At 45.0% G+C, this 135,208-nt stretch overlaps 3 protein-coding genes across 4 annotated transcripts; 2 read left to right on the plus strand and 1 right to left on the minus strand.

The window, feature by feature from the left end:
• The first annotated feature begins 7,950 nt into the window (after positions 1-7,950).
• Positions 7,951-10,461, plus strand: LOC115174090 (amine sulfotransferase-like). The gene is made up of 6 exons (XM_029732763.1): positions 7,951-8,239; positions 8,409-8,611; positions 8,898-9,024; positions 9,120-9,214; positions 9,782-9,959; positions 10,100-10,461. The coding sequence occupies exons 1-6, from the start codon at positions 8,080-8,082 to the stop codon at positions 10,210-10,212; spliced, it is 876 nt and encodes a 291-aa protein (XP_029588623.1). The 5' UTR covers positions 7,951-8,079; the 3' UTR covers positions 10,213-10,461.
• A 110-nt stretch (positions 10,462-10,571) lies between these two features.
• Positions 10,572-13,758, plus strand: LOC115174092 (small integral membrane protein 13). The gene is made up of 2 exons (XM_029732766.1): positions 10,572-11,133; positions 12,733-13,758. The coding sequence occupies exons 1-2, from the start codon at positions 11,058-11,060 to the stop codon at positions 12,921-12,923; spliced, it is 267 nt and encodes an 88-aa protein (XP_029588626.1). The 5' UTR covers positions 10,572-11,057; the 3' UTR covers positions 12,924-13,758.
• A 9,024-nt stretch (positions 13,759-22,782) lies between these two features.
• Positions 22,783-88,199, minus strand: LOC115174093 (enhancer of filamentation 1-like). 2 transcript variants are annotated; one of them, XM_029732768.1, is made up of 7 exons: positions 88,133-88,199; positions 54,579-54,977; positions 35,051-35,149; positions 34,628-34,783; positions 31,019-32,227; positions 26,551-26,640; positions 22,783-23,529 (listed from the first exon to the last, which is right to left on the minus strand). In XM_029732768.1, the coding sequence occupies exons 2-7, from the start codon at positions 54,969-54,971 to the stop codon at positions 22,966-22,968; spliced, it is 2,511 nt and encodes an 836-aa protein (XP_029588628.1). In that variant the 5' UTR covers positions 54,972-54,977; positions 88,133-88,199; the 3' UTR covers positions 22,783-22,965. The 2 variants fall into 2 exon arrangements, with proteins under 2 accessions (XP_029588628.1, XP_029588627.1); XM_029732767.1 differs by lacking the exon at positions 88,133-88,199 and adding an exon at positions 83,002-83,313.
• Positions 88,200-135,208: the final 47,009 nt, after the last annotated feature.

Below are 135,208 nucleotides of genomic sequence, written 5' to 3' on the forward strand. Positions count from 1 at the left end.
TGGAAAGCTCGCCGCCATTGGACTCTGGAGCAGTGGAAATGCGTTCTCTGGAGTGATGAATCACTCTTCACCGTCTGGCAGTCCGACGGACGAATCTGGGTTTGGTGGACGCCAGGACACCTGCTCCAATGCATAGTGCCAACTGTAAAGTTTGGAGGAGGAGGAATAATGGTCTGGGGCTGTTTTTCATTGTTAGGGCTAGGCCCCTTAGTTCCAGTGAAGAGACATCTTAACGCTACAGCATACAATGACATTATAGACGATTCTGTGCTTCCAACTTTGTGGTACCAGTTTGGGAAGGCCCTTTCCTGTTTCAGTATGACAATGCCCCCGTGTACAAAGCGAGGTCCATACTGAAATAGTTTGTCGAGATCGGCGTGGAAGAACTTAACAGGCCTGCACAGAGCCCTGAAATCATCCCCATAGAACACACTTGGGATGAATTGGAAGACTGACTGTGAGCCAGGCCTAATCGGCCAACATCAGTGCCCCACCTCACTAATGCTCTTGTGGCTGAATGGAAACAAGTCCCCGCAGCAATGTTCCAATGTCTAGTTGAAAGCCTTCCCAGAAAAGTGGTGGCTGTTATAGCAGCAAAGGGGGGACCAACTTCATATTAATGGCCATGTTTTTGAATGAGCTGTTTGATGAGCAAGTGTCCACATACTTTTGGTCATGTTGTGTATATACAGTATATATTTAGGAACTTAGTCAGGGTCTCAACTTACTGTTGAGAGTTAAAATAGTTGAACACACAAGGTGTAATTTTAAACTTGGTTGTGTATCAGCAATCTTCCTTTTCTTATATGTCACTCACTGATAGTCACTCAATTAGCCCATGACAGGAAAAATTCAATGAAGAAGGGCATGTCCCCAGGGGCCCTGTTCTCCAGGGGGCCCACATTGATTTTATTAGGCACTCTCACTCAGATGATTTCTGATTTTAATTCAGATCCCCATTAGCTGTTGTAGAAGCAGCAGCTATTCTTCCTGGGGTCCACACAAAACATGACAAAATACGGAACACTAATGGACAAGAACAGCAACACAAATATCATATTATGTTTGTATTCAATTCATATTAAATTAGCAAAATATATCATATTAACATGGCATAAGACATGGAAAAATGTCTAGAAATGCAGGAAATTTGTTTTTAAATCAGCAAAAAAAATCTCCCCACCTCATGACAAAATGTGTAGAATTGTAGAAAATTTGCTGTAAAACTGCAACAACAGAAAAGTTATATAAAACAAATGTATTGGTTACTATTTCTTAATAAAATACTTTTTCTGCTAACAGATCCCTATGTCCATATTAAATGATTGTTTTTAAACCCGGTGGTGATTTAATGTGTAGCTGCTAATATTATATAGCTAATAGTTAACGTGTTTGTAGATGGACTGAAGGACTGAGAAGGACTGAAGGACTGAAAGACTGTTAAATAGCCATCACTAGCCGGCTTCCAGACGGTTACGCAACACTGCACCTTAAAGTCTGCTGCCCTATGTACATAGACATGGAATCACTGGTCACTTTAATAATGGAACACCAGTCACTTTAATAATGTTTAAATAATATTTACATACTGCTTTTCTCATCTCATTTGAATATACTTAGATTTGCGTGTATTGTTGTGAATCGTTTTTATATACTACTGCACAGTTGGAGCTAGGAACACAAGCATTTCACTATGCCTGCAATAACATCTGCTAAATATGTGTATGTGACCAATAACATCTGCTAAATATGTGTATGTGACCAACAACATGTGATTTGATGTAAACTGTTGTGATTGCATATTGACAGTTATGCTATGGTTAGGGTTACAGGGAAATGGGGATACCTTGTTCAAGATAGCTGATCTAAGGTCTTATTTTAACAAAGCTACCAGCTTTAATGAACCACAGAGAGGTGTGACATGCCATCATCCAGCACATTGTGGTGCCATAAGTAAGTATCCATTAGTAATAACAAAGGTGTTAAAGCACAGTGTAGTAGCCTGGAAAAAGCTTGGAAAAAGTATAGGGCCTCAAACAATCTCAGATGTGGATATACCAACCCCTGCTGGAAAGATGAGCAATGAACTGACAGAAGTCCTCAAGTGAGATCTCGTTGGACAGAAAGACTGGCTGGCCTTCTGCTCTGGCTTTGGCGCTCCTGAGGGACTGACTGTGTGTGTGGAACATGTTGCTGTATTCTTTCATCTCCACAGTTTTACAAACTTTCTTCAGAGCAAATATGCAACCTTGATGCATACTTGATGCTTTTGATACCATCGATCACCACATTCTTTTAGAGAGATTGGAAACCCAAATTCGTCAACACAGACAAGTTCTGGCCTGGTTTAGATCTTATCTGTCGGAAGGATATCAGTTTGTCTCTGTGGATGGTTTATCCTCTGACAAATCAACTGTAAATGTCGGTGTTCCTCAAGGTTCCGTTTTAGGACCTCTATTGTTTTCACTATATATTTTACCTCTTGGTGATGTCATTCGGAAACCTAATGTTAGCTTTCACTGCTATGTGGACTATACACAGTTGTGCATTTCAATTAAACATGGGGAAGCCCCAAAATTGCCCTCCTTGGAAGCTTGTGTTTCAGACATGAGGAACTGTCATTCTTATTGTAAACACAGCACCGACAGAGATGGTCACCTCGCTTTGCGTTCTTAGGAAACTAAGCAGTATTTAGTTTTTTTAATGAATTATTTCTTACATTGTTACCCCAGGAAATCTTAAGTCTTATTACAAACAGCAGGGAAGAACTGTTGAATATAAGAGCAACGTCAACTTACCAACATTACGACCAGGAATACGACTTTCCCTAAGCAGATCCTCTCTTTGTACCACCACCCAGGACAATGGATGTAATCCCAGTAGCTGACCGAAAACAACAGCGACGCAGAAGGGGCAGACGGAGCGGTCTTCTGGTCAGGCTTCGTAAACGGGCACATCGCTCACCGCTCCTGAGTATACTACTCGCCAATGTCCTGTCTCTTGACAACAAGGTATACGAAATTCGAGCAAGGGTTTCCTTCCAGAGAGACAGAGATTATAACATTCTCTGTTTCACAGAAACATGGCTCTCTCGGGATATGTTGTCGGAATCGGTCCAGCCACCGGGCTTCTCCATGCATCGTGCTGACACAGATAAACACCTCTCTGGGAAGAGGAAGGGCGGGGGTGTATGCTTTATGATTAAGAACTCATGGTGTGATCATAACAACACACAGGAACTCAAGTCCTTCTGCTCACCCGACCTAGAATTCCTTACAATAAAATGCCGGCTATTCTACCTACCAAGAGAATTCTCAAATCAAAGTTTATTTGTCACGTGCGCCGAATACAACAGGTGTAGACCTTAAAGTGAAATGCTTACTTACAGGCTCTAACCAATAATGCGAAAAAAGGTGTGTGTGTGTAGGTAAGTAAAGAAATAAAACAACAGTAAAAATACATTTGAAAGTAAGAGTAGCAAGGCTATATAGAGACACAGGTTAGTCAGGCTTATTGAGGTAGTATGTACATGTAGGTATGGTTAAAGTGACTATGCATATATGATGAACAGAGAGTAGCAGTAGCGTAAAAAGAGGGGTTGGCGGGTGGTGGGACACAATGCAGATAGCCCGGTTAGCCAATGTGTGGGAGTGCTGCTTGGTCGGGCCAATTGAGGTAGTATGTACATGAATGTAAAGTTAAAGTGACTATGCATATAAGATAAACAGAGAGTAGCAGCAGCTATAGTTTCAGCTGTGTACATCCTCCCCTCAAGCGAACATCTAGACGGCCCTCAAGGAACTTCACTTGACTCTACGTAAACTGGAAACTATATACCCGGAGGCTGCATTTATTGTAGCTGGGGATTTTAACAAAGCAAATTTGAGATCAATGTTACCTACATTTTATCAGCATTTTGATTGCACGACACGAAGGGCTAATACTCTCGACCACTTCTACTCTAACTTCAGCGATTTATACAAAGCCCTCCCCCGCACTCCCTTTGGCAAATCCGACCACGATGCCATCTTGCTAGTCCCGCCTTGTAGGCAGAAACTCAAACAGGATGTACCAGTGACGAGAACCATTCAACGCTGGTCTGATCAGTCGGAAGCCACGCTCCAAGATTGTTTTGATCCCGCGGACTGGAAGATGTTCCAGTCAGCCTCAGAGAACGACAGTGATCTGTACGCTGACTCGGTGAGTGTGTTTATAAACAAGCGCATTGGAGATGTCGTACCCACTGTTACTGTTAAAACCTACCCTAACCAGAAACAGTGGATGGATGGTGGCATTCGCGAAAAACTGAAAGCGCCATCCAGGACATTTAACTATGGAAAGAGGTCTGGTGATATGGCTGAATATAAACAGTGTAGTTATTCCCTCCGCAAGGTAATCAAACAACCGAAATGTTGGCACAGGGACAAGGTGGAGTCGCAATTCAATGGCTCAGACGCGAGACGTATGTGGCAGGGTCTACAGGAAATCATGGACTACAAAAACAAAAACAGCCACGTCATGGATACAGATGTCACGCTTCCAGACAAACTACATACTATCTTTGCCAGCTTTGAGGACAATACAGTGCCTCCGTCGCGGCTCGCTAACAAAGACTGCAGCCCCCCTCCTTCTCAGTGGCTGATGTGAGTAAAACATTTAAACACATTAACCCTCGCAAGCCTGCTGGCCCAGCCTTCATCCCTAGCCACGTCCTCAGAGCATGCACAGACCAGCTAGCTGGTGAGTTTTTGGGACATATTTCATCACTCCCTATCCCAGTCTGTTGTCCCCATACGCTTCAAGATGGATACCATTGTTCCTGTTCCCAAGAAGGCAAAGATATCTGAACAAAATGACTACCGCCCGAAGCACTCAGTTCTGTCATCATGATGTGCTTTGAGAGGCTTGTCAAGGATCATATGACCGCCACCTTACCGACCACCCTAGACCCACTTCAGTTTGCATACCGCCCCAACAGGTCCACAGATGACGCAATCGCCATCGCCCTGCACACTGCCCTATCCCATTTGGACAAAAATAATACCTATGTAAGAATGCTGTACATTGACTAAAGCTCAGCATTCAACACCATAGCACCCTCCAAGCTCACCATCAAGCTGGAGGCCCTGGGTCATGGACTTTCTGATGGGCCGCCTCCAGGTGGGGTAGGAAATAACAGCACCACTTCACTGACCCTGAACAGTGGTGCCCCACAAGGGTGTGTGCTCAGCCCTCTCCTGTACTCCCTGTTCACCCATGACTGCGTGGCCATGCACGCCTCCAACTCAATCATTAAGTTTGCAGACAACACAACAGTAGTGGGCTTGACCACCAACAATGACGAGACAGCCTACAGGGAGGAGGTTAGGGCACTCGGAATGTGGTGTCAGGAAAACAACCGTGGACTTCATGAAACAGCAGAGGGAGCACCCTCCTACCCACATCAAAGGGTCAGCAGTGGAGAAGGTGGAAAGTTTTGAGTTCCTGGGCATACAGATCACACACAAACTGAAATGGTCAGAACACACAGGCAGTGTGGTGAAGAAGGCGCAACAGCACCTCTTCAACCTCAGGAGTCTGAAGAAATTTGACTTGTCACCCAAAACCCTGACAAACCTTTACAGATGCACAGTCGAGAGCATCCTGTCGCGCTGTATCACAGCCTGGAACGGCAACTGCACCGCCCTCAACCGCAAGGCTCTCCAGAGGGTGGTGCGATCTGCACAACGCATCACCGGTGGCAAACTACCTGCCCTCCATGACACCTACAGCACCCGATGTCACAGGATGGCCAGAAAGATCATCAATCACCCAAGCCACTGCCTGTTCACACCGCCATCATCCAGAAGGCGAGGTCAGTACAGGTGCATCAAAGCTGGGACCGAGAGATTGAGAAACAGCTTCTATCTCAAGGCCATCAGACTGCTAAACAGCCATCATTACGTCAGAGAGGCTGCTGCCCACAATGAGACCCAATCACTGGACACTTTAATAAATGGATCACTAGTCACTTTAATTAAACAACGCCACTTAAAATAATGGCACTTTAATAATGGTTTACATGTCTTACATTACTCATATCACGTATATATACTGTATTTTATACCGTCTAATGCACCTTGCCTATGCCGCTCGGCCATCGCTCATCCATATAGTTAAATGTACATATTCTCATTCACCCCTTTAGATTCGTGTGTATTAGGTAGTTGTTGGGGATTGTTAGATGTGTGTATTAGGTAGTTGTTGGGAATTGTTCGATTATTTGTTACATATTACTGCACCGTTGGAACTAGAAGCACAAGCATTTCGCTACACTCGCATTAACATCTGATAACCATGTGTATGTGACCAATAAAATTTGAATTGATTTAATTTGGATGGCAACATTTTTTTTACTTTTAAACTCAGACAAAACAGAGATGCTAGTTCTAGGTCCCAAGAAACAGAGATCTTCTGTTGGATGTGACAATTAATCTTAATGGTTGTACTGTCGTCAAAAATGAAACTGTAAAGGACCTCAGCGTAACTCTGGACCCTGATCTCCCTTCTGACAAACATGTCAAGACTGTTTCAAGAACAGCTTTTCCCATCTACGTAACATTGCAAAAATCAGAAACCTTCTGTCCAAAAATGATGTAGAAAAAAGTATCCATGCTTTTGTCACTTCTAGATTAGACTACTGCAATGCTCTACTTTCCTGCTTCCCGGATAAAGCACTAAATAAACTTCAGTTAGTGCTAAATACGGCTGCTAGAATCTTGACTAGAAACAAAAAATGTGATCATATTACTCCAGTGCTAGCCTCCCTACACTGGCTTCCTGTTAAGGCAAGGGCTGATTTCAAGGTTTTACTGCTAACCTACAAAGCATTACATGGGCTTGCTCCTATCTCTCTTTCCGAATTTGTTCCACCGTACATACCTACACGTACGCTACGGTCACAAGACGCAGGCCTCCTTATTGTCCCTAGAATTTCTAAGCAAACAGCTGGAGAAATCTCCTATTGAGCTCCATTTTTATGGAATGGTCTGCCTATCCGTGTGAGAGACGCAGATCATTCTCAACCTTTAAGTCTTTATTGAAGACTTCTCTTCAGTAGGTCCTACGATTGAGTGTAGTCTGGCCCAGAGGTGTGAAGGTGAACGGAAAGGCACTGGAGTGACAAAACACCCTTGCTGTCTTTGCCTGGCCAGGTCCCCGCTCTCCACTGGGATTCTCTGCCTCTAACCCTATTACGGGGGCTGAGTCACTGGCTTACTGGTGCTCTTCCATTTTGTCCCTAGGAGGGGTGCATCACTTGAGTGGGTTGAGTCACTGATGTGATCTTCCTGTCCGGGTTGGCACCCCCTCAGGTTCGTGCCATGTGTAATAAGATGTCCTGGGCCTGCTGTTTTCGACTCTCTCTCTATCGCACATGCTGTCTCTAACTCTGAATGATCGGCCATAAAATGCCAACTGACATTTACTCCTGAGGTGCTGATCTGTTGCACCCTCTACAACCACTGTGATTATTATTATTATTTGACCCTGCTAGTCATCTATGAACGTTTAAACATCTTGGCCATGTACTGTTATAATCTCCATCTGGCACAGCCAGAAGAGGACTGGCCAACCCTCAGAACCTGGCTCCTCTCTAGGTTTCGTCCTAGGTTCCTGCCTTTCTGGGGAGTTTTTCCTAGCCATCGTGCTTGTTCATTTGCATTGCTTGTTGTTTGGGGTTTTAGGCTGGGTTTCTGTATAGCACTTTGTGACTTCGGCCGATGTAAGAAGGGCTTTATAAATACATTTGATTGATACATATGAATCAGAAATGTATCAAACATGACTGATGATTCAATTTCTTCAGGGAAGCGGTAAGTATCTCAGAATGATATGGAGATCAAGGGGTTAAAAAAATAAGTTAAGAACAAATTCCTTTTTTCAATGACGGCCTAGGAACAGTGTGTTAACTGCCTTGCTCAGTATTAACATCACATGGAACACTTTGTCCTAGGCTGTAATAGCTGTTATAAATAAAGGCTGTAATAGGTGTTTTAACCGAAGGCTGTTCTAGACTGTAATAGCTGTTTTAACTGAAGAATGGGAGAGGAACAGAAGATTCAGAAGACTGCCCTTGGGCTTTTCCCATACAAGGGGATCCACCTGGTCAGAGGGGTGCATCACGTCCAACACCTTGATTCTCTGGAGACATTTGAAATACGGGATGACGACATCGTTGCTGTTACTTACCCACGGTCAGGTAAGACAATGCATCTGACATAGGTTATAGGCCTATACAATACTTACTGTAGTGTGACATATAGGCTCCACTACACAATCTATTGAATTCTGCATGAATTTAGGTATTGTGTTGTGAATGTGCAACATGATCGCACAAATGCTGTGATTGTATTTCTTTAAAAACACAGGAACTACATGGACACAGTATATTTTGTCCCTACTGTATCATGGAGATCAAATGACAGAGGGAAGTACCAAACCAATCCAGGAACTGGTGCCCTTTCTTGAGGAGAACATAATACAAATAGACTACAACAAGCCATCAACAAGAACATTCGCATCTCACTTACATTTGTCCTCGATCCCTCAAGGACTGAGAGAGAAGGGAAAGGCAAGAGAGAGAAAGAGATAACATGCAATGAATGCAAAACAATAACTGCCAGTGAAAGCCATGTTTTGATAATTGTTTAAATAAAACTGTACGCAGACAGAATATATATATATTTTTTAGGTCTTCAGAGACTGACTGTACATTTTTAAAAACCTGGATGCCAACAATGAGATTTGACAGATTATTTAATTTACATCAATTGAATCTACAACGTACTGTATTCGTTTTGTGGTGTTAAAGTTATATTGATGAGGCTGCATTCTAATTGAGTCAGTTGTTTATTAAGGTGATCTACATAGCCAGGAACCCAAAGGATGTTGCCGTGTCCTTATTTCATCTCCAAAATTTCACAAAAGTCCTTAAGAGCGAACCAGACTTTAATACATTTCTGATTCAATTTCTTAAGGGGGAGGGTAAGTATATCTCAGAATTTTAAACACATTATTCACCCATTCGAAACATGTCCAAAGTGTCAATGTGAAATACCCTAATAATGTTTGTTTCTTAGTTCTCGGGGGCTCTTGGTTTGATCATGTTGCTGATTGGTATGCTCACAAAGATGAATTTGACATCCTTTCCCTGACATATGAAGATATGATCAAGGTAAGTTAATTTCCATAATAGATAAGATGACATAACAGTGGATAATATACACTGAGCGGAGAAAACACTAGAAACACCTGCTCTTTCCATGACGTAGACTGACCAGGTAAATCCAGGTGAAAGCTATGGTCCCTTATTGATGTCACTTGTTAAATCTACTTCAATCAGTGTAGATAAAGGGGAGGATACAGGTTAAATTATATTTTTTAAGCCTTGAGACAACTGAGAGATGTATTGTGTATGTGTGACATTTAGAGGGTGAATGGGGAAAGACAAAATATTGAAGTGCCTTTGAACAGGTTATGCCAGGCACACCTCTTTGAACATGTCAAGAACTGTAACGCTGCTGGGTTTTTTATGCTTAACAGTTTCCTGTGTGTAAACAGAATGGTCCACCACCTAAAGGACATCCAGCCAACTTAACACCACCGTAGAATGTTTGACACCTTGTAGTCCATGCCCCGACGAATTGAGTCTGTTCTGAGGGAAAAAGAGATGTGTTCCTAATGTTTTGTACACTCAGTGTATTGCTGAGACTAGTAATCAAATAATAACAATTGTTTTCAGGACACACGAGGTGCAGTTGTCAGGATATCAAACTTCTTGGGTAAAAAGCTAGATGACCAAACCATTGACACAATCGTGGACAAATCCTCCTTCAAGAACATGAAGGAAGACCCACAGGGTAGACGTGATAAACAGTATCCAGCATTTTTTGAAAAAAGTGGATCCTTTATTAGAAAAGGTATGGCATCTATGTTATCCACATTAATAAAGTTTGCGTTAGTCATGAAGTCCATTTCAACTGTTGGTTACAAAATTCAACAAGGAAAATATCACTAAAAATAATGCCCTCAAAATGCTGTCTGTTTTGTCTCTAACCAGGGAAGGTTGGGGACTGGAAGACTATGTTCACTGTGGCCCAGAGTGAGAGGTTTGACCAGATCTACATGGAGAAGATGAAAGACGTGCCTCTTGAATTTGACTGGGAGCTGTGAAAATAAACATGTCCTGGTTACATGATGAAGACCTTCATCAACTTGGCTGAAGATGTCAGCAAATTGATCCAGATCAACAACAAACAGTTTTGTTGTTGATCTGTTGTTGTCAAATTGTGCTTCAGTTGTGCGAATCACTCCAAATATGTCACTTAAACATGTTTTGAATCTAGGCTGACGAGATTGGAGGAAATAGCTGCCCTGCTGCAATGATTGTGAAAATAAACACATGCAATAATTACAAAATATTAAGATGCGCACATAATTCATATCTTCATAAACTGTTACTAAAAAATAATTGATCTCTTATTATGAATCGCCCCATGTTTTGTGGAACTACAGAATGATGATATGGACTACAGTACCCAAAAGGCAATGCTGGTCTTCAGCCTAATTTCGAGACCAATGATTTTGTGGGCTCTTGTCTGTACTGTATTTATTTTGCAAATGTAATCATTCCGGTTGCAATAATGTAGATATGAACGATACTGCATCCTCTTGTGATACCTAGCTATCCGTCCATGATTTAGGCAAAGCAAAGCGACGTTGACATTTTGACAGAGACTGTCCGTCCAGCTAACCGTATCGGCAATGAGGGGTTTGTTTTCCTTAATAACAACAACTAGTTAGCTACAGTAGCTATCCTCCATCGGTGTTGTAGCGAGGAATTATGTTATAACGTTATTTATGTGGCAAACAACACCTGTAAACTGTATGTCAGTCTGTCGAATGAGTTAACAAACTCAACCCTAAACTAAAGCGATTTAACGAGTTAGCTGTAAACATCTGTTTACTTACTTGGTAACTAGAGCTAGCTAGCAAACACTGACAACAAGAAGACAAAAATGTGGCAAAGCGTTGGTCTCACTGTGCTGGTAATTGTGGCCACCCTTGTGTGCGCGTTGCTCTTCATGGTTTTTGGTAAGTAACAAATGTGTTGCAATCGTTATTTTTCAGTTTTCTTGAATGTTGTTTTATTAACGTTACAGAGATTTGACGAGGACTTCTGTCACCGCTTCGAAGTGTATCAGTTAACCGTTAGCTACAGTAGCTAGCTTGCATTGCCATTATAGCGAGCTACTGTACGTATACAACATCATCAAGATCTCATGTTAGCAGCTATCTTTACTTAGGAGCAGTGACTGTGCAAGACCTCAATACACATGTTATTATAGGTTCGTAGTTAGCACCTGTTTGTAGCTAAGCCCCTCATAGCTGTTATGAATTGGTGGAGGTCCTGGGCTGGCGTGGTTACACATGGTCTGAGGTTGTGAGGCCGGTTGGACATACTGCCAAATTCTCTAAAATGACGTTGGAGGCGGTTTATGGTAGGAAATTAACATTAAGTCCTCTGGCAACAGCTCTGGTGGACATTCCTGCAGTCATCATGCCAATTGCACGCTCCCTCAAAACTTGAGAAGTTTCTAACGTTGTGTGGCCTTTTTATTGTCCCCAGCACAAGGTGCACCTGTGTAATGATCATGCTGTTTAATCAGCTTCTTGATATACCACAGCTGTCAGGTGGATGGATTATCTTGGCAAAGGAGAAATGCTCACTAACAGGGATGTAAACAAATTTCAGATTAGTAAGCTTTTTGTACATATAATATTATTTATTTCAGCTCATGAAACATAGGACCAGCACTTTACATGTGTGTTTATTTTTGTTCAGTATTATTTGTTTTGCTGACACTCCATACTGGCTACTTTCACTCCTATTTTAGAGAAGTTTCTGCTTAGAATTTCTGACATTTGGTAGGACATTTTTTATAATTTCTGACATTTGGTAGGACATAATTTCTGACATTTGGTAGGCCATTTGTTTGTCAACTATAGTTGGATAAATTTAGCTTCTCTTCTGTCATAACTTGTTGCCCCAGAAGACTAAATGAAGTAGTTATCACCAGAATAATGTCTTACATCGATAGAATGAATGCATTAGTAATCTAGTTAACACTGGTAAAGTTGTCTGTTTCATTTAGGGACCGGGGAGAAAACACAATAACTCCAAAACAGTGGAAAGATTGGTCCTGTACAGAATGTCCAAATGTCATCAGTTTGACCGGTTTAAGGGAAATGAAAAGCTGACTTCAGTTCATCTTGAGTACATATTTTATGTGGATGAAATACTGTCTACTTGCATAACAGTGTCAAAGATAACACATTATACACATATTCACATTTTCTCAAGAGATGCTGAAAGAAACAAATCAAAATTAACATTTGTTGTATCATTTTACTGCAAGAAATGAATAATTCTGCAGGAGTAAATATTATATTACACTTTTAACCCATATGAACTTAAATGAGGATTCATGGATACTAGTGAGTGGGATATCAAAGGTGCGTGTAAACATCTTATCCTGAATAAGTCCCAAAGCGGGATATGAGCTACTATCCGGAATACTGTGTGCATGTAAACGTGGTCACTGACTCAAATACAACAAGTTCATTATTTGATTCTTACGCACAGTGTGTTCACTTTCTCCTGGATGACCTTTGCTCTGTTTGACCTCTCAGGTTGGTATGTTGTCTGGCAGCTCTTCCTGTCCAAGTTCAAGTTCCTGCGTGAGATGTTGGGCGACACCGGCTCTCCACAGGCCGAGACCCAGCCGTCCGAATCCAGGAGCGAACGTGCCTCTCCTCCACCCCCACGCCAGAGGCCCAAGACTGCCCGCCAGAGGGCTGTTCCTCCTAATAGTACTACATAGATTACCTCACCCATCCGCTGTCTGCCACACCCTGTCCTGTTGTTCACCAAACCAGCCGTCCCACTAGGAAACAGTGGTGGACAAAAACCCCTTTAATAAATTGCATGATTTGGAATGGCATACTACTGCCTCTCCTGATGAAATCCACCCCTCCACTCTGCACTACTAAAGACATCCTCGTTGATGACACTTGACACTCTACATTTCTCTCCTGGACACGTTCTTCTTACTAGACTAGGCACAGCTGCTGATATTATAAAGGGAGAAGCCATCAAATCATGGAACATTCTGTATGCCACTTGTTCATGTTTCAAATATGTATTTTAGCTGTTCACAGTGTAGGTACTGAGCAGCATGTCTGGTCTCTTCACCTGGCCTTCACTGACACTGCAACATGGTCACCTCTAATTGGCTGACGCTGTGACATGGTCAGCTCTGACCGGCTGACACTGCAACATGGTCACCTCTAATTGGCTGACGCTGTGACATGGTCACCTCTAATTGGCTGACGCTGTGACATGGTCAGCTCTGACTGGCTGACACTGTAACACGGTCAGCTCTGACTGGCTGACACTGTAACACGGTCACCTCTGACTGGCTGACGCTGTAACATGGTCAGCTCTGACTGGCTGACGCTGTAACATGGTCAACTCTGACTGGCTGACGCTGTAACATGTTCAGCTCTGATTGGCTGACACTGGAACATGGTCAGCTCTGTGGACTCCCAAGTGGCGCAGCGGTCTAAGGCACTGCATCTCAGTGTTAGCGGCGTCACTACATACCCTGGTTCGATTCCAGGCTGTATCACAACCAGCCGTAATTGAGAGTCCCATAGGGCGGTGCGCAATTGGCCCAGCGTCGTCCGGGTTAGGGTTTGGCCGGGGTAGGCAGTCATTGTAAATAAGAATTTGTTCTTAACTGACTTGCCTAGTTAAATAAAAGATTGGCTGACACTGGAACATGGTCAGCTCTGACTGGCTGACACTGGAACATGGTCAGCTGTGATTGGCTGACACTGGAACATGGTCAGCTCTGACTGGCTGACACTGGAACATGGTCAGCTCTGACTGGCTGACACTGGAACATGGTCAGCTCTGACTGGCTGACACTGGAACATGGTCAGCTGTGATTGGCTGTCATGCTGCTGACACCTGCATTTGGAATCTGTTTCTTTGACAGCTGTGTGTGTGTGTGTGTGTGTGTGTGTGTGTGTGTGTGTGTGTGTGTGTGTGTGTGTGTGTGCGCGTGTGCGTTTTATGAGAGTGTGTTTATTTGAACATATGTGTGTTTGTAGTAAAGCCTATATTCAGACACATAGACAAAGCGTTGTATAAACAGGCTCATTTATCATTTACTTTCACAGACTTTCAAACAATTTGCATAACTGAAAACCGAAGTTCCTCCATGCCAGTAAATTTCACTTTATTTGTAACAAAAGTGCAATGAAAGGAATGTTATTTTTTTAGTTTTGTTATTTTGTTGTTCAGACTACGTACGGAACGGAACGGTTGACTACCCTTAAGACCAAGAGGGTTGTAATAAACACCGTGAAGACAATGTCCAGGGGCTGTGTCTCTCCGAGTAGGACTGCTGATGTAGGATCAGTTTTGCCCTTTAAATCACGTTGAATACAGGTATATGGACAGGGGGAACTGATCCTAGATCAGCACCACTGCTCTGATCCGCTTTATACACAAAGCTCCCTAGGAAGGCAACAAATAGTCTATAGCTCATTGCTCTGGCCAGCTAGCCTCCCCGAGGTGTTAACTGGGGTGTATTCAATAGGAACCAAACGGAAGCAAACAGCTGAAACGGGGTGGACCTAACCTGAACTTGTCCAATAACAAACATTTGTTTTTCGTTGCAAAACACTTTGCTATGGTGTGCACTAATGAATACACCCCAAGGGCTCCAAGCTACAGCTAGCATATTTCCCTTCCCAGTGATGTGTGATCCTAAAACGTCAGCACTCCTACTCTGATATGCTTGACACACATGGCCCCAGAGCTCCCCAGGAAGGCAGTAGAATAGACTAACCGTAGCTCTGGCTCACTGGTTCCCTGTAGAAGTGCTGCCTGGGCTCCAAGCTACAGCTATAGTCGAAGGCCTCCCCAGTAGTCCCATGAGCCTCTGTACCAGTGCCTGTCTAGATGGCATCTAGTTGGTCACATGGCCTGTGATCCAGTTATAAGCCTATAGCTGCACAACATTGTACAAAAACTCAATTCAATTCTATGTGTAATGGTTTTTACATGTGATGCTGGTCAAATTTTAAAGTTTGTTTTTGGCTATTGCTGTAATTTAGCCTCATAATAAATATATTTCTTAAACTCTGTGTAGAAATACATTTCTTTTAAATGTCATTTTTGCAAAGCTGATAACTGGTCATTTTAAGAATCTAACATTGACATAGACAGTTCTTTAGGGAAATTGTAATCATAACATTTTACTGTAGGTTAAATTTGGTTAATGTCACGTCAATGGCTGATAACTTTCTCAGTGTGTTTATTGTGTCTTACACATCTACAGCCTGAATTCTGACACTATGTCCCTCATTCTTTTGAAAGTCAGCCTTCGTTTAACCCCATAGATTTACACATTGTGGTTTTCATGTCATATCTGCTTACAGGGACTGAACAACAGGAGGCAGTATTGTCCAGCATTGTAGAACAATGGAGTAAATCAGTCTTCAAAGAGTTTGAAACCAGCCAGTTTTAATTTTGGATGTCGCTGTATTTCAAGTGTATCAAGCTAAACTTTTGCTGTGTGATGTTGAAAAAAAGCTTTCTGTCATTGTGAATGATTTGTATGAGCAGCCTTGACAGTTAAATGGGCTGAAATGACTCAGATACTCAACTACAATAAAGTACAACATTGAAATCCCAGACATCCAGCCGTTTCATCCCTCCACATCCAACTGATGCTTCTAATTCCAAAACAACACTGAAGTAAATATACTCTCACACTTTAACAGAAATGCTAATGAAGGCTGTTTATATCCTCTCACAGTGTGTTTTGGGAGCTACTGTGCTGTCTGCAGCTGGGCCGTTTTTTTAAAGCGCAGCGAGAGCCCATGCTGAGCAACAGCAAAAAAGCTGTAATTTCAGAGCCTGCAAATACTTCGCAGGAAATGATTGTGGTAAGCCAAGGAAATTACATAGACTCTCGACTCTCTCTACATATAAATCTCTCTGTCACTCCCCCATGTGCTTGACTTTAGCATTGCACATAATTTCCACGTAACCCTATCAGTCCTGAGACCCCAGTAAAAATCGGCTTTTCATTTAAACAGTTGCATTAATGAGTTTTATTAACAAATGTAAAAAAAATAAATAGAAAGTCAAATCAGATAAAAATACATTTATATGAATGCCGTGAGTACAGAAATTGTTTACATGTGCAAGTACAAAAACATGTTACATGTTCGTGTGAGTCTCAGCTTTTCATAAATCGCTTTTAATAGTTTGTAGCTCAGACCATTCTGCCTCTACAGATGTTTTTGGAAGAAGACCCCGGCCACGGGCCCCTTCCGGGACCTGCCCTCGTCTCACAAACACTGCTCTAGCTCAGCCCCTGTTAATCACGCAGACTAATGGTTGGTGTCAGCGGATGCAGAATAAATAGACGAATCCAAACACACAATGTTTAAAAGGGATTAAAATTCCTAAATCACACCGGCGCGACGGTGGGTTTTATTGGGTTTACTGACTTTGTCGTGATTCTACACTCAACAGCCAGGTGAACATAGTAGCTGACTTGGTTGGCTGTTGACCAGCTACCCTGTACATCCAGCCAAACACCTGTTTGGAGTTTCCTGTCAGGACTAGACAGTGTCTCATTGAGGAGCACAGACAACTGCCCAGGGGACAGCAGAGCACAGCTTAATCTATCTGCCTTTCAGAGCACCTAGCCTGCCTGCGTGACCTGCTGTTGTTCCTACACTGTGTGTTAGCGGTGAGCCAGAGGTGAGTTGTTTGGCAAGCTGCCTTCTCCCCCCTCACATCCCACAGACAGACAGGAGCTGCTGTTTCTTTCATTCACCCCCTTAGGTGAGTTCAGTGTGTCCCTAATGGCACCCTATTCCCTGTATAGTGCAGTACTTTGGGCTCTATTCAAAAGTAGTGCACTATATAGGAAATAGGGTGCCATTTGGTTCAAAAGTAGTGCACTATATAGGGAATAGGGTGCCATTTGGTTCAAAAGTAGTGCCCTATATAGGGAATAGGGTGCCAATTGGTTCAAAAGTAGTGCACTATATAGGGAATAGGGTGCCATTTGGGATGTCTCCCAGGACGTAGAGCCACAGCACCGAACTCCAGTCCTGAAATAGCTCATTGATTCATCAAGCTCTTTCCAGTCTCCAGGTCTGCAGGTTAACTCAGCCAAGGATCGTTTCTTTCTCTTGTTTCTGAGCCGGCGACGCGATTTTCCTGGATGCCATTTTTATCTGAGGATAAATCAGAGCAGAATCTTGTCAGCCAGGACCTGAGACTTACTTGGGGGAATGACACATCCTCCTGATTTACCGTGTTAGTCGACAGCCTGGGTTAAATGAAAACCTTCTAAAAGCCATTCCAGAGCAGATTCCTTTTCTCTTCTCGTCCCCTGGGATAACAGTGAATGATGGAATGGAGTGGGTGATTAAACCACTGATGGCTTGTTAGGAGCAAGGCTATGTGTTCAGAGCCCTTGAATGAGGTTTTCTGATGGGGTTGGTAGTAGGCTCAGAGAGTATCTAGTCAGGGGTATGGGCATCTCCTTCACAGCCCTTTACCAGTCCCTTATCGCTACAGACCCACCTCGCCACAGGGACAACCTATATATAAGGTATATTTCAGTCAGGCTGGAATGAAAAGGAGGGACAGAAGGAGGGTAGAGGGAAACAAAATACTGGTTGTTTTGAGTTGTATTTTAGAGGGGTAATCAGTAGTTGCTATGTGCATTGTAGGACTTACAACTGAATGAAATGTACCCATTGATTATTGAAGAATATAACTTATAAATGCTCATGAGCTTAGTTCAATTGTCGTACCCCATCACAACCCAAAATATAATATTGTTTTACTCCAATGTTGGTAAACAAAGTAAAGGTGAAAAAACACTATATGTTAAACACTATATCAAAACATGGTTAACTATAATGCTGACCCCATCCACTGTTATGCGTAAACAACTACGTTCTGACCCCATCCGCTGTTATGACAGACGAAAGGAGAGAATGCTATTGCAAGGATGTTCCACAGGCTCACTATAGATAGTTCCCAGATCAGTAGGACGTGTTAAGTCCCCCTGTAACCCCTAACCCACGCCATAAAGGATGTTCCACAGGCTCACTAAAGATAGTTCCCAGATCAGTAGGACGTGTTAAGTCCCCCTGTAACCCCTAACCCACGCCATAAAGGATGTTCCTCAGGCTAACTAAAGATAGTTCCCAGATCAGTAGGACGTGTTAAGTCCCCCTGTAACCCCTAACCCACGCCATAAAGGATGTTCCACAGGCTCACTAAAGATAGTTCCCAGATCAGTAGGACGTGTTAAGTCCCCCTATAACCCCTAACCCACGCCATAAAGGATGTTCCTCAGGCTCACTAAAGATAGTTCCCAGATCAGTAGGATGTGTTAAGTCCCCCTGTAACCCCTAACCCACGCCATAAAGGATGTTCCACAGGCTCACTAAAGATAGTTCCCAGATCAGTAGGACGTGTTAAGTCCCCCTGTAACCCCTAACCCACGCCATAAAGGATGTTCCACAGGCTCACTAAAGATAGTTCCCAGATCAGTAGGACGTGTTAAGTCCCCCTGTAACCCCTAACCCACGCCATAAAGGATGTTCCACAGGCTCACTAAAGATAGTTCCCAGATCAGTAGGACGTGTTAAGTCCCCCTGTAACCCCTAACCCACGCCATAAAGGATGTTCCTCAGGCTACTACCCACCACTGCGACCTGTATGCTCTCGTTGGCTGGCCTTCGCTTCATAATCGTCGCCAAACACATTGGCTCCAGGTCATCTACAAGACCCTGCTAGGTAAAGTCCCCCCTTATCTCCGCTCACTGGTCACTATAGCAGCACCCACCTGTAGCACGCGCTCCAGCAGGTATATCTCTCTGGTCACCCCTAAAGCCAACTCCTCCTTTGGTCGTCTCTCCTTCCAGTTCTCTGCTGCCAATGACTGGAACGAACTACAAAAATCTCTGAAACTGGAAACACTTATCTCCCTCACTAGCTTTAAGCACCAGCTGTCAGAGCAGCTCACAGATCACTGCACCTGTACATAGCCCATCTATAATTTAGCCCAAACTACTACCTCTTCCCCTACTGTATTTATTTATTTTGCTCCTTTGCACCATATTATTTATATTTGAACTTTGAACTTTCTTCAAACTACAAATCTACCATTCCAGTGTTTTTTTCTTGCTATACTTTATTTACTTTGCCACCATGGCATTTTTTGCCTTTACCTCCCTTATCTCACATCATTTGCTCACATTGTATATAGTCTTATTTTTTTTTTTTCTACTGCATCATTGATTGTATGTTGTTTTACTCCATGTGTAACTCTGTGTTTTTGTATGTTGTCGAACTGCTTTGCTTTATCTTGGCCAGGTCGCAATTGTAAATGAGAACTTGTTCTCAACTTGCCTACCTGGTTAAATAAAGGTGAAATAAAATAAATAAATAAAAATCAGTAGGACGTGTTAAGTCCCCCTGTAACCCCTAACCCACGCCATAAAGGATGTTCCACAGGCTAACTAAAGATAGTTCCCAGATCAGTAGGACGTGTTAAGTCCCCCTGTAACCCCTAACCCACGCCATAAAGGATGTTCCACAGGCTCACTAAAGATAGTTCCCAGATCAGTAGGACGTGTTAAGTCCCCCTGTAACCCCTAACCCACGCCATAAAGGATGTTCCACAGGCTAACTAAAGATAGTTCCCAGATCAGTAGGACGTGTTAAGTCCCCCTGTAACCCCTAACCCACGCCATAAAGGATGTTCCACAGGCTCACTAAGGCTGAACATTTGGCATGGATGGGCACCTTTCCACTGGCCCTGCCCCACTTACCGTGAAATCCTTTTATACCCGTCTTTCACCGTCCCCTCTGAGGCTTAGATGGTATCCTCATTGAATATGACATGGAATGGAAAATATCATGTGAGTGTAAAGGACGTCACGCTGCTTAGTGAGTACCGCTTCCTCCTGATTCGACCCAGGACCTCTGCCTTGCTAGCACACGTGACCACCCTCCTGAAACATCTTACCAGTCGACGCCACGTGAAAAGCTAATTATTCACTGGCTCGATGCCATGCTACCTGAGGATCCGAGAGGATAAAAGAGAAGAGACGACTTATCTTGATGTTAACATATGATCTGCCATATCAGTTATGATGTTAACATATGATCTGCCATATCAGGTATGATGTTAACATATGATCTGCTACATCATAACATGAGCTGTTCACCATCCGGTCATGTAATATCCATTTAATTTATTTCAAATAACTACACCCAGGTCTGGGTGAATGTGAACAATGAATACCAGGCTTTGGCTGTGAGTTTCAGTGTTGTTGCCAATATTGTGTACAAGGCCAGCCATTCAGGTCTCTAGTTACTGTTATCCAGGCAAACATGTCCGACAGTTGTGTGTGTGTGTGTGTGCAATAACATAAGTGAGATTTAACAAGGCGTGGTTATGTCATGTCATGTGCAGTGTCTGAAAACAAAGTGGCGCTCACTAGTCTTCTAGCAGTTAACACACTTCATAAAAAAAGGCACAGTCATATGGGTAAGAACAGTCCTTTACTTTGTCTGTTGAGAGCCCTACCCCCTTTCAATAAAAGAGTGCGACATCAAACGATTTGCACAAAGCACTGACGGCATTTCCAGCAGTAGGGTGCGTCAACAAACTACAGGTAAAAAAAAAAAGAAAAAAAAAAGAACGTCATCATCATTAGGTGCTTTATAATATATGAAACGGGAATGTTACGAAAATATGTCCAAATCACCCTAAAAAGACACAGACAGCATATCTATATATTCATATCATAATTAAATACAGTACCAGTCAAGTTTGGACACACCTACACATTCAAGGGTTTTTCTTTATTTTTACTATTTTCTACATTGTAGAAGACATCAAAACTATGACATAACACATATGGAATCATGTAGTAACCAAAAAAGTATTAAACAAATCTAAATATATTTTATATTTTGTATTTATATTTTGATGACAGCTTTGCACACTCTTGGCATTCTCTCAACCAGCTTCACCTGGAATGCTTTTCCAACAGTCTTGAAGGAGTTCCCACATATGCTGATCATTTATTGACTGCTTTTCCTTTACTCTGTGGTCCAAATCATCCCAAACCATCTCAATTGGGTTGAGGTCAGGTGATTGTGGAGGCCAGGTCATCAGATGCAGCACTCCATCACTCTCCTTCTTGGTCAAATAGCCCTTACATAGCCTGGATGTCACGTTGGCATGAATGACTTGGGAGACAGACGCAGGAATGGGTAATATATTTTTTTATTAAGCACCAAATTACGGCGTGCCGTGTAAAGACATGGGAACGAAGACCAAACAATAAATAACACACGCACAATAATTAACACACGGGATGAGACCCGTAATCATCTACGCAATCCACAATGGCACGAAAGCCCAAAACACACAGCACAGGTCCTCACACGCACCAACGGACATTGTAACAATAATCGACACGACCATGGAAACCAAAGGGCACATATATACAAATACTAATCTGTGGGAATAGGGGACAGGTGTGCATGATGAAAGTTCCGGAGGGTTCAGTGACTGTTGAAAAACAAATGAAAGTCCCACTAAGCGCAAACCAAATTGGATGGTGTATCGCTGCAGAATGCTGTGGTGGCCATGCTGGTTAAGTGTGCCTTGAATTTTAAATAAATCATGACAGTGTCACCAGCAAAGCACCCCCACACCATCAAACCACCTCCTCCATGCTTCACGGTGGGAACCACACATGCAAAGATCAATCGTTCACTTACTCTGTGTTTTACAAAGACATTGCGGTTGGAACTAAAAATCTCAAATTTTGACTCATCAGACCAAAGGATAGATTTGCACTGGTCTAATGTCCATTGCTCGTGTTTCTTGGCCCAAGCAAGTCTCTTCTTGGTGTCCTTTAGTAGTGGTTTCTTTGCAGCAATTCGACCATGAAGGCCTGATTCACGCAGTCTCCTCTGAACAGTTGATTTTGAGATGTGTCTGTTACTTGAACTCTGTGAAGCATTTATTTGGGCTGCAATTTCTGAGGCTGGTAACTCTAATGAACTTATCCTCTGCAGCAGAGGTAACTCTGGGTCTTCCTTTCCTGTGGCGGTCCTCATGAGAGACAGTTTAATCTTAGCGCTTGATGGTTTTTGCGATTGCACTTGAAGAAACTTTCAAAGTTCTTGAAATTTTCCGGATTGACTGACCTTCATGTCTTAAAGTAATGATGGACTGTCGTTTCTCTTTGCTTATTTGAGCTGTTCTTGCCATAATATGGACTTGTTTTTTTACCAAATAGGGCTATCTTTTGTATACCACCCCTACCTTGGCTCAAATGCATTAAGGAAAGAAATTCCACAAATTAACTTTTAACAAGGCACACCTGTTAATTGAAATGCACTCCAGGTGACTACCTCATGAAGCTGGTTGAGAGAATACCAAGAGTGTGCAAAGCTGTCATCAAGGCACCGGGTGGTTACTTTTTTTGGTTACTACATGATTCCATGTGTGTTATTTCATAGTTTTGATGTCTTCACTATTATTCTACAATGTAGAAAATAGTAAATATAAAGACAAACCCTGGAATGGGCAGGTGTATCCAAACTTTTGACTGGTACTGTATATAAAAACATTCTACACAAAAATAGAGCCAAATATTTACAGAACAGCCCCCCCAAAAAACTCTTAAGATTAACAACGAGCAATATACATATATAGATATATACGGTATATACACATAGGATGCTATGGTGCAATAGGCGGGACCAGGTACTGAGAACACAAACTATCACAAAGCAGCCATCTGCAGCAGCTGTTCTTTGAACTGTTGAGCGTGGTGTGAGAGATCCGTGACTCTGTCCACCATGTCCTGAACAGCGGCTGTGTTGGGGTAGTGCAACGCGGCCGTCTTAGTGGCTCCCACCACAGTCTTCAGCAGGTCGCAAAGCACATTGCTAGAGTTCATCACCCGGTTGGCCACCTCGGGCGTGGCTACCTGCCTGGACAGAGTGTCCCCAATAAATACCAGTTTGTGAGTGCTGAGGATGACGAACTTGCTGTGTGCCACAAAGATGCGGGGCGGCTGGCCAGCGCCCACGCAGCCGAAGAAAGCGTCCACGGCCTTGAGCAACGTGACAAAGTGCTGCTGGCACTGCTCCGCGTAGAAGCCCAGCAGCTGACGGTCCCGCCCACACAGCTGGGCCCTGCCTCCTGTCAGGGAGGGGGAGGGAGAGGAGGAGGTGTCTGACGGGGAGGAGGAGGGGCCTGTCGGGTGCTGGTGGGAGATCCACAGTGTGATGTCGTTCTCCACTGGTTTGATCACCTCTTGCTCCAATTGCTTGAACTGGTTCATCTGTGAAGGTTGAAAGAGAGTTGATATTTCTTTCTTCATATTTACACAAACTAGTTAAGGATTGTGGAGAGACGGGAGACGGAAATATCTCGTACACAATAAACATGATGAAAATATACTGCTCAAAAAAATAAAGGGAACACTTAAACAACACAATGTAACTCCAAGTCAATCACACTTCTGTGAAATCAAACTGTCCACTTAGGAAGCAACACTGATTGACAATACATTTCACATGCTGTTGTGCAAATGGAATAGACAACAGGTGGAAATTATAGGCAATTAGCAAGACACCCCCAATAAAGGAGTGGTTGTGCAGGTGGTGACCACAGACCACTTCTCAGTTCCTATGCTTCCTGGCTGATGTTTTGGTCACTTTTGAATGCTGGCGGTGATTTCACTCTAGTGGTAGCATGAGACGGAGTCTACAACCCACACAAGTGGCTCAGGTAGTGCAGCTCATCCAGGATGGCACATCAATGCGAGCTGTGGCAAGAAGGTTTACTGTGTCTGTCAGCGTAGTGTCCAGAGCATGGAGGCGCTACCAGGAGACAGGCCAGTACATCAGGAGACGTGGAGGAGGCCGTAGGAGGGCAACAACCCAGCAGCAGGACCGCTACCTCCGCCTTTGTGCAAGGAGGAGCAGGAGGAGCACTGCCAGAGCCCTGCAAAATGACCTCCAGCAGGCCACAAATGTGCATGTGTCTGAGCACGTGACAGACGTGACAGAGTCTGGAGACGCCGTGGAGAACGTTCTGCTGCCTGCAACATCCTCCAGCATGACCGGTTTGGCGGTGGGTCAGTCATGGTGTGTGGTTTTCCACTCAGTAGTGTGGTTTTCCACTTTCATTTTGAGTGTGACTCCAAATCCAGACCTCCATGGGTTGATAAATTGGATTTCCATTGATTATTTTTGTGTGATTTTGTTGTCAGCACATTCAACTATGTAAACAAAAAAGTATTTAATAAGATTATTTCATTCATTCAGATCTAGGGTGTGTTATTTTAGTGTTCCCTTTATTTTTTTGAGCAGTGTACATCCTACCTGTCAATTCCATCATATTATTATAAAACAGAAGGAATTATCATAATTTTTCCATAGAGAGCGTAACATAATTCATGGAGGATTACAGGAGTGAAAAGGTTAATCTCCTGTTCTATGTATGTGTGCCCTGAGGCCACCTGCCTGGTGGGCTGTTCTGTCAGAGTGGGACAGACGTTCATGTAGTACCTGTTGGTGCTGCTTTGTTCTAGGTACCTTCTATGAACCCATGCTAGAAAGGTAATCCACTGCGTGTTTCATTGAATAATGTTTGTTCCATAAATTATGTGAATAGTATGAAACAGAGAAGAACAGAACAGAGAAGAACAGAACAGAATAGAGAAGAACAGAACAGAGGAGAACAGAACAGAGAAGAACAGAACAGACAAGAACAGAACAGAGACAAACAGAACAGAACAGAGGAGAACAGAACAGAGAAGAACAGAACAGAACAGAACAGAGACAAACAGAACAGAACAGAGGAGAACAGAACAGAGAAGAACAGAACAGAACAGAACAGAGACAAACAGAACAGAACAGAGGAGAACAGAACAGAGAAGAACAGAACAGAACAGAGACAAACAAAACAGAACAGAGGAGAACAGAACAGAATAGAGAAGAACAGAACAGAACAGAGGAGAACAGAACAGAGAAGAACAAAACAGAACAGAGGAGAACAGAACAGAGGAGAACAGAACAGAATAGAGAAGAACAGAATAGAGAAGAACAGAACAGAGGAGAACAGAACAGAACAGAGGAGAACAGAACAGAATAGAGAAGAACAGAACAGGACAGAGAAGAACAGAACAGAATAGAGAAGAACAGAACAGAATAGAGAAGAACAGAACAGAATAGAGAAGAACAGAACAGAATAGAGAAGAACAGAATAGAGAAGAACAGAACAGAGGAGAACAGAACAGAACAGAGGAGAACAGAACAGAATAGAGAAGAACAGAACAGAACAGAGAAGAACAGAACAGAATAGAGAAGAACAGAACAGAGAAGAACAGAACAGAATAGAGAAGAACAGAACAGAATAGAGAAGAACAGAACAGAGGAGAACAGAACAGAGGAGAACAGAACAGAGAAGGACAGAACAGAACAGAGACAAACAGAACAGAACAAAGGAGAACAGAACAGAATAGAGAAGAACAGAACAGAATAGAGAAGAACAGAACAGAACAGAGGAGAACAGAACAGAATAGAGAAGAACAGAACAGAACAGAGAAGAACAGAACAGAATAGAGAAGAACAGAACAGAGAAGAACAGAACAGAATAGAGAAGAACAGAACAGAATAGAGAAGAACAGAACAGAGGAGAACAGAACAGAGGAGAACAGAACAGAGAAGGACAGAACAGAACAGAGACAAACAGAACAGAACAAAGGAGAACAGAACAGAACAGAGAAGAACAGAACAGAATAGAGAAGAACAGAACAGAACAGAGGAGAACAGAACAGAATAGAGAAGAACAGAACAGAACAGAGAAGAACAGAACAGAATAGAGAAGAACAGAACAGAATAGAGACAAACAGAACAGAACAAAGGAGAACAGAACAGAACAGAGAAGAACAGAACAGAGGAGAACAGAACAGAGGAGAACAGAACAGAGAAGGACAGAACAGAACAGAGACAAACAGAACAGAACAAAGGAGAACAGAACAGAACAGAGAAGAACAGAACAGAATAGAGAAGAACAGAACAGAATAGAGAAGAACAGAACAGAGGAGAACAGAACAGAGGAGAACAGAACAGAGAAGGACAGAACAGAACAGAGAAGAACAGAACAGAGAAGAACAGAACAGAGAAGAACAGAACAGAGAAGAACAGAACAGAATAGAGAAGAACAGAACAGAATAGAGAAGAACAGAACAGAGGAGAACGTGGAAAAAACTTGGATTCAACCAGTGTCTGACCAGTGGGACAAGGAGAACAGAGCAGAACAGAACAGAGAAGAGGAGAGAGAAAAAAACCTTTACCTGTTCCTGTCCCAGCTGCACCTTGCTCTGTTTAATGATGTTCTCTTTCTCCAGAAGCTCTTTCTGCTGCCGCTCAAAGTCCTCTTTTCCCTGACAAGAAACAAGAGTGTGAGAACTCAATTAAGACAGCAGACATAAACAGCATAGGGTGGCTACATACATAGGGTATGACGTAGGGTACATACAGTGCATTTGGAAAGTATTCAGACCCCTTCCCTTTTTCCACATTTTGTTACGTTACAGCGTTATTCTAAAATGTATAGAATATTTTTTTCCCCTCATCAATCTACACACAATACCCCATAATGACAAAGCGAAAACGGGTTTTTAGAAATGTTTGCTAATTTACAAAAAAAATTAAGTATTCAGTATTCAGACCGTTTGCTATGAGACTCAAAATTGAGCTCAGGTGCATTCTGTTTCTATGATCATCCTTGATATGTTTCTACAATTTGATTCAGCTGTGGTCAATTCAATTGATTGGACATGATTTGGAAAGGCACACACGTGTCCATATAAGGTCCCACAGTTGACAGTGCATGTCAGAGCAAAAACCAAGCCATGAGGTAGAAGGAATTGTCCGTAGAGCTCAGAGACAGGATTGTGTCAAGGCACACATCTGGGGAAAGGTACCAAAATAGTTCTGCAGCATTGAAGGTCTTCAAGAACACAGTGGCCTCCATCATTCTTAAATGGCAGAAGTTTGGAACCACCAAGACTCTTCCTAGAGCTGGCCGCCTGGCAATCAGGGGAGAGGGCCTTGGTCAGGGAGGTGTCCTTTATGGTAGAGTGGACAGACAGCCTTAATGGTAGAGTGGCCAGACGGAAGCCACTCCTCAGTAAAAGGCACATGACAGCCCACTTGGAGTTTGAAATAACATTCTATGGTCTGATGAAACCAAAATTTAACTATTTGGCCTGAATGCCAAGCGTCACGTCTGGAGGAAACCTGGCACTACTCCTAAGCTGAAGCATGGCGGGGCCAGCATCATGCTGTGGGGATGTTTTTCAGCGGCAGGGACCGGGAGACTAGTTAGGATCGAGGGAAAGATGATCTGAGCAAAGTACAGAGAGACATGCTCCAGAGTCCTCATACCCAAGAAGACTCGAAGCTGTAATCGCTGCCAAAGGTGCTTTAACAAAGTACTGAGTAAAGGGTCTGAATTCTTATGTAAATGTGATAGAATGTTTTAATTTTTTATAAATTAGTAAAACATTCTAGAAATCAGTTTTTGCTTTGTCATTATGGGGTATTGTGTGTAGATTGATGAGGGAAAAAACAATTGAATCAATTTCAGAATAAGGCTGTAACGTAACAAAATGTGGAAAAAGTAAAGGGGTCTGAATACTTTCCGAATGCACTGTGCATACAGAGGGTAGCTACATACAGATGGTAGGTACATACAGAGGGTAGCTACATACAGATGGTAGGTACATACAGAGGGTAGCTACATACAGAGGGTAGCTACATACAGAGGGTTGGTACATACAAATGGTAGGTACATACAGAGGGTAGCTACATACAGAGGGTAGCTACATACAGATGGTAGGTTCATACAGAGGGTAGCTACATACAGAGGGTAGGTACATACAGAGGTTAGCTACATACAGATGGTAGGTACATACAGAGGGTAGCTACATACAGATGGTAGGTACATACAGAGGGTAGCTACATACAGAGGTTAGCTACATACAGATGGTAGGTACATACAGAGGGTAGCTACATACAGAGGGTAGGTACATACAGAGGTTAGCTACATACAGATGGTAGGTACATACAGAGGGTAGCTACATACAGATGGTAGGTACATACAGAGGGTAGCTACATACAGATGGTAGGTACATACAGAGGGTAGGTACATACAGAGGGTAGCTACATACAGAGGGTTGGTACATACAGATGGTAGGTACATACAGAGGGTAGCTACATACAGAGGGTAGGTACATACAGAGGGTTGGTACATACAGAGGGTAGGTACATACAGAGGGTAGCTACATACAGAGGGTAGGTACATACAGAGGGTAGCTACATACAGAGGGTAGCTACATACAGAGGGTAGGTACATACAGATGGTAGCTACATACAGAGGGTAGCTACATACAGAGGGTAGGTACATACAGAGGGTAGGTACATACAGAGGGTAGGTACATACAGAGGGTAGGTACATACAGAGGGTAGCTACATACAGAGGGTAGGTACATACAGATGGTAGCTACATACAGAGGGTAGCTACATACAGAGGGTAGGTACATACAGAGGGTAGGTACATACAGAGGGTAGGTACATACAGAGGGTAGCTACATACAGAGGGTAGGTACATACAGAGGGTAGGTACATACAGAGGGTAGGTACATACAGAGGGTAGGTACATACAGAGGGTAGGTACATGTATACTCATTCAACCATTCAGCCTCATTCAACCTTTACTTGCATTCCCCTCGATTAAGATCTGCCTCTTCCCTTGATGAACATATGGCACAACCCAATAGGCCGATACAGCCTGACTACCTCTACACTGTAAGCAGCTAGCACACACAACCTAAATACCACCACATCCTCCAAGGGTCAATAAGGGTCAACCTTCCAAGGGTCAAAAAGGCAGCAACACACCTTAGAAGCTGTAAAGGAATTTCACATTCAAGCTCTCACACATACATAAGGGATTATGTCTTGACATGAGTGGCTAACATCTTACCTACAATGCCTTGCAAAAGTATTCACCCCCTTAGCATTTTTCCTATTTTGTTGCATTATAACCTGTAATTTAAATGGATTTTTATTTGGATTTCATGTAATGGACATACACAAAATAGTCCAAATTGGTGAAGTGAAATGCAAAAAATTACTTGTTTAAAAAAATTCAAAACAAATGTAAACGGAAAAGTGGTGGGTGCATATGTATTCAACCCTTTGCTATGAAGACCCCAAATAACATCTGGTGCAACCAATTACCTTCAGAAGTCACATAATTAGTTAAATAAAGTCCACCTGTGTGCAATCTAAGTGTCACATGATCTGTCACATGATCTCAGTATATATACACCTGTTCTGAAAGGCCCCAGAGTCTGCAACACCACTAAGCAAGGGGCACCACCAAGCAAGCGGCACCATGAAGATCAAGGAGCTCTCCAAACAGGTCAGGGACAAAGTTGTGGAGAAGTACAGATCAGTGTTGGGATATAAAAAAAGATCTGAAACTTTGAACATCCCATGGACCACCATTAAATCCATTATTAAAAAATGGAAAGAATATGGCACCACAACAAACCAGCCAAGAGAGGGCCGCCCACCAAAACTCAAGAACCAGGCAAGGAGGGCATTAATCAGAGAGGCAACAAAGAGACCAAAGATAACCCTGAAGGAGCTGCAAAGCTCCACAGCAGAGATCTGAGTATCTGTCCATAGGACCACTTTAAGCCGTACACTCCACAGAGCTGGGCTTTATGGAAGAGTAGCCAGAAAAAAGCCATTGCTTAGAGAAAAAAATAAGCAAACACGTTTGATGTTCGGCATGTGGGAGACTCCTCAAACATGTAAAGAAGGTACTCTGGTTAGATGAGACTAAAATTGAGCTTTTTGACCATCAAGGTAAAATGCTATGTCTGGCACAAACCCAACACCTCTCATCACCCCGAGAACATCATCCCCCCAGTGAAGCATGGTGGTGGCAGCATCATGCTGTGGGTATGTTTTTCATCGGCAGGGACTGGGAAACTGGTGAGAATTGAAGGAATGACGGATGGCGCTAAATACAGGGAAATTCTTGAGGGAAACCTGTTTCATTCTTCAAGAGATTTGAGACTGGGACAGAGGTTCACCTTCCAGCAGGACAATGACCCTAAGCATACTGCTAAAGCAACACTCGAGTGGTTTAAGGGGAAACATTTAAATGTCTTGGAATGGCCTAGTCAAAGCCCAGACCTCAATCCAATTGAGAATCTGTGGTATTAGATTACTGTACACCAGCGGAACCCATCCAGCTTGAAGGAGCTGGAGCAGTTTTTCCTTGAAGAATGGGCAAAAATCCCGGTGGCTAGATGTGCCAAGCTTATAGCGACATATCCCAATAGACTTGCAGCTGTAATTGCTGCAAAAGGTGGCTCCACAAAGTATTGACTTTGGGGGGTGAATAGTTTTGCACGCTCAAGTTCTGTTTTTTTTTGTCTTATTTCTTGTTTGTTTCACCCCCCAAAAATATTTTGCATCTTCAAAATGGTAGGCATGTTGTGTAAATAATTTTTTTTTTAATTCCAGGTTGTTAAGCAACAAAATCGGAAAAATGCCAAGGGGATGAATACTATTGCAAGCCACTGTAGCTACCTTTTTTGTCATCACTAGCTACCCTAAGTTGAATGCTCGACTGTATGTTGCTCTGGGTAAGAGCATCTGTTAAATTACCAAAATGTAATGTAATGTAAATGTAAACATCCATGTGGTGAGTTGGGCTAGAGTCAGAGTCAGTCATACCTGCAGATGGACGTAGTCATAGTCCTCCATCCAGCTCTTAACACACTTCTCACTATTGTTCATGTTGCCTTTGTCTTGGCTGGAGGGCACAGGAAAGGGCTTGGTGTGGCCCCTGTAGTTATCACTATCTGAGGGTGGAGAGGTTAGAGGGTGGATGACGGCCTCCTCGGGCGTACCACCCCTGGGGTAGGAGGACCCGTTCATGGTGGGTGCTCGTCTAAAAAGCAGCTCAGCGTTACCCCCTACGGAGGAGGCCAGCTGCTTGGCGTCATCGGGCACCGTCCTGGACACCATAACGAAGCGGTCCAGGTCGTCACTCTTGGTCTGGTGCTTGGTGCTGCTGGAGATGGTCAGGGTGTTGAGGGCCCAGCCGCAGTTCTCCAGGCTCTGGTAGGTCTGCAGGATGATCTGCTGGGAGTCCTCCAGCCTCCCCAGCTGCCTCCTCAGCTTACTGTGCAGGCTGGGGTCTGACAGGGCAGTGGCATTGGCCGCAGCACCCCTCCCAAACACCACAAAGTCTGCCAGGGCTGCCCGCACCCGGTCCAGCACGGTGCGCACCTCGTTGGTATGGCGCTCCATGAAAGGGTAAGTCCTCCAGTGGGGGGAAGAGGCCAGGCTCTGCAGGGCTCCGACTGAGGCCTCTACAGCCTGCTGCTGGCGGCACAGCCTCTGGACGGCCTGGTCCACATCCAGGGCCAGCCGGCCCTCAGCGCTGGAGACCGTGGAGGTGGAGGAGGTGGACATGGAACTGTGTGTGGAGCCCGTACTGGAGAAGGACAGGCGATTCACCCCATCCGTCACGTCCCCCAGAGCAGGGGGGATGTCATATATGCCTTGGCCCTTCCCCCTGTCCCTCTCCTGGAGGGTGGAGCGGTGCTGGGAGGGGGGCTGCTGCATCCCCCTAGGGATGTCATACAGGTCCCCCCGAGGCACCGCCCCAGAGAGCTGGTGGGAGGGTGGCGGCACGTCGTAGATTCCCTCGTTGTCATTGGCGACGGGGCGTTGGAGGTGGTGGGGGCCAATTGGCTGGGAACTGGGGGGGAAGTCATAGTTGGACTGGGGGGACAGGGAGGCTGAGGGCTTGGTGAAGATGGGAGGGGGTACGTCGTAGATGCCCTCCTGTTGTTTGTGTTGTTTGAGAGGCTGGGGGAAATCGTAGTTCCCCTCCTGGAGGGCAGGGGTGTTCCAGCAGGGAGGCACAGAGTACACCTGTAGGGACAAGACAAACATTTGTTGAGTGCCTCAGACTACAGTAAGGAGGGGAGTAGACAGCGATTCAACCAACAATGCCTCATAGCTAGAGACACACAGCTTACCCATATCAACAACATAGTTACAGACATACAGATTACCCATATCAATATCATAGTTACAGACACACAGCATACCCATATCAATATCATAGTTACAGACACACAGCATACCCATATCAATATCATAGTTACAGACACACAGCATACCCATATCAATATCATAGTTACAGACACACAGCTTACCCATATCGACAACATAGTTACAGACACACAGATTACCCATATCAATATCATAGTTACAGACATACAGATTACCCATATCAATGACAAGCACACTTTGCATCACAATATTTTTGTCAGATATTGAGGAACTGAAAGTACTGTTTAGTTTCTGTTGATTCTATATGTGTTAATCTAAATACAGTGTCTGTCTATTCCTCCATTTCTTCCCCCATAATAACTCCGTATCAACTTGAATATGGCAAGCACTATAAGCAATGAACAGCTAGACCTTTAAAACCAGTATAGTCCTGACAGAGTGGAATAAGGATTGTGAGGTACAGTACATATCATGCAGCATTAAAGTGGAGTTGTATAAATAAAATGAGTGAGCTGTAAGTGATTTCACTTAGCCTTGAAATCCACTCCTGAACCCAAACTGTAATTAGGAGCAACGCAAATAACGGATTCCCACATATTTCATGTTATTACTGTCACGTCCTGAACCTTGTAAGATGTAATTTTCTATAGTAGAGTAGGTCAGGGCGTGACAGGGGGTGTTTTGTGTTTTTCTATGTTTTCTATTTCTATGTTTGTGTTCTAGGTTTTCTATTTCTATGTTGTTGTTTTTTTGGGTTGATCTCCAATTGGAGGCAGCTGGTCCTCGTTGCCTCTGATTGGAGATCATATTTAAGTTGGGCTTTTTCTTCCTGGGTTTTTGTGGGTAGTTGTTTTCCGTTTTGTATGTGTGACCTGATGGAACTGTTGGTGGTCGTTTTATTGTTTTTGTTAAGTGTTTCATTAATAAAGTAAATATGAGCACTCTACATGCTGCGCCTTGGTCCCCTAGACGACCCGCGTTACAATTACATAGCAACTGATGTCCCTAAACCTTGGCTGGGCCTGGACACGTCTGGAACAATAGTTATTACTGTACAAAGCAACTGATGTCACTAAACCTTGGCTGGGCCTGGACAGGCCTGGAACACTGGTTATTACAAAGCAACTGATGTCATTTAGCCTTGGCTGGGCCTGTACAGGCCTGGAACACTGGTTATTACTGTACAAAGCAACTGATGTCACTAAACCTTGGCTGGGCCTGTACAGGCCTGGAACACTGGTTATTACAAAGCAACTGATGTCCCTTGGCTGGGCCTGGACAGGCCTGGGACACTGGTTATTACAAAGCAACTGATGTCCCTTTGGTGGGCCTGGACAGGCCTGGAACAATAGTTATTACTGTACAAAGCAACTGATGTCACTAAACCTTGGCTGGGCCTGTACAGGCCTGGAACACTGGCTATTATGATGTCACTAAGCCTGCTGGTCCTGGATAGGCCTGGAACACTGGCTATTATGATGTCACTAAGCCTGCTGGTCCTGGATAGGCCTGGAACACTGGCTATTATGATGTCACTAAGCCTGCTGGTCCTGGATAGGCCTGGAACACTGGCTATTATGATGTCACTAAGCCTGGGCTGGTCCTGGATAGGCCTGGAACACTGGTTATTATGATGTCCCTAAGCCTGCTGGTCCTGGATAGGCCTGGAACACTGGCTATTATGATGTCACTAAGCCTGCTGGTCCTGGATAGGCCTGGAACACTGGCTATTATGATGTCACTAAGCCTGGGCTGGTCCTGGACAGGCCTGGAACACTGGCTATTATGATGTCACTAAGCCTGCTGGTCCTGGACAGGCCCGGAAGTTAATATAAGACGACCCAGACCACGTCTCAAATGGCACCCTATTCACTACATAGTGCACTACTTTTGACCACTCCTTTCTACCACATCCCTATTGGCCCTGGTCAAAAGTATGCACAATATAGGGAATAGGGTGCCATTTGGTACATAGCCCAAGAGAAGTAATAATTTATTCCTTGACTTTCCCTGCGAGAGAGAACGCTATTTTGGCAGGCAACGCTTTCATTTAGGGAACCGCAAAGAAGTCATAAATATGATCATTTGACATATTATTCATTTATTACGAGGCAATTAAGAGGAAAACTAGGACCTGTATCAATAAACGCATAGTAACATTTTCCGGACTTAAACGGCTAGCGCTTCCTACAGGCCTTCTGTATGCTGTCTCTCCATGTGGGCAGTGTTTCTGTGTGTGAGTGGTCCCAGACATACCCCTTGCGTGGAGGGAGGGATATCGTAAACCCCTTGTGTCCGAGGGTCCATTTGAGTGGATGGAGGAATATCATAGATTCCTCCTTGGGGACGAGCATTCCCATGTTGTCCGGGAGAGTGTGAGCCCATCAGTTTCCCAGGAGGAATGTCATACACCTGGAAAACACAGAGATATTCCCAAATCAGGATACCATGGATGACATTACATTTACAAGGCAGAATTAGCTATGTGAAACACAGAGGTTGTGTCTGAAATTGCTCCCTGTTCCCTTTATAGTGCACTACGTTTGGCCATGTCCCTGCACAGCTGCGTTTCATATACAGTAGCTAACTGCATACGGTGAAAGGTTCCATTTTGGACTAGTCCTGATGGAATGAAATAGGGATTGCTATAGACCGTGTGCAGTTAAGTGAGACACCTACCCCCTGTGGTCTCATGGGAGGAACATCATAGAGGTCCTGTTGGTTATGCTGACCAGCGCCGTAGGCATAGGACTGTCCCACTCCTGTCGGGGTCACCACCTGTCCACAGCAGGGGCGCGGCGGAAGAAACAACACATGGCAACAGGTTCATGACAGTTCCAACAGTGTTAGCCCTACAAATGCTTAGCCTGGGTACCAGTCAGTTTGTTTCATGTTGTCATGCCAACGAGTGGCATGATGGCACAAACAGACTGGTAACCAGGCTACCAAGTAGTGGCATGATGTCACAAACAGACTGGTACCCAGGCTACCAAGTAGTGGCATGATGTCACAAACAGACTGGTAACCAGGCTACCAAGTAGTGGCATGATGTCACAAACAGACTGGTAACCAGGCTACCAAGTAGTGGCATGATGTCACAAACAGACTGGTACCCAGGCTACCAAGTAGTGGCATGATGTCACAAACAGACTGGTACCCAGGCTACCAAGTAGTGGCATGATGTCACAAACAGACTGGTACCCAGGCTACCAAGTAGTGGCATGATGTCACAAACAGACTGGTACCCAGGCTACCAAGTAGTGGCATGATGTCACAAACAGACTGGTACCCAGGCTACCAAGTAGTGGCATGATGTCACAAACAGACTGGTAACCAGGCTACCAAGTAGTGGCATGATGTCACAAACAGACTGGTACCCAGGCTACCAAGTTGTGGCATGATGTCACAAACAGACTGGTAACCAGGCTACCAAGTAGTGGCATGATGTCACAAACAGACTGGTACCAGGCTACCAAGTTGTGGCATGATGTCACAAACAGACTGGTACCCAGGCTACCAAGTAGTGGCATGATGTCACAAACAGACTGGTACCCAGGCTACCAAGTAGTGGCATGATGTCACAAACAGACTGGTAACCAGGCTACCAATTGCTAGCCCCACATCCTGTATATTCACCCTATATGTCCTATGAGTTGATAATGTAGTCCCTGAGTCACTGTGACTCTAAACCTGCATATCTCTCCTGATATCATAGCTGGGTCACATTCATTAGAGCACACGGTAGTAAAACATTTTGCAGTGGAAAACAAAAACAGATGTTTCCTATTGGACATGTTCAAGTATTCCCCCCTCCCCTCCATGCCTTTTTCAGTCTGTTTTCTTCCGTTTGGGGACTAGTGTATATGAATGACCCTGTTCTCTGTTAGTGTCCCAAATTGCACCCTATACTACTTTTGACCAGGGCCAAAAGTAGTGCACTATATAAGTAATAGGGTTCGATTTGGGATGCAGCCCCAGTCAGTCCTCTCCTTATGTGACCCTGCAGCAGTAATAACGACTCAGACCAAATCAGTCCTGACTGTGCATGTCTCAGCTGTGCATGTCTCAGCCTACTCGCGGAGCGCCCTCCAAACCCAACCATGTGATAAACAGAAGCCTGGCAAGCAAAGGGCCAATGATGTGGGAGAAGGCTAGATCCAACCACTTAGGTAGCGGAGCTACGGTCAGAAATGTCACAGAAAAGCCATGGTCTACGTCCCAGGGCTGGAAAACTGGAACCATACATACGCCTTCCATTTCTAACGCCAGAGAGACTGCCTCTCAAATCGCACCCTATGCCCTAAGTAGTGCATAGGCTTATAGGGCTAGGGTCAAACGTAGTGCACTATATAGGGAATAGGGTGCCATTTGGGATGCACACAGAGGTCTCTTATTTAGTCCCTGTGTAGCCGTTCTAATACCTCCTCTCATTGACAAATAAACATCCGAATGATCAAAGGTATAACCCCAGCATTAGACCCCATCCATCCACCAGACTAAGATGAATGCCTCAGTGGACAGAGACAGAGGGAGGGAGAGAGAGACAGAGAGAGAGACATAGAGAGAGAGGGAGAGACATATCGAGAGGGAGAGACACACAGAGAGAGAGGGAGAGACACAGAGACAGAGAGAGAGACAGTGAGGGAGAGAGAGAGAGAGACAGAGAGCGAGACAGAGGGAGAGAGTGAGACAGAGAGACAGAGAGAGAGAGAGAGAGAGAGAGAGAGAGACAGAGACAGAGAGACACAGATGTAGACTCTGGGGGAAGACCCTGAGTGTAGACCCTGAGTGAAGACCCTGAGTGTAGACCCTGAGTGTAGACCCTGAGTGTAGACCCTGAGTGTAGACCCTGAGTGTAGACCCTGAGTGAAGACCCTGAGTGTAGACCCTGAGGGAAGACCCTGAGTGTAGACCCTGAGTGAAGACCCTGAGTGAAGACCCTGAGTGAAGACCCTGAGTGTATACCCTGAGTGTAGACCCTGAGGGAAGACCCTGAGTGTAGACCCTGAGTGTAGACTGCTATAGAAGAACTCCATATGGTTCTCAGCTAGCCAGATCTGCGCATCCTCTCCCTGTGTGATTTAAGGTGCTCATTGTTGGCATTCCTAACCATACACCATCCCATAGGACCTATATGGCCACAGACTAAACGTTTACTCACTATACGTTGGTGTGAGTCAGCCCAGCTCTGACTGACTGAAATAATGCATCAAATCAAATTGTATTTGTTACATGCGCAGAATACAACAGCTGTAGACCTGTTAAGAAAAATATTTACTAAATAAACGAAAGTAAAAAATAAAAGAGCAACAATAAAATAACAATAACGAGGCTTTATACCGGGGGTACCGGAACAGAGTCAATGTGGAGGCTATATACAGGGGGTACCAGAACAGAGTCAATGTGGAGGCTTTATACAGGGGTTACCGGTACAGAGTCAATGTGGAGGCTTTATACAGGGGGTACGGGTACAGAGTCAATGTGGAGGCTATATACAGGGGGTACTGGTTCAGAGTCAATGTGGAGGCTATATACAGGGGTTACCGGTACAGAGTCAATGTGGAGGCTATATACAGGGGTTACCGGTACAGAGTCAATGTGGAGGCTATATACAGGGGTTACCGGTACAGAGTCAATGTGGAGGCTTTATACAGGGGGTACCGGTACAGAGTCAATGTGGAGGCTTTATACCGGGGGTACCAGAACAGAGTCAATGTGGAGGCTATATACAGGGGGTACCAGTACAGAGTCAATGTGGAGGCTATATACAGGGGGTACCAGAACAGAGTCAATGTGGAGGCTTTATACAGGGGGTACTGGTACAGAGTCAAGGTGGAGGCTATATACAGGGGTACCAGAACAGAGTCAATGTGGAGGCTTTATACAGGGGGTACTGGTACAGAGTCAAGGTGGAGGCTATATACAGGGGGTACCGGTACAGAGTCAATGTGGAGGCTTTATACAGGGGGTACTGGTACAGAGTCAATGTGGAGGCTTTATACAGGGGGTACCGGTACAGAGTCAATGTGGAGGCTATATACAGGGGGGTACCAGAACAGAGTCAATGTGGAGGCTTTATACAGGGGGTACTGGTACAGAGTCAAGGTGGAGGCTATATACAGGGGGTACCGGTACAGAGTCAATGTGGAGGCTTTATACAGGGGGTACTGGTACAGAGTCAATGTGGAGGCTTTATACAGGGGGTACTGGTACAGAGTCAATGTGGAGGCTATATACAGGGGGTACCAGAACAGAGTCAATGTGGAGGCTATATACAGGGGGTACTGGTACAGAGTCAATGTGGAGGCTTTATACAGGGGGTACTGGTACAGAGTCAATGTGGAGGCTATATACAGGGGGTACCGGTACAGAGTCAATGTGGAGGCTTTATACAGGGGGTACCAGTACAGAGTCAATGTGGAGGCTATATACAGGGGGTACTGGTACAGAGTCAATGTGGAGGCTATATACAGGGGGTACCAGTACAGAGTCAATGTGGAGGCTATATACAGGGGGTACTGGTACAGAGTCAATGTGGAGGCTATATACAGGGGGTACCGGTACAGAGTCAATGTGGAGGATTTATACAGGGGGTACTGGTACAGAGTCAATGTGGAGGCTTTATACAGGGGGTACTGGTACAGAGTCAATGTGGAGGCTATATACAGGGGGTACCAGTACAGAGTCAATGTGGAGGCTATATACAGGGGGTACTGGTACAGAGTCAATGTGGAGGCTATATACAGGGGGTACCAGTACAGAGTCAATGTGGAGGCTATATACAGGGGGTACTGGTACAGAGTCAATGTGGAGGCTATATACAGGGGGTACCAGAACAGAGTCAATGTGGAGGCTATATACAGGGGGTACTGGTACAGAGTATATGTGGAGGCTTTATACAGGGGGTACTGGTACAGAGTCAATGTGGAGGCTATATACAGGGGTACTGGTACAGAGTCAATGTGGAGGCTATATACAGGGGGGTACCAGAACAGAGTCAATGTGGAGGCTTTATACAGGGGGTACTGGTACAGAGTCAAGGTGGAGGCTATATACAGGGGGTACCGGTACAGAGTCAATGTGGAGGCTTTATACAGGGGGTACTGGTACAGAGTCAATGTGGAGGCTTTATACAGGGGGTACTGGTACAGAGTCAATGTGGAGGCTATATACAGGGGGTACCAGAACAGAGTCAATGTGGAGGCTATATACAGGGGGTACTGGTACAGAGTCAATGTGGAGGCTTTATACAGGGGGTACTGGTACAGAGTCAATGTGGAGGCTATATACAGGGGGTACCGGTACAGAGTCAATGTGGAGGCTTTATACAGGGGGTACCAGTACAGAGTCAATGTGGAGGCTATATACAGGGGGTACTGGTACAGAGTCAATGTGGAGGCTATATACAGGGGGTACCAGTACAGAGTCAATGTGGAGGCTATATACAGGGGGTACTGGTACAGAGTCAATGTGGAGGCTATATACAGGGGGTACCGGTACAGAGTCAATGTGGAGGCTTTATACAGGGGGTACTGGTACAGAGTCAATGTGGAGGCTTTATACAGGGGGTACTGGTACAGAGTCAATGTGGTGGCTATATACAGGGGGTACCAGTACAGAGTCAATGTGGAGGCTATATACAGGGGGTACTGGTACAGAGTCAATGTGGAGGCTATATACAGGGGGTACCAGTACAGAGTCAATGTGGAGGCTATATACAGGGGGTACTGGTACAGAGTCAATGTGGAGGCTATATACAGGGGGTACCAGAACAGAGTCAATGTGGAGGCTATATACAGGGGGTACTGGTACAGAGTATATGTGGAGGCTTTATACAGGGGGTACTGGTACAGAGTCAATGTGGAGGCTATATACAGGGGTACTGGTACAGAGTCAATGTGGAGGCTATATACAGGGGGTACTGGTACAGAGTCAATGTGGAGGCTATATACAGGGGGTACCGGTACAGAGTATATGTGGAGGCTATATACAGGGGTACTGGTACAGAGTCAATGTGGAGGCTATATACAGGGGGTACTGGTACAGAGTCAATGTGGAGGCTATATACAGGGGGTACTGGTACAGAGTCAATGTGGAGGCTTTATACAGAGGGTACTGGTACAGAGTCAATGTGGAGGCTTTATACAGGGGGTACCGGTACAGAGTCAATGTGGAAGATATATACAGGGGGTACCGGTACAGAGTCAATGTGGAGGCTATATACAGGGGGTACCGGTACAGAGTCAATGTGGAGGCTATATACAGGGGTACTGGTACAGAGTCAATGTGGAGGCTATATACAGGGGGTACTGGTACAGAGTCAATGTGGAGGCTATATACAGGGGGTACCAGTACAGAGTCAATGTGAAGGCTATATACAGGGGGTACTGGTACAGAGTCAATGTGGAGGCTTTATACAGAGGGTACTGGTACAGAGTCAATGTGGAGGCTTTATACAGGGGGTACTGGTACAGAGTCAATGTGGAGGCTTTATACAGGGGGTACTGGTACAGAGTCAATGTGGAGGCTTTATACAGGGGGTACCGGTACAGAGTCAATGTGGAGGCTATATACAGGGGGTACCGGTACAGAGTCAATGTGGAGGCTATATACAGGGGGTACTGGTACAGAGTCAATGTGGAGGCTTTATACAGGGGGTACTGGTACAGAGTCAATGTGGAGGCTATATACAGGGGGTACCGGTACAGAGTCAATGTGGAGGCTTTATACAGGGGGTACTGGTACAGAGTCAATGTGGAGGCTATATACAGGGGGTACCGGTACAGAGTATATGTGGAGGCTATATACAGGGGTACTGGTACAGAGTCAATGTGGAGGCTATATACAGGGGGTACTGGTACAGAGTCAATGTGGAGGCTATATACAGGGGGTACTGGTACAGAGTCAATGTGGAGGCTTTATACAGAGGGTACTGGTACAGAGTCAATGTGGAGGCTTTATACAGGGGGTACCGGTACAGAGTCAATGTGGAAGATATATACAGGGGGTACCGGTACAGAGTCAATGTGGAGGCTATATACAGGGGGTACCGGTACAGAGTCAATGTGGAGGCTATATACAGGGGTACTGGTACAGAGTCAATGTGGAGGCTATATACAGGGGGTACTGGTACAGAGTCAATGTGGAGGCTATATACAGGGGGTACCAGTACAGAGTCAATGTGAAGGCTATATACAGGGGGTACTGGTACAGAGTCAATGTGGAGGCTTTATACAGAGGGTACTGGTACAGAGTCAATGTGGAGGCTTTATACAGGGGGTACTGGTACAGAGTCAATGTGGAGGCTTTATACAGGGGGTACTGGTACAGAGTCAATGTGGAGGCTTTATACAGGGGGTACTGGTACAGAGTCAATGTGGAGGCTTTATACAGGGGGTACCGGTACAGAGTCAATGTGGAGGCTATATACAGGGGGTACCGGTACAGAGTCAATGTGGAGGCTATATACAGGGGGTACCAGAACAGAGTCAATGTGGAGGCTTTATACAGGGGGTACCGGTACAGAGTCAATGTGGAGGCTATAGACAGGGGGTACCGGTACAGAGTCAATGTGGAGGCTTTATACAGGGGGTACTGGTACAGAGTCAATGTGGAGGCTATATACAGGGGGTACCGGTACAGAGTCAATGTGGAGGCTTTATACAGGGGGTACTGGTACAGAGTCAATGTGGAGGCTTTATACAGGGGGTACCGGTACAGAGTCAATGTGGAGGCTATATACAGGGGGTACCGGTACCGAGTCAGTGTGGAGGCTATATACAGGGGGTACCGGTACCGAGTCAGTGTGGAGGCTATATACAGGGGGTACCGGTACAGAGTCAATGTGGAGGCTATATACAGGGGGTACCGGTACCGAGTCAGTGTGCGGGGGCACAGGTTATATGGGCATGTCTGTTATTGAAACATGGGAACAAACAATCCTTCTCCATTCTATTTTTCTCACGCAGACACACACGTGTACCTTTGATTGGGTACATGTGCTACCAGATACAGCAGCCAGTTACCCTTTAGAAAACGTCAAAAGAAAAGTCCTGGACTAGAAGTTCCTTGTTGCGCTCTCCGTATTCCCTACTACTCCCTATGGTGTGACTTTGTGTGGGAAAGTTGCAGCGAATGGACATTGAACACAAGGAGATCTCTGTTTGGAGTTCCTCTCTCTCCAACTCAGTCCATAGAGATGGCTAATACAGTACCTGTTGAAGGCAGAAAGCCACCGGGACCAGTCTGGACACTCAACAGGTACATGTCAGGGTCTGTGTCCTAACTGGCACCCTATACCCTATATAGTGCACTACTTTTACCAGATCACTATAGGCTCTTTGTTAAAAGTAGTGCACTATAAAGGGAATAGGGTGCCATTTGGGACGTAAACGGCCACTTTGTGCTCCCTTCTTTCTGTCACTGAGACCTCTCAGGCGATGCCAGACGCACACTGCTCATGTATTTCCCATATACACCCTCTGTTTACCCAGCAAGCTTTGCTGTTGCGGCGGGCCCGGCCAGGGTACTTGGAGCTCCTAATGGCGGTTGGGTAAATATTGACCAGACTTGTTCTTTAAGGAGGAGGTGTTTGTGTAACTTTGTGTGGAGGCAGGTAGGTGTGACTGTGTAACTGTGCGTGTGCGTGTGTGTGTGTGTGCGTGCGTGTGTGTGTGCGTGCGCGTGTGTGTGCGTGTGTGTGCGTGTGTGTGCTTGTAGGTGTGAGTGTGTAACTGTGCGTGTGTGTGTGTGTGTGTGTGAGTGTGTGTGCGTGTGTGTGTGAGTGTGTGTAAAAAGACCCACTATGAGGTTATCGTCCTTTGTCCATCACACGCTGATGACCTGATGACATGTGTCAACGGTCCCATCAGGGTCACACTAATGGTGATAATGACTCTTCCAACAACGGTCCCATCAGGGTCACACTAATGGTGATAATGACTCTTCCAACAACGGTCCCATCAGGGTCACACTAATGGTGATAATGCTTCCAACAACGGTCCCATCAGGGTCACACTAATGGTGATAATGACTCTTCCAACAACGGTCCCATCAGGGTCACACTAATGGTGATAATGACTCTTCCAACAACGGTCCCATCAGGATCACACTAATGGTGATAATGCTTCCAACAACGGTCCCATCAGGGTCACACTAATGGTGATAATGCTTCCAACAACGGTCCCATCAGGGTCACACTAATGGTGATAATGACGCTTCCAACAACGGTCCCATCAGGGTCACACTAATGGTGATAATGACGCTTCCAACAACGGTCCCATCAGGGTCACACTAATGGTGATAATGCTTCCAACAACGGTCCCATCAGGGTCACACTAATGGTGATAATGCTTCCAACAACGGTCCCATCAGGGTCACACTAATGGTGATAATGCTTCCAACAACGGTCCCATCAGGGTCACACTAATGGTGATAATGACGCTTCCAACAACGGTCCCATCAGGGTCACACTAATGGTGATAATGACGCTTCCAACAACGGTCCCATCAGGGTCACACTAATGGTGATAATGCTTCCAACAACGGTCCCATCAGGGTCACACTAATGGTGATAATGACGCTTCCAACAACGGTCCCATCAGGGTCACACTAATGGTGATAATGCTTCCAACAACGGTCCCATCAGGGTCACACTAATGGTGATAATGACTCTTCCAACAACGGTCCCATCAGGGTCACACTAATAGTGATAATAACTCTTCCAACAACGGTCCCATCAGGGTCACACTAATGGTGATAATGATGCTTCCAACAACGGTCCCATCAGGGTCACACTAATGGTGATAATGCTTCCAACAACGGTCCCATCAGGGTCACACTAATGGTGATAATGCTTCCAACAACGGTCCCATCAGGGTCACACTAATGGTGATAATGCTTCCAACATTTGACCCCGTTTGTTCCAACCGAATGGGATGATTCTATTCTATCGCTTCCATTCATCTATTCGTCCCCCATCTCTCCCTCCTTGTCCTTCCATCTCTTTAAGGCGTCCGCATGCTTCCCAGCCGAAACAGTTTCAGAAGAGTTTGTGCATATATTATGATGACATTTTTCATCTGTTTTGGACACACAACATTTTTTGCTGATGGCCAGCTAAAGTTCGGAAGTCAAAGTCTACGCCCCTTCGTCCATGATTGGTCAACCGTAGGGATTCTTCAATAAAGTCTTTGTTATCATTTAATGAGAGACGACTCGTTTTCATGCAGATTTTTTCATTGAGAAATACTGCACCAAACGTCTTAGGTAGATGTAAAATAGCCTTCCCTGTGGCTCAGTAGGTAGAGCATGGTGTTTGCAACGCCAGCATGGTGTTTGCAACGCCAGGGTTGTGGGTTTGATTCCCATGGGGGGCCAGTACAAAAATTAAAAGAATGGATGAAATGAAATGTATGCATTCACTACTGTAAGTCGCTCTGGATAAGAGCGTCTGCTAAATGACTTAAATGTAAAATTGCGAGACTAAGATTTCCTTTGCAAAAACGTCAAAATGAACGACACATTTCTTATTTGAGATTCATTCGGACTATTTTGAGATGGCTACAGCATCTACAGTACCAGTGCGCTTTTTAAATTGTTTTTCAAGCGAAAGTCTTTTAAAAGAGTATGTGAGCACACTCGTTTGGTTCAGCTAGCTGAGTTCTGCTTGGCGCCTTTACCCAGCAGAACTGAAGCATGCTGACGCCTTTACCCAGCAGAACTGAAGCATGCTGACGTCTTTACCCAGCAGAACTGAAGCATGCTGGCGTCTTTACCCAGCAGAACTGAAGCATGCTGGCGTCTTTACCCAGCAGAACTGAAGCATGCTGACGCCTTTACCCAGCAGAACTGAAGCATGCTGACGCCTTTACCCAGCAGAACTGAAGCATGCTGACGCCTTTACCCAGCAGAACTGAAGCATGCTGACGCCTTTACCCAGCAGAACTGAAGCATGCTGACGCCTTTACCCAGCAGAACTGAAGCATGCTGACGCCTTTACCCAGCAGAACTGAAGCATGCTGGCGTCTTTACCCAGCAGAACTGAAGCATGCTGGCGTCTTTACCCAGCAGAACTGAAGCATGCTGACGCCTTTACCCAGCAGAACTGAAGCATGCTGACGCCTTTACCCAGCAGAACTGAAGCATGCTGACGTCTTTACCCAGCAGAACTGAAGCATGCTGACGCCTTTACCCAGCAGAACTGAAGCATGCTGACGCCTTTACCCAGCAGAACTGAAGCATGCTGACGCCTTTACCCAGCAGAACTGAAGCATGCTGGCGTCTTTACCCAGCAGAACTGAAGCATGCTGACGCCTTTACCCAGCAGAACTGAAGCATGCTGGCGCCTTTACCCAGCAGAACTGAAGCATGCCGACACCTTCTCTCATATTACCTACCATTCCACCATCCCCACTCACCCCCCACCTTCCATCCCCCATCTACTGTTAGCCTCTGTCAGCTTTGTCACTGAGGGAGGGCAGGAGTCATGCAGGCAGACTCCAGGATATATGTGGGTACCAGTGAAATTCAATCTGCTGCCACCCAATAGGTGATTCAGAGCGTAGAGGAGAGTGGTTATTCCTCCTGTCACTCCAAAGGGAAGGGCTGTGGCAGAGTTCCTTTAATAGCATTGCCTCTTGGTTTCAAGGGGGGTTTCAAGGGGGCACCTGCGGTTGCTGAATCACAGTCGGATAGCTTTACAGTGTTATTATAGGTTACTTTTCCAGCTTTTCGCCGAATGTTCCCGTCCACAGCTCGGAGCAACGGTGGCCTATTAAAGTGACAAACTAATTAATGCAGGCAATTACGTGGACAAACCCAAGAGGCCTCAATCAGCCGTCTCCATGACGACGGTGTGACCATGTGGCCAAATCGAAATCCAAACAGAGATGGTGCATAAAGAGTGGCAAAAGGGAGCACACACACACACACACACACACACACACACACACACACACACACACACACACACACACACACACACACACACACACACACACACACACACACACACACACACACACACACACACACACACACACACACACACACACAGATTACATCGCTAATAAGGATAATATTTTATTCCCTCTGATCAAAGGGCTTCTCAAGACAGGACCCAAGTTTAATGTGATTATACTGATAGGGGGTTGTTTTAATGATGGCACGGTCATTTCCTGTTTACTTTCCAGAAATTAATTCATTATTAACATGTCCTTCTTGACTTCGTTATTCATTCATTACTTAGATGTCCCTCTTGACTTCATTAATCATTCATTATTCATTATTTAGATGTCCTTCTTGACTTCTGAGAAAGTAAAAAAAGCAGGAAGAGCGGATGAAAAATATCTGGGCTGACCCCTGACCCCTGCCAGCATAGATGTTAAACATGGGAAAATGTAAGTTACCTTTCAGCCAAGCATTTCCTGTCCTCCTTCCTTCTTTACTTTCACTCCTCTTTCTTACTCCTTTGCACTGCAGACCTTTTCCGGAAATGATCTCTCGCTCTCTCTCTCTGTATGCGGTGGCAGGACGGGGCCAATGCCTTGAGATTTATGACCTTGCCCTGGGTCAAATCACACAGGCCAGTGATTCGTCACCACGGCGACAACAGAGAGCAGACAAGTGTCTAAAGGAGTGGAGCGCCACAGGAAGGAATCATTCATTTATCTGCTGCTGGGGCCCTTCCACACATGATTAGAGGGAGAAAATATGTCTGTCAAGCCTCACAAACAAGTCCATACAGTACATTAGTGCTTAAACTGGTTACCTCGAAAATAAAATCATCGTATCAAGCTAATGGACGGCTCAGTTACCCAAGCAGTGCACTTCCTCAAGCCTCTGTGACTTGTGGGAGTTTATTAACTCACTCCCTCTGTGTTCCTGTCTGTCCTGATGGTATGTCCATAGTCCACATCAGTGAATAATAGAATCTCTATATGGGTATTTAACATAGTGACAGGAAGGGTCCATAGAAGGAGCCTTGTAAGGCAGGATGTGAAGCAGAGAAGGCGTTCCAGCCTGGTAGGAGTAGATAAGAGGCTTGGCGGGGCCTTTGAACTCCAACCCGACTCCGTCTTTGAGCGCTGTGACCTCACTGCCTGACTCACACGGGGAATTACAGAGAAACAACCGGGACGTCAAAGAGAGAGAGAAAAAAAGAAAGAGAGCGAGAGAGAGAGAGAGAGAGAGAGAGAGAGAAGGAAACAGACACACCTTTCAGAATCATAGCTGTAAAAAAATACAAATGAGAAGCAGTGCCAGTGGCTGATGATAAACTTCCCTCTAACACCAGGGTGACAAAGTGGTACAAGGCAGCTCCTGGCTTCCATGTGAGGGGCTCTTTGTGTGGCCGAGAGCCCCAGGGATGGCCTCCAGCTTCGGGCCAACACTGGGGCCTTGAATGGGGCAGCTGTGGGACGCTTTAGCTCACTCTCCCTGGAGGGTCAGTCAAGGACAGACAGGGAGAGCCATAGCATCAAACTGAGCAGCCTGAGAAAGCTAGCTAGAGCCAGTGCCAAACCTCAGTGTGCCTTTATATACCACATGAACAGAAAATAACCAGTCGCCAATCTGGATTTGCACAGCGGGGTTGACACACACAACACACACACACACACACACACACACACACACACAATGCTGGGTTCTTTCACTGTGGGGGATGGCATGTCGACACATGGTGGCTTTGGTGGAATATGAGAGGGGATCATCAGTGCAGGAGGTTGCCTCAGTGCCCATTACTATTTGATTCCTTGGAGGAGGAAGTGTGTGTGTGTGTGTGTGTGTGTATGTGTGTGTGTGTGTGTGTGTGTGTGTGTGTGTGTGTATGTGTATGTGTGTGTGTGTGTGTGTGTGTGTGTGTGTGTGTGTGTGTGTGTGTGTGTGTGTGTGTGTGTGTGTGTGTGTGTGTGTGTGTGTGTGTTTGGCAACCAGGAAATCCCCTTCTAACCAGCTCAATCAAACAGAACACCTAAACAGCATATAACCTGTCTACAGCTCTCAGCCAATCAACAACAGGGCTGAGCATTCCTCTTACTTCAGCAACCTAGACCAGGAAATAGCACCCTATTGCCCTGGTCTAAAGTATTGCATTATATATAAATATATGGAATATCAAATCAAATCAAACTTTATTTGTTATATTCGCCCTGAATACAACAGGTGTAGACCTTACAGTGAAATGCCTACTTACAAGCCCTTAGCCAACAATGCAGTTCAAGAAAGTAAAAGATTATAAAAAGTAACACAATACAATAACAATAACGAAGCTACAGTTGAAGTCAGAAGTTTACATACACTTAGGTTGGAATCATTAAAACAAATTTTTCAATCACTCCATACATTTCTTGTTAACAAACTATAGTTTTGGCAAGTCTGTTAGGACATCTACTTTGTGCATGACACAAGTAATTTTTCCAACAATTGTTAACAGACAGATTATTTCACTTACAATTCACTGTATCACAATTCCAGTGGGTCATAAGTTTACATACACTAAGTTGACTGTGCCTTTAAACAGCTTGGAAAATTCCAGAATATTATGTCATGGCTTTAGAAGCTTCTGATAGGCTAAATGACATCATTTGAGTCAATTGGAGGTGTACCTGTGGATGTATTTCAAGGCCTACCTTCAAACTCAGTGCCTCTTTGCTTGACATCATGGGAAAATCAAAAGAAATCAGCCAAGACCTCAGAATTTTTTTTGTCTGGTTCATCCTTGGGAGCAATTTCCAAACGCCTGAAGGTACCACATTCATCTGCACAAACAACAGTACGCAAGTATAAACACCATGGGACCACGCAGCCGTCATACCGCTCAGGAAGGAGACGCGTTGTGTCTCCTAGAGATGAACGTACTTTGGTGCGAAAAGTGCAAGTCAATCCCAGAACAACACAAGGAATTTGTGAAGATGCTGGAGGAAACAGGTACAAAAGTATCTATATCCACAGTAAAACAAGTACTATATCGACATAACCTGAAAGGCCGCTCAGCAAGGAAGAAGCCACTGCTCCAAAACCGCCATAAAAAAGCCAGACTACGGTTTGCAACTGCACATGGGGACAAAGATTGTACTTTTTGAAGAAATGTCCTCTGTTCTGATGAAACAAAAATAGAACTGTTTGGCCATAATGACCATCCTTATGTTTGGAGGAAAAAGGGGGGGGCTTGAAAGCTGAAGAACACCATCCCAACCGTGAAGCACGATGGTGGCAGCATCATGTTGTGGGGGTGCTTTGCTGCAGGAGGACTGGTGCACTTCACAAAATAGATGGCATCATGAGGATGGAAAATGATGTGGATATATTGAAGCAACATCTCAAGACATCAGTCAGGAAGTTAAACCTTTGTTGCAAATAGGTCTTCCAAAAGGACAATGACCCCAATCATACTTCCAAAGTTGTGGCAAAATGGCTTAAGGACAACAAAGTCAAGGTATTGGAGTGGCCATCACAAAGCCCTGACCTCAATCCCATAGAAAATGTGTGGGCAGAACTGAAAAAGCCTGGGCGAGCGTGGAGGCCTACAAACCTGACTCAGTTACACCAGCTCTGTCAGGAGGAATGGGCCAAAATTCACCCAACTTATTGTGGGAAGCTTGTGGAAGGATAACCCGAAACGTTTGACCCAAGTTAAACAATTTAAAGGTAATGCTACCAAATACTAATTGAGTGTATGTAAACTTCTGACCCACTGGGAATGTGATGAAAGAAGTAAAAGCTGAAATAAATAATTCTCTCTACTATTATTCTGACATTTCACATTCTTAAAATAAAGTGGTGATCCTAACTGACCTAAAACAGGGCATTTTTACTAGGATTAAATGTCAGGAATTGTGAAAAACTGAGTTTAAATGTATTTGGCTAAGGCGTATGTAAACTTCCGACTTCAACTGTATGTAGCGGGGGCACCGGTACCGAGTCAATGTGCGGAGGTAGAGGTTAATCGAGTAATTACAACATGTAGGTATGCATAGATAATAAACAGCGAGTAGCAGCAGTGTAAAAATAAATGGGGGGGCTGAATGTAAATAGTCCATTTGATTAATTATTCAGCAGTCATATGGCTTGGGGGTAGAAGCTGTTAAGGAGCCTTTTGGTCCTAGACTTGGCACTCCGATACCACTTGGGCTTTCCTCTGACACTGCCTAGTAAATAGGTCCTGGATGGCTGGAAGCTTGGCCCCAGTGATGTACTGGGCCATTCGCACTACCCTCTGTAGCGTCTTACGGTCAGATGCCGAGCAGTTGCCATACCAGGCGGTGATGCAACCGGTCAGGATGCTCTCGATGGTGCAGCTGTAGAACTTTTTGAGGATCTGCGGATCCATGACAAATCTTTTCAGTCTCCTGAGGGGGAAAAGGTGTTGTTGTGCCCTCTTTACGACTGTCTTGGTGTGTTTGGACCATGATAGTTTGTTGGGGATGTGGACACCAAGGCATTTCAAACTCTCAACCTGCTCCACTACAGCCCCATCCATGTTAATGGGAGCTTGTTCGGCCCTTCTTTTCTTGCAGTCCACGATCATCTCCTTTGTCTTGCTCACATTGAGGGAGAGGTTGTTGTCCATTTGGGCCTAGCTCTCTGAGTAACTCGGAGCTGGGTGGAAAACAACACAGCCCTGTCTGTCTGTCTGGACTCCACAGAGTACACAGAGCCAGCATTTCCGCTCTCTTTAATGGCCAGCAACACAGCTGAAATCTGACTGCACCACTTTGCCAAACACAGATTGGACGTTTAGACGTTGACGCAGACTCAATTTAATCTAAAACAAGGCAATTATACACTAGTATAGACACATTCATAAATTCCCATTTAATTGACCTTATTACCAAAGACTTCATTCCGTTCCCTTAGTAAAGCTCCCTATCAGTGAGAGGGGGAGTGTGATCGTGATGGTAGGACTGGTCTGTGAGTGTGATTAGGGATGTGTCTGAAATGGCACCCTATACCCTATATAGTGCACTATTTTTAACCAGAGCTCTATGGGCCCAGGTCAAAAGTAGGGCACTAGTGAATAGGGTGCCCTTTCAGACAGAGACTAGGGTGCCCTTTCAATAGGGTGCCCTTTCAGACACAGTACAGGTGGGAGTGATTAACATGCCTTGCTGTTTTCCCTGTGGGCCCTGGTCATAAGTAGCGTGCTATGAAGGGAATAGGGTGCCATTTGGGAGACAGACACAGTCTCCTAAGCACCAGCTCCCTATTTACCCCACAAACACACCTTAGTTGGTTAACGTCTCTGTAACGTCTCTGCCAACTCAAGCCATGTTGAAAATACCCACAGACAGAATACGTTTCTCCAGGTTATAATTATTTTCCCTCTCCTAAGGAGATGGAGTAGAGTACCTATCCAGTTCAGGTTAAGAACTGGTTATAATTATTTTCCCTCTCCTAAGGACATGGAGTAGAGTACCTATCCAGTTCAGGTTAAGAACTGGTTATAATTATTTTCCCTCTCCTAAGGAGATGGAGTAGAGTACCTATCCAGTTCAGGTTAAGAACTGGTTATAATTATTTTCCCTCTCCTAAGGAGATGGAGTAGAGTACCTATCCAGTTCAGGTTAAGAACTGGTTATAATTATTTTCCCTCTCCTAAGGAGATGGAGTAGAGTACCTATCCAGTTCAGGTTAAGAACTGGTTATAATTATTTTCCCTCTCCTAAGGAGATGGAGTAGAGTACCTATCCAGTTCAGGTTAAGAACTGGTTATAATTATTTTCCCTCTCCTAAGGACATGGAGTAGAGTACCTATCCAGTTCAGGTTAAGAACTGGTTATAATTATTTTCCCTTTCCTAAGGAGATGGAGTAGAGTACCTATCCAGTTCAGGTTAAGAACTGGTTATAATTATTTTCCCTTTCCTAAGGAGATGGAGTAGAGTACCTATCCAGTTCAGGTTAAGAACTGGTTATAATTATTTTACACAAGAAAGCCCAAACAGATATAATATTTGACAAAAACACAATAATTCAAACCTTGCTTACATTTGTATATTTAATTTTTATTTAACCTTTATTTAACTAGGCAAGTCAGTTAAGAACAAATTCTTATTTTCAATGACGGCCTAGGAACAGTGGGTTAACTGTCTTGTTCAGGGCAGAACGACAGATGCTTACCTTGTCAGCTCGTGGATTCGATCTTGCAACCTTTCGGTTACTAGTCCAATGCTCTGACAACTAGGCTACTTGCCGCACCATACGTTCATATATACTGTACACTATATATACAAAAGTATGTGGACACCCCTTCAAATTAGTGGATTCGGCTATTTCAGCCACACCAGTTGTTGACAGGTGTTTAAAATCAATTACACAGCCATACAATCGCCGTAGACAAGAATTGTCAACTGTAAGTGCTGTTATTGACATTCTAGACAATTATGTGCTTTCAACTTTGTGGCAACAGTTTGAGGAAGGCCCTTTCCTGTTTCAGTATGACAATGCCCCCATGCACAAAGCGAGGTCCATACAGAAATTATTTTGTCGAGATCGGCGTGGAAGAACTTGACTGGCCTGCACAGAGCCTTGACCTCAACCCCATTGAACACCTTTGGGATGAATTGGAATGCTTGCGAGCCAGGCCTAATTGCCCAACATCAGTGCCTGACCTCACTAATGCTCTTGTGGCTGAATGGAAGCCAGTCTTCGCAGCAATGTTCCAACGTCTAGTGGAAAACCTTCCCAGAAGAGTGGGGACCAACTCCATATTAATGCCCATGATTTTGGAATGAGATGTTTGACGAGCAGCTGTCCACATACTTTTGGACATGTAGTGTATCTTTCTATTATGCGTGGGACATTTTTTAAACAAATTTCCAAAATTAAAATAAATTGGAGCTGATTTGCTGGTGTTTTTACAGTCTTATGTCCAACAAATACAAATAATTATTTTGCTCAGAAAATTGGAGGGCCCGTGGGGAACTCTGCTGAAGTGTATAACTAGCTTATTACAGGATAAAAATACACAGTAGTACTGTACTGCCTGGAACCTGAATAGACATGTAGATGACTGGTGAATCCATTTGCACTGGGCTTGGTTGTTGTCTGTGAGCTGGTGTACAGTATTTGAGTAGAGACAGACCTAAATACAGGCAGCTGCTGCTGGACTCCAACAAACACCAACAGCATAAAAACACAACTTTGCACTGTTGGCTTTTCCATGAGTTGTGCCCTGTTCAGTGCCCTTCTGTGGCTTCCCTGGCCCTACATACAGTTCGCCAACACACAAATAAGCCAAATGGGAGTCTCTCTCTGTCTATGTGAATAAAAACACTGCCCTGTTCTGTGGTGAACTAACATCTCGGCACACCCTGTCCACATTTCATTTCACATTGCAGCCCTGCAATCCCTCCACCCTGTGACTGTGTCTGTGTAATGACTCTCATTAGACTGGTCTGGGGCCAGTGGCATGGCAGTAGCCTCACAGGGCAGGACAACAGAACAGGCCATGGTTTAAACTGGTCTGGGACCAGTGACGTGGTAGTACCCTCACAGAGCAGGACAACAGAACAGGCCATGGTTTAAACTGGTCTGGGACCAGTGACGTGATAGTACCCTCACAGGGCAGGACAACAGAACTGGACATGGTTTAAACTGGTCTGGGACCAGTGACGTGGTAGTAGCCTCACAGGGCAGGATAACAGAACAGGCCATGGTTTAAACTGGTCTGGGACCAGTGACGTGGTAGTACCCTCACAGAGCAGGACAACAGAACAGGCCATGGTTTAAACTGGTCTGGGACCAGTGACGTGGTAGCACCCTCACAGAGCAGGACAACAGAACAGGCCATGGTTTAAACTGGTCTGGGACCAGTCATGTGGTAGTACCCTCACAGGGCAGGACAACAGAACAGGCCATGGTTTAAACTGGTCTGGGACCAGTGATGTGGTAGTACCCTCACAGGGCAGGACAACAGAACAGGCCATGGTTTAAACTGGTCTGGGACCAGTGACGTGGTAGCACCCTCACAGGGCAGGATAACAGAACAGGCCATGGTTTAAAGCTCCATTTAATGCTCTTTGAACATCTCAGAGCCCTCTGTCTCCTGTTGCCAGGGGACCGGCTTTAGCTGAGCAGTTAGTCTTTTTCTATCTTTCTCTCTGTCTGTCTGCCCCCCCCCCTCTATCCAGCCCTCTGTCTGTCTGCAACCCCCCCCCCCCCCCCCCCCCCCACACCCCCCCCCCCCCTCACTCTCCAGTTCTCTTACCTTGCTGGGGGTGTTGTCTGCAGCCAAGGCATTCCTCTGAGGGGGGACCTGGTACACATCTTGTCCCAGGGGTACCTGGTAGATCCCTTGCTGCCCCGGGCTCTGGAGGGACGGGGGCACCTGGTACAGCCCCTGGGACGATGACACAGCCTTCTGCTGGTAGGCCAAGCCTATAGGTGATGATTGGGCGATAGGGGACTGGGCGTCGAACATTGGACCAATCAGCAGCTTGAGGCGGTTGCCCGGGGCGATGCCCTGGCGTCCGTGTAGCGAGCAGAGCCACCACCCCTCCAGGCCACCCGTGTTCTGCTCAATGATTGTTAAGATGTCCCCTTTCCGGAAGGCCAGCTCCTCCGGGGACTCTGGGACGTTGTCGTACAACGCCTTGGCCATCAGGTTCTACAGAGAGAAGAGAGGTCAGTCTACAGTCAGGAACATACTGTTAAAGAAGAGAGGTTAGTCTACAGTCAGGAACATACTGTTAAAGAAGAGAGGTCAGTCTACTGTCAGGAACATACTGTTAAAGAAGAGAGGTCAGTCTACTGTCAGGAACATACTGTTAAAGAAGAGAGGTCAGTCTACAGTCAGGAACATACTGTTAAAGAAGAGAGGTCAGTCTACTGTCAGGAACATACTGTTAAAGAAGAGAGGTCAGTCTACTGTCAGGAACATACTGTTAAAGAAGAGAGGTCAGTCTACTGTCAGGAACATACCGGACTGGGATATGTTCCGGGTTGCCTCTGAGAATATCATTAACGTTTACACGGACATGGTGACTGCGTTCATCAGGAAGTGTTTAGGGGACTTTGTTCCCACTGTGACTATTAAAACCTACCCAAACCAAAAACCGTGGATAAATGGCAGCATTCGCGCATAACTGAAAGGTGCAAACCACCACATTTAACCATGTCAAGGTGACTGGGAATATGGTTGATTACAAACAGTGTAGTTATTCCCTCCGTAAGGCAATGAAACAGTCAAAACATCAGTACAGAGACAAAGTGGAGTCGCAATTCAACAGCTCAGACACAAGACGTATGTGGCAGGGCCTCCAGACAATCATGGATTACAAAGGGAAAACCAGCCACACCGACGTCTTGCTCCCAGACAAGCTAAACACCTTCTTCAACCGCTTTGAGGATAACACAGCGCCACAGATGCAGCCCACTCCCAAGACTGTGGGCTCCGTGGCCGACGTGAGTAAGACATTCAAGTGTGTTAACCCTTGCAAGGCTGCCGGCCCAGACGGCATCCCTAGCCGCGTCCTCAGAGCATGTGCAGACCAGCTGGCTGGAGTGTTTACAGACATACTCAATCGCTCCATATCCCTGTCTGCTGTCCCCACTTGCTTCAAGATGTCCACTATCGTTCCTGTACCCAAGAAAGAAAAGGTAAATGAACTAAATGACTATCGCCCCGTAGCACTCACTTCTGTCATCATGAAGTGCTTTGAGAGGCTAGTTAAGAATCATATCACCTCTACCTCACCTGTCACCCTAGACCCACTTCAATTTGCATACCGCCCCAATAGATCCACAGACGATGCAATCGCCATCGCACTGCACACTGCCCTATTCCATCTGGACAAGAGGAATACCTATGTAAGAATGCTGTTCATTGACTACAGCTCAGCATTCAACACCATAGTACCCTCCAAACTCATCATTAAGCTTGGGCACTGGGTCTGAACCCCGCCCTGTGCAACTGTGTCCTGGACTTCCTGATGGGCCGGCCCAGGTAGTGAAGGTAGGAAACAACACCTCCACTTCGCTGATCCTCAACACAGAGGCCTCACAAGGGTGCGTGCTCAGCCCCCTCCTGTACTCCCTGTTCAACCATGACTGCGTGGCCATGCACGCCTCCAACTCAATCATGAAGCTGGTAGATGACAAATCAGTAGTAGGCCTGATTACCAACAATGACGAGACAGCCTACATGGAGGAGGTGAGGGACCTGGGAGAGTGGTGCCAGGAAAATAACCTCTCCCTCAATGTCAACAAAACAAAGGAGCTGATCGTGGACTCCAGGAAACAGCAGAGGGAGCATGCCCCTAAAGTATTCATATAGGCTTTATAAGCAGTACAGAAATTGTCACAAAACATATATATCCATAAAAACATATACTGTACAGTACTAGCCAAAAGTTTGAACACACCTACTCATTCAAGGGTTTTTCTTTATTTTTACTATTTTTATGTGTTATTTCATAGTTTTGATGTATTTACTATTGTTCTACAATGTAGAAAATAGTAAAAATGAAGAAAAACCCTGTAATGAGTAGGTGTATCCAAACTTTTGACTGGTACTGTATATATATTTTTGGAAGGTCGGGGGGGGGGGTCCCCTCGACCCATCTGGGCCCCAGCCCGACCCACAGTTTGGGAACCACTGTTCTAGTCTATGTGGCTCTTATCCACAGTTAGACCTAGGGTGAACTGTCGCATTTGTGCTTTGCAGAACTTGCAATTACCATGCAAAATTCTATTAGCGCCGATGCCAGATGTCTTTTCGACTGATTTGAATTTGATAGGATTTTCTCTCGGTCTTTGCTGGGATTGCTCCAGGGCATGGTGACCCAACTGGTTGGTTGTTGTGGTGGAGTGTGGTCATAGGAAGGGATAATGGTTCCTAACCACAGCACTAGAGATTGGAAACCCATAAGGGTTGCTGCTATTGTGTCTATAGGGGACAGACACTTGGTAAACCGACATTCAGTGCAAAACAAATATGCATACATACCGTCTGCACTATAGGCTAGCATAGCAATAAAATGGCTATCAAAACATACAACCACAAAAAGGTTCCTTACCATCACATCCCAAGCTGAGATAAACCCCCCCTGGCAGGATTGAGCTCACCGTGTAACACAAGTCCACCAGACTTACTGTTCATTTTAAATCCGCTTTTCTTCATACACAGTACAGTCAGTGTGCTTTACTGCTTTTTACTTGCTACACTAGCAGAGAACCTGAGCTGAGCTACGCTAGCAGAGAACCTGAGCTGGGCTGGGCTAGCAGAGAACCTGAGCTGAGCTACGCTAGCAGAGAACCTGAGATGGGCTGGACTAGCAGAGAACCTGGGCTGGGCTAGCATAGAACCTGAGCTGGGCTGTGCAATCAAAGAACATGAGCATGGCTGGACTAGCAGAGAAACTGAGCTGGGCTGGGCTAGCAGATAACCTGGGCTGGGCTAGCAGAGAACCTGAGCTAGGCTAGCAGAGAACCTGGGCTGGTCTAACAGATAACCTGAGCTGGGCTGTGCTGGGCTGTGCTATCTGCTAGCCCAGCTCAGGTTCTCTGCTAACCCAGCACAGCTCATGTTCTCTGTTAGCACAGCTAAGGTTGTCTGCTAGCCCAGCACAGCTCAGGTTCTCTGATAGCACAGCCCAGCTCAGGTTATTAGAGAACCTGAGTGGGCTAGCAGGGAACCTGAGCTGTGCTATCAGAGAACCTGAGCTGGGCTAGCAGATAACCTGAGCTGGGCTAACAGAGAACCTGAGCTGGGCTGGGCCAGCAGAGAACCTGGGCTGGGCTAGCAGATAACCTAAGCTGGGCTATGCTAGCAGAGAACCTGTGCTGGGCTAGCAGAGAACCTGACCTGGGTTTGTCTAGCAGAGAACCTGGGCTGGGCTGGGCTAGCAGAGAACCTGGGCTGAGCTGGGCTATCAGAAAACATGGGCTTGACTGGGCTATCAGAGAACCTGGGCTGGGCTGGACTATCCGAGAACCTGGGCTTGACTGGGATGTCAGAGAACCTGGGCTGGACTGGGCTATCAGATAGAGTAGAGTAGGCCAGCTCAGGTTATATGATAGCCCAGCCAAGCCCAGGTTATCTGATAGCCCAGCCCAGTCCAGTCCAGCCCAGGTTCTCTGATAGAGTAGCCCAGCCCAGGTTATCAGAGAACCTGGGCTGGTCTGGGCTACTCTATCAGAAAATCTGGGCTGAGCTGGACTACTCTGTCAGAGAATCTGGGCTTAGCTGGGCTACTCTGTCAGAGAACCTGGGATGGGCTGGGCTACTCTATCAGAGAACCTGGGCTGACACAGTACAGGATCATTCATTGCCATAACTAACAGCTCATCTACAGTAACAAACAGCTCATTTTACAGTAACAAACAGCTTGTTCTACAGTAACAAATAGCTTGTTCTACAGTACAAACAGCTCAGTCTACACTAACGAACAGATCGTTCTACCGTAACAAACAGCTCGTTCTACAGTAACAAACAGCTTGTTCTTCATTAACAAACAGCTCGTTCTACAGTAACAAACAGCTTGTTCTACATTAACAAGTTCTACAATAACAAACAGCTCATTCTACAGTAACAACTACAGTAACAAACAGCTTGTTCTACCGTAACAAACAGCTCGTTATACAGTAACAAACAGCTTGTTCTACAGAAACAAACAGCTCGTTCTACAGTAACAAACAGCTCGTTCTACAGTAACAAACAGCTCGTTCTACAGTAACAAACAGCTCGTTCTACAGTAACAAACAGCTCGGTCTACAGTAACAAACAGCTCGTTCTACAGTAACAAACAGCTCGTTCTACAGTAACAAACAGCTTGTTCTACAGTAACAAACAGCTCGGTCTACAGTAACAAACAGCTTGTTCTACAGAGTTATGAATACAATACAAACACATAAACCCGTTTTCAGGAAGCACTGTCCTCTCTCTCACACACTGTCTTTCACTGTCACTCTCTTCCTCGCTCTCTCAAGCACACGTTATCTGAGCCCTTCTCTGTCACTCAAATCAAATCAAATCAAATGTATTTATATAGCCCTTCGTATATCAGCTGAAATCTCAAAGTGCTGTACAGAAACCCAGCCTAAAACCCCAAACAGCAAGCAATGCATGTGAAAGAGGCACGGTGGCTAGGAAAAACTCCCTAGGAAAAACTCCCTAGAAAGGCCAAAAACCTAGGAAGAAACCTAGAGAGGAACCAGGCTATGAGGGGTGGCCAGTCCTCTTCTGGCTGTGCCGGGTGGATATTATAACAGAACATGGTCAAGATGTTAAAATGTTCATAAATGACCAGCATGGTCACTGTGTGGGAATCATGATTCAGGAAGCATTCCTCTCAGGCTGAATGTTCCCTGGCCTTCTCCCTTTTCACACCGGCTCTGATTCTCCTGAAGATGTGTCAATTTGTAAGTCGCTCTGGATAAGAGCGTCTGCTAAATGACTTAAATGTAATATAAATGTAAATGGCACCCTATTACCTATATAGTGCACTACTTTTGACTAGGGTCAATAGGGCTCTGGTCGAAAGTAGTGCACTACGAAGGGAATAGGGTGCCATTTGTGACATACACAGGGTTCCCATGTGAACCTTAACTAGGTCGGTGGTAATCGTTATCTCTCACTGGGCGTCTCACTGGGCGTCTGGCCTCACTAGCCATTGTCTCAGTGCTCTGTCACAGTCCCCAACACTCATTGCACAATTACAGACCACAATTACCCCCCCGGCACCCGGTCGCTTGCCTGACCTCAAATGTCACGGCATGCTGCTGGCCAATGGGAGCGGATCGCTGGGCTCTGTTCTTCTTCATTATTCAGAGGATGAACGTGCTAGTTATAGTCTCGTAGGAGCAACAGAAATGCTGATTATTATGAGTATGAACTGCCTCGTTATTCCCCTGATACAGTACAAATATAGACATCTATATCCATCTAACCTCCTTTATGGATGAAGGTTTGGTTAATTGCTGAGACAACAGTTCTGAAAGCAAAGTCTCTGCTCTAGTAGGATTCCATGTAATATTTACAGACATGAGAAGGACAGGAGAGGTCACTACCACAACGACAGACATGAGAAGGACAGGAGAGGTCACTACCACAACAACAACAGACATGAGAAGGACAGGAGAGGTCACTACCACAACAACAACAGACATGAGAAGGACAGGAGAGGTCACTACCACAACGACAGACATGAGAAGGACAGGAGAGGTCACTACCACAACGACAGCAGACATGAGAAGGACTGGAGAGGTCACTACCACAACGACAGCAGACATGAGAAGGACAGGAGAGGTCACTACCACAACAACGACAGACATGAGAAGGACAGGAGAGGTCACTACCACAACAACAACAGACATGAGAAGGACAGGAGAGGTCACTACCACAACAACAACAGACATGAGAAGGACAGGAGAGGTCACTACCACAACAACAACAGACATGAGAAGGACAGGAGAGGTCACTACCACAACGACAGACATGAGAAGGACTGGAGAGGTCACTACCACAACGACAGACATGAGAAGGACTGGAGAGGTCACTACCACAACAATAGACATGAGAAGGACTGGAGAGGTCACTACCACAACAATAGACATGAGAAGGACTGGAGAGGTCACTACCACAACAACGACAGACATGAGAAGGACTGGAGAGGTCACTACCACAACAACGACAGACATGAGAAGGACTGGAGAGGTCACTACCACAACGACAGACATGAGAAGGACTGGAGAGGTCACTACCACAACGACAGACATGAGAAGGACTCATCTTACCACACAAACAAACACAAACAACCACACACACACACAGTGAAAGAGCTTTGCTCAGGTAATCTTTCAGAGTGTAAAGCTAAGATCTCCACTAATCCTAACACCTCTAAACCACCAATAGTCTGCTCGTTCTCATATCTGACTGTCAGCGGTTAGCTTCCCCTAGTATCAACAGCTGTACCTCACACACTAAAAACACAAAACACTCTTGCACACACACATTGCAAACACACACACACACCTCTATTTTTTGCAGGTTTGAAGCACCAAGGCATTTACCCAGAGATGGCAACAAACTTCACACTTCTTCTTCTTGACTATTTCATCTGAACAATTGATCTTTCATATGAGTGATTAAATAAAACTGCATCTGGTCTTAGTCTCTCCCCGCTGTTTGATATCTCCCCCTCTCTCTCTCTAGATGAACGGGACCGGGTACATAAAAAGACCTGATCAGGACTCACACACAACAGCCAATATACAGTAGTGAGGTAGCTCAAAGCCAACACTTTGTCAACACTCATCAGCAAAAGTTGATGCAAACTGACAGTGAATAAACTCAACTGTTATACTGTGGTGACTGGACTTCTGAGGTCTGACAACTGTGAGTGAGCACATATGAACACACACACAGACACACACATACATATACACACATACACACACTCACATACACACACACACAGACAGACAGACAGACAGACAGACAGACAGACAGACAGACACACACACACACACACACAAATTCATACTAATACAAGCACTTCCTGCTATGCAAAGTTTGGGTTTCAAGGGGCTAAAGTTAACCGTTTATAGTAATGATTCAGATTTGTTCATGCAAAGCGCTTCAGCAGAATCAATGACCCAGAAAAGTGTCAAACCAGAATAGGATTCCAGTTAATGTGAGCTGCATATAGTCTTGATATATTGTGACTGCAAAAACATGATACCAGCCATGCAAATTACCTAACAGAAATGTTGAGACTGAGAAATCTTTTTGATCTAAAGTGAGGAGGGGAAAAAAATCTTCTCCTATTTGTAGGTCTGCGTTTGGTCTGTGCTACTACACATCTGTAATTGGAGCACATGTGACGACCAGTGAGCGCATGCGTACATATATCCCTGGTAAAAACATTGGCTAGTCATAAGGAGGTGACTCAGCGGGCTGCTGACTGTTGATCCTCCAGTAAACATCTGTCCTCCATCTGTCAGTGGGTTGGGAGGCTGGGAGGCCCCTGCTCTTACTCTACTGATGACAACCAATGGGCTTCCTTGGATCCTGGAACATGGAAGTTGTCTTTTAACGAGCAGTAAGTACCTCGTGAGAGGGGGAAAGAGGGGCATTCCACCACCTCTCACGACAGGAACCATGACAAACCAGGGAGTGGTCTTTCTGGTCCTGTTACCCAACGTCCCTAACCAGGGAAGGGTCTTTCTGGTTCTGTTACCCAACGTCCCTAACCAGGGAAGGGTCTTTCTGGTCCTGTTACCCAACGTCCCTAACCAGGGAAGGGTCTTTCTGGTCCTGTTACCCAACGTCCCTAACCAGGGAAGGGTCTTTCTGGTCCTTCTGTTACCCAACGTCCCTAACCAGGGAAGGGTCTTTCTGGTCCTGTTACCCAACGTCCCTAACCAGGGAAGGGTCTTTCTGGTTCTGTTACCCAACGTCCCTAACCAGGGAAGGGTCTTTCTGGTCCTGTTACCCAACGTCCCTAACCAGGGAAGGGTCTTTCTGGTTCTTCTGTTACCCAACGTCCCTAACCAGGGAAGGGTCTTTCTGGTCCTGTTACCCAACGTCCCTAACCAGGGAAGGGTCTTTCTGGTCCTGTTACCCAACGTCCCTAACCAGGGAAGGGTCTTTCTGGTCCTGTTACCCAACGTCACTAACCAGGGAAGGGTCTTTCTGGTCCTGTTACCCAACGTCCCTAACCAGGGAAGGGTCTTTCTGGTCCTGTTACCCAACGTCCCTGACCAGGGAAGGGTCTTTCTGGTCCTTCTGTTACCCAACGTCCCTAACCAGGGAAGGGTCTTTCTGGTCTATCTGTTACCCAACGTCCCTAACCAGGGAAGGGTCTATCTGGTTCTTCTGTTACCCAACGTCCCTAACCAGGGAAGAGTCTTTCTGGTTCTTCTGTTACCCAACGTCCCTAACCAGGGAAGGGTCTTTCTGGTCTATCTGTTACCCAACGTCCCTAACCAGGGAAGGGTCTTTCTGGTTCTTCTGTTACCCAACGTCCCTAACCAGGGAAGAGTCTATCTGTTACCCAATGTCCCTAACCAGGGAAGGGTATTTCTGGTCCTGTTACCCAACGTCCCTGACCAGGGAAGGGTCTTTCTGGTTCTTCTGTTACCCAACGTCCCTGACCAGGGAAGGGCCTTTCTGGTCCTGTTACCCAACGTCCTTAACCAGGGAAGGGTATTTCTGGTCCTTCTGTTACCCAACGTCCCTAACCAGGGAAGGGTCTTTCTGGTTCCTTGAACTGATCTATAGGTTTTACATCAAAGTAGCCTGTTTTGCAGTGATTAGCAATTACAATCTCAGTGACTGTTTAAAACATTTATAATAACTAGTGATTCCAGGCAACTGGTAAAAACAGCTGTGAGATATGTGCTTTTTCTATGACATTCTGGTATGGGAGTGAATATATTCAAGCAGCATATTAACTGGGATAACATTGTAGGTTACACACCAGCAAGTAAAGAATATTTGCCAGAGCATTTAATTTAATTATAGATCTAATTATTTCACATGGAGATGTGGGAAGCTAAAAAGGCTAGCTAGCTTGCTATGTTTTAAGCGAGGCTAAAGCCAGCTAGCTACTAACGTCCCTAAACAGAGAGGGGGTTTTCTAGTCCTTCTCTCACCTAACATCACTAATGGCATGATTATACAGGGAGACAGTGATAATGATCCACCCACGATTCCCTTCCAGGTATCTACAACAAAACATTATTCAGTATGTTGACCCACTGTGTCTGTCACTTGGTAGGTAGCTTCATCACAAACTGATAACATGGAGTACAATCTAGCACCAGTACTTAGATAATAGTTTTAAGATAAGAATTGAACACATAAACAGTTTGTGTCTCCAGACACGTAGGCTAATGATTGAAGAGAAAGAAAACTCTGATTCACACATGACCTAGTTGGAGACGTGTCTCAGGTCTCTCTGTCCACGGCTGGGATACATCTGGCTAGTGATATATAGTCTTGGTCTCATATGCTGTTGTCATTGGAAGTGTGGAATAGTGCAGCGTTGAACTGTCCAGACCCACATCAGGAGACTGGAACACACACACACATACATGTATATCCAGCTGTTTACCCCCTTTCATTCCCTTAACTTAGACCTACCACCACTCCATCCACTCTGGGGAGTTTTATGACTCAGACACTTCTATATCAACAGGGGTATCAACAGCGTCTCGCCGAAGCACAAATAACAGTTCTCTCATTTGTTTGGGGGAACACGTATGCTTAGTTGCTGACCAACTCGAAAATAAAAAGCCTTTACGTAATGTTACCACTGAACGGGGCCCCACCTTCCCTCCCAGCTCTAAGTCAGTCAGTATTCAGGAAGGGCTCACTGGGTGGTTTTGGCTCTGCCTCCAGAGTACACATCAGCCTAATGAAGGTGGCTTTGGGTAAATGAGCTCACAAATACGACAGTCCAAATTCCCCCTCTGCTTCAGCCAACATCACCACCACAGATCTGTGTCCCTAGGCAACGGGAGAGAGTAGCAGCCCTAGCTGCAATTAAGGAGACAAGGATTTAAACCACTCCCAAGCCCCCCCCCCTCCCTGCAGATGTGGTACCCCGGCAATGGGCTGCTGGTGTGAAAATTAGGGCCAGCCCATCTTTAACACGTGCCCCGGGGGTGATGGTGGTGCATACTGCATAAGAAAGGGTGAACCAGCACATCTCATTTGGCCTCGTTTCACCATACTGTAGGTAAATATAGAAAATAATTATAGTAATGATGGTGGTAATGAGAACCTGACGACTTTGAACGGCCTGTTCTTCTCAGTGTTCTGTTCCTCTGAGTGTTCTATTCCTCTGAGTGTTCTGTTCCTCTGAGTGTCCTGTTCTGTTCCTCTGAGTGTTCTGTTCCTCTGAGTGTAGCCTCATGCTGAGGCTGTTCTGTTCTGTTCCTCTGAGTGTAGCCTCATGCTGAGGCTGTTTTGTTCTGTTCCTCTGAGTGTAGCCTCATGCTGAGGCTGTTCTGTTCTGTTCTGTTCTTCTGAGTGTAGCCTCATGCTGAGGCTGTTCTGTTCTGTTCCTCTGAGTGTAGCCTCATGCTGAGGCTGTTTTGTTCTGTTCCTCTGAGTGTAGCCTCATGCTGAGGCTGTTCTGTTCTGTTCTGTTCTTCTGAGTGTAGTCTCATGCTGAGGCTGTTCTGTTCCTCTGAGTGTAGCCTCATGCTGAGCCTGTTCTGTTCCTCTGAGTGTAGCCTCATGCTGAGGCTGTTCTGTTCCTCTGAGTGTAGTCTCATGCTGAGGCTGTTCTGTTCCTCTGAGTGTAGCCTCATGCTGAGGCTGTTCTGTTCTGTTCTTCTGAGTGCTGCTAGCCTGCTAAAGCTGAGGCAGTTCTGTTCTGTTACCCGGTGTACTACTAGCCTGCTAAAGCTGAGGCAGTTCTGTTCTGTTACCCTGTGTACTACTAGCCTGCTAAAGCTAAGGCAGTTCTGTTCTGTTACCCTGTGTACTACTAGCCTGCTAAAGCTAAGGCAGTTCTGTTCTGTTACCCTGTGTACTACTAGCCTGCTAAAGCTAAGGCAGTTCTGTTCTGTTACCCTGTGTACTACTAGCCTGCTAAAGCTGAGGCAGTTCTGTTCTGTTACCCTGTGTACTACTAGCCTGCTAAAGCTAAGGCAGTTCTGTTCTGTTACCCTGTGTACTACTAGCCTGCTAAAGCTGAGGCTGTTCTGTTCCTCTGAGTGTAGCCTCATGCTGAGGCTGTTCTGTTCTGTTCTTCTGAGTGCTGCTAGCCTGCTAAAGCTGAGGCAGTTCTGTTCTGTTACCCTGTGTACTACTAGCCTGCTAAAGCTAAGGCAGTTCTGTTCTGTTACCCTGTGTACTACTAGCCTGCTAAAGCTGAGGCAGTTCTGTTCTGTTACCCTGTGTACTACTAGCCTGTTAAAGCTAAGGCAGTTCTGTTCTGTTACCCTGTGTACTACTAGCCTGCTAAAGCTAAGGCAGTTCTGTTCTGTTACCCTGTGTACTACTAGCCTGCTAAAGCTAAGGCAGTTCTGTTCTGTTTCCCTGTGTACTACTAGCCTGCTAAAGCTGAGGCAGTTCTGTTCTGTTACCCTGTGTACTACTAGCCTGCTAAAGCTGAGGCAGTTCTGTTCTGTTACCCTGTGTACTACTAGCCTGCTAAAGCTAAGGCAGTTCTGTTCTGTTACCCTGTGTACTACTAGCCTGCTAAAGCTAAGGCAGTTCTGTTCTGTTACCCTGTGTACTACTAGCCTGCTAAAGCTGAGGCAGTTCTGTTCTGTTACCCTGTGTACTACTAGCCTGCTAAAGCTAAGGCAGTTCTGTTCTGTTACCCTGTGTACTACTAGCCTGCTAAAGCTAAGGCAGTTCTGTTCTGTTACCCTGTGTACTACTAGCCTGCTAAAGCTGAGGCAGTTCTGTTCTGTTACCCTGTGTACTACTAGCCTGCTAAAGCTAAGGCAGTTCTGTTCTGTTACCCTGTGTACTACTAGCCTGCTAAAGCTAAGGCAGTTCTGTTCTGTTACCCTGTGTACTACTAGCCTGCTAAAGCTAAGGCAGTTCTGTTCTGTTACCCTGTGTACTACTAGCCTGCTAAAGCTGAGGCAGTTCTGTTCTGTTACCCTGTGTACTACTAGCCTGCTAAAGCTAAGGCAGTTCTGTTACCCTGTGTACTACTAGCCTGCTAAAGCTGAGGCTGTTCTGTTCTGTTCCTCTGAGTGTTGCTATCCTGCTGAGGTTGAGCATCACAGCCAAATTGCACCCTATTCCCTATATAGTGCACTACTTTTGTAGTATATATGGGAGCCATATGGGACCCAGCGCGAATTAATTGGCCGTGTGAAGGGTTCTGGGTAGAACAGGCTCGTGGCGCTGAAGGAAGTTCAGAGCTCAGGGTACATTTCTTAATGTGGACCTACCCTAGAGAATCCTCTGATTACTAAGGCCTTTTAAACCCTGCTGATCCTCTGATTACTAAGGCCTTTTAAACCCTGCTGATCCTCTGATTACTAAGGCCTTTTAAACCCTGCTGATCCTCTGATTACTAAGGCCTTTTAAACCCTGCTGACCCTCTGATTACTAAGGCCTTTTATACACTGCTGATCCTCTGATTACTAAGGCCTTTTAAACCCTGCTGATCCTCTGACTACTAAGGCCTTTTAAACCCTGCTGATCCTCTGACTACTAAGGCCTTTTAAACCCTGCTGATCCTCTGACTACTAAGGCCTTTTAAACCCTGCTGATCCACTGATTACTAAGGCCTTTTAAACCCTGCTGATCCTCTGATTACTAAGGCATTTAAACCCTGCTGATCCTCTACTAAGGCCTTTTAAACCCTGCTGATCCTCTGACTACTAAGGCCTTTTAAACCCTGCTGATCCTCTGATTACTAAGGCCTTTTAAACCCTGCTGATCCTCTGATTACTAAGGCCTTTTAAACCCTGCTGATCCTCTGACTACTAAGGCCTTTTAAATGTGGGCCAATGTGAATGTAATAACATAATTACAGACTGGGTGAAACCCCACGTCCTGAGTTTCTCCAATTCTCTCAATGCCAGTAAGGCCGTTACCACGTCACGACGTCGACTTTTCCATTTCTAAAGTAGCCTAGTACCCGTCTGTAAGGAGGCATTAGCAACAATCTATCATAGCATGCCACGTTATCAATCCCCTTTTAGGATGCCATGTGTATACAGACTACAGTACAGTAGTAAATCAACACTACAGTCCAGTTACAGGCTACATACAGTACAGTAGTAAATCAATGCTACAGTCCAGTTACAGACTACATACAGTACAGTAGTAAATCAACACTACAGTCCAGTTACAGGCTACAGTACAGTAGTAAATCAATGCTACAGTCCAGTTACAGACTACAGTACAGTAGTAAATCAACACTACAGTCCAGTTACAGACTATAGTAGTAAATCAATGCTACAGTCCAGTTACAGACTACAGTAGTAAATCAATACTACAGTCCAGTTACAGACTACAGTACAGTAGTAAATCAACACTACAGTCCAGTTACAGACTACAGTACAGTAGTAAATCAACACTACAGTCCAGTTACAGACTACAGTACAGTAGTAAATCAATGCTACAGTCCAGTTACAGACTACAGTACAGTAGTAAATCAACACTACAGTCCAGTTACAGACTACATACAGTACAGTAGTAAATCAACACTACAGTCCAGTTACAGGCTACAGTACAGTAGTAAATCAATGCTACAGTCCAGTTACAGACTACAGTACAGTAGTAAATCAACACTACAGTCCAGTTACAGACTATAGTAGTAAATCAATGCTACAGTCCAGTTACAGACTACAGTACAGTAGTAAATCAACACTACAGTCCAGTTACAGACTATAGTAGTAAATCAATGCTACAGTCCAGTTACAGACTACAGTAGTAAATCAATACTACAGTCCAGTTACAGACTACAGTACAGTAGTAAATCAACACTACAGTCCAGTTACAGACTACAGTACAGTAGTAAATCAACACTACAGTCCAGTTACAGACTACAGTACAGTAGTAAATCAATGCTACAGTCCAGTTACAGACTACAGTAGTAAATCAACACTACAGTCCAGTTACAGACTACAGTACAGTAGTAAATCAATGCTACAGTCCAGTTACAGACTACAGTAGTAAATCAACACTACAGTCCAGTTACAGACTACAGTACAGTAGTAAATCAATACTACAGTCCAGTTACAGACTACAGTACAGTAGTAAATCAACACTACAGTCCAGTTACAGACTACAGTACAGTAGTAAATCAATACTACAGTCCAGTTACAGACTACAGTAGTAAATCAACACTACAGTCCAGTTACAGACTACAGTAGTAAATCAATGCTACAGTCCAGTTACAGACTACAGTACAGTAGTAAATCAACACTACAGTCCAGTTACAGACTACAGTACAGTAGTAAATCAACACTACAGTCCAGTTACAGGCTACAGTACAGTAGTAAATCAATGCTACAGTCCAGTTACAGGCTACAGTACAGTAGTAAATCAACACTACAGTCCAGTTACAGACTACAGTAGTAAATCAATACAGTCCAGTTACAGACTACAGTACAGTAGTAAATCAACACTACAGTCCAGTTACAGACTACATACAGTAGTAAATCAACACTACAGTCCAGTTACAGACTACATACAGTAGTAAATCAACACTACAGTCCAGTTACAGACTACAGTAGTAAATCAACACTACAGTCCAGTTACAGGCTACAGTACAGTAGTAAATCAACACTACAGTCCAGTTACAGACTACAGTAGTAAATCAATACAGTCCAGTTACAGGCTACAGTACAGCCTGTATTCAGATAATCCATAATAACACACTCCATGCTGAAGCTAACATCACTGACAAACTCAAGTCAATAGTCATTTTTAACACATTCCAGTATCCTGCTGGAAAGCCGAAGTGAAACGGATTAACCAATAGCCAAACTGTGGTAAAGATGGCTCTCTAAATACATTTTTTTGTACAAGACTATAGTAGTAAATCAATGCTACAGTCCAGTTACAGACTACAGTAGTAAATCAATACTACAGTCCAGTTACAGACTACAGTACAGTAGTAAATCAACACTACAGTCCAGTTACAGACTACAGTACAGTAGTAAATCAACACTACAGTCCAGTTACAGACTACAGTACAGTAGTAAATCAATGCTACAGTCCAGTTACAGACTACAGTAGTAAATCAACACTACAGTCCAGTTACAGACTACAGTACAGTAGTAAATCAATGCTACAGTCCAGTTACAGACTACAGTAGTAAATCAACACTACAGTCCAGTTACAGACTACAGTACAGTAGTAAATCAATACTACAGTCCAGTTACAGACTACAGTACAGTAGTAAATCAACACTACAGTCCAGTTACAGACTACAGTACAGTAGTAAATCAACACTACAGTCCAGTTACAGACTACAGTACAGTAGTAAATCAATGCAGTCCAGTTACAGACTACAGTACAGTAGTAAATCAATACTACAGTCCAGTTACAGACTACAGTAGTAAATCAACACTACAGTCCAGTTACAGACTACAGTAGTAAATCAATGCTACAGTCCAGTTACAGACTACAGTACAGTAGTAAATCAACACTACAGTCCAGTTACAGACTACAGTACAGTAGTAAATCAACACTACAGTCCAGTTACAGGCTACAGTACAGTAGTAAATCAACACTACAGTCCAGTTACAGACTACAGTAGTAAATCAATACAGTCCAGTTACAGACTACAGTACAGTAGTAAATCAACACTACAGTCCAGTTACAGACTACATACAGTAGTAAATCAACACTACAGTCCAGTTACAGACTACATACAGTAGTAAATCAACACTACAGTCCAGTTACAGACTACAGTAGTAAATCAACACTACAGTCCAGTTACAGGCTACAGTACAGTAGTAAATCAACACTACAGTCCAGTTACAGACTACAGTAGTAAATCAATACAGTCCAGTTACAGGCTACAGTACAGCCAGTATTCAGATAATCCATAATAACACACTCCATGCTGAAGCTAACATCACTGACAAACTCAAGTCAATAGTCATTTTTAACACATTCCAGTATCCTGCTGGAAAGCCGAAGTGAAACGGATTAATCAATAGCCAAACTGTGGTAAAGATGGCTCTCTAAATACATGTTTTTGTACAAGTCGTTATCAATAAAAAACCACAGTAAAATCCAGAGCGTTCTATTTGCCTTCTGGGGGGGCATGGAGACCCGCAGCGCCGCTAAAACCATTGACAACTGCGTGCCGTTTTCAAGGGATTATAAAAAATAAATAAAAACATTTGCTTCAAATATCATCACCTCTTGAAGAGCATAGTCAGAACTACAAATGTCAGATTATTCCATACAAAAAAATGACGTTGTCACGCCCTGACCTTAGAGAGACGTTTTATTTCCTCTAGTTTGGTTAGGTCAGGGTGTGATATGGGGTGGGCAATCTAGGTTGTGGTATTTCTATGTTCCATTCTATGTTTTCTATTTCTTTGTATTGAGCCGAGTATGGTTCTTAATCAGAGGCAGCTGTCTATCGTTGTCTCTGATTAGGAATCATACTTAGGCAGCCCTTTTTCCCTCCTCCCGTGTGGGATCTTGTTTTTGTACAGCTCAGTTAGCATGCAGAATGTGACGGTCGTTTTTCATTATTTTGATTTAGTGTTCTGAGTTACAATAAAGAAATATGAGCACTTACCACGCTGCACCTTGGTCTACTCCTTTTGACGATCATCACAGACGTACATTTAGCTCTATCATCAGAGTTATAGGCCTACAGCAAGTAGGCTAGGCCTAACTGCATACTTTTCATGATCAGTAGGCTTAACATCAATTGATCATGTCATTTCAAATACGTGAGGGTAGCCTAATACCAGATCATGTCAATATAGCTAGATAACAAGCTTTCGGGGAATGAACTAGATGGCTATGTATCCAGATTGTTTGACTTGCTTTCCATCTATACTAGTGACAATAGTCCGACTGACAACTTTACCAGGACGATGTCAACCTCTTTCCAAAAGCCTAATCTCGGATGAAGGAAGTGAAATAACACGTGTTGTTTGCTTAGCTAGCTAGCTACATGTCAAATGGATCTGGCTACCCTCACAAATACATGATCAATTGATGGTTACTGGTTTCTGTATAACTCTGATAGAGCTCAATGTGGAACAATAGGAACTGTGGAGTTCTCACTATGTTCTTCAAGAGACGATATTAAAACCAAACAGTTCTAACATTTATTTAACAATCCCTTGAAAACGGCACATAGTTGTCAATGGTTTTAGCAGAGCTGGAGGTCTCCTTGCTCCCCAGCAGCCAAATGTAACGCTTTTGTGATGTTTTATTGATAACGACCTATATAGGGGAAATGGTATATGAAATATATGTGTAGCTCAACGTCACCAACCTTCCTCTCAGCTACGATTCACTATATTCCGCTACACACAGGGACACATTGATAGTATCACTGAAATCCTCCAGTAAACAGTGACACCATGGAAACTGTAACTTCAACAGGATATGATATGCAATGTAGTGTCTAACTGCAATGCATGTTGGTACAAACCACACACGTTGAGATTCACCTTGACATTTCGGCAAGATGTAGGCTAGCACCAAAACCCCATGTCCTTAGTCAATACAGCCCCGTACCTTCCACCCTGTGTGTTGGTTTCAGAACAGACTTAGATATCATCAATTTCAGTCTTACGTGATCATTTCACATATTAGATTTGACCTTTGATATTGTTGACAGAACCCTTTCCATTTGAGAGAATCCTCTCTTGTGGATGTACCCACGTCTACTGTGTCGGTTAGGTATTCCACCCTCACCAACTTCCACCAAACCAATTTTCAACGAAGGCTAGCAGTAAAAGTCTAGATGAAAGCTTTAAATTGTGGGCAGGTCAGAATGTCAGATAGCGCAACATCTAAAGACCTTCATTGACCCCAATCACAGAGTACAGTCTGCCCGTCTCCAAGCCCATTACGTAAAACAAATGTCTTCCGCACCCTTGGGTCAGCCCTCAGTTTGTTCGTTTTATTGTCACATTGATGACATGATGTCCACCTCTCTCCTCTCCATTTCCGCCACATTCCTCCTTAGCCTGAAGCAGTTCCTGTTTACACACTCAGACTCTAGCCTGATCTATCTCTGTCTGGCCACGTAGACAACTGACACCCTCTACCACAGAACACAAGATAAGAAAGCTACACGCGGGTATATTATTTGAACTGTGTGTTGAATAACATTCTCCAAAAGGGCTCAGTATAGTAGTGCATTGTGTAATACAGTCCTTGACATAACTAAAAGCCATGCCAGAAGACTTTTGACTCTCTACTAATGCAACGGTATTCATGGGACTAAAGATAAAGAGGTCTCAGCTCTGGAGAAGAAGGGGGTTCTATTAAGAGGAATAAAAAGTGTAAATGAAGACGAGGGGGGACTGTAACCTAGTAACCCTTGGGGACATAATCCGTCAAAGCTATTGGCCCGAGATGTACGATGTGTTTACGGTATCTCTACAGGAACACATTTCATGGCTTTACATAGAAACAGCCAACCAACTCCAGATTCGCTTCACACTGTCCTCTCAATGTCACGCTCCACGAAGAGGTTCTGCCCGAACACAGAAAGATACAACGTCCTCCATCGTAGTTTCTTTAATCCATAAACAGGAGAGTATTTACTCCACAAAACGTGACTTTATAAAACAAGATATTTGCCGACTTACAAAATAGAAACTAACGTAGACACTGCTATTTACTCACTCTAACACAGACACCCACACTGACTCTCCCAGGCACTAAACGGACAGTAGCTGCTTGCATACAAGGCAATTTGTTGTGAAAGCTGAGCTTGAGAATGCCTTAGCAGCATGGGGACTTCTTGGCTGGACCACCATGTTCTCAGCTGTCAAGGTTCTTTTAGTTTGACATCAGGACGGAATCCCAAATGGCACACTATTCCCTAGACGGTGAACAACTTTTGACCTAGGCCCATATTCACAACCATCTCAGAGTGATCTAGGATCAGTTTTGCCTTGTAAATCATAATTATATGAGAGGGGAGGCATTGATTTCCTCCTAAGGTTTAAACATGGAAATGATTGGTTTTGTATTGTTGTTGATGTAAGGCAGGGAACTCTCAGGCGCCGCGGCCCACAATGCATTCTGCCTCTCCCCACTGGTCATTTTCAAATGGTAATGCTCGGCCCACGGTGCGATGGCACAGCAGGGGGCAGGGAACCTTTGTTCATTCATAGCAGGGGAATATGCTCTTCACGCTGCTCACAGTGGAACATTTTGTTGACGGGGGGGGGGGGGGGGGTGAAATGGGGGCAACAAGAGGGAGAATTCAGAAATAGGTCCAGAGAGGTGTAGGGCCACTGAGTGTACACACACACACACACACACACACACACACACACACGCACGCGCGTACGAGCAAACTACACTCTCTAAAATGTCTCCCAAACCTTTCACCACCTTATGAAAACAACATAGCGAGTCTGTTTGTGGGGTCTTATATTGAAAGGACTAAGAATGATTTGATATTGAAAGTAAGAACATTGAGATGCAATGGTCGTGCCATACCAATGTACCTGCATAACAAGGTCTTTGTAATTACACGGGTACAGGCTCCCTCAGTAAAAGGTTGATTTGTGGGAGAAAGGCCTTGCAACAAAGGAGAGGACTGTATAGTTCAACGATGGCTGAAATCTGCTCCATGAATCAATCCTGTTCTTCTCCTGGAGAATACAAATGCCTGCACGGAAAAGTGCTCTTTCTGAGCAATGCCACACACGCACACACACACACACACACTGAAAAGACTGTGAACTCTTGGTGGGCCCCCTAGCTGGGGTAAACTCTCGTAGCCAATGAGAAGGGGAAACCTTGAAACAATCAAGTGCATCTTCTGACTAACCTCTCCATACACATTCCTCCAGGAGGGTTTTGGTCATGGGGACCCAACCACCCCACCCCCATCTCTCTATACACACCCAGCTCTATTTCCCCTCGCTCCGCCTACCCCACTTCCTATTTCTTTCAGTTTCTTTCTCTTTCAGTATTAGAAACCCCCCCCCCCCTTCCTCCGTCCTCAATCACTGGCTTGCAGAACAATGTCTTCACGCTCTCCTCTGCCCCCGTTCTCTTTGGTCCGCTGCCTGGCACCTGAGCCCGTAAGAAAGAGAGAGAGAGAAAACACCCCAGAAGAAGTTTGGTTCACCTAATCACTCTTCACTGTGGTGGTGGTGGTGGTGGTATCTCTGCCACGGTTTATGTACTGTAAGTCTCAAAAGAACCAGCTTAAAGAGGGTGGATGTTGGACTACTATGGGTATGTTGGACTGAGCCATTATGACCAAAATAAACACATCACAATATTTCTCATTTTTTTGATGGTCTGGTGGTATTTGACGGTATGTTTCTGAATAATAAAAGTGCTAAATGTGTTTTATGAGTAGTGTCTGACCCTTGAATGGCAACAAATGTAAGATGACTTATCTCATCCCTCTGCTGTCTTTTATATTGTCCTCCAGGATAGTCAGTCAGTCAGTCAGTCAGTCAGTCAGTCAGTCAGTCAGTCAGTCAGTCAGTCAGTCAGTCAGTCAGTCAGTCAGTCAGTCAGTCAGTCAGTCAGTCAGTCAGTCAGTCAGTCAGTCAGTCAGTCAGTCAGTCAGTCAGTCAGTCAGTCAGTCAGTCAGTCAGTCAGTCAGTCAGTCAGTCAGTCAGTCAGTCAGTCAGTCAGTCAGTCAGTCAGTCAGTCAGTCAGTCAGTCAGTCAGTCAGTCAGTCAGTCAGTCAGTCAGTCAGTCAGTCAGTCAGTCAGTCAGTCAGTCAGTCAGTCAGTCAGTCAGTCAGTCAGTCAGTCAGTCAGTCAGTCAGTCAGTCAGTCAGTCAGTCAGTCAGTCAGTCAGTCAGTCAGTCAGTCAGTCAGTCAGTCAGTCCAGTCAGTCAGTCAGTCAGTCAGTCAGTCAGTCAGTCAGTCAGTCAGTCAGTCAGTCAGTCAGTCAGTCAGTCAGTCAGTCAGTCAGTCAGTCAGTCAGTCAGTCAGTCAGTCAGTCAGTCTCTCTCTCTCTCTCTCTCTCTCTCTCTCTCTCTCTCTCTCTCTCTCTCTCTCTCTCTCTCTCTCTCTCTCTCTCTCTCTCTCTCTCTCTCCTCTCTCTCTCTCTCTCTCTCTCCTCTCTCTCTCTCTCTCTCTCTCTCTCTCTCTCTCTCTCTCTCCTCTCTCTCTCTCTCTCTCTCTCTCTCTCTCTCTCTCTCTCTCTCTCTCTCTTCTCTCTCCCTGTTTCAGTGTTATGAATCTGTGAGCCCCAGTCAGTCTAGTGTTATGAATGAACCCCCAGTCAGTCCAGTGTTATGAATCTGTGAACCCCAGTCAGTCCAGTGTTATGAATCTGTGAAACCCCAGTCAGTCCAGTGTTATGAATCTGTGAAACCCCAGTCAGTCCAGTGTTATGAATCTGTGAAACCCCAGTCAGTCCAGTGTTATGAATCTGTGAAACCCCAGTCAGTCCAGTGTTATGAATCTGTGAAACCCCAGTCAGTCCAGTGTTATGAATCTGTGAACCCCAGTCAGTCCAGTGTTATGAATCTGTGAACCCCAGTCAGTCCAGTGTTATGAATCTGTGAAACCCCAGTCAGTCCAGTGTTATGAATCTGTGAACCCCAGTCAGTCCAGTGTTATGAATCTGTGAACCCCAGTCAGTCCAGTGTTATGAATCTGTGAGCCCCAGTCAGTCCAGTGTTATGAATCTGTGAGCCCCAGTCAGTCCAGTGTTATGAATCTGTGAAACCCCAGTCAGTCCAGTGTTATGAATCTGTGAGCCCCAGTCAGTCCAGTGTTATGAATCTGTGAGCCCCAGTCAGTCCAGTGTTATGAATCTGTGAGCCCCAGTCAGTCCAGTGTTATGAATCTGTGAGCCCCAGTCAGTCCAGTGTTATGAATCTGTGAAACCCCAGTCAGTCCAGTGTTATGAATCTGTGAGCCCCAGTCAGTCCAGTGTTATGAATCTGTGAGCCCCAGTCAGTCCGGCAGGCAGCCAGCGAGTCCATTTCATCAGACCCGGGTGGTTTGAGTAAAGTAGTGGACTATATAGGCCAGGGAATAGTTTGTAATTTGGTACGCATTCAGTGTTCCCGTGGCAACCCATAAACAATCCAGGAGGAATTTAATACTTAACACTTCAGCGCTATGAATAATTCATCGTCGGTAAGAGGAAGAGCATCTGATAGAGGGGACAGAAAACTTCCTGTCAATATTTAACTGGATTAAACTGGACTATGTCAGAAGACAAAGGCTGTAAACTGTCAACCAGAATGGCTGACTCAGGAACAGACAGCAGATAGATTAAATGGCACACTAATCGCTATATAGTGGACTACTTTTGACCACAGCCTAATGGGCCCTGGTAAAAAAAGTAGTGCGCTACTACCCTATGGTCCTGGTCAAAAGTAGTGTACTACAAAAGGAATAAGGTGCCATTTGGGACCCAACCTGTGAAGTGTAACCAGAGGTCAGGTCCCTGACTGCCTGACCAATCCCAGCATGCATCCAACCTTCCCTTTCTTTGTTCCGTTGCATAATAAAGATAGGTTATCACAGACTGAATGGTGTGGTGGTGTCTGTGCTATTGCTAAGCCCTCTCAGACAGACGTGGCAGAGCAGAGAGTAGTAGAGAGTAGTAGAGAGAGTAGTAGAGAGAGTAGTGGAGTAGTAAAGAGAGGAGTGGAGTAGTAGAGAGAGGAGAGGAGTGGAGTAGTAGAGAGAGGAGAGGAGTGGAGTAGTAGAGAGTAGTAGAGAGTAGTAGAGAGTAGTAGAGAGTAGTAGAGAGTAGTAGAGAGAGTAGTGGAGTAGTAGAGAGAGGAGAGGAGTGGAGTAGTAGAGAGAGGAGAGGAGTGGAGTAGTAGAGAGTAGTAGAGAGAGTAGTGGAGTAGTAGAGAGAGTAGTGGAGTAGTAGAGAGAGGAGAGGAGTGGAGTAGTAGAGAGGAGTGGAGTAGTAGAGAGTAGTAGAGGAGTAGTAGAGAGAGGAGAGGAGTGGAGTAGTAGAGAGAGGAGTGGAGTGGAGTAGTAGAGAGTAGTAGAGAGAGGAGTGGAGTGGAGTAGTAGAGAGAGGAGAGGAGTGGAGTAGTAGAGAGGAGTGGAGTAGTAGAGAGAGGAGAGGAGTGGAGTAGTAGAGAGAGGAGAGGAGTGGAGTAGTAGAGAGTAGTAGAGAGAGTAGTGGAGTAGTAGAGAGTAGTAGAGAGAGTAGTGGAGTAGTAGAGAGTAGTAGAGAGAGGAGTGGAGTAGTAGAGAGGAGTGGAGTAGTAGAGAGAGGAGAGGAGTGGTAGAGAGAGGAGAGGAGTGGAGTAGTAGAGAGGAGTGGAGTAGTAGAGAGAGGAGAGGAGTGGTAGAGAGAGGAGAGGAGTGGAGTAGTAGAGAGAGGAGAGGAGTGGTAGAGAGAGGAGAGGAGTGGAGTAGTAGAGAGAGGAGAGGAGTGGAGTAGTAGAGAGTAGTAGAGAGAGGAGAGGAGTAGTAGAGAGTAGTAGAGAGAGGAGTGGAGTAGTAGAGAGTAGTAGAGAGAGGAGTGGAGTAGTAGAGAGGAGTGGAGTACTAGAGAGGAGTGGAGTAGTAGAGAGAGGAGAGGAGTGGAGTAGTAGAGAGTAGTAGAGAGAGTAGTGGAGTAGTAGAGAGTAGTAGAGAGAGTAGTGGAGTAGTAGAGAGTAGTAGAGAGAGGAGTGGAGTAGTAGAGAGGAGTGGAGTAGTAGAGAGAGGAGAGGAGTGGTAGAGAGAGGAGAGGAGTGGAGTAGTAGAGAGGAGTGGAGTAGTAGAGAGAGGAGAGGAGTGGTAGAGAGAGGAGAGGAGTGGAGTAGTAGAGAGAGGAGAGGAGTGGTAGAGAGAGGAGAGGAGTGGAGTAGTAGAGAGAGGAGAGGAGTGGAGTAGTAGAGAGTAGTAGAGAGAGGAGAGGAGTAGTAGAGAGTAGTAGAGAGAGGAGTGGAGTAGTAGAGAGTAGTAGAGAGAGGAGTGGAGTAGTAGAGAGGAGTGGAGTACTAGAGAGTAGTAGAGAGAGTAGTTGAGTAGTAGAGAGTAGTAGAGAGAGAAGTGGAGTAGTAGAGAGTAGTAGAGAGTAGTAGAGAGTAGTTGAGTAGTAGAGAGTAGTAGAGAGTAGTTGAGTAGTAGAGAGTAGTAGAGAGTAGTAGAGAGTAGTAGAGAGAGAAGTGGAGTAGTAGAGAGTAGTAGAGAGTAGTTGAGTAGTAGAGAGTAGTAGAGAGTAGTAGAGAGTAGTTGAGTAGTAGAGAGTAGTAGAGAGAGAAGTGGAGTAGTAGAGAGTAGTAGAGAGTAGTAGAGAGGAGTGGAGTAGTAGAGAGTAGTAGAGAGGAGTGGAGTAGTAGAGAGTAGTAGAGAGGAGTGGAGTAGTAGAGAGTCCAACAAGGTCAGGTCTGCTGTGTGGGAACAGGAAGGCAGTATACCAATCCAACCCCTACAGGGCCTGATAACAAACCCTGTAGCCCTAAAGAGCCCTGTATTACTCTAGGATGGAAGAACAGACCTACAGTATGAGGCTGAATACATAGGCATGACGAAACACACACAGCACACATGACGCCACAATCACTAGGCCCTTAGGGAAAGCCTGCATGCGCCATGCACTCAGAAGTGTGAAGTGGACTTCAGGCAAATGAGGGGTCTAGATGTGGGTTCTTTTCCCAACGATTAAGGCCAAGCCGAGCATTACAGCATTGTGCTAACTTAACACTGAAGTCATTGGCCCTTAATACTACCAAAACACCAGAAAACTACATCACAGCTTTGCATGACAGAGCTGTGAGTTCTGGCATTCCTAATATGGTAGGATAACACAGAGTTCAGATCCAAGCACATGCCTCCAATAAAGAACAACAGAGGTGGTTATTTCAATAAGTACAGTATTTTTGGAGGATTCCAAACAGCACCATCAGTCGGTTCCAGAATTAATGGTCAGCTCTCTTGCCAAGTGCCCTACATTTCCTTGGTAGTGTGAAGTAGACAAAAGCATTCCAGTCGAGAAGAGTACTGAACCTCTAACCATAATAGTAGGAAGTGAGCTCTTTCCATAAGCTCCAATCAGTGCCTTACAGAGTTTGTTAATGGTGACTGGAAGGGCAGAAACTATAACAGAGGCCAGGTTTCCTTGACTTAGGAGTTGAGAGACAGACAGATACATGCCCCCAAAGCAAGATTTTATGCTGATGCTGAGGCATAGCTAGGCCCTGATTGAGCAATCTCAGTTACTTTACAGATCTCATGAACAGTGAAGTCTATTCAATTATGCAATCTAAGCAGCTTTTTAAAAAACCCTGAATATGCTATGTCATGGAGACAATTATGTATAACGAGGTTTACTTGTTACAACAGGCCAGTCTGTGCTAGGACTCACACCCACAGAGTAGAATGGGTTAAATCAACTTCACTGAATGTCTCGTTTGTTCGTCAGAACTTGAGTGTAAACAAAATATATTGCCCAAACAAAGCTACAGCCACGGTCGATCGGACAGCAAGGGGATACAGGGAGAGAACTCAGAATGACTGTGCCGACATATCCTCCGACTAAGTAACCTGATTCGATACACTCATGTATTATTTATTACCCGTGAAGGTTTAGCGTTCACTGTCAACAATTACTCCAAAATAAATCGACCCATGGGCAGAGGAGAGAGAGTTCTTGGGAAGAGGAGAGAGAGTTCTTGGGAAGAGGAGAGAGTTGTTGGGAAGAGGAGAGAGAGTTGTTGGGAAGAGGAGAGAGAGTTCTTGGGAAGAGGAGAGAGTTGTTGGGAAGAGGAGAGAGAGTTCTTGGGAAGAGGAGAGAGAGTTCTTGGGAAGAGGAGAGAGAGTTCTTGGGAAGAGGAGAGAGAGAGTTATTGGGAAGAGGAGAGAGAGAGTTCTTGGGAAGCGGAGAGAGAGTTCTTGGGAAGAGGAGAGAGAGTTCTTGAGAAGAGGAGAGAGAGTTCTTGGGAAGAGGAGAAAGAGTTCTTGGGAAGAGGAGAGAGTTCTTGGGAAGAGGAGAGAGAGAGTTCTTGGGAAGAGGAGAGAGAGAGTTTTTGGGAAGAGGAGAGAGAGTTCTTGGGAAGAGGAGAGAGAGTTCTTGGGAAGAGGAGAGAGAGTTCTTGGGAAGAGGAGAGAGAGTTCTTGGGAAGAGGAGAGAGAGTTCTTGGGAAGAGGAGAAAGTTGTTGGGAAGAGGAGAGAGAGAGTTCTTGGGAAGAGCAGAGAGAGAGTTCTTGGGAAGAGGAGAGAGAGTTCTTGGGAAGAGGAGAGAGAGTTCTTGGGAAGAGGAGAGAGAGTTCTTGGGAAGAGGAGAGAGTTCTTAGGAAGAGGAGAGAGAGAGTTCTTGGGAAGAGGAGAGAGTTCTTGGGAAGAGGAGAGAGAGTTCTTGGGAAGAGGAGAGAGTTCTTAGGAAGAGGAGAGAGTTCTTGGGAAGAGGAGAGAGAGTTCTTGGGAAGAGGAGAGAGAGTTCTTGGGAAGAGGAGAGAGAGTTCTTGGGAAGAGGAGAGAGAGTTCTTGGAAAGGAGAGAGTTCTTAGGAAGAGGAGAGAGAGAGTTCTTGGGAAGAGGAGAGAGAGTTCTTGGGAAGAGGAGAGAGTTCTTAGGAAGAGGAGAGAGAGTTCTTGGGAAGAGGAGAGAGTTCTTGGGAAGAGGAGAGAGAGTTCTTGGGAAGAGGAGAGAGAGTTCTTGGGAAGAGGAGAGAGAGAGTTCTTGGGAAGAGGAGAGAGAGAGTTTTTGGGAAGAGGAGAGAGAGAGTTCTTGGGAAGAGGAGAGAGAGTTCTTGGGAAGAGGAGAGAGTTCTTGGGAAGAGGAGAGAGTTGTTGGGAAGAGGAGAGAGAGAGTTCTTGGGAAGAGGAGAGAGAGAGTTCTTGGGAAGAGGAGAGAGAGTTATTGGGAAGAGGAGAGAGAGTTCTTGGGAAGAGGAGAGAGTTCTTGGAAAGGAGAGAGTTCTTAGGAAGAGGAGAGAGAGAGAGTTCTTGGGAAGAGGAGAGAGTTCTTGGGAAGAGGAGAGAGAGTTCTTGGGAAGAGGAGAGAGTTCTTAGGAAGAGGAGAGAGTTCTTGGGAAGAGGAGAGAGAGTTCTTGGGAAGAGGAGAGAGAGTTCTTGGGAAGAGGAGAGAGAGTTCTTGGGAAGAGGAGAGAGAGTTCTTGGAAAGGAGAGAGTTCTTAGGAAGAGGAGAGAGAGAGTTCTTGGGAAGAGGAGAGAGAGTTCTTGGGAAGAGGAGAGAGTTCTTAGGAAGAGGAGAGAGAGTTCTTGGGAAGAGGAGAGAGAGAGTTCTTGGGAAGAGGAGAGAGAGAGTTCTTGGGAAGAGGAGAGAGAGAGTTCTTGGGAAGAGGAGAGAGAGAGTTTTTGGGAAGAGGAGAGAGAGTTCTTGGGAAGAGGAGAGAGAGTTCTTGGGAAGAGGAGAGAGTTGTTGGGAAGAGGAGAGAGAGAGTTCTTGGGAAGAGGAGAGAGAGAGTTCTTGGGAAGAGGAGAGAGAGTTATTGGGAAGAGGAGAGAGAGTTCTTGGGAAGAGGAGAGAGTTCTTGGAAAGGAGAGAGTTCTTAGGAAGAGGAGAGAGAGAGTTCTTGGGAAGAGGAGAGCATTCTTATGTCGGCTAGTATTCAGCGTCGCATGCGATTCGAGCATCACTTCAGCACTTTAAATACCACTTCGCCCATCTAGGAAGAGCGCATAGCCTACGCACAGAGAAAGTAACCGGACGTATTTTTTTTTAACCATTTGAATTCATATCATATTGTCCCTGTTTATGACTGGAGACCAAAGAACGAACTGACAGACCACGGAACACCCTCTTCCCGCGTTGACATCCCCAGGCTGCGGTGGGTTAAATGTCTCCCTGGGTAACATTGTTACACAAATGCTGTTAGCCTACAACACTGTTGTTACAACATTGTTACAATCTAAATTGAAACTAACTCAGGTTCCTTTTTGTTTTTATTTGTGGTGAAAATAGTTATGACTTTTCCCCAATACATAACCCTAGGCTACATAAAGTCTAGTCTGAAGGAGAGAAAATATTGGTGTTTTGCCAGTTTATAATCACAAAATAATGTAATAATCCATTACAACAACCTTGTCAGTGAATTCCTGAAGATCTCATTTCAATGACATTTATGGACAGTCACTTACTTTGTACTTCATTTTGAGCGCCTCGTCTTCTCTCTGACTCCGGGAAAGTGTAAAATATCCGCTTGTCGCGTCAAAGAGAACACATGTGAATGTTGCAACGAAACGTTTTATTTTGCGATCAAACAGCCATCAAGATTTGGTCAATGGTGAAGACAATAAAACATCGAATGTTTCCTTCAATAATGTTCAACCCAGTCGAGTGTATCACTCAGGGTCTGCAATATACTTGTCTGGTTGCCGCTGAACGAGAATGATTTTACTACAGGAGTGTGAGTCTCAGCTCGTTTCCAATGTCTCTTCACTCATTGGTCACATCGGACCCGGGTACCTCCCCCTGTCGCTCAGAGTACAACTGACGTCATGTAATGAACGGCCTGCTACGATTTTTAATGTCGGCGTCTATTGACGACGTTAGAGGCGAGGACCACTGGAGGAAAAAGCGTTTGTAAAATGTAGTGAATTATGACTCAAAGTCTTATGGGACTTCGCTTGGTGCAATGTACATGCACCTATACAGGTATTTTAGCCATCACTAACAGACTGGGTTGGGTTACTTTCTAAATGTAATCCGTTACTTGTCCATAATTTGAATAAGTAACGTAACTTTTGGATTACCCCAAACTCTGTAACGTAATTTGATTACATTCTGTTACTTTTAGATTAATTTCCCCTTAAGAGGCATTAGAAGAAGACAAAACAATTATTTACCAATTAAACGACATCTATTGCAGGATAAATCAATGTTAAAGTTTACATAGCTGGACATATATGGATGTTACATTTTGCTTTATGGGTTGGTTTTATAGGCTTCTTCTAACCCATCACTTTCTACTACATATAATAATACGATTAAATTATATCTTTACATTAAAAATCTAAGTCTTTCAGAATTCCAGTCATTCCAATAAATGTTATACACCTTGATCATCAAGAATAGGACTTGGAAATATGGAAGGATAGATTAGCCAAATTATTTTACCTGAGCATGACCCCAAAACTAAGGACTTATTAGCCAGCCCTACTCTGTTGTTTATGATTTTGTTGTCATGGAGGACTGATTGGGCTCATTGATTCGAGTTGAAAAATAAATGCTGCGCTCGTGGAATGGCATACTTTGAGAGCTACTGAAAAGTGCTGTTTACATGTGAAAAATGAATGCCATATGCTGCATTTGCCACACGCCTATTGTTGACCTTTTAGTTGGTGACACTTTGATATCTTGATAATATGCAGCGGTTTAAAGGGCAAATCCACAGATGAAACAATAACAAAACTGTCACCCCACGTCTGTTTTGGTAAAAAGCTGAGGGATGGGGAAATGTAACCACCCTCAGATTAATAGACAAAGTTATGGATGCAAGGACTGAACATCCATGATATAAAATTATTGTTTTAACCATGTTATGAGGCTATACAGTGTTTGTTTACAATGACAATGGACACGCCTACTCATTCCAGGGTTTTTCTTTATTTTGACTATTTTCTACATTGTATAATAGTGAAGACATCAACACTATGAAATAACACTTATGGAATCATGTAGTAACCAAACACGTGTTAAACAAATCAAAATATATTTTATATTTGAGATTCTTCAAAGTAGCCACCCTTTGCCTTGATGACAGCTTTGCACACTCTTGGCATTCTCTCAACCAGCTTCACGAGGTAGTCACCTGGAATGTATTTAAATTAACAGGTGTGCCATGTTAAAAGTTAATTTGTGGAATTTATTTTCGTCATAATGCGTTTGAGACAATCAGTTGTGTTGTGACAAGGTAGGGGTGGTATACAGAAGATAGCCCTATTTGGTAAAATACCAAGTCCATATTATGGCAAGAACAGCTCAAATAAGCAAAGAGAAACTAGAGTCCATCGTTACTTTAAGACATGAAGGTCAGTCAACACGGACAATTTCAAGAACCTTGAAAGTTTCTTCAAGTACAGTCTCAAAAACCATCAGGCGCTATGATGAAGCTGGCTCTCATGAGGACCGCCACAGGAAAGGAAAACCCAGAGTTACTTCTGCTGCAAAGGATAAATTCATTAGAGTTACCAGCCTCAGATTGCAGCCCAAATAAATGCTTCACAGAGTTCAAGTAACAGACACATCTCAACATCAACTGTTCAGAGGAGACTGTGTGAATCAGGCCTTCATTGTCGAATTGCTGCAAAGAAACCACTACTAAAGGACACCAATAAGAAGAGGAGACATGCTTGGGCCAAGAAACACGAGCAATGGACATTTGAACAGTAGAAATCTATCCTTTGGTCTGGTTAGTCCACATTTTTTATTTTTGGTTCCAAACGCAGTGTCTTTGTGAAACACAGAGTAGGTGAACGGATGATATCCACATGTGTGGTTTCCACCGTGAAGCATGGAGGAGGTGTGATGGTGCTTTGCTGGTGACACTGTCGGTAATTTATTTAGGATTCAAGGCACACTTTACCAGCGTGGCTACCATAGCATTCTGCAGCAATACGCCATCCCATCTGGTTTGCGCCTAGTGGGACTATCATTTGTTTTTCAACAGGACAATGACCCAAAACACACCTCCAGGCTGTGTAAGGGCTATTTGACCAAGGAGAGTGATGAAGTGCTGCATCAGATGACCTGGCCTCCACAATCACCCGACCTCAACCCAATTAAGACAGTTTGGGATGAGTTGGACTGCAGAGTGAAGGAAAAGACGCCAACAAAGTGCTCAGCATATGTGGGAACTCCTTCAAGACTGTTGGGAAAGCATTCCTCATGAAGCTGGTTGAGATAATGCTAAGAATGTGCAAAGCTGTCATCAAGGCAAAGGGTGGCTACTTTGAAGAATCTCAAATAAAAATATATTTTGATTTGTTTAATAACATGTGTTTGGTTACTACATGATTCCATATGTGTTATTTCATAGTTTTGATGTCTTCACTATTATTCTACAATGTAGAAAATAGTCAAAATAAAGAAAAACCCTGCAATGAGTAGGTGTGTCCAAACTTTTCACTGGTACTGTATATGGTGCATAAATAAGCGTAGGTTGACGTAGCACAGGGTCTGTTGATATACCCGACCGCCAAACAAATAGAAAACCATCAGGAAAGCAACCACTGCATTTTTTTTTGTCTGCGCCAGGTACACCGCCATTTAGACGTAACCAACCCAAAACATAGAGTATGGCTCAACCAAGTCATGGTCACTAGACAATGAGAATAGTTGTCGTTCTAAATCTAGCTCTTCATCCATATGCTCCTTCTACATATTCGGTGAGAGGTGTTGGTGAGAAAGTTGGTGCATTAACAGGGACAGGTCAGGAGGGACTTCTTTTTGTTTGACCTCATTGAACAAGCTCATCAACACTGCACCACTAAATCATAGCTTAGGGGCCTGTAAGGCCAACTCGTTGGCATTGAAACCAAAGTAAGTTTAATTATGTGTAGACATGGTAGTGATCTTGTGCGAGCAGGACATGTGTGGATAAAGAGTGGGTGAAGTTGATGCAAGTCATTGGTTTCATCATGTACAGTTCATCATAGAGCTAGCCAAGCCCACATGGAACATTCCATTTGTGTTATATCTTGTCAACAGTTATATCCTCTAAACCATGGAAGTTTTACTGTTGGCTCACTGTCAGATACACTTTCATAAACTGACTAGGGAGGGCACAGGAAATCACACACACACACACGCACGCGCGCGCGCGCACGCACGCACGCACACACACACACACACACACACACACACACACACACACACACACACACACTTGTGTATCTGAGAAAGAGCAAGTGTACCAGGCAGCAGTATTTACCAGTTGAGGTTCATATGACAGATGGAAGAAAAAGGAAGTGTGATTGTACTGTATGTAGCTTTTTTGAAGCTCAAGCTTCGACAGAGTTTCCGTTTCTATGATAAACGACTGTTAATCAACAGTTTTTGGAAACATGTGTTTCTGAACTATTTCCTGTGAATTATTTCAACATTGTTGAGCGTCAAAAATTGTCACAAAAATGTGTCAGGCCTAGTTATTTATCAGTAGCTGTACTTTACTTTACTATTTATATGTGCTTTTTACTGCCATACATTTTCCCTGACTGCAAAAAGTACTCGTTACATTTTGAATGCTCAGGCAGCAATATGGTCCAATTCACGCAGCTATCAATATAATGCGTTGTCATCCCTACTGCCTCTGGTCTAGCGGACTTATTAAACACAAATATTGCGTTTGTAAATGGTGTGTTGGAGAGTGTGCAGCTGGCTGTCCGTAAATGTAAAAAACAAGAAAATCGTGCCGTCTGATTTGCTTAATATCAGGAATATGATGTATAGCTTTTACTTTTTACTTTTACTCAAGTATGAATGTTTAGTACTTTTTCCAGTATTTAAAACCAAATACTTTTAGACTTTTACTCAAGTAGTATTTTACTGGGTGGCTTTCACTTTTACTTGAGTCATTTTCTATTAAGGCATCTTTACTTTTACTCAACTATGACGACTGAGTACTTTTACCACCAGCGTCTCCTTTTTGTCTTGACATTGAGTGGGACTTCAATATTCATGATAACTTATCTTTTCCCCCTGATAGACACACCACGGACCTTGATCACACTGTTTTTCCTGCCCAGTAAAATCAAGAACCCAACAGCATCTTATGAGAAAGGACTTATTAACCCCCCTCACCCTCTAAACAAATGTCCTACCTAACCACTCTCTTTTATCAACCGCGTCTAGCTGTTGTTAAGCGAATCATCACACAATCCCTTTATTCTTCAATAATACACATAGCCACTCACTTTTATCAAGACATAATCGCTCCAGGGCGGCAGGTCGCCTAGTGGATAGAGCGTTGGGCCAGTAACCGAAACATTGCCAGATCAAATCCCAGAGCTGACAAGGTAAAAATGTGTCGTTCTGTCCCTGAACAAGGCAGTTAACCCACTGTTCCCCGGTAGGCTGTCATTGAAAATAAGAATTTGTTCTTAACTGACTTGCCTAGTTAAATCAAAAATATTATTCTTCAAAACCACACATAAGATGATCAGTTATTGTGTGGTAACATTATCATCTTTGTTTTGTGATAACAGTATAATATTTATTGTGCTAACCAAGAAAACACTGTCTAAATAACTTAAAATAAAAGGGACTTACCCAGTCTCTATGTGTGCGCAGTGTTGTAGTTTAACAGCACAGATGAGACTTAAGGTCTTGTCTTAGAGAGTATAGTCTTGAAGAGAATAGAGGTGAGAAGAAACGCCCTAGTTAGCATCTCTGAGCAGACACAGCCTTGCAAGAAAGCCTTCCGGGTGGGTGTGGGTGGGTGGGTGGGTGGGTGTGGGTGTGGGTGTGGGTGTGGGTGTGGGTGGGTGGGTGGGTGTGTGTGGGTGGGTGGGTGGGTGTGTGTGGGTGTGGGTGGGTGTGGGTGGGTGGGTGGGTGGGTGGGTGTGTGTGGGTGGGTGGGTGGGTGTGTGTGGGTGTGGGTGTGGGTGGGTGTGGGTGTGGGTGGGTGGGTGGGTGTGTGTGGGTGTGGGTGTGGGTGGGTGGGTGTGGGTGGGTGGGTGTGGGTGGGTGGGTGGATGGGTGTGGGTGTGGGTGTGGGTGGGTGGGTGTGGGTGTGGGTGTGGGTGGGTGTGGGTGTGGGTGTGTGTGTGGGTGTGGGTGGGTGGGTGGGTATGGGTGGGTGGGTGTGGGTGGGTGGGTGGGTGTGGGTGTGGGTGTGGGTGGGTGGGTGGTGTGGGTGGGTGGGTGGGTGGGTGTGGGTGTGGGTGTGGGTGTGGGTGGGTGGGTGGGTGTGTGGGTGTGGGTGTGTGGGTGGGTGGGTGGGTGTGGGTGTGGGTGTGGGTGGGTGGGTGGGTGTGGGTGTGGGTGGGTGGGTGTGGGTGGGTGGGTGGGTGTGGGTGTGGGTGTGGGTGGGTGGGTGGGTGGGTGGGTGTGTGGGTGTGTGTGTGGGTGTGGGTGGGTGGGTGGGTGGGTGGGTGGGTGGGTGTGTGTGTGTGGGTGTGGGTGTGGGTGTGTGTGTGGGTGTGGGTGGGTGGGTGGGTGGGTGGGTGTGTGTGGGTGGTTAAGAACATTGGGCCAGTAACCGAAAGGTTTCTGGTTCAAAACCCCAAGGCGCCTAGGTCAGAAATCTGTCAATGTGCCCTTGAGCAAAGCACTTAAAACTAATTGCTAGTGTAAGTCGCTCTGGATAAGAGTGTCTGTTTATGCATGAACATCTTGGTTTTTGATACTGTTTGTAGATAAGATGGAAATGATTCTCTGCTGCGCTGTTACCCAACCAAAATCCCCTGTTTGAAGTGTCTGCAGACAAGCCAAACAATCAACGGCCAGAGAACAATTAGTGTTAGCATTTAGGCTCACAGTGTTCCCTACCCCACGTCCCCATGACAACAAGTCACCATGGTCGTATCACTCTGTACTAGATCTACTGTAGTGTGGCAGCAGAAGAGTCAAAGCAGCTCCCAGAACTGTTTGTGGGGTCTTGCCATCTCCACTGCTCTATTATCATACAAAACAATGGCAGCAGTTTGGCAAGACAGCAGAAACAGATCTTGGTCTACATTATCACAGGGAATTGCACCACAGAAATAGCCTTACAAATAGCCTTGTAATTACCCTTTCATCTTTGTCTGCTTATGGGTATCTGTGCAGTCTGAGTTGCATAAGAGCCCTGTAGATTTCACCTCTGTAAACAGGGACTGACGTCTTTCATACGTCTTCCATAAGAAGGTCACAGGGTTCTGTGCTAAACTGAAGGACAGATTTTTTGCTGCCTTGTATGTGAACCGGACTGACGGTGGAAGGAGGCGGGATCTCCAGGTAGTGTGACATGACATGATAGGCTAGAGGTGGCCCCTCGTGGATTATAGCCTTCACACTCTCCCAACCACCTTAGGCAGATTTATGGGTCTCCCTTCCTACCCTGCCCTGGCTGCCTCCCACCTTGTCCAGCGGGGCCCAGACAGGGTTAGGGTGTTTGTCCTAAATGGCACCCTATTCCCTACATTGGGCACTACTTTTGACTCGAGCCCTATGGGGCATACATAGGCACTACGTAGACAATGTATGCATAGGAAATATAGGATACTACATAGGGAATAGGGTGCCATTTGGGACTCTAACTTGGTGAGGCCCCAAGTTCGGCCCCCCGCTCGTCACCTCTTTGTGGGCCGTGACCCCCAGTGACCTCGTGGCCTAGCAGCAGCATGATGGAATGCTGGGCACGCTAAGACAAGGGCGTCAAAATAAAGAATTAGCCCACAATGTTTCTTATATCCTTAATATTGATAGGTGCCATTTTGAATTGACATCGAATCCTAATCCTAATCCGCATCGTGGAAGTTCACCTTTAAGCATGATTGAAATTTAAAGGCAATCTTTCTGCTTTTGCAGAGACTGCATTCATGGTAAATGCTGCCTATGTCGGCTCAATCTGAAATCACCTTTACATTTCTATCACGCAATCTATAACGGTTCAGCGATACAGATTGAATAGAGCCCTAAATCTGGAACACATCAATGTATCCCAAATGGCACCCTACATAGTGCACTGCTTTTGACGAGAGCCCTATGGGAGTAGGTCTGCCATTTGGGACGTAACCTTGATCTAGCTGGGTGTACCTGCGACAGAGGAGAGCTGAAAACATGTGGTCTATAGTTACACAACTGAGTCCAATCCCCAAACTGTTTACTTTTCCTTGGGTTGTAAAATTGTGGTATTTTTGTGACAAAGTTCACTGCTTTCCTGTGCTCTCTGTGTTCTAACTGCAGACAAAACCCTGTTCTCCTTGCCATTTTTTTCCGGCTTATTCTAAAGCCAGTCATTATAGATGACAAAAACATTGCATGGGTTTTCTTGAATAACAATCCTGGGTAACACTTTATTTGGATAGTCCATATGTAGATGGTCTACAGACTATCAGTAACATTTCAACTAACTATTTACTAAACCTAACCCTAGCTCTAACCTTAACCCCTAACCCTAACCTAAACCCTAACCTTAACCCTTATCCTAACCCTAACCTTAACCCTTATCCAAACCCTAACCTTAACCCTTATCCTAACCCTAACCTTAACCCGTATCCTAACCCTTATTTTAAACCTAACTCTAACTGTAACCTTAGCAAGCAGTTGCTTATCGACATATAGTTTGTTGATAATGGTAGAGCATCTACAGATGGAACATCCAGACTATCAAATAAAGTGTGTCCAAATCCTGTATTGTTTTAAAACTCTTCCAGTACATTACATTTCCAAGCAGTGATACAATTGAAAGCACTTTTTTCTCTCCATGCAATAACGTAGTATATCCACCCCTGATATACTTATTCAATGTGGATAATGACAGAGTATCTTAGATTTATGTCATTTTCTCAGCATCATTAGTGAATTATTTATGGAGCAGTTTGAATAGTAATGTATCCAAGACTAGACCCTGTGGTACTCCAGAAACTCCCTGTTGACTGCCCTTCAACCAGCCTAGCCAATGTAAACGTTTCCTTTAGGTCGATTGTCACAGCTATAACTCTAGGAGCTGAATAGATTTCTTTGTCTAACGGCATGTCGTTATTTGAGCTTTCAAAACTGAGGTGGTATACATGATACACAACCACCCAAAACAAGGTCATAAAAAAAACATTCTGAGAGATGGATTGTGCTTGATAAAATAAATACTCAGCCTATTTTCAAATGATGCTCTATAACTCTTTTGTATTTAAAAAATAAAATAAAGATTTAATGGCATTTTACAGCAACTAGATTATAGTCCTGTTCTCCTGTGGGTCTCTCGTTGTACGTTGTTCTGATTCTGAAACAGCTTCTCGTTGTACTCATTTGTTTCAGTATAAGACTTGTTTTCTAGTCCGGTGAAAACTGTTCATCATTCTGTCACCAGCCGGCCACTTCAGAACCATACTTCAGTGTCATCTAGAGTTTTACAATTGAAAAGAATATGTTGCACTTCTGTCTCTCGGTCGCTTCCTACCATTGTTATGAACGTCCTCAAGCCGCTCAGCACCTTAGTTGTGCCCTAGACCCAGGCATGTTGTGTCATAAAGCCCAGTCATTTTGAATATGGGCTAATGACTGTTTAGTCTAAATTACACTGTAGTGACCTGGAGTAGGCAAATATTTAGTAGGAACAACTTTGCCGCCATTATCATGTCATCAAATTTACTTCAGACAGATGGCAAAGTTCGTCAAAAATAGCTATCGATGCTAACCTTAGCTAGCTAAAATCTGGTGGTCTCCCCTCAATCTTAGCCAACTAGCTAATGTTATATACTACATCTAAAGGCAATCTGCCAACATCAAAAGGACGACAAGAGTTTTTCCCACAAATTACTTGCCTATTTTAGAAATTACAATGTATTTCTAAGCAACTGTAATGCACTTCTGATGAAATCTTCATCAGCGCCAATAGACAAAGCAATGAGTAGAACGGTCAGTCGGGCATCAGTCCTAAAACGAATGTTCAAAACAATATTGTGATGAAATGTGCAACCCATGAATGGGAATGGGAGTGAGGTATTTCATTGTGCTCTCACAAGAAAAGATGGGTATCTAATTCTGAACCACATCGTTGATCGGAACAAGCTCTTCGAGATAAAATAGCCCACCTTGATAGTGATGTCAAGGTCCCTACGTCTCAGCCAATCATTCAGTCAATGGAATAGAACAGCACCTAAATACATTTCACACACTACTCCCTCTGGAAATGGAATGGTGATAAGGGGCTGCATCTCAAATGACACCCTACGCCCTACTGTGCACACATAAGGCTCTGGTCAAATGTAGTGCACTATATAGGGGATAGGGTGCAATTTGGGACAGAGCCAAGGTACCTGAGGGTTTAAAGGTAGGGGGTGTTGGCATAGTTGGGGGGCCCAGTGAGTGATGAGGGCTGATAACGTGTCGACACTTGCATTTCCAAGAGCGAGACACCCCCCGCCTGTTTGGTAGTGCAATAAGACCCTCGGTTGGCACGGTGATGGTAACGGGAGGGACCCCCTCTCCCTCTGTGTGTGATGGGGGGATGGGGGATGGGGACGGTGGGGAGGCGGAGGGATTTGTGAGTGATCAGGCCACAGGGTTTTAAAGCAGCACCATTGTCAGAATGAGAGGGAAATTAGATGATTTAAGCTGCTCTTGAGACTATATGGAAATGGGTTGTTTTTGTCTGTGTGTGAGATCAGAATTGTGGATCCACAAGAGTGTATGGATGTGTATATTATCAATTTCATCCAAATGGGATTTGCTAAAATCGTTATGCACTAACGAGCCTATGGAGGAAGTCTGCTCAGTCACAGCCACTGTACCACTCATTCCCAGCATGCAGATGTGTTCCTCCTGTCTTCTTTTCGTCCGTCCATGTCTGCCAATGAATTCTCCTGTGTGACAGATCCAGTACATGTGGACAGCCATTTTCAGAGAAACACAGCTTTGAAATAGAGATGAGAACATAGCGGTTTTCTTCTGGTTATTTTATGGTCAGTATCCATCCATCCTTTGTGTTTTTGTGGCCAGGGGCGGAGGGGGCCGGTGCGGGTGGGATTCCTAGGACCTGGGGGTTAAAAGTGAAGCTTCCCCCCCATAGACTCTGGATGGACAGAGATGGTGCCCCTGGCCTTCAAAATACACACAAACATGCATGAATGTAAACAGACACGCACATACATACGTGCACATATGTGTAAACGCACACACACACACACACACACACACACACACACACACACACACACACACACACACACACACACACACACACACACACACACACACACACACACACACACGGACACACAGTAAATCTAACTCCAACCTCTCCCGGGTTCAGTCCTCCATTTTGTTTGGAGACGAACAGCCCTCAGCCAAGTGACCTGTGTTAGGGTCATGCTATATACTAACTGCTTCTCCCTTCATTTAGAGATCCCTTCTCTTGTTCCTCCTCTATGGCTTTGCCAGCCTCCGGCTATACATACAGTACCTACTTGTTAGACCCAGGCATGTTGTGTTAGATTCATCTTAATCTTACCAAAACACCAGGAGGAACAAAACAAACAAAACGGACTAGTACAAAGACCCAGGATAAAACAAAACAAAAAGCAGTGATTACGCTCCAAATGGCACCCTATTCCCTATATAGTGCACTACTTTAGACCAGGACACTATTCCCTATATAGTGCACTACTTTAGACCAGGACCCTATTCCCTATATAGTGCACTACCTTAGACCAGGACACTATTCCCTATATAGAGCACTACTTTAGACCAGGACCCTATTCCCTATATAGTGCACTACCTTAGACCAGGGCCATATTCCCTATATAGTGCACTACCTTAGACCAGGACCCTATTCCCTATATAGTGCACTACCTTAGACCAGGGCCATATTCCCTATATAGTGCACTACTTTAGACCAGGACCCTATTCCCTATATAGTGCACTACCTTAGACCAGGACCCTATTCCCTATATAGTGCACTACTTTTTTTATTTTATTTTATTTGTATTTTATTTCACCTTTATGAGAACTAGTCCTTTATTTAACCAGGTAGGCAAGTTGAGAACAAGTTCTCATTTACAGTTGCGACCTGGCCAAGATAAAGCAAAGCAGTTCGACAACATACAAAAACACAGAGTTACACATGGAGTAAAACAACATACAATCAACGATGCAGTAGAAAAAAATAAGACTATATACAATGTGAGCAAATGATGTGAGATAATGGAGGTAAAGGCAAAAAAATGCCATGGTGGCAAAGTAAATAAAGTATAGCAAGAAAAACACTGGAATGGTAGATTTGTAGTTTGAAGAAAGTTAAAAGTTAAAATATAAATAATATGGTGCAAAGGAGCAAAATAAATAAAATAAATAAATACAGTAGGGGAAAAGGTAGTAGTTTGGGCTCAATTAAAGATGGGCTATGTACAGGTGCAGAGATCTGTGAGCTGCTCTGACAGCTGGTGCTTAAAGCTAGTGAGGGAGATAAGTGTTTCCAGTTTTAGAGATTTTTGTAGTTCGTTCCAGTCATTGGCAGCTGAGAACTGGAAGGAGAGACGACCAAAGGAGGAGTTGGCTTTAGGGGTGACCAGAGAGATATACCTGCTGGAGCGCGTGCTACAGGTGGGTGCTGCTATGGTGACCAGTGAGCGGAGATAAGGGGGGACTTTACCTAGCAGGGTCTTGTAGATGACCTGGAGCCAATGTGTTTGGCGACGATTATGAAGTGAAGGCCAGCCAACGAGAGCATACAGGTCGCAGTGGTGGGTTGTATATGTGGCTTTGGTGACAAAACGGACGGCACTGTGATAGACTGCATCCAGCTTGTTGAGTAGGGTATTGGAGGCTATTTTGTAAATGACATCGCCGAAGTCGAGGATTGGTAGGATGGTCAGTTTTACGAGGGTATGTTTGGCAGCATGAGTGAAGGATGCTTTGTTGCGAAATAGGAAGCCAATTCTAGATTTCACTTTGGATTGGAGATGATTGATGTGAGTCTGGAAGGAGAGTTTACAGTCTAACCAGACACCTAGGTATTTGTAGTTGTCCACAAATTCTAAGTTAGAACCGTCCAGAGAAGTTATGCTGGATGGGCGGGCAGGTGCAGGCAGCGATCGGTTGAAGAGCATGCATTTAGTTTTACTTGTGTTTAGGAGCAGTTGGAGACCACGGAAGGAGAGTTGAATGGCATTGAAGCTCGTCTGGAGGGTTGTTAACACAGTGTCCAAAGAAGGGCCAGAAGTATACAGAATGGTGTCGTCTGCGTAGAGGTGGATCAGAGATTCACCAGCAGCAAGAGCGACATCATTTATGTATACAGAGAAAAGAGTTGGCCCAAGAATTGAACCCTGTGGTACCCCCATAGAGACTGCCAGAGGTCCAGACAGTAGGCCCTCCGATTTGACACACTGAACTCTGTCAGAGAAGTAGTTGGTGAACCAGGCGACGCAATCGTTTGAGAAACCAAGGCTACTAAGTCTGCCGATGAGGATGTGGTGATTAACAGAGTCAAAAGCTTTGGCCAGGTCAATGAATACGGCAGCACAGTAATGTTTCTTATCGATGGCGGTTACGATGTCGTTTAGGACCTTGAGCGTGGCTGAGGTGCACCCATGACCAGCTCTGAAACCAGATTGCATAGCGGAGAGGGTGCGGTGGGATTCAAAATAGTCGGTAATCTGTTTGTTGACTTGGCTTTCGAAGACCTTAGAAAGGCAGGGTAGGATGGATATAGGTCTGTAGCAATTTGGGTCAAGAGTGTCACCTCCTTTGAAGAGGGGGATGACATCAGCTGCTTTCCAATCTATGGGAATCTCAGACGACACGAAAGAGAGGTTGAACAGGCTAGTAATAGGGGTTGCAATAATTTCGGCAGATAATTTTAGAAAGAAAGGGTCCAGATTGTCAAGCCCAGCTGATTTGTAGGGGTCCAGATTTTGCAGCTCTTTCAGAACATCAGCTGAATGGATTTGGGAGAAGGAGAAATGGGGGAGGCTTGGGCGAGTAGCTGTGGGGGGTGCAGTGCTGTTGAATGCAGTAGGGGTAGTTAGGTGGAAAGCATGGCCAGCCGTAGAAAAATGCTTATTGAAATTCTCAATTATAGTGGGCTTATCGGTGGTGACAGAGTTTCCTATCCTCAGTGCAGTGGGCAGTTGGGAGGAGGTGTTCTTATTCTCCATGGACTTTACAATGTCCCAGAACTTTTTAGAGTTGGAGTTGCACGAAGCAAATTTCTGTTTGAAAAAGCAAGCCTTGGCGTTTCTAACTGCCTGTGTGTATTGGTTTCTAACTTCCCTAAAAAGTTGCATATCGCGGGGGCAGTTCGATGCTAATGCAGAACGCCACAGGATATTTTTGTGTTGGTTAAGGGCAGTCAGGTCTGGGGAGAACCAAGGGCTATATCTGTTCCTGGTTCTAAATTTCTTGAAAGGGGCATGCTTATTTAAGATGGAGAGGAAGGCATTTTAAAAAAATAACCAGGCATCCTCTACTGACGGGATGAGGTCAATATCCTTCCAGGATACCAGGGCCAGGTCGATTAGAAAGGCTTGCTCGTTGAAATGTTTCAGGGAGCGTTTGACAGTGATGAGTGGAGGTCGTTTGACCGCTGACCCATTACGGGTGCAGGCAATGAGGCAGTGATCGCTGAGATCTTGGTTGAAAACAGCAGAGGTGTAATTAGAGGGCACATTGGTTAGGATGATATCTATGAGGGTGCCAGTGTTTGCGGCTTTGGGGTTGTACCTGGTGGGTTCATTCATAATTTGTGTGAGATTGAGGGCATCAAGCTTGGATTGTAGAATGGCTGGGGTGTTAAGCATGTCCCAGTTTAGGTCGCCTAGTAGCACGAGCTCTGAAGATAGATGGGGGGCAATCAGTTTACATATGGTGTCCAGAGCACAGCTAGGGGCCGAGGGGGGTCTATTGCAGGCGGCAACGGTGAGAGACTTGTTTTTGGAGAGGTGGATTTTTAAAAGTAGAAGTTCAAATTGTTTGGGTACAGACCTGGATAGCAGGACAGAACTCTGCAAGCTATCTCTGCAGTAGATTGCAACACCGCCCCCTTTGGTCGTTCTATCTTGTCTGAAAACGTTGTAGTTAGGGATGAAGATTTCACAGTTTTTGGTGGACTTCCTAAGCCAAGATTCAGACACAGCTAGGACATCCGGGTTGGCAGAGTGTGCTAAAGCAGTGAATAAAACAAACTTAGGGAGGAGGCTTCTAATGTTAACATGCATGAAACCAAGGCTATTACGGTTACAGAAGTCATCAAAAGAGAGCGCCTGGGGAGTAGGTGTGGAGCCAGGCACTGCAGGGCCTGGATTCACCTCTACATCCCCAGCGGAGCAGAGAAGAATAAGTATGAGGGTACGGCTAAAAGCTATAAGAATTGGTCGTCTGTGACGTCCAGAATAGAGAGAAAAAGGAGCAGGTATCTGGGGGCGATAAAATAGCTTCAAGGTATAATGTACAGACAAAGGTATGGTGGGATGTGAGTACAGAGGAGGTAAACCTAGGCATTTAGTGATTATGAGAGAGATATTGTCTCTAGAAACATCATTGAAACCAGAAGATGTCATAGCATGTGTGGGTGGAGGAACTGAGAGGTTGGATAAGGTATAATGAGCAGGGCTAGAGGCTCTACAGTGAAATAAGCCAATAAACACTAACCAGAACAGCAATGGACAAGGCATATTGACATTAAGGAGAGGCATGCTTAGCCGAGTGATCAGAGGGTCCAGTGAGATTCAGACAGCTAGCCGGGCCATAGGTAGCAAGCTGGTGGAAGATGGGAGGGAGGTCTGTTTTTAGCCGCCTCGTGCGTTTCCGTCTGTGGGTTAGTGGGGTTCCGTGTGGAAGGGGGGACCTGTCCAAGTTGGCAAAATAGTTAGTTATAGTGGCCCAAGAAAAGTGTCCGACAGACCTATTCAGATCGCAGCCGAAAAGACAGCTAACGATTAGCTGGCCGCAGATGGGCGATCAGGTTACGTCGCGACGGAGGGGCCAGTTGGACAACTCCCTCGGGCAGATAACGTCGGTGATCCAGTCGTGAAGACCCAATGGGGCTCCGCATCGGCAGTAAAACGGGTCAGGATAGGTGAGTTGTAGCCCAGGAGACACTTCAGCTGGCTAGCTCAGGAATAGCCCACAAGTGGCTGACGGAACTCTTCAGCTGGCTAGCTAGCTAGCTCCGTAATAGTGTGTGTTAATTCCGAGACCGACGTTGCCAATAGTCACTCAGGTAGCAGCTAGTTAGCTGCAAGATCCAGGTGTAAATGTCCAGAGCCTGCGGTAGAAATCGAGGAAAGGAGAGAGAATAGGTCCGATATGCTCTGGTCTGAGTCGCGCTGTACAAAAAACTGGCGATAGCTTTTCGAGCTAATGGATAGCTGAGGACAGCTAACCGTAGCTAGCTGAACTTCAACGTTAGCCAGTGAAAATGGCTAACCTCTGGCTAGCTTCTGTCGTGGAATTCAGATGAGGTAAATAATACTTTCTTTTTTTTTAAATTGATGAGGCGGGTTGCAGGAGAGTGCTTTGAGGTTGAGTATTTAGAATAAAAAAAAATATAAAAAGATAAGTGAAGAAAAAATATGTAAATATATATATATATACACGGGACACGACAGGACGTCTGAACTGCTACGCCATCTTGGAATGCTGACTTTAGACCAGGACCCTATTCCCTATATAGTGCACTACTTTAGACCAGGGGCCTATTCCCTATATAGTGCACTACTTTAGACCAGGACCCTATTCCCTATATAGAGGGTTACTATAGACCAGAGCCCTATTCCCTATATAGTGCACTACTATAGACCAGGGGCCTATTCCCTATATAGTGCACTACTTTAGACCAGGACCCTATTCCCTATATAGTGCACTACTTTAGACCAGGACCCTATTCCCTATATAGAGCACTACTTTAGACCAGGACCCTATTCCCTATATAGTGCACTACTTTAGACCAGGACCCTATTCCCTATATAGTGCACTACTTTAGACCAGGGCCCTATTCCCTATATAGTGCACTACTTTAGACCAGGACCCTATTCCCTATATAGTGCACTACTTTAGACCAGGGGCCTATTCCCTATATAGTGCACTACTATAGACCAGGGGCCTATTCCCTATATAGTGCACTACTTTAGACCAGGACCCTATTCCCTATATAGTGCACTACTTTAGACCAGGACCCTATTCCCTATATAGTGCACTACTTTAGACCAGGGGCCTATTCCCTATATAGTGCACTACTTTAGACCAGGACCCTATTCCCTATATAGTGCACTACTTTAGACCAGAGCCCTATTCCCTATATAGTGCACTACTTTAGACCAGGACCCTATTCCCCATATAGAGCACTGCTTTAGACCAGAGCCCTATTCCCTATATAGTGCACTACTTTAGACCAGGGGCCTATTCCCTATATAGTGCACTACTTTAGACCAGGGGCCTATTCCCTATATAGTGCACTACCTTAGACCAGGGGCCTGTAAGGAATACGGTAACATTTGAAATGTACAGAGTGATACAATAAATCAAAACACATATTTTGCTAATGTTTTTTGCCGGTGTATCAAAATGCTTGTGTTCCTATCTCCAACAGTGCAGTAATATCTAACAATACACAACAATACACGCAAATCCCCAAATAAAAAGAAGGAAATTAAGTAATATAGAAATATTAGAATGAGCAATATCAGAGTCTGGAATATAAACATCTATGTATATGATGGTGTGTATAGACATTATGGACAGTATAAGAATAGAAAAGGTGTGTATAGCAGTAGTTATATAGGATGAGCCTTGACTAGAAAACACTATATACCTACGAAGTGAGTAGAACAGAATGTCAACATTATTAAAGTGACCAGTGTTCAATGACTATGTACACAGGGCAGCAGTCTCTAAGGTGCAGGGTTGAGTAACTGGGTGGTAGCCGGCTAGTAACTGTGACTAAAGTTCAGGGCAGGGTACTGGGCGGAGGCCGGCTAGTGGTGACTGTTTAACAGTCTAATTGCCTGGAGATAGAAGCTGTTTTTCATCTCTTTGGTCCCAGCTTTGATGCACCTGTACTCTCTCCACCTTCTAGATGGTAGCGGGGTGAACAGGCCATGGCTCGGGTGGCTGAGGTCTTTGATGATCTTCTTGGCCTTCCTGTGACAACGGGTGCTGTAGATGTCCTGTAGGTTAGGCAGTGTGCTCCCGGTGATGCGTTGAGCTGACCGTACCACAATCTGGAGAGCACTGCATTTGCTGACGGTGCAGTTGCCGTACCAGGCGGTGATACAGCCTGACAGGATGCTCTCAATGGTGCATCTGTAGAAGTTTGTGTGGGTCTTAGGGGCCAGATGAATTTCTTCAGCCTCCCTCCACACTGTTCGTGTGGATGGACAATTTCAGGTTGTCAGTGATGTGCACGCCAAGAAACTTGAAGCTTTTCACCCTCTCCACTCTCCGTCAATTTGGATGGGTGCGTGCTCCCTCTGCTGTCTCCTAAAGTTCACAATCAGCTCCTTCGTTTTGTTGACTTTGAGGGAGAGGTTATTTTCCTGGCACCACGCTGCCAGGGCCCTCACCTTCTCCATGTAGGCTGTTGTGTTGTATGCAAACTTGATGATTGAATTGGAGAGTGCGTGGCCACGCAGTCATGGGTGAACAGGGAGTACAGGCGGGGGCAGAGCACACACCCTTGTGGGGCCCCTGTGTTGAGGATCAGCGAAGTGGAGGTGTTGTTTCCTACCTTCACCACCTGGGCCAGCCCGTCAGGAAGTCCAGGACACAGTTGTCCAGGTGGAATAGGGCAGTGTGCAGTGCGATGACAATTGCGCCATCCATGGGTCTGTTGGGGCGGTATGCAAATTTAGTGAGTCTACGGTTTCGGGTTAGGTGGAGGTGATATGATCCATAACTAGCCTCTCAAAGCATTTCATGATGACATAAGTGAGTGCTATGGGTCGAAAGTCATTTAGTTCAGTTACCTTTCCTTTGTTGGCGAAAGGAACAATGGTGGACATCTTGAAGCAAGTGGGGACAACAGACTGGGATATGTCTGTAAACACAACTGAGGCCGGCAGCCTTGCGAGGATTAACACCCTTAAATGTCTTCCTCACGTCGGCCACGGAGGACATGAGCTGACAGTCCTTGTGAGCGGCGATGGCCCGTGTCGGCGCCACTGTGTTTCTCTCGAAGCGGGCGAAGAAGGTGTTTAACTCTTCCGGGAGCAAGGCTTTGGTGTTCTCGACGTGGCTGGTTTTCCCTTTATAATCCGTGATTGTCTGGAGTCCCTGCCACATACGTCTCGTATCTGAGCTGTTGAATTGCGACTCCACTTTGTCTCCTTACTGACGTTTTGCCTGTTTGATTGCCTTACGGAGGGCATAGCTGGACTGGTTGTTGTACTCGTCAATGTTCCCAGTCACCTTGCCATGGTTAACTGCGGTGGTTCGCGCTTTTCAATCTATCCACGTTTTTTTGGTTTGGATAAGTTGCAATCGTCACAGTGGGAACAACATCTTCTATGCACTTCCTGATGAACTCAGTCTATAAGTCAATGTATACATTAATGTTATTCTCATAGGCAATGCAAACCATCTGTGCTGCAAGGCTGATTGTGCTGTCTCTGGTACGAGCGGTGGTTGGTCGGTTGGTGGAAACAGGGTTTCCTGCATTCTCTGGTCACTCTGATGAATGGGTGTAGTCTGGGGGAAGTTCTTCATGAACTCATTGGGTGTAGTCTGGTTTTCTAGAAGACCAGCAGTGCGTCACAAATGGCACTCTATTCCAGTAGTGCACTAGTAGTGCACAAGTAGTGCACTATGTGGGGAATAGAGTGTCGTTTGGTTCAAAAGTAGTGCACTATATAGGGAATAGTTTGCCATTTGGGACATAGTCCAGGATGACAATTGCTCAGGACCGTCTCTGTGAAAACTAGATATCTTGTGAAAGAGTCTGACTGTTCATTAAAAAGAAAGGAGGACCAAGGAACTCTTCGTATAATGAATTAAAATGCCTTTATTTGTATGGCAAAAAAAATTCTCCCTGACGAAGGCCATGCAGCTGAAACACGTCGGATTTCTTTAAAACCTTGTTTCTATTGAACATGCCATACAAATAAAGGCATTTTAATCAAGTATATGAAGAGTGACTTGGTCCTCCTTTCTTTTTGATGACCAATTCACCCCTTTTACCAAAGAGCACCTTCTGTCTACCAAAATGTACTATTGTGTACCTCAGTAGCGCTTCCCTTCCTCCTCTTTCTACAGTCTGACTGTTGCTGTGGTTGTTGTTAAGAGCCATGCTGGGTTTAGTAATGAATGGCACAATCCTGTTGTTTGTGTCCCAGTTTTCTGGTGAGGGTGTGTTTTGATGAGATGGTGGTGAGAGGAACATCTCTGCCTGGGCAATGTTTTATCAACGTTGTGGGAGTATATTCTCCCTCTCTCTATTTCACATGCACTCACGCTCACACACAGCCCAGGGAGAAGGTCAGGTCAAATGTAACACGATGGTGAGAGATTGGATCTCACTGTGTGCCCTTCTGTGTCTCACCAACAAGCCATTCAGAACTGAGGAGCCAGTCACTGACGTCTTTCAATGGGTCGTTTCCTTCCTGAAAACCCACAGCTGCTGAGAAACAGTCAGCTACCGCTAAAAACAGCTTTCAGTCACACATTATTGTGAAAGATAACTAAAGCTGCACGCACGCACACACACACACACACACACACACACACACACACACACACACACAAAGAGCCACCGGTCTGTGGTGAGCACTGTAATTTCATTACTTCTCCCTGCCATCCGGAGTGGTTTCGCCTCACTGCCGTATTCTAATCCACGAAAGCTTCCCTGGTATAGCACCATGAGCACCCTCCTACCCCTCTCTCTCTCTTTCTCTCTTTCTCTCTCTATCTCTACCTCTCTCTCTCTTTCTCTCCCCTGTCTCTCTTTCTCTCTCTCTCTCTCTCTCTCTCTCTCTCTCTCTACCTCTCTCTCTCTTTCTCTCCCCTGTCTCTCTCTCTCTCTCTCTCTCTCTCTCTCTCTCTCTCTACGTCTCTCTCTCTCTCTCTCTCTCTCTATTCAATTCTAGGGGCTTTATTGGCATGGGAAACATATGTTAACATTGCCAAAGCAAGTGAAGTAGATAATAAACAATAAAAATTAACAGTAAACATTACACTCCTAGAAGTTCCAAAAGACATTGCAAATGTCATATTATGTATATACAGTGTGGTTAAAGTACAAAATGGTTAAAGTACAAAAGGGAAAATAAATAAACATAAATATGGGTTGTATTTACAATGGTGTTTGTTCTTCACTGGTTGCCCTTTTCTTGTGGCAACAGGTCACAAGTCTTGCTGCTGTGATGGCACACTGTGATATTTCACCCAGTAGATATGGGAGTTTATCAGTATCGGGTTTGTTTTCGAATTCTTTGTGTATCTGTGTAATCTGAGGGAAATATGTGTATCTAATATGGTCATACATTTGACAGAAGGTTAGGAAGTGCAGCTCAGTTTCCACCTCATTTTGTGGGCAGTGTGCACATAGCCCGTCTTCTCTTGAGAGCCAGGTCTGCCTACGGCGGCCTTTATCAATAGCAAGGCTATGCTTACTGAGTCTGTACATTGTCAAAGCTTTCCTTAAGTTTGGGTCAGTCACAGTGGTCAGGTATTCTGTACTCTCTGTTTAGGTTCAAATAGCATTCTAGTTTGCTCAGTTTTTTTGTTAATTCTCTCTCTCTCTACCTCTCCCCTGTTTCTGTGTCTCTCTCTGTGTCTCTCTCTGTGTCTCTCTCTGTGTCTCTCTCTGGGTCTCTCTCTGTGTCTCTCTCTGTGTCTCTCTCTCTCTCTCTCTCTGTGTCTCTCTCTCTCTCTCTCTCTCTCTGTCTCTCTCTCTCTCTCTCTCTCTCTCTCTCTCTCTCTCTCTCTCTCTCTCTCTCTCTCTCTCTCTCTCTCTCTCTCTCTCTCTCTCTCTCTCTCTCTCTCTCTCTGTGTGTGTGTGTCTCTCTCTGTGTCTCTCTCTCTTTCACTCTGTCTCTTTCTCTCTTTGTCTCTCTCTGTGTCTCTCTCTCGGTGTGTCTTTCTCTCTCTGTCTCTCTCTGTCTCTGTCTCTCTCTGCCCTGAACATCAACAAAACATAGACGGGGCGTTACGGTATCACCATTCTGTGCAACAAAGATAGATCATCGTTGTAGTCTTACCTGTATAAATAAAGGTGAAATAAAATAAACATTGAAACCCCATTCAGTCATAATATTGACTACGTTTTTGTTTGGTCAGTTATTTTCCAAACCTGAGTTTGTAAAGAGGACATTTTGATACAGAGGCATGGAATCCAATCCAACCCGTTTAAAAACATGGAAAAGCAAACAGCACTTCTTCTGATGAACATATCACAGCAACAGCAACAGATAAGAGTTTCAGCATTTCACTTCCTGGTAACAATATTTACCTATTGATTGGATGACAGTTTCCTTGGAACTATGTTATGGACATACGATAACAGTTCAGAAGTACAGTACATTTAGGAATAGTACAGCATAGTACATTACAGAAGTAAAAAATCAGACGCACCTCTGAAATACAGTAAAATGCCGACAATGTGTTGCTGTTTGCAGTTCTCAAGTAAAAGTCACTTGCTTGATTATATAAGATTAACCTGCTTCAATGAAATAATGTTTGACAGTACTTCCCATTCACAATGGTTTATTCAATGTTCCTAAAAATAGAATGGGATTGTTTACTGTGAAACAGTATATTTCCCCCTATTTTCTTCTGGGGCCATGTTATTTTTTATCTGCTACGTATCACTGACTGACCAAACTTTTCTTCTGCATCCCAAATCGCACCCTATTCCCTTTACAGGGCTCTTACTTTCCCCATAGGCCCATAGGGCTCTGGTGAAAAGTAGGGTTGCAAAGCTACCCGTAATTTCCCAAAGTTACCGGAATCTTCAGTAATTTCGGTAATTAACAGAAAATCTATGGCAATCTATCGTCATTTTGGTAATTTATACTTGAATAAAACATTTTTATTCATATATCGTATAATTTTTTAAATATCCGTGTCATATTGTTTCTTGTAGATAGACCATTATGGTTCAAGAGTATTTAACCTAATTCATGAAAAAAGCTTCTAATCAACAATGGCATTATTTTCAATTAACTCTGCAAATCTTCCAACTATTTACTTTTTTCACAACTGCCACCAGTTTGACGCCAAAACCTTGACAACAAATACATACTGATAGTAAAATAAATACAAATCGAAGGATATTTCATGCTGAAAACACTCATACTAAACACCAATGGTATTTACTAAGTTGATTTGTATTTGGGACAATGTTGTATGGCTTTGTCATTCTACTTTTTTACTTTTAAATCATCTTATTTGATTATTTCATGTCCCGAGACACCTGTGATAATCTGAAGTACCCAAAAGGGCCACTAGATGTCTTGTGATAGATTACATAAAATCCTTGAAAGATACCACAATTCTGGTAGTCTACTTGTAAACTTTGCAAGTCTCCAGTAATATACCCTCCCTTTGCAACACTAGTCAAACGTAATGCACTATAAAAGGAACAGGGCAGGACGTAGCCTTCCTTTACAATCCTAATCCCCATCAAATTGACATCACAATAGACTTTCCAGAAGCTTCTCCTGGACTCTAGACAGATGCTGTGGAGTTAAGAGAGAGATCCAAGTAACAAAAGCTGTAAAATAGACAAAACTTTATAGCAGAGGAAAAAGCCATTTGGAAAGGAATTCATATCAGGCATAGTGCCTGGATTTAGCCAACCATTTGTTTTTGCTATTGAGTATATCTGGGCACGGAAACCGTATATAATGTTTATGTTCGTAGGCTTCTGACCACGGAAAGGGATCACTCTTTAGTGTTTCTTTCAGCAAACATGTCTGTCATCAGAAATCACTTTATATTTCCAAATCACGGACCAACGCAAGTTTCGAGCCAGAACTGTGGGAAATATTCCGGGAAGCAATGCTTTGTCACAACAATACTTATTCATATCAAATATACCTATTTGAAATTCAGGAACACATCATACCATATTCATTATGTTGACTTACTGCTGCTCATCATACACTACGATCTCTTATCAAGATCCATTGTTGTGTATCATGGCTAACCTCAGCACAACCCATCCCTCATCTCTTATGAATAAAATCACTGGGCTCGTTTTCACTGGGTATCTCAGAGTCAAATGGCTGATCTGGGATCAGATCCCCCCCTCTCGTCCATGTAATCTTATTCATTATATTCTATATTTAAAACTGATCTTAGATCAGCACTCCTACTTGTTGTCTTAGGTCTAGTGTTGTGTTGTCTCTCTTGTCGTGATGTGTGTTTTGTCTTAAATCTTTATTTCATTTATTTTTATTTTTATCCCAGCCCTCGTCCCCGCAGGAGTCCTTTTGTCTTTTGGTAGGCCGTCATTGTAAATAAGAATTTGTTCTTAACTGACTTGCCTGGTTACATAAAGGTTGAATAAAGGTTACATAAAGGTTAAATAAAGGTTAAATAAAGGTTAAATAAAGGTTGAATAAAGGTTAAATAAAGGTTAAATAAAGGTTAAATAAAGGTTAAATAAAGGTTAAATAAAGGTTGAATAAAATAAAAAGGTATTGAAATAACTCTGAGATGATTTATTTAAAAAATCGGTCCTAGGTCTGTTTCTTCCCAGCGTAAAGCCAGTAGCAAAAACCCCATTATTCTCTGAGACTGGCTGACTGCATCGCCTCATCAACTAACTGGAGGAGTGGCCATTAAACTGTAGAGAGGCCTGCTTTTCCCCAGTCAGCTAAAAATATGGAATCCTCATAAAAACACTACATTGGGCTGAACCAGCACAGAGCTTGTTCCCTACATGGATAGCTGTCCCCCAAATGAAACCCTATTCCCTATATAGTACACTACTTTCGACCAGATTCCTATAAACCCTGGTCAAACGTAGTGCACTATGTTACGAATAAGGTGCCATCCTGAGACACAGCCATAAAGGTAGGATGAAAACAGGGCACGGTACCAGCTGTAAGACCCCTGAGAAACAAAATGTTAATCCTGACCTGATGTAACCTGGTGTGTGTCCCATATGGCAGCATATTCCCCACATAGTGCGCTACATAGCTCCCCTGTGGTGCTGAGGCTCCATGATATTGCAACTCCACTCTGGTTGCCAGCTAACTAACAACCCCCCACCGCTAGACCTCACTCTGAATCCAACCAGACTTCTTCAACATCTCAGAGGCTAGAACATAGGAACGCCATGTAACAGCATAAACAAAAATAGAAAGAAAAATATATAGATTTTACACGCGTTCTAGGAATACCTCAGTGAGAGCCTTTAGGGTCAACCATGCTAATCTGTCAAGGATCTTTAGATGTGTAGAGCCACAGGGCAATCTATAGTTTATTTACATCTGTGAGGAGACATTGCTCTTCCAACATTTCCCCACTGACATTCAGTCTGCACGTGATAGGTTTTCTGCATGGTTTAGCGAATTACTCCAGATGTTTGATGTTACACAGAAACTTTACGAACCTTTGAAATATAAGCTCATGTACGCTCCTGCTTGCCTTGGTCAGCCGATCAGACTGATACATGCACTTCATAGACGCCTTGGTCAGCCGATCAGACTGATACATGCACTTCATAGATAGGACAGTATTACCTGATTCGCCCAATCTTTGTTGTTGCCAAAAGAGAGACAAAGTCTGACCCCAGCCAATTCATCTGATTCGTTACGGATACAATCATCCCTGTTACAACTATTTCTATTCATATAGTGTGTCCCAGTAGACTATCCTTTGTTCAGACTGTTGTTTGGACTACCCAGTGGACTATCCTTTGTTCAGACTGTTGTTTGGACTACCCAGTGGACTATCCTTTGTTCAGACTGTTGTTTGGACTACCCAGTGGACTATCCTTTGTTCAGACTGTTGTTTGGACTACCCAGTGGACTATCCTTTGCTCAGACTGTTGTTTGGACTACCCAGTGGACTATCCTTTGCTCAGACTGTTGTTTGGACTACCCAGTGGACTATCCTTTGCTCAGACTGTTGTTTTTAGTCCTCGGGGTGCATTGGAATAATGGAGAGTTTATCAGAGAACATTTCCCATAGAGATAATGCAATCCTGGTGCTGTGCCAAATCATTGTCATGCAAAGCTCAGATAACTCTGTCATTTTGGATATAGCATTTCACATCATGATATTCCCTGGGTTCACTGAGGAGCATAAAACAGTATTTCAGTGTGTCATCATTCCAAACCCTACAACAAACATGACAATAACCTTATCAGTCAAGCAGCTTTACTGCCTCCACGTACTGGTATACCTACACTGCTATCTCATTGGTTTGTTTTAAAGTCTTTACCCCAATACATTACCACCCACAGCACTACACTGTACAGAAACATCTTTACCCCAATACATTACCCCACACAGCACTACATGTACCTGATGCTCCACATGCAAGTCAGTAAGTTGTACAGTACTACACTCTTTACCTCACGTCTTCTTAACCACTTGGGGTGATCCACCTCTCCATTGATTGTTGTCTATAGTGGTGGAAGTTATGTTTCCCACCTGACTCCACCTCAACCCCACTCTGCAGTCAGGTCAGAGTAGACCCGGTCCATTAGAGAATGTACAGCATGTTGCGCTCTCCCAACAACGGCTAGGCAGCAACATGAGGACTGTATCCTAAATGGCATCCTATTCCCTTTATAGTGCACTACTTTTGACTAGAGCCCTATGGGGAATAAAGTGCCCTTTGGGATACAGATGAACTATTTTATCAACCCACAGTTCACCTCAGTGGTTGAATGTAATGCTGTAGAGATCCATATCACATACTGTAGAAAACTTCTGAGTCAAGACTACCCTGGCTTCTGTTTCCGTTCTGTCTGCTCAGCTTCTTGGTGCAGATCAAAACCGTCTTTGAGGAGCAGAAAAGTGGGTCATGGAGGCCATGCTGCTCTCTTTTTGAGCCAGTCTTTACCCCTCACGGCAAGGCTCCAGCCCAGCCAAATGTTACTCCCCCTGGCTGACAGAACTCAGAGGATAGGCTCGCATCCTCAATCCTTGTCATAGAAATGGGGAAAATGTTGAAAAATAATGTCCAGGTCTTGAGAGAACTGTGTTAACGGAATCCTCAGAGGACGGCTGGAATTCATACCTGATTTCCTCCTTTTATGAGACTAATCTTGGAGCAATCATATGGTCTTATCTAACCCAGCTGTCAGGATGCCTCTATAACAGGAAAAAGGGTTCTAGAAAGCCAACCAGCACACTGCTATGAAGCCATGTTTTCTTTAGACAGTTGTTTAAGGTGAACAAGTATAAGTTAAAATGGAGGCGGAAGAAATGGCAGCAGTTTTACGGGCGCCCAACCACCTGTTTTGCACTATCGGTTAGAGCCTGTGTAACAGTATAGCTTCCGTCCCTCTCCTCGCCTTGAACCAGGGACCCTCTGCACACATCAACAACTGACACCCACGAAGCATCATTACCCATCGCACCACAAAAGCCTCCTTGCAGAGCAAGGAGAACAACTACTTCAAGGTCTCAGAGCGAGTGACGTCACCCGATTGAAACGCTATTAGCGCGCACCCCGCTAACTAACTAGCCATTTCACATCGGTTACACTCACCCCCCTTTTGACCTCCTCCTTTTCCGCAGCAACCAGTGATCCGGGTCAACAGCATGAATGTAACAGTATAGCTTGTCCCTCTCCTCGCCCCTACCTGGGCTCGAACCAGGGACCCTCTGCACACATCAACAACTGACACCCACGAAGCATCATTACCCATTGCGCCACAAAAGCCACAGCCCTTGCAGAGCAAGGGGAACAACTACTTCAGGTCGCAGAGCGAGTGACGTCACCCGATTCAAACTAACTAACGAGCCATTTCACATCGGTTACACTCACTGTAAGCATTTCACCTGTTCTATTCGGCGCACGTGACAAATAAACTTTGATTTGATTTGATTACAGTTTCTTAGGCCATGTGGGCTGGGCATCCTGAAGGTAAATAAATAAATAAAATCAGGTGCCAGATTTGGTGGCTGAATCTGTCACATCTAAATATGTTGATTATGGGACATTCATTGTCCATTAAGTTTTATATGACAGTTGTCCTGTGTGTCATTACTCTCTTCCAGACAAAGGGAAATCCCAAAGCCTCAGGCTCACTGTCTGGTCCACCGACCCAGGCTATGTCCCAAATGGCACCTTAATCCCTATATACAGTGTCTTCGGAAAAAGTATTCTGACCCCTTGACTTTTTCAGTATTTTGTTACGTTACAGCCTTATTACCAAATGGATTAAATAAATAAAAATCCTCATCAATCTACACACAATACCCTATAATGACAAAGTGAAGACAGGTTTTTACACATTTTTGCAAATCTATAAAAAAACAAAAACACAAATATCTTATTTACATAAGTATTCTGACCCTTTGCTATGAGATTTGAAATTGAGCTCAGGTGCATCCTGTTTCCATTGATAATCCTTGAGATGTTTCTACAACTTGATTGGAATCCACCTGCGGTAAATTCAATTGACTGGACATGATTTGGAAAGGCACACACCTGTCTATATAAGGTCCCACAGTTGACAGTGCATGTCAGAGCAAAAACCAAGCCATGAGATCGAAGGAATTGTCCGTAGAGCTCCGAGACAGCATTGTGTTGAGGCACAGATCTGGGGAAGGGTACCAAAAAATGTCTGCAGCATTGAAGGTCCCCAAGAACACAGTAGTCTGGCCAAACTGAGCAATCGGGGGAGAAGGGCCTTGGTCAGGGAGAACCCAATGATCACTGACAGAGCTCCAGAGTTCCTCTGTGGAGATGGGAAAACCTTCCAGAAGGAAAACCATCTCTGCAGCACTCCACCAATCAGGCCTTTATGGTAGAGTGGCCAGACGGAAGCCACTCCTCAGTAAAAGACACATGACAGCCCACTTGGAGTTTGCCAAAAGGCACCTAAGACTCTCAGACCATGAGAAAAAAGATTCTCTGGTCTGATGAAACCAAGATTGAACTATTTGACCTGAATTCCAAGCATCACGTCTGGAGGAAACCTGGCACCATCCCTAAGGTGAAACGTGGTGGTGACAGCATCATGCTGTGGGGATGTTTTTCAGCAGCAGGGACTGGGAGTCTAGTCCCTTGAAAAGTAAAGTACAGAGAGATCCTTGATGAAAACCTTCCTCAGAGTGCTCAGGTCCTCAGACTGGGGTGATGGTTCACCTTCCAACAGGACAACGACCCTAAGCACACAGCCAAGACAATGCAGGAGTGGCTCCGGGCCAAGTCTCTGAATGTCCTTGAGTGGCCAAGCCAGAGCCCAGACTTGAACCCGATCAAACATATCTGGAGAGACCTGAAAATAGCTGTGCAGCGACGCTCCCTATCCAACCTGACAGCTTGAGAGGATCAGCAGAGAAGAATGGGAGAAACTCCCCAAATACAGGTGTGACAAGCTTGTAGTGTCATACCCAAGAAGAATCTATGCTGTAATCGCTGCCAAAGGTGCTTTAACAAAGTACTGAGTAAAGGGTCTGAATACTATAAATATTAGCAAAAGTGTCTAAAACCTGTTTTTACTTTGTCGTTATGGAGTATTGTGTGTAGATTGTTCAGGAAAAATAAACTGTTTAATCAATTTTAGTAGAAGGCTGTAACATAACAAAATGTGGAATAAGTAAAAGAGTCTGAATACTCTCCGAAGGCGCTGTAGAGCACTACTTTTGACCAGATCCCTATTGTAGTGCACTACATAGGGAATAGGTTGCCATTTGGGTCGCAACCCCCATTCTTCCAACACACACTGTCCCCTGTCTCAGGCTGTCTGCAGAGTCCCATGTAGACACCCACAGGAGGCCAGTGGTTAATAGACACAGTGTGTTTGGTCCCAAGCAGAGACATGTATATCCACATTAATGTTATTGAATGGCTCTGGCCACAAGCTTTGGCTGTCAATGAGTGTTGTCCTGTGGGTCTCTGAGTCACAATGAACAGACGATGTGGTTTTTAACCAGGAACTAGGAGGCGTTTTGCTAGTTTTGATTTACAAAGCATTCCATTGGATTAAATCTAAGGAGAAGTAATCACTTACATCTGTTTTCATATCAGTTTATCTGTGTCACGTGTGCTCCCTCTCTGGCCTCTAGGTCACCAGGCTGCTCCCTCTCTGGCCTCTAGGTCACCAGGCTGCTCGTTATGGCGCACACCTGTCACCATCGTTACGCTCACCTGGACTCTATCACTTCCCTGATTACCTTCCCTATATATGTCACTCCCTTTGGTTCCTTCCCCAGGCGTCAGTGTTTCTGTTTCAGTGTTGTGTTTATTTATTAAAACACTCACTCCCTGAACTTGCTTCCTGACTCTCAGCGCACATCGTTACAATCTGTTTCACTGACCACAGTTACATGCACACAATAATGGGATTATTGTGGGTAGTAATAATAGTTTGTTTAAAACATTTAAATGCTTTGCAAGAAGAATGCTGTCCCGAATAATCCTGTTACATCTGAAATCAGACTACCTGATGGGACTTTTGATAAATGCAGAAAATCGGCAGTCAAAATAAACGTTCTACCACAGTGACTGTTATTTCTGCGAAATCTTTTTTTATTCTGACTATGTACAGTTTGTATGTGGAAACTCTTTCTGAGATGCATACTTTCAGTTTTTACGAACTCACTTCACTCGTAATAGAGGGATGCCCGCTCGGCTGATGCTAGCTCATGCAGAGATCAAATACACCGCTGGAACACCGATTAAGATGTTTGTTCACATGTCCTAATGATTTGAAACATTGCTCAGAAAACCAGGTGCTTTAATCAGCGTATGCTTACTTAGATTATGACCTTACTATCTCCATACTCAGCCTACTGCCGTAATTAGTTTAATATCTAATTATTAGTGTAATGTAAACATACTCATTAAAACAAAGCACCAAGGTTTCATCCCAAATGGCACCCTTTTCCCTAAATAGCGTGTTACTTTTGACCAAAGCCCTATTGACTCTGGTCAAAAGCAGTGCACTACATATGGAATAGGGTACCATTTGGGACGCACACCAAGTCAAGGTTAAAGGTGGGTCCTGAGGCAGAGAGAGATGTGTTTGTTTCCTTCGCGCCTCTATCGCCTCTTGCACCTGTGTTTGTGTTACTTAAGCAACATGCAGAAGATGTTTGTGTTATTAGGTAACAAGCAGAAGATGTTTGTGTTATTAGTCAACATGCAGAAGATGTTTGTGTTACTAGTCAACATGCAGAAGATGTTTGTGTTACTAGTCAACATGCAGAAGATGTTTGTGTTACTAGTCAACATGCAGAAGATGTTTGTGTTACTAGTCAACATGCAGAAGATGTTTGTGTTACTAGTCAACATGCAGAAGATGTTTGTGTTATTAGTCAACATGCAGAAGATGTTTGTGTTATTAGTCAACATGCAGAAGATGTTTGTGTTACTAGTCAACATGCAGAAGATGTTTGTGTTACTAGTCAACATGCAGAAGATGTTTGTGTTATTAGTCAACATGCAGAAGATGTTTGTGTTATTAGTCAACATGCAGAAGATGTTTGTGTTACTAGTCAACATGCAGAAGATGTTTGTGTTACTAGTCAACATGCAGAAGATGTTTGTGTTATTAGTCAACATGCAGAAGATGTTTGTGTTATTAGTCAACATGCAGAAGATGTTTGTGTTACTAGTCAACATGCAGAAGATGTTTGTGTTACTAGTCAACATGCAGAAGATGTTTGTGTTATTAGTCAACATGCAGAAGATGTTTGTGTTATTAGTCAACATGCAGAAGATGTTTGTGTTATTAGTCAACATGCAGAAGATGTTTGTGTTATTAGTCAACATGCAGAAGATGTTTGTGTTACTAGTCAACATGCAGAAGATGTTTGTGTTATTAGTCAACATGCAGAAGATGTTTGTGTTATTAGTCAACATGCAGAAGATGTTTGTGTTATTAGTCAACATGCAGAAGATGTTTGTGTTACTAGTCAACATGCAGAAGATGTTTGTGTTATTAGTCAACATGCAGAAGATGTTTGTGTTATTAGTCAACATGCAGAAGATGTTTGTGTTACTAGTCAACATGCAGAAGATGTTTGTGTTACTAGTCAACATGCAGAAGATGTTTGTGTTATTAGTCAACATGCAGAAGATGTTTGTGTTATTAGTCAACATGCAGAAGATGTTTGTGTTATTAGTCAACATGCAGAAGATGTTTGTGTTATTAGTCAACATGCAGAAGATGTTTGTGTTACTAGTCAACATGCAGAAGATGTTTGTGTTATTAGTCAACATGCAGAAGATGTTTGTGTTACTAGGTAACATGCAGAAGATGTTTGTGTTATTAGTCAACATGCAGAAGATGTTTGTGTTATTAGTCAACATGCAGAAGATGTTTGTGTTACTAGTCAACATGCAGAAGATGTTTGTGTTATTAGTCAACATGCAGAAGATGTTTGTGTTACTAGGTAACATGCAGAAGATGTTTGTGTTATTAGTCAACATGCAGAAGATGTTTGTGTTATTAGTCAACATGCAGAAGATGTTTGTGTTATTAGTCAACATGCAGAAGATGTTTGTGTTATTAGTCAACATGCAGAAGATGTTTGTGTTACTAGTCAACATGCAGAAGATGTTTGTGTTATTAGTCAACATGCAGAAGATGTTTGTGTTATTAGTCAACATGCAGAAGATGTTTGTGTAACTAGTCAACATGCAGAAGACGTTTGTGTTACTTAAGAAACATGAAGAAGATATTTGTGTTACTTAAGAAACATGCAGAAGATGTTTGATTGTTAGGTTCCTTGTTAGGCCTGTAGCAAAGCCTACAATCGGTTGGTCAAATTTGTTAGGTTCCTTGTTAGGCCTGTAGCAAAGCCAACAATCAGTTGAGAGATTTGAGATTTTTTTTCGTTCCTTGTTAGGCCTGTAGCAAAGCCTACAATCGGTTGAGAGATTTGAGATTTGTTAGGTTCCTTGTTAGGCCTGTGGTAAAACCTACTATCGGTTGAACAGATTTGTTAGGTTCCTGTTAGTAAAAAGATTTCCGACTAGAACTAACTGATATCCTGGGAATGTACAGAATGTTGTCAGGTTAATGTGTGGAATTGTCTTTTAGAAGATTGACTGTATTAAAACCTCTTACATCTAGATGTTCCTCTAGCGGAACGCCTCACCAATATCCAATGGTAGAGCGTGGCGCGAATTACAAATACCTCAACAATCCCAAAACTTCAATTTTTCAAACATATGACTATTTTACACCATTTTAAAGACAAGACTCTCCTTTATCTAACCACGATAAACGCTCACAAAAAACATAACAATTATTTTAAGAATTATAGATACAGAACTCCTTTATGCAATCGCGGTGTCCGATTTTAAAATAGCTTTTCGGTGAAAGCACATTTTGCAATATTCTGAGTAGATAGCCCGGCCATCATGGCTAGCTATTTTGACACCCACCAAGTTTGGCACTCACCAAACTCAGATTTACTATAAGAAAAATTGGATTACCTTTGCTTTTCTTCGTCAGAATGCACTCCCAGGACTTCTACTTCAACACCCAATGTTGTTTTGGTTCCAAATAATCCATAGTTATATCCAAATAGCTGTGTTTTGTTCTTGCGTTCAAGACACTATCCGAAGGGTGACGCGCCGGCACGTATCGTGACAAAAAATGTCTAAATATTCCATTACCGTACTTCGAAGCATGTCAAACGCTGTTTAAAATCAATTTTTATGCGATTTTTCTTGTGAAATAGCGATAATATTCCAACCGGGAGACGTTGTATCCGTTCAAACACTGAAAGAAGTAAAATGGAGTCGTCACATGCACGCGCGCACCAGTGTCATTGTTCTCAGAACGACCACTTTCCAAAACCCCTACTGTTTTTCGCCCAGGGACTGCAGAGTTATCATTCCACGTTCTGGTGCCTTCTGAGAGCCTATGGGAGCCTTAGAAAATGTCACGTTACAGCAGAGATCCTGTATTTTTGATAAAGAGGCTATAGAAGGACAAGAAATGGTCAGACAGGGCACTTCCCATATATAATCTTCTCAGGTTTTGGCCTGCCATATGAGTTCTGTTATACTCACAGACACCATTCAAAGAGTTTTAGAAACTTTGGGGTGTTTTTTATCCAAATCTACTAATTATATGCAGATTCTAGTTTCTGGGCAGGAGTAATAACCAGATTAAATTGGGTACGTTTTTTATCCTGCCGTGAAAATACTGCCCCCTATCCTAAACAGGTTAAGCCTTTTAGAAGATGGTGGGATTGACTGTATTAAGCCTGTTAGAAGATGGTGGGATTGACTGTATTAAGCCTGTTAGAAGACGGTGAGATTGACTGTATTAAAAATACCAATGAAAGTCAGGAGTACCCATCCTCTGTGACAACTGAAGTTCAGGAAACCCTCACTCTCACATGGAAGCGAAAACTACTCAAAGGTCAACCCAAAGGTCAAATGTAACACGATGGTGAGAGATTGGATCTCACTGTGTGCCCTTCTGTGTCTCACCAACAAGCCATTCAGAACTGAGGAGCCAGTCACTGACGTCTTTCAATGGGTCGTTTCCTTCCTGAAAACCCACAGCTGCTGAGAAACAGTCAGCTACCGCTAAAAACAGCTTTCAGTCACACATTATTATGAAAGATAACTAAAGCTGCACGCACGCACACACGCACGCACGCACACACACACACACATACACACACACAAACACACACACAAACACACATACACACACACACACAAACCAGTGAATCATCATGCTTGCCTAAACCACCACACTGCTGTGGCTCTCCCACGATACAACCCAATGCCAGGTGTTGAATAGCCTGCTTTGCCCCAGTCCTACCAGTCTAATGGTAGAGGGTGGGCCCCAGTCCTACCAGTCTAATGGTGGAGGGTGGGCCCCAGTCCTACCAGTCTAATGGTGGAGGGTGGGCCTCAGTCCTACCAGTCTAATGGTGGAGGGTGGGCCTCAGTCCTGCCAGTCTAATGGTGGAGGGTGGGCCTCAGTCCTACCAGTCTAATGGTGGAGGGTGGGCCTCAGTCCTGCCAGTCTAATGGTGGAGGGTGGGCCTCAGTCCTACCAGTCTAATGGTGGAGGGTGGGCCCCAGTCCTACCAGTCTAATGGTGGAGGGTGGGCCTCAGTCCTACCAGTCTAATGGTGGAGGGTGGGCCTCAGTCCTACCAGTCTAATGGTGGAGGGTGGGCCTCAGTCCTACCAGTCTAATGGTAGAGGGTGGGCCTCAGTCCTACCAGTCTAATGGTGGAGGGTGGGCCTCAGTCCTACCAGTCAAATGGTGGAGGGTGGGCCTCAGTCCTACCAGTCTAATGGTAGAGGGTGGGCCTCAGTCCTACCAGTCTAAAGGTAGAGGGTGGGCCTCAGTCCTACCAGTCTAATGGTGGAGTGATGAGCCTCAGTCCTACCAGTCTAATGGTGGAGGGTGGGCCTCAGTCCTACCAGTCTAATGGTGGAGGGTGGGCCTCAGTCCTACCAGTCCAATGGTGGAGAGTGGGCCCCAGTCCTACCAGTCTAATGGTGGAGGGTGGTCCTCAGTCCTACCAGTCTAATGGTGGAGGGATGTGGGTTATTAGTCCCTCTCCTATGATTTTATGATTTTAATTCAGATCCCCCTTAGCTGTTGAAGAAGCAGCAGCTAGTCTTCCAGGGGTCCACATAATACATAGAACATGACCAAATACAGAATACTAATTGAAAAGAACAGCAACACACATCCAAACTAAGAACACCACAACCCCCCTCCCCCCAAAAATTAAAACATAAAATAATGAAACAAGAAAAAAACATGAAAACAAATACAAATAACATTTTTTGAATCGTCAATGATCACCGAGGTAAATTATTAATTTACATATTATCATGTCCTGACCCTAGTAAGATGTCATTTTCTATAGTAGAGTAGGTCAGGGCGTGACAGGGGGTGTTTTGTGTGTTTCTATGTTTTCTATTTCTTTGTTTAGTTCTAGTTTTTCTATTTCTATGTTGGGGTTGTTTGGGGTTGAACTCCAATTGGAGGCAGTTGGTCCTCGTTGCCTCTAATTGGAGATCATATTTAAGTAGGGTTTTTTTCTTCCTGGGTTTTGTATGTAGTTGTTTTCCGTTTTGTCTATGTACCTGATGTTGGCTGTCGGTTTTGTTATTTTGTTTAAGTGTTATTATTAAAAGGAAATATGAGCACTTTACACGCTGCGCCCTGGTCCCCTTTAGACGACCCGTGTTACACATACGTATTATTTACAACATATTATACATGCATGACATTTTTTATTGTTCATACATGAACAATATCGATCTTAGAGTATTATCTAAAGCATGGCTGTATTACAGTATGACTAGACAAGAATACAGCAATACATGTTGTCTTTTTTTGTCTCTATCAGGGCTTACAGATGCCGATCACAAAATTCATGTAATTTTTATCACATGAAAAACCAACCTCATATTCTCAGTGTGAGAAAAAAAACCTTCCAGCAGAAGAGCATAGACGTTCCACTCCATAGGTTGCATGGACAATCCCTCCAGCCAACTGGGCTGCAGTTTACTGTTTAGTGTCTTGTATATGGAGAGAGATGTGGAGGAGATGAGCTGTTGTCTCAGAGACAGGAGATGTGGAGAAGAGGAGCTGTTGTCTCAGAGATTGGAGATGTGGAGCTGTTGTCTCAGAGATAGGAGATGTGGAGTTGTGGAGGAGAGGAGCTGTTGTCTCAGAGACAGGAGATGTGGAGGAGAGGAGCTATTGTCTCAGAGATAGGAGAAGTGGAGTTGTGGAGGAGAGGAGCTATTGTCTCAGAGATAGGAGATGTGGAGTTGTGGAGGAGAGGAGCTATTGTCTCAGAGATAGGAGATGTGGAGTTGTGGAGGAGAGGAGCTATTGTCTCAGAGATAGGAGATGTGGAGTTGTGGAGGAGAGGAGCTGTTGTCTCAGAGACAGGAGATGTGGAGGAGAGGAGCTATTGTCTCAGAGATAGGAGATGTGGAGTTGTGGAGGAGAGGAGCTGTTGTCTCAGAGACAGGAGAAGTGGAGGAGAGGAGCTGTTGTCTCAGAGATAGGAGATGTGGAGTTGTGGAGGAGAGGAGCTATTGTCTCAGAGATAGGAGATGTGGAGTTGTGGAGGAGAGGAGCTGTTGTCTCAGAGACAGGAGATGTGGAGAAGAGGAGCTGTTGTCTCAGAGACAGGAGATGTGGAGGAGAGGAGCTGTTGTCTCAGAGATTGGAGAAGTGGAGGAGAGGAGCTGTTGTCTCAGAGATTGGAGAAGTGGAGGAGAGGAGCTGTTGTCTCAGAGACAGGAGAAGTGGAGGAGAGGAGCTGTTGTCTCAGAGACAGGAGATGTGGAGGAGAGGAGCTGTTGTCTCAGAGATTGGAGAAGTGGAGGAGAGGAGCTGTTGTCTCAGAGACAGGAGATGTGGAGGAGAGGAGCTGTTGTCTCAGAGACAGGAGATGTGGAGCTGTTGTCTCAGAGACAGGAGAAGTGGAGTTGTGGAGGAGAGGAGCTGTTGTCTCAGAGAGGCAGCTCAGAAGAGAAAAACACATGTTGGGGATGACTGGGCTGGGGCCCCCTAAGTTCACAAATAATTGATTCTAATATAGGCCTTGTAGAAGACCGGTTTCCCTCATACATTTTTTTTTCTGTGGCTTTGGTACCAGTAAATTTGATAATTTCAATATTGTATCAAAGATTTGTCTTAATCTTGTACCAAAGGATAAACCTTTATAAATTACAATTGTATGGGTCTTTCTGGCTCAGACAAAGCTGCTTACTTACAATGACTGTGTAATGTAGTATGATAATACATACACATGCCCCAGGTGTGCCCAGGCAAATCAACTATGAGAGACCATTTTAATAATCAGTGTCTGATATGTGATAAGGCTCTCTCCAGCGTAAAACCGTAGAACCTGTGGTGCTGAAAGGTCATATCGTAGTATGCTGTGATCACTACAATCTGGATCCTGCGCAGAGAGCGGGAAAGATCTCACGTTTGTAATGTTCCCAATGGTCTGCCCATGACATCACAGACAGGGACTATTCCCATTCCCCTCTCTATCCTGGGAATAACAAACAAAAAGATTCCCTACCCTGCAGAAGAGAACGTAACCGTACACCGATCCACTTTAAAACACAAGATAAGGTGTCTGCCTGTCCGGCACTTGGTTATTAGTCGATCCACAGGGTCCTGAGGGAGCCTGGTGGGAACACAAAGGATGAGTCCCAAATGGCACCCTCTTCATCTATATAGTGCACTACTTTTGGTCAGACACCTATGGGCCCTGGTCAAAAGGCAGCTCACTACATAGGCAATAGGGTACCATTTGGGATGCAGACACGGAGAACAGGGATGACATATAGGTTGTGACATGTGTGTCCCCCCCCTTGGTAATAGGGATTAGTATAGGTGTGGTGAGGAGCATGGATGACTGTCACCCAATACAGCAACGTCCGTTGGATGTCCCAGGTGTCTGGTGACACATGGTACGGAGGGACATTCGGTTTGTTCGGATGAATCACAGGCTTATGGAGTAGAGAGACGGCAAGTGGCATGATGTCATGACTCGGGTCAAGTGTCACGTCATACTTCGTGTGACACTCTGTGACACATCGTACTGCACTGACAAAGCCTTCGGCATTTAGTCTGAGCCCAGCAAGAGTATAGCTGTGTTGTGTTTGTATGAAATAGTGTGTAAGCATGTTCTATAATGTAGATACATGGTGGTTGTTTCTATGTGAAGTTGACCTGTTTTTCTAAACCTCTGTTTGTGTGTTTGCAACGTATGAAGTGAAAATGTAATCTACAGTCTAGACATGTAGCTATGGAGAGTCTGTGAAACATACAACCCAATCTCTCCCCTCCCAACCATCCCCCCCTGGCCCCCAATTCCCCTCCTCTCAACACATATCTATCTCCCACACCGCTCCTCTTCCAGACAGACAGACAAGCCCTGAGGATCAGTCTCTTCACCTCAGACTGACTGACTGACTGACAGCACACCATGTTCCCATAACCGCTCTGGGACTACACACTACGCTGGGAGTATGTTTTCAGAACGTTGTTGTTGAGCTGGCAGACTAGAAAGATGTTGTGTGTCACAAATGGCACACTATACCCTACGTAGTGCACTACAGCGTAGGGAACAGGGTAGCCCTTTGAGATACAGGCATGGTTTCCTTTCTGATGTCTTCTTCTGTGAAGGTCAGCAAAGGTTATGGTGCTGCAGACGTTGCCACGGTGATGACAGGAAGGAGTCTGACATGGCTATTTCCCACAGCTGCACCGTGTCCGTGTCCGAGCTGCCGTTTCATAGAAGCCCAGCGTGACAGAGGGAGAGAAACCGTCTCACAGTGTGACATCATCGCTGCATGGTAACACTGGTTGCTAAAAAAATGAAATAAAATCAAGTCAAATATAAAAACACTTTTGATGTACTGAAAGAAGGCATAGGTTATATAAATGAACATGTACTTTCTCTCTGCACAAAAACTACTACAGAATTGATGGAAATGATTACTGGTAATAGTGTTTGATTGAAGAGCTATACAGTCGCTATAACAGTTATGGATCTCTCAGCCATATAACAGACCAACATGTTAGATGAGTCCTGGCCATAGAAACTGTACAGTTATGGATCTCTCAGCCATATAACAGACCAACATGTTAGATGAGTCCTGTAGAAATTGTACTGTTATGGCTCTGCTCTCTCAGCCATATAACAGACCAACATGTTAGATGAGTCCTGTAGAAACTGTACAGTTATGGATCTCTCAGCCATATAACAGACCAATGTGTTAGATGAGTCCTGTAGAAACTGTACAGTTATGGATCTCTCAGCCATATAACAGACCAATGTGTTAGATGAGTCCTGGCCATAGAAACTGTACAGTTATGGATCTCTCAGCCATATAACAGACCAACATGTTAGATGAGTCCTGTAGAAACTGTACAGTTATGGATCTCTCAGCCATATAACAGACCAATGTGTTAGATGAGTCCTGGCCATAGAAACTGTACAGTTATGGATCTCTCAGCCATATAACAGACCAACATGTTAGATGAGTCCTGTAGAAACTGTACAGTTATGGATCTCTCAGCCATATAACAGACCAACATGTTAGATGAGTCCTGTAGAAACTGTACAGTTATGGATCTCTCAGCCATATAACAGACCAACATGTTAGATGAGTCCTGGCCATAGAAACTGTACAGTTATGGATCTCTCAGCCATATAACAGACCAACATGTTAGATGAGTCCTGTAGAAACTGTACAGTTATGGATCTCTCAGCCATATAACAGACCAACATGTTAGATGAGTCCTGGCCATAGAAACTGTACTGTTATACAGTCCGTCATCCAGATCTGGTGTGAGAATATTCGACCTACAGTAGCCATTATCCTCTACTCATCTTCTTAAGCAACTCTTGTACACTATTGGCTGGCTGGGGCAATTCTTTTAAACCATTGGCTGGCTGGGGAGACGGGTAGTTTCTCCAGATGATGCTACCCAGACGTTTGTAATTCCTCATGACACAGTTTTGGCCTGTCCTGCTGCAGGAGATTTACAAGTGGGAACGAGACATTTACGGGGGACGCGGTGAGAAATCTAGGCAGCGTCCAAAACAGTCACCTTATTCCTATGTAGTCCACTATTAAGGGCCCCCGGTCAAAAGTCATTTTAGTCTATTCAACTCCGACTTTGCTAGTTCCATTCTTTGACTTTTAGATTTATGTGTATTGTTGTGGATTGTTAGATATTACTGAACCGTTGGAGCTAGAAACACAAGCGTTTCGCAACACCCGCAATAACATCTGCTAAACATGTGTATGTGACCAATAACATCTGCTAAACACATGTATGTGGCCAATAACATTTGATTTGATTTGAAGCTGTGCACTATATACAGTACAGAGACAAATCTATATGGTGATAAATGACCTGAACTGATCTGATGACAATAGATAGAATGAGAAGTTTAACATTAATGTTACAGTCTTGTATTATTCGTCCTTTAAACTACTACTCTAGTTTAATGGTTATGGCCATTAACAATCACCCATGTTAGCAAACTTATTTTCATTTCAAACTTCACATTTCTCTAAGATAGGCTACTTATCGTAATGAACGATATCAGCAAAAATGCCTGCGATAAGTGGTCGGGGTGGTCGGTGTCAATCATTTTGGGGTTTATCGTCCCAGCTTTAATACATAGTAAATAGGGTGCCATTTGGAATGCTGTCCTGGAGAGAACTATGGGGTTCACTGGAGAATATTGGGGGATGGGGGATCCAATCCTCATTCTTCTGTCCGTGGATTTAAAGAAAACAAACATGAAGAAAAGAGCACTGGAGGAGAGAATCTCTCTTAGAGAGGAGATGGTGGTTTTGAGTTCACTGTTCAGTTAAACACAGAGGAGATGGTGGTTTTGAGTTCACTGTTCAGTTTAACACAGAGGAGATGGTGGTTTTGAGTTCACTGTTCAGTTAAACACAGAGGAGATGGTGGTTTTGAGTTCACTGTTCAGTTTAACACAGAGGAGATGGTGGTTTTGAGTTCACTGTTCAGTTAAACACAGAGGAGATGGTGGTTTTGAGTTCACTGTTCAGCTAAACACAGAGGAGAGGGTGGTTTTGAGTTCACTGTTCAGTTAAACACAGAGGAGATGGTGGTTTTGAGTTCACTGTTCAGTTAAACACAGAGGAGATGGTGGTTTTGAGTTCACTGTTCAGTTAAACACAGAGGAGATGGTGGTTTTGAGTTCACTGTTCAGTTAAACACAGAGGAGATGGTGGTTAGACTGCATGGAAACCAATTAGCCAGAAGAACAGCAGTTCCTGACCATTAACAGACCACCCACAGGCTTGACTCATACTGGTAGCTTTTCAGGAAGGATTAGCCGCCGCTCCCGCTGTGTGTGTGTGTGTGTTTAGAATTGTGGATTGGTCCACCTGGTTCCCTCTCTCCCTGGAGGGGTACAACCCTGGGGACACTCTGAAGTATCATTGGGAGTGGCAGAGGAGGAGGAGGAAGAGAGGAACCATTGGGAGTGGCAGAGGAGGAGGAGGAAGAGATGAACCATTGGAAGTGGGAGAGGAGGAGGAGGACGAGAGGAACCATTGGGAGTGGGAGAGGAGGAGGAGGAGGAAGAGAGGAACCATTGGGAGTGGCAGAGGAGGAGGAGGAGGAAGAGAGGAACCATTGGGAGTGGGAGAGGAGGAGGAGGAGGAAGAGAGGAACCATTGGGAGTGGGAGAGGAGGAGGAGGAGGAAGAGAGGAACCATTGGGAGTGGGAGAGGAGGAGGAGGAGGAAGAGAGGAACCATTGGGAGTGGGAGAGGAGGAGGAGGAAGAGAGGAACCATTGGGAGTGGGAGAGGAGGAGGAGGAGGAAGAGAGGAACCATTGGGAGTGGGAGAGGAGGAGGAGGAAGAGAGGAACCATTGGGAGTGGGAGAGGAGGAGGAGGAGGAAGAGAGGAACCATTGGGAGTGGGGGAGACTAGGAGTAGGGGAGTGAGTGAGTGGAGGAACAGACAGACAGGAGCTGTTGTGTTGGTGAATGACCTAATGGCTGTGTGTGGTTCCACCTGAGCAAGCAACCCCCCATCATTACAATCACAGAGAGGTGGTCTGTCCTGTCAGACACTGTGAAATGCCTCTATAAACAAGGCCATTGCCATGTATCAGAACTAGGACACAGACACTGATACTTCCATTAAGAACGTGAACTTCCTTCTCATCTTTGGTTCTGAGGCCTTTCTCCAATGGTCTAGTCTGGAGACATGGGAATAGTGGAGGCTACAGTGTCTTCTGAAAGCTTTTTCTATCTCCCTGACCAAGGCTCTTCTCCCCCTGATTGCTCAGTTGGGACCGGTCGGCCAGCTCTTTGAAGAGTCTTGGTGGTTCCAAACTTCTTCCATTTAAGAATGATGGATTCTTGTGGACCTTCAATGCTGCAGAAATGTTTTGGTACCCTTCCCCAGATCTGTGCCTTGACACAATCCTGTCTCGGAGCTCTTCGGACAATTCCTTCGACCTCATGGCTTGGTTTTTGCTCTGACATGCACTGTTAACTGTGGGACCTTATATAGACAGGTGTATGCCTTTCCAAATCATGTCCAATCAATTGAATGTACCACAGGTGGACTCCAATCAAGTTGTAGAAACATAGCAAAGATGATCAATAGAAACAGGATGCACCTGAGCTCAATTTCAAGTCTCATAGAAAAGGGTCTGAATACTTATGTAAATAAAGTATTTATGTTTTTTATGTATAAAAAAATGCATAAAAACCTGTTTTCGCTTTGTCATTATGGGGTATTGTGTGTAGATTGCTGAGAATGTTTATTTATTTGATCCATTTTAGAATAAGGCTGTAACGTATCAAAATGTGGAAGAAGTCAAGGGGTCTGAATACTTTCCGAAGGCACTGTATATATCTCTGGTTTACGTGGCTACTCTGAACACACTGTCACACCAAGCTGGCAAATACCCTGCTGCTTTGAACCACATTTCACAAAGTTGACTTTCCCTAAGCCAGGCTAATTAGTAAATGAACTCTCATCTTAGTGCAAGCAACTCATCTGGCTTAGCAGCAGCGTTTGTGTGTGTGTGTGCGCAGGTGTGTGTGTTTGTGTGTGTGTATGACTCCGTGTGTGAGTCTGTGTGTGCGTGTGTGTGCGTGCGTGTGAATGTGTGTGTGCAATCTCAGATTTTGTGGCAAACAGTCCATTCCTATTTGTTCTGGGAGGCTCCATTGGAATGCATGGGGAGGCAGCTGATTGGCTCCTCCACCGCTGTGCCCTGAGAACTACTGCATCGCAGACTTAATTACACTACTGATTTGCATTTTAAATTAGATTTTCTCTCAACTAAAGGCAGATTACTTTCACATCTCTTGTCAATGTCATAAAGGATTCCACATCAGACGGCTGCATAATCACATGCTAATGACTCCATCTGATTAGAATGTTTAGAAAAAGAGAAGAAGAAACAGAGAGGAGAAAGTTAACACTGGCAGCTAGAGCTATGACGGATGAGACAGGCTGGCAGGCTGGCATCTATTACTGATGAGACAGGCTGGCAGGCTGGCAGCTATGACTGATCTGGCAGGCTGGCATCTATGACTGATGAGACAGGCTGGCATCTATGACGGATGAGACAGGCTGGCAGGCTGGCATCTATTACTGATGAGACAGGCTGGCATCTATGACTGATGAGACAGGCTGGCAGGCTGTCATCTATGACTGATGAGACAGGCTGGTAGTTACAGCTGGGGTTTCAGTTGGGAGACTGACTGATGAGAGGCTGGCAGGCTGGCAGCTAACTGATGAGACAGGCTGTTAGGCTGTTAGCTACAGCTGGGGTTTTATTTGGGAGGCTGACTGATGAGACAGGCTGGCAGGCTGGCAGCTACAGCTGAGGTTTTATTTGGGAGACTGACTAATGAGTTTGACAATGTCCCAAATGGCACCCTATTCCCTATATAGTGCACTACTGACCAGAGCCCATAGTGTAACCAGAGCCTGGGTAAAAGAAGTCCAATACAGGGGAGGAGCTTTGGTTTTTGAAGTGTGGGGGACATATTTTTATTTTTTTTAAATATATATTTTTTTATCCAGTCGGATGAACACTCTAAACAGCCTACCCGACCGCTCTGGGGCGTCGGCATGGTCCTAAAGCACACCGTTGCCCTCTTTTGTATCACATTCCAATGATAAAACTGGGTGGGACAAAAATGCAATTTCAGAATTGCATTTTTGCATCCCCAGTGAAAGTTGTCCCCCTTATGCAGTATCTAGTGACTAGGGGGCCACTTGGAACAGAGCCTGACTCATTTGTTTATTTGGCTTCACCAACTGAGGACAACTATAGTTTCTGGGCTTCTGTCCCCTCCTAAAACAACAACTTCCTACTACCCAGGATGCACTTCAAAGTGGCAGCAACGCCAGCCTCCAGCCCAGATGGGCATGGTCCGGTGGATGTGTCTCTCAGGGGGTTTATTGATTGACTGTTCTGTTCTGTCCTCACAAGGCCTGGCTGTGGCCAAAACAACAGAATCGATGAAAGGTAAAAATACTCAGGAAAGAGTATGAGGAGCATCCTTTTAAGGTTTGGGGTTCACTCTTTTGATAGTTTTCTCATGTTTTTGTAAGACACACATGCATGCATACACAATGCACACAGGAACAGGGGGATACCTAGTCAGTTGCACAACTGAATGCCTTCAACTGAAATGTGTCAGAGAGGTGCGGGGGTGGCTGCCTTAATTGACATCCACGTCTTCGGCGCCTGAGGAACAGTGGGTTAACTGCCTTGCTCAGGGGCGGAACGACAGATTTTTACCTTGTCAGCTCAGGGATTTGATCCAGCTACCTTTCAGTTATTGGCCCAACGCCTCTATCCGCCAGGCTACCTACCGCATGAATGCACACAAGCACATACAGCACACACACGCACGCACGCACGCACACACACACACACACGCGCACACGCGCACACACGCACGCACGCACGCACACGCACACACACACACACCAGTGGAGGCTCCTCAGAGAAGGAGGTGGAGGACCATACTACTCAGTGAAGTTCTGAAATATACATTTAAAAAAAATACATTACTGTAAAAAAGTTATACTTTTTAGATACATCTAAAACATAAAACTATACTAGGGCTGGATTTAATCTGTAGATTGATTTAAATTTAAAGACAATGTTCCCGTGTTATAGCTCAATTTAAATGTTAAGACAATGTTTCCCGTGTTATAGCTCAATTTAAATGTTTAAATGCAATTTTCCTTAAAATGTTGACGCAGGCCTTCCACGATACTTCTGCGATACGGATGTAGCCCTTTCTTGCAGTCAATGACCAAAATCATAACTTTCAACAAAACCAGATGAAAATATATCTATATCTGACATGTTACAGGTGTCTTAGTTTTTTAAAAGCCCATTACCATGTGTGTATACGGGTGTATACTTCTGGTTTCAAAGAAGATTTGTTTAAGACTACCAAGAAACAGTCTGTGTGACCCTGATTCAGCCCACTGCAGTAAAAGGTTAATCCATCCCTAAATATATTCACGTCACCAAATACCTGACAAAAACACTTGGTGAGATGGTGACATTGTTGGATAGATTGAGATTTAGACAGTGAATAGTGACAGTTGGATATTATTCAATACAAATTCGTTTCTTCAAACTACAGAGACATTTTGGGGAATGTAAGAGTTGGCTTTTAGGGGAATGAGAGGGAAAGTTCTACTAATAAGGGCAACTACAAGGAGTTGCACAATGCACAGGAATGCACACACACATACAAACACGAACACAAACACACACACACTCTTCACAGCATGAGATGGGGGTACATTAACCAAAGTAGACAGCCCTCAATTTTATCTAAACACTCAAAGTAGACAGCCCTCGGCCCTAAACCCTCAGTCCTTGAATGACGTTTTTGTAACGATGTGCGTTGAGAGTCGGGAAGCAAGTTCAGGGAGTGAGTGTTTAGATAAAATTACAAAAGTCACTACAGTTTGCATTGAATTGTGGGTCATATCAACCCAGCAAGTTACGAAGTTCTTCAACCGCTCCCTCGAGCTAAATCAAGGGCTGAGGGGTCAACGTTAGTGAATTGGACCTCCATTTAAGATGGCAATCAAACTGCATCCAGTTTCGACGGGGATTCCCCCAAGGGAAAGTGGCTCGCGCAAGGGTTGAGGGGGTAAAAATAATGTGTTTGGACTGCAGCCACTGTCTCCTCTCCTCTTACACAGAACTCTCTTGTGGTCTAAAATAGCGCAGAAAGGCTGAGGCGAGGGCAGGCAGGGAGAGGCAGACATGCAGGAAGACAGGCTGAGGCGAGGGCAGGCAGGGAGAGGCAGACAGGCAGGAAGACAGGCTGAGGCGAGGGCAGGCAGGGAAAGGCAGACAGGCAGGAAGACAGGCTGAGGCGAGGGCAGGCAGGGAGAGGCAGACAGGCAGGATGACAGGCTGAGGCGAGGGCAGGCAGGGAGAGGCAGACAGGCAGGGAGACAGGCTGAGGCGAGGGCAGACAGGGAGAGGCAAACAGGCAGGAAGACAGGCTGAGGCGAGGGAGACAGGATTCCAGACAGGCAGGGCAGGCGGCCTCAGCTCAGTAATCAGCCAGCCTGGGTTAAATAAACAGCTTCATCTAGCTCTGTGGACGTCACTGCTGCTGCCGCTCCACACAGATGAATGTCCTTTTTCATCCTCTTTAAGCCCTGAGCAGTTGCCCTGGCCAGCCCAGCCAGCCTCACAGGAGCCCTGACCAGCCCAGCCAGCCTCACAGGAGCCCTGACCAGCCCAGCCAGCCTCACAGGAGCCCTGACCAGCCCAGCCAGCCTCACAGGAGCCCTGACCAGCCCAGCCAGCCTCACAGGAGCCCTGACCAGCCCAGCCAGCCTCACAGGAGCCCTGACCAGCCCAGCCAGCCTCACAGGAACAGAATGTGCCTTGAGATTCCTGTGCCCCCCCCCACCCCCCCCGACTGCCTCCCAGTGTCTTTCTCCCTCCCTCCCTCCCTCCCTCCCTCCCTCCCTCCCTCCCTCCCCCCATCCCTCCCTCCCTCCCTCCCTCCCTCCCTCCCTCCCTCCCTCCCTCCCTCCCTCCCTCCCTCCCTCCCCTCCCCTCCCATCCCTCCCTCCCTCCCTCCCCTCCCTCCCTCCCTCCCTCCCTCCCCTCCCCTCCCTCCCTCCCTCCCTCCCTCCCTCCCCTCCCCTCCCATCCCTCCCTCCCTCCCTCCCTCCCTGATTAAACAAGCTGCAACCTCGTCATATGTTTATCTAACCATATTCCTCCATTAACCCACAGAGCTGTACTTTCTCGGGATGACCAGCAAGGTTTTTTTCCCCCGAGAGGTTTGTCGTCGTGGTGAAAGTTCTGCGGTTTGGGGTTCATGATGTAAAAAAAGGGTCTGTGTCCCAAATGGCACCCTTATCCTCTCCATAGTGCACTACTTGGAGAGAGGTGGGATCCTTCGCTGCATGTAGGACATTTGAGATGGAAACCCTGCTATGATGGGCATCTGGCTGTGCGGTGGTGGTGCTGCATTAGACAGATGGCATCTATATAACGTGGTTGAATCGGTCAGTCGTACCTCCTCCAGCTCATCTGATGTCACTAGATCCTAAGTCAGTGTTCTTGCTCTGAGTGCACACCCTATTCCCTAGATAGGGCACTACTTCTGACCAGAGTCCTATAGGCACTGGTCGATAGTAGTGCACTATACTGTATAGTAAATAAGGTGACATTTGGGACGCGGCCTAGACGTGCCTCTCTTGAGTCTCCTGAGTCTCTTCAAGGCTCACTGGGTGCAAGGTTTTCGCCAGCTCACCACTAACAGCAAGAGATGGGTGTCTGAGTTGCCTTTGGGGATAGATTATGGACAGCGTCCCATCCCGCTGAAGTCTTTGAGGCTCTGATGAGAGGAGAAGAACAGCTCCGTACTTCAGAGGCTGTCATTAGAGATCTAGTGGGTTCTGAGAGAGGACTGGCCTCTTCAGGCCAGGCACACACAGGCATACACACACGTATGCACACAGACACACACGCACACACACACACACGCACACGCACACGCACACTCACACACACACACACACACACACAGAGAAACACACACACAGATACACAGACACACACAAAGACACACAGATACACAGACACAGACACAAACGTACCCACACACTTACTCACACCCTTACACACTTTATAACAGGACACAAACCCCTTTACCTGGGTGGCCATACCCTGGTTTACACAGCAGGTTTAATCCCAGTGACCCAGGGATCAGGTCCTGCATGGTTTAATCCCAGTGACCCAGTTTATCAGGTCCTGCATGGTTTAATCCCAGTGACCCAGGGATCAGGTCCTGCATGGTTTAATCCCAGTGACCCAGGGATCAGGTCCTGGATGGTTTAATCCCAGTGACCCAGGGATCAGGTCCTGCATGGTTTAATCCCAGTGACCCAGGGATCAGGTCCTGCATGGTTTAATCCCAGTGACCCAGGGATCAGGTCCTGCATGGTTTAAACCCAGTGACCCAGTGATCAGGTTCTGCATGGTTTAATCCCAGTGACCCAGTTTATCAGGTCCTGCATGGTTTAAACCCAGTGACCCAGGGATCAGGTCCTGCATGGTTTAATCCCAGTGACCCAGGGATCAGGTCCTGCATGGTTTAATCCCAGTGACCCAGGGATCAGGTCCTGCATGGTTTAATCCCAGTGACCCGGGGATCAGGTCCTGCATGGTTTAATCCCAGTGACCCAGGGATCAGGTCCTGCATGGTTTAAACCCAGTGACCCAGGGATCAGGTCCTGCATGGTTTAATCCCAGTGACCCAGGGATCAGGTCCTGCATGGTTTAATCCCAGTGACCCAGGGATCAGGTCCTGCATGGTTTAATCCCAGTGACCCAGGGATCAGGTCCTGCATGGTTTAATCCCAGTGACCCAGGGATCAGGTCCTGCATGGTTTAAACCCAGTGACCCAGGGATCAGGTCCTGCATGGTTTAATCCCAGTGACCCAGTTTATCAGGTCCTGCATGGTTTAATCCCAGTGACCCAGGGATCAGGTCCTGCATGGTTTAATCCCAGTGACCCAGGGATCAGGTCCTGCATGGTTTAATCCCAGTGACCCAGGGATCAGGTCCTGCATGGTTTAATCCCAGTGACCCAGGGATCAGGTCCTGCATGGTTTAATCCCAGTGACCCAGGGATCAGGTCCTGCATGGTTTAAACCCAGTGACCCAGGGATCAGGTCCTGGATGGTTTAATCCCAGTGACCCAGGGATCAGGTCCTGCATGGTTTAATCCCAGTGACCCAGGGATCAGGTCCTGCATGGTTTAATCCCAGTGACCCAGGGATCAGGTTCTGCATGGTTTAATCCCAGTGACCCAGGGATCAGGTCCTGCATGGTTTAATCCCAGTGAACCAGGGATCAGGTCCTGCATGGTTTAAACCCAGTGACCCAGGGATCAGGTCCTGGATGGTTTAATCCCAGTGACCCAGGGATCAGCTCCTGCATGGTTTAATCCCAGTGACCCAGGGATCAGGTCCTGCATGGTTTAATCCCAGTGACCCAGCGATCAGGTCCTGCATGGTTTAATCCCAGTGATCCAGGGATCAGGTCCTGCATGGTTTAAGCCCAGTGACCCAGGGATCAGGTCCTGGATGGTTTAATCCCAGTGACCCAGGGATCAGGTCCTGCATGGTTTAAACCCAGTGACCCAGGGATCAGGTCCTGCATGGTTTAATCCCAGTGACCCAGGGATCAGGTCCTGCATGGTTTAATCCCAGTGACCCAGGGATCAGGTCCTGCATGGTTTAAACCCAGTGACCCAGGGATCAGGTCCTGCATGGTTTAAACCCAGTGACCCAGGGATCAGGTCCTGCATGGTTTAATCCCAGTGACCCAGGGATCAGGTCCTGCATGGTTTAAACCCAGTGACCCAGGGATCAGGTCCTGCATGGTTTAATCCCAGTGACCCAGTTTATCAGGTCCTGCATGGTTTAATCCCAGTGACCCAGGGATCAGGTCCTGCATGGTTTAATCCCAGTGACCCAGGGATCAGGTCCTGCATGGTTTAATCCCAGTGACCCAGGGATCAGGTCCTGCATGGTTTAATCCCAGTGACCCAGGGATCAGGTCCTGCATGGTTTAATCCCAGTGACCCAGGGATCAGGTCCTGGATGGTTTAATCCCAGTGACCCAGGGATCAGGTCCTGCATGGTTTAAACCCAGTGACCCAGGGATCAGGTTCTGCATGGTTTAATCCCAGTGACCCAGTTTATCAGGTCCTGCATGGTTTAAACCCAGTGACCCAGGGATCAGGTCCTGCATGGTTTAATCCCAGTGACCCAGGGATCAGGTCCTGCATGGCTTAAACCCAGTGACCCAGGGATCAGGTCCTGCATGGTTTAATCCCAGTGACCCAGGGATCAGGTCCTGCATGGTTTAATCCCAGTGACCCGGGGATCAGATCCTGCATGGTTTAATCCCAGTGACCCAGGGATCAGGTCCTGCATGGTTTAAACCCAGTGACCCAGGGATCAGGTCCTGCATGGTTTAATCCCAGTGACCCAGGGATCAGGTCCTGCATGGTTTAAACCCAGTGACCCAGGGATCAGGTCCTGCATGGTTTAATCCCAGTGACCCAGGGATCAGGTCCTGCATGGTTTAATCCCAGTGACCCAGGGATCAGGTCCTGCATGGTTTAATCCCAGTGACCCAGGGATCAGGTTCTGCATGGTTTAATCCCAGTGACCCAGGGATCAGGTCCTGCATGGTTTAATCCCAGTGACCCAGGGATCAGGTTCTGGATGGTTTAATCCCAGTGACCCAGGGATCAGGTCCTGCATGGTTTAATCCCAGTGACCCAGGGATCAGGTCCTGCATGGTTTAATCCCAGTGACCCAGGGATCAGGTCCTGCATGGTTTAATCCCAGTGACCCAGGGATCAGGTCCTGCATGGTTTAATCCCAGTGACCCAGGGATCAGGTCCTGCATGGTTTAATCCCAGTGACCCAGGGATCAGGTCCTGCATGGTTTAATCCCAGTGACCCAGGGATCAGGTCCTGGATGGTTTAATCCCAGTGACCCAGGGATCAGGTCCTGGATGGTTTAATCCCAGTGACCCAGGGATCAGGTCCTGGATGGTTTAATCCCAGACACCCAGGGATTAGGTCCTGCATGGTTTAATCCCAGTGACCCAGGGATCAGGTCCTGCATGGTTTAATCCCAGTGACCCAGGGATCAGGTCCTGCATGGTTTAATCCCAGTGACCCAGGGATTAGGTCCTGGATGGTTTAATCCCAGTGACCCAGGGATCAGGTTCTGCATGGTTTAATCCCAGTGACCCAGGGATCAGGTTCTGCATGGTTTAATCCCAGTGACCCAGGGATTAGGTCCTGGATGGTTTAATCCCAGTGACCTGATCTGCTAAACATGGTGGGGAAGTCAGGTAGTCTCGGTCTCACCCCTTGGAATGCTTCTGTTCAAACGCACACGCACACATGCAAGCCACACGTGCAAGCTTTAAGTTCGTCCTGGTCCACATCACTGAGGACTTGACATGGACCACCAACACCACCACTTTTGTCAAGAGGGTGCAATAGCGTCTCTACTTCCATAGGTGGCTGAAGAAATCTGGCATGTCACCCCGAGTCATCGCCAGATACTACCACTGCACCATCGAGAGCATTCTGACCAGTTGCATCGTGGCCTGGTAAGGCTATTGCTCCATCCACGACCTCAAGGCCCTCCAGCGGGCGGTGAGGAACGTTCAGTACATCACGGGGACCGTGCTCCCACCCATCCAGGACATTCACGTGAAACCTATTCCACACATCCCAGCCACGAGTTTGTTCTCTCCCTTACCGTCGGACAGACAGTATCGGAGCAAGATGTCTGATACCAACAGGCTCAGAGACAGTTTCTATCTACAAGTCATCAGACTGTATCGGAGCAAGATGTCTGATACCAACAGGCTCAGAGACAGTTTCTATCTACAAGTCATCAGACTGTATCGGAGCAAGATGTCTGATACCAACAGGCTCAGAGACAGTTTCTATCTACAAGTCATCAGACTGTATCGG

Source organism: Salmo trutta, chromosome 34 (genome assembly GCF_901001165.1).
Source record: "Salmo trutta chromosome 34, fSalTru1.1, whole genome shotgun sequence".
NCBI lineage: Eukaryota > Metazoa > Chordata > Actinopteri > Salmoniformes > Salmonidae > Salmo > Salmo trutta.

What these genes read in the sequence shown, in the direction of transcription:
- LOC115174092 (XM_029732766.1), top strand. Translation starts at nt 11,058, where the DNA reads ATGTGGCAAAGCGTTGGTCTCACTGTGCTGGTAATTGTGGCCACCCTT. An exon ending in GTTGCTCTTCATGGTTTTTG is followed by an intron (nt 11,134 to 12,732) that starts GTAAGTAACAAA and finishes TTGACCTCTCAG; the next exon opens with GTTGGTATGTTGTCTGGCAG.
- LOC115174090 (XM_029732763.1), top strand. Translation starts at nt 8,080, where the DNA reads ATGGGAGAGGAACAGAAGATTCAGAAGACTGCCCTTGGGCTTTTCCCA. An exon ending in TGTTACTTACCCACGGTCAG is followed by an intron (nt 8,240 to 8,408) that starts GTAAGACAATGC and finishes TTAAAAACACAG; the next exon opens with GAACTACATGGACACAGTAT. An exon ending in GACTGAGAGAGAAGGGAAAG is followed by an intron (nt 8,612 to 8,897) that starts GCAAGAGAGAGA and finishes TTGTTTATTAAG; the next exon opens with GTGATCTACATAGCCAGGAA.
- LOC115174093 (XM_029732767.1), bottom strand. An exon ending in CAGACAACACCCCCAGCAAG is followed by an intron (nt 35,150 to 54,578) that starts GTAAGAGAACTG and finishes TGCTGTGGACAG; the next exon opens with GTGGTGACCCCGACAGGAGT. An exon ending in CTCCCATGAGACCACAGGGG is followed by an intron (nt 34,784 to 35,050) that starts GTAGGTGTCTCA and finishes TGTGTTTTCCAG; the next exon opens with GTGTATGACATTCCTCCTGG.